The sequence below is a fragment of the Mesocricetus auratus genome, unplaced genomic scaffold (genome assembly GCF_017639785.1).
Source record: "Mesocricetus auratus isolate SY011 unplaced genomic scaffold, BCM_Maur_2.0 Super-Scaffold_4256, whole genome shotgun sequence".
In the NCBI taxonomy this organism is placed as follows: Eukaryota; Metazoa; Chordata; class Mammalia; order Rodentia; family Cricetidae; genus Mesocricetus; species Mesocricetus auratus.
In genome coordinates, this window is record NW_024429182.1 from 21,296,895 (window position 1) to 21,441,073 (window position 144,179).

At 39.1% G+C, this 144,179-nt stretch overlaps 2 protein-coding genes across 2 annotated transcripts; one reads left to right on the plus strand and one right to left on the minus strand.

Moving 5' to 3' along the window:
* The first annotated feature begins 32,240 nt into the window (after positions 1 to 32,240).
* LOC101829294 (cytochrome P450 2C70) lies at positions 32,241 to 63,378 on the plus strand. Its single transcript, XM_005063615.4, has 9 exons — positions 32,241 to 32,408; positions 34,857 to 35,019; positions 38,735 to 38,884; positions 44,022 to 44,182; positions 50,714 to 50,887; positions 52,382 to 52,523; positions 59,691 to 59,878; positions 61,365 to 61,506; positions 62,984 to 63,378. Exons 1-9 carry the CDS (start codon positions 32,241 to 32,243, stop codon positions 63,163 to 63,165), a joined length of 1,470 nt encoding a protein of 489 aa, XP_005063672.1. The 3' UTR covers positions 63,166 to 63,378.
* A 7,411-nt stretch (positions 63,379 to 70,789) lies between these two features.
* Positions 70,790 to 112,708, minus strand: LOC101832611 (cytochrome P450 2C29-like). The gene is made up of 9 exons (XM_040744894.1): positions 112,541 to 112,708; positions 111,226 to 111,388; positions 110,905 to 111,054; positions 108,967 to 109,127; positions 107,014 to 107,190; positions 92,751 to 92,892; positions 88,164 to 88,351; positions 85,739 to 85,880; positions 70,790 to 71,228 (listed from the first exon to the last, which is right to left on the minus strand). Exons 1-9 carry the CDS (start codon positions 112,706 to 112,708, stop codon positions 71,047 to 71,049), a joined length of 1,473 nt encoding a protein of 490 aa, XP_040600828.1. The 3' UTR covers positions 70,790 to 71,046.
* Positions 112,709 to 144,179: the final 31,471 nt, after the last annotated feature.

Genomic DNA, 144,179 nt, shown 5'->3' on the forward strand with positions numbered 1-144,179 from the left:
GGTGTTTTTTTTCCCTCAGGATGTTTTTTTCTAGTTCTGTCCATTTACTTGCAAATTTTAGGATGTCATTATTTCTTACTGCTGAGTAGTATTCCATTGTGTAAGTATACCACATTTTCTTTACCTGTTCTTCAGTTGAGGGGCATCTAGGTTGTTTCCAAGATCTGGTTACTACGAATAATGTTGCTATGAACATAGTTGAGCAAATGTCCTTGTGGTATGAATGTGCCTCCTTTGGGTATTTCAGGGTCTTGGGGTAGTTGATCCCTAATTTCCTGAGACATCGCCATACTGATTTTCACAGCAGCTGTGCAGGTTTGTACTCCCACCAGCAATGGAGGAGTGTTCCCCTTTCTCCATATCCTCTCCTCCTCTCCAGCATAAGTTGCCATCGAGGTTTTTGATCTTAGCCATTCTGACAAGTGTAAGATGGAATCTCAGAGTGGTTTTGATTTGCATTTCCATGATGACTAAGGATGTTGAATACTTCCTTAAGTGTCTTTCTGCCATTTGAGATTGTTCTTTTGAGAATTCTCTGTTTGGATCTGTACCCCATTTTTTATTGAATTACCTGGTAGTTTGATGTCTAGTTTCTTGAGTTCTTTGTATATTTTGGAAATCAGCCATCTGTCAGATGTGGGGTTGTGGAAGATCTTTTCCCATTCTGTAGGGAGCCATTTTGTTTTGTTGACCATGTTCTTTGCTTTACAGAAGCTTCTCAGTTTCAGGAGGTCCCCTTTGTTAATTGTTGCACACAGTGTCCATGATACTAGTGTTCTATTTAGGAAGTGATCTCCTGTGCCTATGTGTTCAAGGGTATTTCCCACTTTCTCTTCTATGAGGTTCAGTGTGGATAGATTTATATTGAGATCTTTGACCCATTTTGACTTGAGTTTTGTGTATGACGATAGATATGGATCTATTTGCATTCTTCTACATATTGACAGTCAATTATATCAGCACCATTTGCTGAATATGCTTTCTTTTTCCATTTTTTATTTTTAGCTTCTATGTCAAAAATTAGGTGTTCATAGGTGTGTGGGTTGATATCAGGCCTTTGATTTGATTCCATTGGTCTACCAGTCTGTTTTTATACCAATATCAAGCTGTTTTTATTTTTAAAATTTTATTTATTTTACATCATGATCAAAGTTCCCCTCCCTCCTCTCCTTCCAATGCCTTCACCCACTCTCCCTCTGCCCCACCACAATCCATTCCTCCTTCTTGGTTTCTGTTTATGTTCTAAGATGTTTTTATTAGTATAGTTCTATAGTAGTGCCCCCAGGTGATCCTTTAATTGTACAGGGCTGTTTTGGCTATCTTGGGTTTTTTGTTTTTCCATATGAAGCTGACTATTATTCTTTCAAGGTCTGTGAATAATTGTGCTGGTATTTTGATGGGGATTGCATTAAATGTGTAGATTACTTTTGGTAGGACTGCCATTTTTATTATGTTGATCCCACCTATCCAAGAGCATGGGAGATCTTTCCATTTTCTGATATCTTCTTTAATTTCTTTCTTTAAAGACTTAAAGTTCTAGTCATACAGCTCTTTTACTTGTTTGGCTAGAGTTACCCAATATATTTTGTGTTATTTGTGACTGTTACAAAGGGTGATGTTTTTCTGATTTCTTTCTCAGCCTGTTTATCATCTGTATATAGGAAACTACTAATTTTTTGAGTTACTCTTGTATCCTGTTACATTCCTGAAGGTGTTTATCAGTTGTAGGAATTCTCTGGTAGAATTTTTGGGGTCACTTATGTGAACTATTATATCATCAGCAAGTGGTGAGAGTTTGACTTCTTTTCCAATTTGTATCCCCTTGATGTTCTTTTATTGTCATATTGCTCTTCTTAGAACTTCAAGTACTAGTGCCAGATTGGGGAAATGTCCAGAGATCCACAAGGATGGTCCCAACTAAGAATTTAAGCAATAGAGGAGAGGCTACCTGAAATGCCCTTCCTCTATAATGAGATTGATGGTTCCCTTAAATGCTATCCTAGAACCTTCATTCAGTAACTGATGGAAGCAGAAGCGGAGATACACAGCTAAGCACTGAGCTGAACTCCTGGAATACAGTTGTAGAGAAGGAGGAGTGATGAACAAAGGGGTCAAGACCATGCTGAGGAAACCCACAGAAATAACTGACCTAAACAAGTGGGAGCTTACGGACCCCAGTCTGACAGCTGGGAAACCAACATAGGACAGAACCAGGCCCCCTAAATGTGGGTGTCAGCTTGTAGGCCTGGAGAGTCTATACAGTGGAACCAGTATTTATCCCTAGTACTTTGGGAGCCCATTCCCCATGAAGGGATATTCTCTTAACTAAGATAAATGGGGGGAGGGCCTAGGCCCTGCCCCGAATGACTTGACAGACTTTAATGGTCCTTTATGGAAGGACTCACCCTCTCTGCAGAGAGGATGGTGGATGAGATGGGGGTGGTCTGTGAGTGGGGATGGGAGGAAGGGAGAGGGAACTGGGACTGATATGTAAAATAAGATTGGTTATAATTTAAATAAAATTTATAAATTTATAAAAAAAAGAACTTCAAAAAAATAATAAAAAAAAGAACTTCAAGTGCCATATTGCATAGATATGGAGAGAGTGAACAGCCTTGTCTTCTTTTTTTTCTTTTCCTTTTTTATTTTTTTATTTAAATTAGAAGCATGCATGCTTCAAATGTCAATCCCAGCTCCCCACCTTGTCCCTCCACCAGCCCCACCCCACCCCAACCCCCCACCCTACCCCAATCCCCATCATTCCCCAGGAAGGGTGAGGCCCTCCTTGGCGGGAACTCCAGAGTCTATCATTTCATCCAGGGCAGGACCTAGGCCCTTCCCCATGTGTCCAGGCTGAGAGAGCATCCTTCCATGTGGAATAGGCTCATTTGTATGCCATGGTGAACATGAATCTACTACCCAAGGCCCCAGAGATTTCTGAGGCCTCCTTACTAACACTACATTCATGGAGTCTGGATCAGTCCCCTGTTGGCCTCTTAGCCATCAGTCTGGGGTTCAAGAGTTTCCCCCTTGTCCAGTCAGCTGTCTTTGGGGGTTTCACCAGCACGGTCTTAACCCCTTTACTCATCACTCCTCCATCTCTGTCTCTGAGTTCCAGGGGGTCAGTTCAGTGTTTAGCTGTGAGTATCTGTCTCTGCTTCCATCAGTCGCTGGATGAAGGTTCCAGGATGTCATATAAGGTAGTCATTAACCTTATCATCAGGTAAGGGCTATTAATGTAGTCTCTCCTCTGTTACTTAGTTTTCCAGTTGGTGTTATCCTTATAGATCTCTGGATCTATAGTCTCACTAGTGTGTCATCTCTCTCCTCAAAGCTATAATGACTCCAACTATTATGTTATCTCTCATCCTGGTCTCCTCTATTCTTACCCCGACTCAACCTTCCTGCTCCCCCATGTCTTCTTCTACCCTCCTCTTATTCCCCTCTCTTTTTCCTGGTTCCCTCTACCTTCCCCCCATGATCCCAATCTTCTCAGGAGATCTTGCCTCTTTCTACTTCTCTGGGATATAATGCATATCTCTTGGGAACCTCCCTGTTTCCCAGACTCACTGGGCCAGGGATTGTAGGCTGACACTCCCATGATCCTTGTCTAAAATCCACATATGAGTGAGTACATACCGTGTTTGTCTTTTTGTGACTGGGTTACCTCACTCAGGATGGTTTCTTCTAGTGCTGTCCATTTGCCTGCAAATTTCAAGATTCCATTGTTTCTTTCCACTGAGTAGTACTCCATTGTGTAAATGTACCACATTTTCTCTATCCACTCTTCAGTTGTGGGGCCATCTAGGTTGCTTCCAGTATCTAGCTATTACAAATAATGTTGCTATGAACATAGTGGAACAGACATCCTTGTTGTATAAGTGGGCATCTTTTGGGTATATGGCTAAGAGTGGAATTGCTGGGTCTTGTGGTAGACTGATTCCCATTTTCCTGAGGAATCTCCATAATAATTTTCAAAGTGGTTATACAAGTTTGCACTCCCTCCAGCAATGGCCGAGTGTTCCCCTTTCTCCAATCCTCTCCAGCATAAACTGTCATTGGTGTTTTTGATTTTAGCCATTCTGACAGGAGTAAGATGATACCTCAGGGTTGTTTTGATTTACATTTCCCTAATGGCTAAGGATGTTGAGCACTTTCTCAAGTGCCTCTCAGCCATTTTAGACTCCTCTATTGAGAATTCTCTATGTAGTTCTGTCCCTCACTTTTTAATTGGGTCCTTTGGTGTGTTGGAGACTAGCTTCTTGAGTTCTTTGTAAATTTTGGAGATCAGCCCTCTGTCAGGTGTGGAGTTAGTGAATATGTTTTCCCAATCTGTGGGTTGCTTTTTGGTCTTGCTGACTGTCCTTTGCCTTACAGAAGCTTCTCAGTTTCAGGAGGTCCCATTTATTAATTGTCGATCTCAGTGTCTGTGCTACTGGTGTCATGTTCAGGAAGTGGTCTCCTGTACCAATTCGTTCAAGGGTACCTCCCACTTTCTCTTCTAACAGGTTCAGTGTGGCTGGATTTATGTTGAGGTCTTTGATCCATTTGGACTTAAGTTTTGTGCATGGCATCAGACATGGATCTGTCTGCAGTTTTCTACATGCCAATATCCAGTTATGCCAGCACCAATTTGTTGAAGATGCTATCTTTTTTCCATTGTATAATTTTAGCTTCTTTGTCAAAAATCATCTGTTTATTGGCTTGTGGATTAATCTCAGAGTGTTCAATTCGATTCCATTGGTCTATCTGTCTATTTTTGTGCCAATATCAAGCTGTTTTCAGGACTATAACTCTATAATAGAGATTGTAGTCAGGGATGGTGATGCCTCCAGATGTTGCTTTGTTGAGCAGGGTTGTCTTGGCTATCCTGTGTTTTCTGTTTTTCCATATAAAGTTGAGAATTGTGCTTTCAAGGTCTGTGAAGAATTGTGCTGGTATTTTAATGGGGATTGCATTGAGTCTGTAGATTGCTTTTGGCAGGATTGCCATTTTTACTACATTGATCCTACATATTCAAGAGCATGGGAGATCTTTCCATTATCTGGTGTCTTTTTTTATTAAAAATTTTATTTTTAAATTTGATTCAAATTAGAAACAAGGTTTCTTCACATGTCAATCTCACGTCCCTCTCCCTTTCCCTCCCATCCTCCCACCCCCTCCTTTCCCCAGGGAGGGTGAGTTCTTCCATGGGGGTGTCCATAGTCTGTCATTTCATCCAGGACAGGGCCTAGGACCTCCCCCAAGAATACAGGGTGAGAGTGCATCTCTCATTGTGGGATGGGCGCCCATGTCCATTTGTATGCCAGGAATAAATACTGGTCAACTACCAAAGGCCGCATAGATTGCCTAGGTCTCCTCACTGACACCCCCATTCAGGGGTTCTTGATCAGTCCCATGCTGGATTCCCAGGCATCAGCCTGGGATTCAAGAGTTAACCCTTGTCAGGGCTGCTGTTTCTGGGGGTTAAACCAGCCCAGTCATAACCCCTTTGCTCATCAGTCCTCCCTCTCTGTCACTGGATTTCTTGACTTCAGCTCAGTGCTTAGCTGTGGGAGTCTGCCTCTGCCTCAATCAACCACTGAATGAAGGTTCTGTTTCCCTGACTCTCCGGCCATGGGATTGTATCCTGGCACTAACAAGATCTATGTCTAAAATCCATATATGAGAGAATACATGCCATGTTTCTCTTTTTGTGACTGGATTACCTCACTCAGGATGGTTTCTTCTAGTGCCATCCATTTGCCTGAAAATTTCAGGATTCCATTGTTTTTTTTCTGCTGAGTAGTACTCCATTGTGTAAATGTGCCACATTTTCTCTATCCACTCTTCAGCTGATGGGCATCTAGGTTGCTTCTAAGTTCTGGCTATTACAAATAATGCTGCTATGAACATAGTGGAACAGACATCCTTGTTGTATGAATGGGCATCTTTTGGGTATATGCCTAAGAGTGGAGTTGCTGGGTCTTGTGGTAGGTTTACTCCCATTTTTCTGAGGAATCTCCACACTGATTTCCAAAGTGGCTGAACAAGTTTTCACTCCCACCAGCAATGGAGGAGTGTTCCCCTTTTACCACATCCTCTCCAGCATAAATTGTCGTTGGTGTTTTTGATTTTAGCCATTCTGACAGGAGTGAGATGGTATCTAAGAGTTGTTTTGATTTGCATTTCCCTGATGGCTAAGGATGTTGAGCACTTTCTCAAGTGCCTCTCAGCCATTTTAGACTCCTCTATTGAAAATTCTCTATTTAGTTCTGCAGCCTACTCTTTAATTGGATCCTTTGGTGATTTGGAGACTTGTTTCTTGAGTTCTTTGTAAATTTTGGAGATCAACCCTCTGTCAGGTGTGGGGTTGGTGAATATTCTTTCCCATTCTGTGGGTTGCCTTTTTGTCTTGCTGACTGTGTCCTTTGCCTTAAAGAAGCGTCTCAGTGTCAGGAGGTCCCATTTGTTAATTGTCTATATCAGTGTCTGTGCTACTGGTGTTATGTTCATGAAGTGGTCTCCTGTACCAATTCATTCAAGGGTACCACCCACTTTCTCTTCTAAGAGGTTCAGTGTGGCTGGATTTATGTTGAGGTCTTTGATCCATTTGGACTTAAGTCCATGGTGATAAACATGGATTGATCCGCAGTCTTCTACATGCCTCCAGTTATGCCAGCACCATTTTTTGAAGATGCTTCCTTTATTCCACTGCATATTTTAGCTTCTTTGTCAAAGATCAGATGTTCATATGTGTGTGGGTTAATATCAGGGTTTTCAATTCGATTCCATTGGTCTACCTGTCTATTTTTATGCCAATACCAAGCTGTTTTCAGAAATATAGCTCTATAATAGAGCTTGAGGTCAGGGATGGTGATGCCTCCGGACGTTGCCTTGTTGAACAGGGATGTTTTGGCAATCCTGGGTCTTTTGTTTTTCCATACAAAATTGATTATTGCTCTTTCAAGGTCTGTGAAGAATTGTGCTGGGATTTTAATGGGGATTGCATTGAATCTGTAGATTGCTTTTGGCAGGATTGCCATTTTTACTACATTGATCCTACTTATCCAAGAGTATGGGAGATCTTTCCATTTTCTGAGGACTTCTTTAATTTCTTTCTTTAAAGATTCAAAGTTCTTGTGATACAGGTCTTTCGCTTGTTTGGTTAGCGTTAACCCAAGGTATTTTATGTTGTTTGTGGCAATTGTAAAGGGTGATGTTTCTCTGATTTCTTTCTCAGCCCTTTTATCATCTGTATATAGTAGGGCTACTAATTTTCTTGAGATTATCTTGTAGTCTGCCACTTTGCTCAAGGTGTTAATCAGCTGTAATAGTTCTCTGGTAGAGTTCTTTGGGTCATTTATGTAAACTGTCATATCATCTGCAAATAGTGAAAGTTTAACGTCTTCCTTCCCAATTTGTATCTCCTTGATCCCCTTTTGTTGTTGTATGGCTCTGGCTAGAACTTCAAGTACAATGTTGAAAAGGTATGGAGAGAGTGGACAGCTTTGTCTTGTTCCTGACCTTAGAGGAATTGCATTGAGTTTCTATCCATTTAGTTTGATGTTGGCTGTTGGTTTGCTGTATATAGCTTTTTATTATGTTTAGGTATGTTCCTGTTATCCCAGATCTCCCCAAGACCTTTACCATAAAGGGATGTTGGATTTTGTTAAAGGCTTTTTACGCATCCAGTGAGACGATCATTTGATTTTTGTTTCTCAGCATGTTTATATGGCCGATTATATTTGTATATTGAACCAACCCTGCATGCCTGGGATGAAGCCTACTTGATCATGGTGCATGAGTTTTCTGATGTGTTCTTGGATCTGATTTGCCAGTATTTTATTGAGTATTTTTGCATCAATGCTCATGAGGGATATTGGTCTGAAGTTCTCTTTCTTAGTTGTGTCTTTGTGTGGCTTGGGGATCAAGGTTATTGAAGCCTCCTAGAAAGAGTTTGGCAAAGACCCTTTTGCTTCTATTGCGTAGAATACTTTGAGAAGAATTGGTATAAGCTGTTCTTTGAATTTCTGGTAGAATTCTGCACTGAGCCATCTGGACCTGGGTTTTTTTTTTTTTGGTTGGGAGCCTTTTGATGACTGCTTCTATTTCCATAGGGGTTATAGGTCTATTTAAATTGCTTATCTGTTCTTGATTTAATTTTGGACAAAGGTTTGTCTATCTTGTTGATTTTCTCAAAGAACCAACTCATCGTTACACTGGTTCTTTGTATTGTTCTCCTATATTCTGCTTTATTGATTTCAGCCCTCAATTTGATTATTTCCTGGTATCTACTTCACCTGGGTGATTTTGCTTCTTTGTGTTCTAGAGCTTTCAGCTGTGCTGCTAATTCTCTAGTAAAGCTATTCTCTAGTTTCTTCATGTGAGAATTTAGTGCTATGAACTTCCCCCATAGCACTGCTTTCAAAGTGTCCCATAGATTTGGGTATGTTGTGTCTTCATTCTCATTGAATTCTAGGAAGTCTTTAATTTCTTTTTTTATTTCTTCTTTGACCCAAGAATGGTGCAGTCATGCATTATTCAATTTCCATGAGTTTGTAGGGTTTCTGCAATTTTTGTTGTTGTTGAATTCTATTTTTAACGCATGGTTGTCTGATAGGTGCATGGAGTTATTCCAGTTTTTTTGTAGCTGCTGAGTTATGATGTGTTGTCAAGTATGTGGTCGATTTTTCAGAAGGTTTCATGTGGTGGTAAGAAGAAGTTATATTCTTTTTTATGTGGATGAAATGTTCTATAGATGTCTGTTAATCCCAGTTTGGTCATTACTTCTATTAGACCCTTTGCTTTTTTGTTGAGTTTCTGTCTGGTGTTCCTGTCTAGAGGTGAGAGTGGGATGTTGAAGTCTCCCACTGTAAGTGTGCGAGGCTTTATATGTGATTTGAGTTTTAGTAATGTTTCTTACGGGTGTGGATGCCTTTGTATTTGGGGCATAGATGTTCAGAATTGAAACTTCATTTTGGTGGATTTCACCTGTGATGAGTATGTAATGACCTCCTTCATCTCTTTTGGTTGATTTTATTTTAAAGTCTAATTTGTTAGATATTAGGATTGCCACCCCCACTTGTTTCTTGGGTCCATTTGATTGGAAAATCTCTTCCAAACCTTCAACTCTGAAGTAATGTCTGTCTTTGAGGTTGAGGTGCGTTTCTTGTATGCAGCAGAAGGATGGGTTCTGTCTTCGAATCCATTCTGCTATCCTGTGTCTTTTTATGGGTGAGTTAAGGCCATTAATGTTGAGGGATATTAATGACCATTGATTGCTCATTCTTCTTTGATTTGGAATGGTTGTTGTTGGTGGAGTTATGTGTGGAATTTCACCCCTTTGTTCTTTTGGCTGTTGGTAGAGAGGGATTCACTAATGCCTATGTTTTTCTGGTTGTAGTTAACTTCCTTGGGTTGGATTTTTCCTTCCAAAACTTTCTGTAGGGCTGGGTTAGTGGATATGTATTGCTTGAATCTAGTTTTGTCATGGAATATCTTGTTTTTTCCAACTATAGTGATTGACAGCTTTGCTGGGTATAGTAGTCTGGGCTGGCATCCATGATCTCTTAGTGTTGGTAGAATATCTATCCAGGACCTTCTTGCTTTCAGAGTTTCCCTGGAGAAGTCAGGTGTAATTCTGATAGGTTTGCCTTTATATGTTACTTGGCCTTTTTCCTTAGCTGCTCTTAATATTCTTTCTTTATGCTGTATATTTGGGGTCTTGATTATTATGTGGCAAGGGGACTTTTTTTATGATCCACTCTATTTTGTGTTCTATAAGCTCCTTGTACCTTCATTGGCATGTCTTTCTTAAGGTTGGGAAAGTTTTCTTCTATGATTTTGTTGAATATGTTTTCTGCCCCTTTGAGGTGGTTTTCTTCTCCTTCTTCTTTACCTATTATTCTTAGGTTTGGTCTTTTCATGGTGTCCCATATTTCCTGGATGTTTTGTGTTAAGGATCTGTTGGACTTAAGATTTTTCTGGTTGATGAATCCATTTCCCCTAGTGTATCTTCAACACCTGAGATTCTCTCTTCCATCTCTTGTATTCTGTTGGTAATGCTTGTATCGGTAGTACCTGACTGTTTGCCCAGCTTTTCTATTTCCATCCTTCCTTCAGATTGTGTTTTTTTTTATTTTCTCTATTTCAGTTTTCAACCCTTGCACTGTTTCCATTGTTTCTTGCAATTTTCGGTTTATCTTTTCATCCATTTGTTGCATTTTATCATTTTTTTGGTTTGTTCTTTCTTCCATTTCTTGCATTTTTTGGTTTGCTTTGTCTTCCAGTTCTTGTATCTTTTGGTTTGTTTTTTCTTCCATTTCCTTTCTTTTTTGGTTCCTTTCTTCTTCCATTTCTTGCATTTTTTGCTTTGTTTCTTCATCCATTTTCTGCTTTTTTGGTTTGTTTTTTTTTTCCATGTCTTTCATTTTTTGGTTTGTTTTTTTCATTCATTTCTTTGAGGGATTTTCCTATATCCTCTTTTAGGGCGTCTATCATTTTCATGAAGGTGGTTTTAAGGTCATTCTCTCCTGCTTCATTTGCATTGGAATATTGGAGTCTTGCTGGTGTGGAGTCTCTAAAATCTGGCGGTGTCTTGTTTTTCTGTTGCTGAGTGTGTTTTTGTATTGCCTCTTTCCCATCTCTTCTTCTGGTGGGTGCAGAAAGAGCCCCTTACCTGTCTTGTGATTCGGAGACCAGAGTTCCCTTTTGGTGGGTGCTAGCAAGTCCAATAATCTGGTATTTCTTCTATTCCTCATCCTCGTTCTGGTCCCATGGGTGGAGAACAAGACCAGGAATCTGGGGTGCTTAGTCTCCCACTTGGTCCCCTGGTCCCCTTGCTGGATCTGCTGGTTTCCTGGTCTCGTTGGTGTGAGAAAAGACCTGGAATCTGGGGTGGTTGGCTCACGCTGGGATTGGAAGCTCTGTGCACTTCTTAGGCGATCCCCAGGCACTGGAACACAGGCTCGGATTTAGGGCCTGTTGTACCTGGTCCCACCGGAACAGTTGGTCCCCTGGTCTCCCTGGGTCCGCTGGTTTCCTGGTCTCCCAGCCTTGTCTTCTTGATTTCAGTGGAATTGCTTTGAGTTTGTGTCCACTAAGTTTGATTTTGGTTTGTTGGGTTACTGTATATTGCTTTTATTATGTTTAGATATGTTCCTTGTATGCCTATTCTCTTCAAGACCTTTATCATGAAGGGGTGTTTAATTTTGCCAAAATATTTTTCAGCATCTAAGGAGATAATCACATGATTTTTCTTTCAGTTTGTTTATGTTGTGGATTACATTGATGGATTTTTGTATGTTGAGCCATCCCTGCATCTCTGGGATGAATCCTACTTGGTCATGATGGATGACTTTTCTGATGTGTTCTTGGATTCGGTTTGCCAGTATTTTATTCAGTATTTTTGCATCTGTGTTCATGAGGGAAATTGGTCTGTAATTCTCTTTCTTAGTTGTGTCTTTGCATGGTTTGAATATCAGGGAAACCTTAGCCTTGTAAAAACAGTTTGACAATGTTCCTTCTGTTTCTATTGTGTGGAATAATTTGAAGAGTGTTGGTATTAGAGTTCTGCACTGAAACCATCTGGGCCTGGGCTACTTTTGCTTGGGAGACTATTGATAACTGTTTCTATTGCCTTAGGGGTTATAGGTGCCTTTAAGTTGTTTATCTGTTCTTGATTTAATTTTGATACATGGTACTTATCTAGATAATTGTCCATTTCCTTAAAGTTTTTCAGTTTTGTGGAGTACAGGTTTTTGAAGTATGACCCAATGATTCTCTGTATTTCCTCAGTTCTGTTATGTCCCCCTTAACATTTCTGATTTTGTTAATTTGGGTATTCTCTCTCTGTCTTTGAATTAGATTGGATAAAGCTTTGTCTATTTTGTTGAATTTTTCATAAACCAACTCTCTGTCTCATTGATTATTTGCATTGTTTTCTTTGTTTCTGTTTTATTGATTTCATCTCCCAATTTTTTTCTTTTATCATTTCTTATTTTAATTTTAAATAGCTTGTTTTACATGTCAATCCCAGTTCCCTCTCCCTCCCCTCCTCCCGCACTTCCCTTCCCCCCCCAGCCTCCCACCCTATTGCCAAATCCTTCCACATAGGGGATATCTAGAGTCTGTCATTTCACTCCAGGTAGGGTCCAGGCACTCCCCCTAAGAGTCCAGGCTGAGAGAGCATCCCTCTCTGTGCTATGGGCACACGATGACTGTATTCCAGGGATAGAAACTGATCCACAGCTCAGGGCCCCATAGGTTGCCCAGGCCTTCTCGCTGACACTCACATTTGGGGAGTCCAGATCAGTCCCATGCTGGCCTCCCGGCTGTCAGTCTGGGGTCCAAGAGCTCTCCCCTGTTCAGATCAGCTGTCTCTGCTGGTTTTGCTAGCCCATTCTTTGCCAATTTGCACATCACTCCTCTCTCTGTCACTGGGTTCCTTGGGTTCAGTTCAGTGCCTAATTGTGTGTTTGCCTCTGCTTCCATTAATCACTGGATGAAGGCTCCTGGATGGTTATAGACATCAAGTTCATTATCAGGAATGGGCATTCGAGGTGGTCTCTCCACTATTGCTTAGCTTGCCAATTGGTGTTATCCCTTTAGATCACTAGAGGTCACTCTGGTGCCTGATCTGTCTTCTAACCTATGATTCCCTCTTCCCCCTATTCTACCCCCACCCACTCAACTTCCTGTACCCCCATGACCTACTCTCTCTTCCTCTTCTCCCCCTCTCTTCTTCCCAGCTCCCACTCCCCCCCACCCCTCACCATGTTCTCCATCCATTCAGAGGATCTTGTCTCAATCCTCTTCTCTTGGGTACTATGCTTATATGCATATCTTTTAGGTACTTTCCTGTTTCCCAGACTCTCTATCAGTGGAAGTGCAGACTGGCACTATCCTGATCCATGTCTAAAATCCGTATATGAGTGAGTGCATACCATGTTTGTCTTTTTGCGACTGGGTTACCTCACTCAGGATGGTTTCTTCCAGTGCTATCCATTTCCCTGCGAATTTCAAGATTCCATTGTTTTTTTCTGCTGAGTAATACTCCATTGTGTAAATGTACCACATTTTCTCTATCCACTCTTCAGTTGAGGGGCATCTAGGTTGCTTCCAGGTTCTGGCTATTACAAATAATGCTGCTATGAACATAACAGAGCAGATGCCCTTGTTGTATGAACTTGCCTCATTTGGATATATGCCTAAGAGTGGGATTGCTGAATCTTGTGGTAGACTGATTCCCATTTTCCTGAGGAATCTCCATACTGATTTCCAAAGAGGCTGTACGAGTCGGCACTCCCACCAGCAGTGGAGGAGTGTTCCCCTCTCTCCACATCCTCTCCAGCATAAATTGTCTTCGGTGTTTTTGATTTTAGCCATTCTGTCAGGAGTAAGATGGTATCTCAGAATTTTTTTGATTTGCATTTCCCTGATGGCTAAGGATGTTGAGCACTTTCTTAAGTGTCTCTTGGCCATTTTAGTCTCCTCTATTGAGAATTCTCTATTTAGTTCTGTACCCCACCTTTTAATTGGATCCTTTGGTGTTTTGGAGACTTGTTTCTTGAGTTCTTTGTAAATTTTGGAGATTAGCCCTCTGTCAGATGTAGGGTTAGTGAATATCTTTTCCCATTCTGTGGACTGCCTTTTTGTCTTGCTGACTGTGTCCTTTGCCTTACAGAAGCTTTTTAGTTTCAGGAGGTCCCATTTGTTAATTGTCGATCTCATTGTCTGTGCCACTGGTGTTATGTTTAGGAAGTGGTCTCCTGTACCAACTCGTTGAAGAGTATCTCCCACTTTCTCTTCTAAAAGTTTCAGTGTGGCTGGATTTATGTTGAGATCTTTGATCCATTTGGACTTAAGTTTTGTACAAGGTGATAAACATGGATCTATCTGCAGTCTTCTGCATACCAGTACCCAGTTATGCCAGCACCATTTGTTTAAGATGCTTTCTTTTTTTCCATTGTCACTTTTAGCTTCTTTGTCAAAAATCAAGTGTTCATAGGTGTGTGGGTTAAAATTAGGGCTTTCAATTCGGTTCCATTGGTCTACCTGCCTATTTTTGTGCCAATACCAAGCTGTTTTCAGGACTATAGCTCTATAATAGAGCTTGAAGTCAGGTATGGTGATGCCTCCTGAAGTTCCTTTATTGTATAGGGTTCTTTTGGCTATCCTGGGCCTTTTGTTTTTTCATATAAAGTTGATTAATGTTCTTTCCAGGTCCTTGAAGAATTGTGATGGAATTTTGATAGGGATTGCATTGAATCTGTAGATTGCTTTTGGCAAGATTGCCATTTTTATTATGTTGATCCTACCAATCCAAGAGCATGGGAGATCTTTCCATTTTCTGGTACCTTCTTTGATTTCTTTCTTTAAAGACACAAAGTTCTTGATATACAGGTCTTTCACTTCCTTGGTTAACATTATCCCCAGATAGTTGATGCTGTTTTTGGCTATTGTAAAGGGTGATGTTTCTCTGATTTCTTTCTCAGTCACTTCATCATCTGTATATAATAGGGCCACTGATTTTTTTGAGTTTACCTTGTATCCTGCCACATTGCTGAAGGTGTTTATCAGCTCTAGGAGTAACCTTGCGGAGTTTTTCGGGTCACTTAAGTAAACTATGATATCATCTGCAAATAGTGAAAGTTTGACTTCTTCTTTTCCTATTTGTATCCCCTTTATCTCCTTTTGTTGTCTTATTGCTGTAGCTAGAACTTCAAGTACAATATTGAAGAGATATGGAGAGAGTGGACAGCCTTGTCCTGTTCCTGATATTAGAGTAATTGCTTTGAGTTTCCATTTAGTTTGATGTTAGCTGTTGGTTTACTGTATATTGCTTTTATTATATTCAGGTACGTTCCTGTTATCCCTGATCTCTCTAGGCCATTATCATGAAGGGGTGCTGGATTTTGTCAAAGGCTTTTTCAGCATCTAGTGAGATGATCATGTGGTTTTTCTTTCGCAGTTTGTTAATATGGTGGATTACATTGATAGATTTTCTAATGTTGAACCATCCCTGCATTCCTGGGATGAAGCCTACTTGATCATGGTGGATGATTTTTCTGATGTGTTCTTGAATCCAGTTTGCGAGTATTTTATTGAGTATTTTTGCATCGATGTTCATGAGGGAAATTGGTCTATAGTTCTCTTTCTTAGTTGTGTCTTTGTGTGGCTTGGGTATCAAGGTAATTGTAGCCTCATAGAAAGAGTTTGGCAGTGAGCCTCCTGCTTCTATTGTGTGGAATACTTTGAAGAATATTGGAATTAGCTCTTCTTTTAATTTCTGGTAGAATTCTGCACTGAAGCCATCTGGGCCTTGCCTTTTTTTGTTTGGGAGACTTTTGATGACTGCTTCTATTTCATTAGGGGTTATAGGTCTGTTTAGATTGTTTATCTGTTCTTGATTTAGTTTTGGCAAGTGATATCTATCCAGGAAATTGTCCATTTCCTTTAAATTTTCAAATTTTGTGGAGTACAGGTTTTCAAATTATGCCCTGATGATTCTCTGGATTTCCTCAGAGTCCGTTGTTATGTCCCCTTTTTCATCCCTGATTTTGTTAATTAGCATGCTCTCTCTCTGTCTTTTGGTTAGTTTGGGCAGAGGTTTTTCTATTTTGTTGATTTTCTCAAAGAACCAACTCTTTGTTTCATTGATTCTTCTCAGTGTTTTCCTGGTTTCTACTTGATTGATTTCAGCCCTCAATTTGATTATTTCCTGGCGTCTGCTCCTCCTGGGGGAGTTTGCTTCTTTTTGTTCTAGAACATTCAGCTGTGCTATTAATTCTCTAGTATGACTGTTCTCCAGTTTTTTCATGTGGGCACTTAGTGCTATAAACTTTCCTCTCAGCACTGCTTTCAAAGTGTCCCATAAGTTTGTGTATGTTGTGTCTTCATTCTCATTGAAATCGAGGAAGTCTTTAATTTCTTTTTTTATTTGTTCCTTTAGCCAGGGATGGTGCAATTGTGCATTGTTCAATCTCCATGAGTTTGTAGTGTTTCTGAGATTTGTGTTATTGTTGAATTCTAATGTTAATGCATGGTGGTCTGATAAGATACAGGGGGTTATTCCAATTTTTTTTGTATCTGTGGAGATTTGTTATGTTTCCTATTATGTGGTCAATTTTAGAGAAGGTTCCATGTGGTGCCGAGAAGAAGGTATATCCCTTTGTATTTGGGTGGAAAGTTCTATAGATGTCTGTTAAACCCAGTTGGGTCATAACTTCTATTAGTTCTTTTGTTTCTTTGTTAAGTTTCTGTCTGGAGGTCCTGTCTAGCAGTGAGAGCGGAGTGTTGAAGTCTCTTACTATTAGTGCGTGAGATTTTATGTGCATTTTGAGCTTTAGTAATGTTTCTTTCACGAATGTAGGTGCCTTTGTATTTGGGGCGTAGATGTTTAAAATTGAGACTTCATCTTGATGTACTTTTCCTTTGATGAATATGAAGTGTCCTTCTTCATCTCTTTTGATTGATTTTAATTTGAAGTCTACTTTGTTAGATATTAGGATTGCTACACCCGCTTGTTTCTTGGGACCATTTGATTGGAAGATCTTTTCCCAATCCTTTACTCTGAGATAACGTCTGTCTTTGATGTTGAGATGTGTTTCTTGTATGCAGCAGAAGGAAGGGTTCTGTCTTCGTATCCATTCTGCTAGTCTGTGTCTTTTTATAGGCAAGTTGAGGCCGTTGACATTGAGGGATATTAATGACCATTGATTGATGATTCTATTTTGTGCTTGATTTATTGTTAGTGAAGTTATTTTGTGTACTTTCTCCTCCCTTTTTCTTTTGGTGTTTTGTAGAGTGGGATTATATATTGCCTGTGTCTTTGTGAATGTAGTTATCTTCCTTGGATCTAGATTTTCCTTCTAGCACTTTCTGTAGAGCTGGATTCATGGATACGTATTGTTTAAATCTGGCTTTGTCATGGAATATTTTGTTTTCTCCATCTATGGTAGTTGAGAGCTTTGCTGGATATAGTAGTCTGGGCTGGCATCCTTGTTTCCTTAGCATTTGTAGGACATCTGTCCAGGATCTTCTGGCTTTCATCGTTTCCATTGAGAAGTCAGGTGTAATTTGGATAGGTCTGCCTTTGTATGTTACTTGGCCTTTTTCTTTAGTTTCTCTTAATATTTTCTCTTTACTCTGTAGGTTTGATGTTTTGATTATTATATGGTGAGGTGACTTCTTTTTCTGGTCCAGCCTATTTGGTGTTCTGTAAGATTCTTGTATTTTCATAGGCATATCTTTCTTTAGGTTAGGGAAGTCTTCTTCTATGATTTTGTTGAATATGTTTTCTGTACCTTTGAGTTGTATTTCTTTGCCTTCTTCTATACCTATTATTCTCAGGTTTGGCTTCTTCACGGTGCCCCATATTTCTTGGATATTTTGTGTTAAGGATTTGTTGGTTTTGAGATTTTCTTGGTTGATGACTCTATATCCTCTAATGAGTCTTCAACACCTGAGATTCTGTCTTCTATCTCTTGTATTCTATTGGTGATACTTGCATCTGTAGTTCCTGATAGTTTACCCAGGTTTTCCACTTCCAGCATCCCTTCATTCTGTGTTTTCTTTATCGTTTCTATTTCAGCTTTCAATCCTTCAACTGTTTGAGTTGTTTCCTTCATTTTTTTGGTTGTTTTTTCTTGGTGTTCTTTAGATTCTTTTACTAGTGTGGATGCCTTTGTATTTGGGGCATAGATGTTCAGAATTGAAACTTCATTTTGGTGGATTTCACCTGTGATGAGTATGTAATGACCTCCTTCATCTCTTTTGGTTGATTTTATTTTAAAGTCTAATTTGTTAGATATTAGGATTGCCACCCCCGCTTGCTTCTTGGGTCCATTTGATTGGAAAATCTCTTCCCAACCTTCAACTCTGAAGTAATGTCTGTCTTTGAGGTTGAGGTGCGTTTCTTGTATGCAGCAGAAGGATGGGTTCTGTCTTCGAATCCATTCTGTTAGCCTGTGTCTTTTTATGGGTGAGTTAAGGCCATTTTGTTGAGGGATATTAATGACCATTGATTGCTCATTCTTCTTTGATTTGGAATGGTTTTTGTTGGTGGAATTATGTGCGGCATTCCACTCCTTTTTTCTTTTTGCTGTTGGTAAAATGGGATTATCTAATGCTTACATTTTTTCTGGTTGTAGTTAACTTCCTTGGGTTGGAGTTTTTGTTCCAGAACTTTTTGTAGGGCTGGGCTAGTGGGTATGTCTTGCTTGAATCTAGTTTTTTCATGGAATATCTTGTTTTCTCCATCTATAGTGATTGAGATCTTTGCCGGGTATAGTCTGGGCTGGCATCCATGGTCTCTTAGTGTTTGTAGAATATCCATGACTTTCTTGCTTTCAGAGTTTCCATGGAGAAATGAGGTGTAATTCTGATAGGTTTGCCTTTATATATTACTTGGCATTTTCCTTAGCTGCTCTAAATATTCTTTCTTCATTCTGTATATATGGGGTCTTGATTATTATGTGGCAAGGGGACTTTTTTGTGGTCCCCTGTATTTGATGTTCTGTAAGCTTCTTGTACCTTCATTGGCATGTCTTTCTTAAGGTTGGGAAAGTTTTCTTCTATGATTTTGTTGAATATGTTTTCTGCCCCTTTGAGGTAGTTTTCTTCACCTTCTTCTATGCCTATTATTCTTAGGTTTGGTCTTTGCTTGGTATCCCATATTTCCTGGATGTTTTGTGTTAGGGATTTGTTGGACTTAAGGTTTTCTTTGGTTGATGAGTCAATTTCTCCTAGTGTATCTTCAACACCTGAGATTCTCTCTTCCATCTCTTGTATTCTGTTGGTAATGCTTGTTTCTGTAGTACCTGACCATTTGCCCAGCTTTTCTATTTCCATCCTTCCTTCAGATTGTGTTTTTTTTATTGTCTCTATTTCAGTTTTCAACCCTTGCATTGTTTCCATTGTTTCTTGCAATTTTCGGTTTATCTCTTTGTCCATTTATTGCATTTTATGAATATTTTGGATTGTTTTTCTTCCATTTCTTGCATTTTATGGTTTGTTTTTTCTTCAATTTCTTGCATTTTTTGGTTTGCTTTTCATTCCATTACTTGCATTTTTTGGTTTGCTTTTCATTCCATTTCTTCCATTTTTTTGGTTTGTCCTTTCTTCTATTTCTTGCATTTTTTGGTTTGCTTTTTCTTTCATTTCTTGCATTTTTTGGTTGTTTTTCCTTCCATTTCTTGCATTTTTGGTGTGTTTTTCTTTTATTTTTTTGAGGGATTTTCCTATATCTGCTTTTACAGCCTCTATCATTTTCATGAAGTTGCTTTTAAGGTCATTCTCTTCTGCTTCATTTGCATTGGAATGTTGGAGTCTTGCTGGTGTGTAGTCTCTAGAATCTGGAGGTGTCATATTTGTTTTTCTGTTGCTGAGTGTGTTTTAGCATTGTCTCTTTCCTATCTCTTCTTCTAGTGTGTGCAGAAAGTGCCCCTTACTGTTGTAGTGGCTAGGGGACCAGAGTTCCCCTTCGGTGGGTGCAAGCAAGTCCAATACTCTGGTAGTTCTTCTCTTGCTGGTCCTAGTTCTTGTCCTGTGTGTGGACAAGAAGTCCAGCAATCTGGGGTACGTAGTCTCCCACCTGTTACCCTGGTCCCTTTGGTGGAAGAGAAGACCTGGTATCTGGGGTGCATGGCTCCTGCTTGGATTGGAGCCTCTATGGCAGTCCCCAGGTACTGGTCCCCTGGACCCGCTGGTTCCCTGGTCTGGTCCCCCTGTTCTTGCTGGACCCACTGGCCCTCCTGGTCCCCTGGACCTGCTGGTCTCCTGGTCTTGTTTGTGCAAGAGAAGACTGGAATCTGGGGTGCTTGGCTCCTACTGGGATGGGAGGCTCTGTGGGAGTCCCGAGGCACTGGGAGGCATGTCTGGATGTGGGGCCTTCTTTACCTGGACCCGCTGGTTCCCTGGTCTTGTAGGAGGAAGAGAAGACCTGGGATCTGGGGTGCGTGGCTCCCGCCAGAATGGGAAGCTCTGTGGCAGTCCCCAGGCAATCCCCAGCTTCTTCCATGTCCTTCTTTAGGTTAGGAAAGTTTTCTTTTATGATTTTGTTAGAAATATTTTTTGGGCCTTTGAGCTGGGTTTTTTCTCCTTCTTCTATTCCTATTATTCTTAGGTATAGTGTCCCAGATTTCCTAGATGTTTTATGTTGGGAATTTTTTAGATTTAGCATTTTCTTTGATGGATGTATCTATTACTTCTCAACCACCAATGGTTGAGATTCTGTCTTTCATCTCTTGCACTGTGTTGGTGATTCTTGCATCTGTAGTTCCTTAGATTTTCCATTTCCAGGATCCCCTCAATTTGTGTTTCCTTTATTGCTTCTATTTTTTCATGTCTTTAACAGTTTTATTTATTTCCTTCGACTTTTTGCATGCTTTTTTTGTCTTTTTTTGTTTCTTTGAGACAGGGTTTCTCTGTATTGTTTTGGAGGCTGCCCTGGAATTCACTCTGTAGACCAGGCTGGCCTCGAACTCACAGAGATACACCTGTCTCTGCCTCCTGAATGCTGGGATTAAAGGCATGTCACCAATGCCCTGCTGGATTCTTTTTTGTCTTTTTAAAAGACATTTATTTGTTTCTTCCAATTGTATGTTTGTCTTTTTCTTGATTTCTTTAAGGGATTTATTCACTTTTTTCTTTAAGGACCCCTCTTATCTTAAAAAAGTTGGTTATAAGGCCATTTTCTTGTGCTTCAGTTGTGTTGGAATACTCAGGGCTTGATGAAGTAGGATGCTTAGGTTTTGGTGGTGACATATGGCCCTGATTGTTGTTGATTGTGTTCTTATGCTGGTGTCTAGGCATCTGGGTTTTGAGTAATTATAGGTCTAGGTGCCAGTTTCTGAGTTTGCCTTGTTGGATGATGTTTTTTTTCCCCTTGGTTTCTGTTTCTTCTCTGATCTTCTGGTTGGAGTAGCCTGTGGTTGAGTAGGGGGGAGTCTCTTCTTGAGTTGGAAGATGGAGTTCTGGCAACTGGAATGGCCTCTGGTCTAACTGGGATGTCCTCTGTAGGAACTGGGGGCTGTTATATGGTGATGGGGAAGGGTTGGGGATTGGGTGTAGGCTGATCAGGCACTGAGTGGGGGACAATGCTGGGGCAGGTAGGTTACCTTAGGTTCTGGTGGCTTCCTTGTCCTCTATCCAGCAGGGTGACTCCATTGGGTTTCAGAGATAGAATACAGTGATGACGAAAAGAGGGCTAGTTGCAGGTGGTTTGGGCAAGCAGTGAGAAAGTTGTGGCTGTTTTCAGGCAACCTGCCTATCTGTGGTTCTGGTGACTGGTGTGAGCTCTGGATAGGAGTAGGGTACTTCTGCAAGAATTTTGGGCCAGAATATGATGATGATAAGATGGGGAATTTAGGGGATGGTCTGGGCAGGCTCTGAGGGAGTGTTGGTGGCCTGAGGATAGGGAATTTACCTGGAATTCTGTGTGCTGGTGTGACCTATGATGGAGCAGAAGGCATCCGTGTTGTGGGCCAGGATATGATAATGAGGAGAGGAGGGCTTTTGAGCTGGGCTGGGCAGGCTCTGAGGGAGTGTTGGTAGTCTGTGGGCATGGGTACTTACCTGTAGATTGGATATTTAACCTTCTATTGGCCTCAAATGAAAGCAAATGTAAACTAGAGCACAAGATGAAAGATGTTCATGATGTCATCACCTTTACATTCAAGTGCTGTTCAATGATTATTTTTCTTCTCTAGTAATTAGTATGGTTATTTGTTTAGTCATCTTTGTTGGCATGCATGCACATATCATGGCGGCAAGTGACTTTATCTGGTGTGCATCTAGCTGAAATTACTTAGATAATAATACATCATCATCTATTTTAAACTTCTACTGTGTTTTTAAAACCAATATCATTATTATCAAGATAAGGTGCTCCTCCCTACTTTTTAGCTGCTATTGATGTTATATTTGTTTTCATCTTTTGAATGTGGTTTTGTGAATCTGATGAGGCTTGACAGGTGTATTAATCTATGGATATAAAGATAAGAACTTAGGGGGAAGTTTATTTTTATGTCCTTTTAGCAGCATAATGATAACAAATTTTCACCTACGGCTTATGGTCACCCATAGAGAATTTTATTCCAGTTAATGTTCCAGATATGGGTTCCATCTTGTGGAGTGGGCTTAATGTCCACTCAGAAAGTGATTGGTTACCCCTATAACATTTATACTAGTATTGTGCCAGTAGGCATGTCTTGCAAGGGACATCATTATTATGGCTTGCAGAATTCACAGCTGGGTAAGACTGTTGATGACTTTTCTCTCCCAGTAGCTTGCTTCTATAGAACCTTCTAGAACTCTTAAACCTGGTGAAAATTAGGTCAGTATCAGCTTGATTTATTCTCTTAAGTGTTTGGTGTCTCCAACAATAAGACTTACAGTCAAGTTCTTAAGGGTAGCCAAGATCAATGGGAATAGCTTGCAGTGTGGATGATCTATGGCCATGTGCTTATCTTTTAAAAGCTGTTTAAGAGCATCAGTAACTGAACATATAATATACCATTATTTTTATGTAATGCAGTTTATTTAACCAATCTTTGGGGCTTTTGGTTAGATGAATTATTTCTAGTGTTTGATGTTACTAACATAAAAATTGAATTTATATGAATGAATCATTTCAGATCTCTAGTTCTAAAAATAAAACTTTGGAAAAAATGTCAGTGAAGCAACTGTAAAAAAAGTGTTGGGTTTAGCTGCATTTGTATACTACAAGTAAACCTGCCTATTAACTGGTTCCACTTTTCCACAGTGTCTTTGATCTTAATTCCATCTCTTTATTGGGACCTTACATCCTGGGCAATGCTATTTCAGTATTGCATAACTCAAAATGCTGAAAGTTTCTTCCACAGATTGGGCAGACCTGTTGTACCTGTACCCTTTACTTTTTGATCCAACTGGTTGTTTTCTTCTGTGGTTGTATTGTGATTGTTGTTCCTGCAAAATGGCATGGTATAGATGCCAAATACCTGATAGACAGTTTCATTGCTCACATAACACTTTCTGGAAACACTCCCAAGTTGGTCAGAAAATGGTGCTGAATAACCAGGAAGGGTTACTGCTTTGAGAATTGTGTACTGATTAAGAGGTGAAACCAGATTGAGACATCTCTGTGCAGGTCAGGGCTAGCATAACTTCCTGCCTGTGCTTAGGAAAGGAAAACTTGGGTTTTGAATATGCTTATCTAGATGCGGTATAAGGGGGGAGAGTAAAGGATGAAGCCAAGAGCTGAATCAAATCATAAAAAGTGGTGCCACATTTCTTATATATAGTATACTATACATATATACTCTTTCATTAAACTACCATGTGTGTTTTCAAATGTTAGAATATAATTTTACTTTCTCTAATCATCCTTTTCTTCTACAAGGAAAGCATACCTGACTATTTCATATATACTCTGTTAAATATAAGGGTTTAGTCTCCCTAGTGTTAAAATGGTTAGGTTGTAAAGATCTGTGTTGTCACTCTAAGAAAATGTCCCTACTTAGACTTAAGTTGAACACATTTACAAATAATTTTAAATGACCTGTAGTTATGTGTTTTTCTTCTATAAATTATCACATTTGGGATATGGAGAAAAAAGAAGGGAATATTTGTGGAAAAATTAACAAAACAATTAACAAATAAGATGGAGCATATTAGGTAGTTTATTTAGGAAACCTATGGTAAAATATCTTTCAGGCCCATGGGGGACACAGTGGTGATGCCTGTCGAGGCAGCTCACACTTCCAACTTTTTAATTTCTAAATTTAGGATTTGTATGTGGGTTGTACATTAACTTCTGACTTCCAGTCTTCTGGGGCTCTAACTTCCTTCCCATATTCCCTGAAATGGGATCTCTGCTGTTATCTTTTTCAGCATCGTTTGGCTATAATTATAAAAAATTTCAAGCCTTGATGAGAGTTTCTATAAAGCTCTCAAAATTATAAGCACTTGATGGGATGGATCCAAGCAAGACCCAAGTCCACTTACATGTGAAAGCATTGCTGGGTCATTTGCTCACATCACAAGAGCCAGTTTTTATGCTGTGAGAGTTGTTGGGAAGGAAAGTGGATATTCTAGGGCTGGCACCTGGAGAAGGGGGAGAGTTGGACTATTGTCTCTAAGGAAAATGGAGAGCAACTTAGGGCAGTTGTGCATATGAAAGGACTTTTGTGGGAAGGAGAGGAGAGCACTGGAGTAATATACAGTGGACTATAAGCTGAAGTACCAGTGACCACCTCTGCCATTCTGGACATACTCTCCACGCCCATTTTCTGGTGTCATAACAGACAGATCTGTTGTGATAACAGCAGATCTCTGTTTTCTACACCCGTGCCTGAATTATTTTGACAAATGCATCATTTCCCCATGTTATCATTTCCCCACCTTTTACTTGAAAACATAGTTAGCAAATTAGTATTCTATGCTTTGATGAGGATCTGGAGTCCATCATGCATTCTGGATTTTGAAACACTGAAGAAAGGTGACTGACCGGGCAACAGAAATGGCTGACTCCTGTCCCAACTATGTCAGTCTGTTTGATGAAGCTTTTTTCAGACCTTGCTATGCTGGGCAAAGGATGAAAACAGAATACCTTTGCAAGGGACAATTTGCAATGTGGGGTTAATAAACAACAGGGTTGCTTAGGACAAAATGGCATTCTCGGTAGCAGTAAAAGGTTACTGAATGTGCCACGACCAAAACTTAGCTCAGAAGAAAAATTGTGATGAAGCCAAAGTGTTGATGGTAGCGCTTCTTACTGTTGCATTGTGCAACTTCATTTTACGCTTGGCTCTGAACACACAATGTGCATACTACATTCTGTGCATCCTTTTACATCAGCAATGCTAGGGAAGTCTGCCTAAGATACCTTGGTTCAGATTCAAGTCTATTGTATTATGAACTTCAATGCTTTTATTGTCCACACAACAATTTCTGTTTTTATAAAAACACAATGGCTCAATTACAGAAAATAGGGAATATTTTCATCCCATTATTTAGTGTCTTTTGGTTTTATTGTGTTAAACACTTCAATCTCATTAACATGCAAATTTGCTTTCACCTTTAACTCATAGTAAATTATGTGACTAGCAAAGAGTTTTTCCAAAATAAGTTTCTCTGTGATTTATTATCAGCAAATGTTAGCTTTGTGTGCCTCTTTTGTGTTTCTATATGCCTAGGGTCATATGTAAATTTATTGGGTGAAAGGGCATGTGAGTGGGATACAGCCCTGATCTAGAACTTAGTTACATATTGCTTTCTTATCTGAACTCTAAAATTGTGGATTTGAGCATTTAGAAATAACAACCAATACAGGAGACTATTTTTTAAAGGTTGTCAAGGTATTACAGGTATCGTAAAGGTATTACAAAACAGTATGTGAGATTATTTACTGCTATAACATAATGTTGAGTCAATATAACATTATTGCATGTGTATGTGCTTTTAAGGCTGACCATATTGCATTGGACAACTAGTTGGTGTGTTCTTCCCCATGGAGGACCACCTCTCCCACTCCCAGTTTTACTTGGTTGTCTGTAGTTCTTTATACAGCACAGAGACTGAGTGGGACTTTTCCCCATGCAGTTTGGTATGTATGTTGGTGTCCTCCCTGTTCAGTTTATTCCTGGGCAGTCATATTGGTGAGACTGTACAAGTATAGCTTCTGATGTTACTAGCAGACACAACCTCACAGCAAATTCCCCATCATCGGCTTTTATAATCTTTCTGTCCCCCCCACACCTTTTGCATTGTTCCCTAAGAAATAGGCATGGGAGTGTTTGTCATCCACTGGAACTGGGCTCCACAACTCTGCATATTGATTGGTTGTGCTTTTCTATAATGGTTTCAATGTGTTACAAAGAGAAGTTTTCTTGATGAGGGGTGAAGAGTACAACTTATCTGTGGGTATAGGAACAAATATCTATAGATTGTTGTTAGGGACTATATTAGTTTAGAAAAAATAATGGTTGTAGATTCTCCTCCAACAACAATGGCTTCACTGGCATAGAGTAGTTAGTGGGGTTTCCAGTACCAGGCATAATATCCTTCTTGTTGAATGGGTCTTAAGCCCAATTAGAGAGCTGTTGATATGTGTATCACACACTTTAGAAATATGGCCCAGTGTCCCCTGAGCTGAAATTGATCTGATTGGCCCCTCTCTGAGGACCAGCCTTCATGGAACCAGGAGGTGCCATGAGAAGGAGAGTGGTAACCAACAGTCCCACCTAGCTATGATGCCTATGAACCATATCAATGACCAGAATGGCATGATAGCCCTACAGATGTAATAGTGGCACACACATTTTAGAAGATACAATATTGCCGCAGACTTCTTGGTCTTCAGGCATTTACAATTTTTCTGCACACTCTTCTTGATGTTTTCTGAGCCTTAGGTGAGGTATTGTGTTTTAGATATATCAGTTGCAGCTAGATACCCCACAGTCAGTAGTTTTCTGCTTTTTTGAACAGCTGTGATTTCTGTAATAGTCTTTGCTGTAACAAGAAGCGTCTTTGATGAGGGGTGAGAAGTACACTTAACTATCATCTATCTATCTATCTATCATCTACATATTTAAATCTATCTATCTATCATCTTTCTATCTCTCAGACTATCATCTATCTATCCATCTATCAATCATCTATGTACCTTATATGTATCATATGTAATTTAGCAAAAATGTAACATAATGATTCCCTATAGCTATTGCAAACATCTTTACTGTGTTTATCTCTTCTACCTACCAGTACTTCTGTATTGTCCACTCTGACCCATTCTTAATTAAAGCCCTCCCCATTTTTTCTACTTCTACTTTCATAGCACCCTATCCTTCTATTCTGTTCTCTAGAGCTCCTTGCCCACCCCTATGATCACTTTTTATCTTGCTGGTCCCTCTGCTTACTCCAGTTTGTATACTCACATCTGAAGATTTAGAACTAGGAACCACAAATGAGAGATAATATGGAGTGTTTGTCTTTCTTGGTCTGGATTTGCTCACTCAATATTTTAGTTAGTATTTATTGAGCTCTAAATTTTCTGGAAATAATGATATATTTCTATATTCAGACTTTTTGGAAGCCAGCTCCCAGATAATGACATGGAGACTTCTTATTCATTATGAATGATTGAACTTAGCTTAGGCTTGTTACGAACTATCTCTTATAGCTTAAATTAACCCATTTCCATTAATCTATGTTCTGCCATGTGGCTCTGGCTAGTTATCACTCCTCCATATTGTATGTCTAACTCCCTTTGTGTCTGACTGTCTTAAGCCCAACCACCTTTGATTCTTCCCCAGTTCTCCTCTCTCCCTGAAAGTCCTGACTATCCTCTTCTGTATAGCTAATGGCTATTCAGCTCTTTATTAAACCAATCAAAAGGCACCGTAGGCAGAGACACATTTTCACAGTGTCCAAAAATTTATCCCACAACTCCATGAGGCTTTTTTGTTCTTCTTTCAATAGATAGATAATAGCTGTTTATACTTATGAATATAATGTTACTTTTTCAATACATGTGTACATGCATTATAAGCAAATCAGGCTAACCAGCATATCTAGTCACTACCCCAATACTTATCTCTCATTTCTAATGAGAACCCTTAAAATTCTGCTCTGATATTTTGAATGCAAGACTAGGACCATTCTTCCTATCTAACTAGCTTTCTGTTCTCTGGTCACTGTCTCTTCTTTCTCCCACTTACTACCATTATTTTGTGAATTGGCTAATCATAATGTAAAGGATGAGATCACAACTCTTCATAGCTGCTAGGGTAACAAAGACTAGAAGACTTGCCAGAACAAGGGTTGCTGAAGATGAGAAGCAATTGCAGTTCACACATTGTTGATGGAAATGAAAGCAAATGGATCAATGTAAAACCAGATACACTGAATCTGAGAGAAGAGAAAGAGAGGAACAGCCTTGAACTCTTTGGCACAGGTCTTCTGAACCATTAGTATAGACACTAAGATCAACAATTAATGAATGGGACGTCATGAACCTGAGAATCTCCTGTATGGCAAAGCACACCATCATTTGCACAAAGTCATAGCCTACAGAATGGTAAAAGATTTTTATTAGGCACCTATCTGATAAAGGGCTAATATCCAAATTTAAGAAGAACTCAAGAAATTAGATATTAAGGTAGCAATCCAATTAAAAATAGAGGACAGATCTAAACAGAATTCTCAACAAAGAAAACTCAAATGACTGAAAAGCACTTAAAGAAATGTTCAGCATCATTAGCAATTAGGGAAATGCAAACCAAAAATACTTTGAGATTCTACCTTACATCTGTTTGAATGGCTAAGGTCAATAACACAAGTGACAGCTCATGCTGGTGAGGATGTGGAACAAAAAGAACATTCCTTCATTGTTGATAGTGAACTTGTATAGTCACAATAGAGATCAGTGTGGAATTTCCTCAAAAAAATGGGAACTGATCTTCCTCAAGGTTCAGCTGTACCACTCTTGGGTATATACCCAAAGGATGATTCATCTACCACAAAGTGACTTTGTTTAACCATGTTCATCACTGCTCTATTTTTAGTATGCTGAAATAGGAAACAACCTAGATATCCCTCGACAGAGGGAAGGATTAAGAAAATGTGGTACATTTACACAATGGAGAATTACTCAGCCATTAAAAATGACATCATGACATTTGCAGGCAAATGATGGAGCTAGAAAAAATTCATACTGAGTGCAGTCTCACAGACCCAGAATTACAAATGTGGTATATATTTACTTATATGTGACCATTAGCTCTGAAGTCTATGGTAACAAAGCTATAATCCCTAGAAGCATAGAAGGTAGGTATAGAGTAAAGGACTAGATATGGATAGATCTTGATAAGAAAGGGAAATATAATAGATAATTTTGGAGGGATAATAGGTGCCAGAACAGAAAGATAAAGTGGGAAAGAGGAGAGGGTTGAAGGAGAGAATATGGGGACAAACACCTAAAATTTAGGGACATTTGAGTGATAGTGGAAACTAATACAGTAGAAACTTCCTAATATATATATATATATATATATATAATGATGATATAAATGAAATCACCAAATAATGGGGGAGACAGAGTCTAAACTGGGCATCTCTTGTCATCAAATGAAGCTCTCAGTACTGGGATTGGGTTACAATTAATTGAGTTGTTGACCAAAGAGGTAGAGAGAGATAGATGGACAGAGAGCTTAAGAAAAGTAAAATTCTGCAGACTAACTTTAGTTTTTTATACAGTTGATAAGATTTCATACTAATCTATCCTTCAATATCTGATACAGATTCAAAACTGATTTATTTCTTGTGAGTTGGAGATTTTATCATTTCTTCTCTTAGATTCTTCTAAATTCCAGTTAAAGTAGGCTGACCAATCATTATCATTTGTTTTATTCTATAGACCTTTCAGGCTCCCACACAAAAGTTTTAGTTTTGCAACACCCAATATTCCCCACTGACTGAACTGTAAGGCTTATTTTGTTATAGCTCTCTATTTTTTATTTACTTGTAAGGTGAAAATCCACAATCATTACATATACTGCAGGTTGGAGTCACTGATGGTGGTTATATTAAATACTGCTTCCTTCTTCAAATATGTGTCTCCCATTTCCTCCTAGAAAACTGTAAGCTTTTCTAATGCCAGCCAAGGAGAGTGCATTGTGGATCAGGCTTGCAGGATTTGCCTTTGGGACTGTCTCAGCTATCATCCCAAGACCATTTCCTCCTGCAGTGTCATTAGTATCCTACAAATTTTACAGGGACATGAGCCATGACCAAACACTTCTGTGTGTTTTGGTACAGGTATTGAAGTTCTAGCCAGAGAACAGGGTGTGCTTTGTTGAATTCACTGAGGATTTTGTACATCACAAGTTCGCTTTGCTGCCACCACCCTGTTGGATTGGTGCCTCTTATTTTGGGGATATTTCTCATTAGATGCTTAAGAAAGAAGTCATGGGCAGGAATGCAGAAATAAATATTTGAAGAGTGTCAGGAGACAAAGGGCAATGAGAAAATCAAACACTCTGAACACTTGAAACCAAGACAAACCAAACAGAAACTAGAATGTCTTCAAAGTTCCATGAGCTGATGAAACCGATAACAAATGGAATATTCAGAAACCAAATTCCCCTGAATCACACAAAGCATATACTTTAAAAAAATCTGTTTGAAAGCAAACCAAGCATCCAAATGAATATGATCCTGCAAAATCACATCTCAAAATACAATATTGGACTAATGCCAAATCTAAGGAGGAACCAATTCGAAGAAAGGACTCACAAACATCTAAGAAAGGAGGCGAGACTAGATAGCCTGCAGCAGGAGAGCCTTTGTAATGGTGTCTGGTGCCAATTCAGTTGAGTCCTTTGGGAAAAGTGGGCCATTCTTTTGAGGCCCCACATTTGTCATCAGGAAAGACATAGCTCTTTACTCTTAACCCTCAAAGAAAAAAGATGGATTATTCTAGAGCCAAATATGAGTAACAGTGCCCAGGAAAAGATTCAAATTTATCAAAATAGCAAGTCCCAATGTGATTCAAATTCCATGAAATTTTTACAGTAATAGAACAAAGAAAATCATAAATGAAGACATTTTCCAAGTGCATTGGTGGGTGTATTGTTTAGATGAGCTACGGAAAAATGGGGAAATCTTGGCTTCCAGAGGCCTCAGATGCTGTCTGATGACATTCTTGGCCTGGTGATTCCTAGAAGTTAGGGTGTTTGTACATCCAAAGGATTTACTTAGTGTTCACAAAATTGTTAGGTCTCATACAGAGATAAAAATAAGGGTCTATTAAATGGTTAAATATGTTCCCAGGTAATTCGTGTCTGACTTGTAACATCCTAATTTCCACACACCATTGAAGTTCTCATCAGTCTATCAGCTTTTGTAGTTCAATAATCTTTCTAAGAGTTCTTATTCTCAAAGACAAGCTATCGGGAAGACAAAGTTGACACCAGGGATTCATCTTTTCCCTTCTCCTAGGCTGAGGTTCCTTGTGATATTTCAATACTTTGCAGATGATAGTTTTAATAGTCTAACGGTCAAAGGGAGGGCCACATGAAACTCTATTTAGAGTATCTTCACTCTTGCCAGTTCAATTACAGATAGTATTTAACTCTATTGTTAAAATATAGCCATCCATGGGATCAGGTGGGGGAGGGAAGGGCAGAGGGGGAGTGTGTGGGGATAGACAACTGGAATTGGAGGGGGCATTTGGAGGGTAATGTGGAAATCTAGTGAGTGGGAATTTCCTGGAACCTATGAGGTGACCATAGTAAGGACTCCTTGTAATGGAGGACATGGAGCCTGAGATGGCCATCTTCTGTAATGTGTCATGACTTCCAGTGGTGGGAATGGGACATCAACTTAGCCTCACAACCTTCCACCTACACCTTGTCCTGCCTGCAAGATTTTGTGGAGTTATGGTGGCTCAGAGTTTGTGGAAGTGGCCAACCAATGACTAGTCAAACTTGAGACCCACACCAGGAGAGGGATCCCTTGCCTGACACTGCTTAGATGGCCAGGAAATGGGAGCTGGACAGCTCAGAGACCTAAGGAAGAACCAAACTCAACCATCCCCCTCCCACAAAAAAGTCAGTGAAACAATTATTAATGATATTCATAGATTGGTACCTAGCTCAGTAATCATCGAACAGGCTTTCTCCAGCTAATGATGGTGCAGATGCATAGTACCACAGCCAAACTTTAGACAGAGCTTGGAGCAACCTGAGGAAGATGGAGAGGAAGTATTGTCAGAGAAGAGGTGTCGAAGACACCAGGAGAACAAGGCTTACAGAACCAACTACACAGAGCTCATAGAGACTGAAGTGTGATTCTTTTGACTGCTCTCTGGACCCCTTTCCTCTTAAGGGGTTGCCCTATCCAGCCTTGATATGAGGTTTTGCATAGTCTTATTGCATCTTGTTATGCTGTGTTTGATTGCTATCCCTGGGAGGTCTGCTCTTTCCTGAAGGGAAAAAGAGGGGTTACGGATTTGCGGGAGAGATCAGGTGGTGGTGGGGACTAGGAGGAGTGGATGGAGGGGAGGCAGTGGTCAGAATGTATGAATGAATAAAAAGAAAACAGAAAAAATCAGCCATCAATATCACACTTGAAGGGAGAGTTCTGTTGAAATGGCAAACAAACAGCAGTTTTGTTTATACAGATCAAAGTGTACTAAAGGTAGAGGTCCTTCTTTGGACAGTATTTATAAACTCTTGGAGTGTACGCTTTCCAGTGCATTTGTTCAAACTGAGCCAATGGCTCTCTTGACCATCCTGGGGATTTGCCTGTCTTGTTTGATTGTTTTTTTCCTATGGAATCAGCACCATGGCAAAGGGAAACTCCCACCTGGTCCTACTCCTCTTCCAATTGTCGGAAATATTTTGCAAGTGGATATTAAAAATATCAGTGAATCTCTGAGCATGGTAAGCGTGATTAACTTCCTTCCAGTGGTCAGTACAAATAAAATGTGGTCTTAGACTCCATGCAGATGTTATCAGGGGCCAAGAAGAAAACAAAACCCCTGACACTTGAAGTCCCAACTAACTAATTTTGGCCACTTGTTTTAACAGAAGTGTAGGAACAGAAGTACAACAAGGAAAGGTATTTTAATATCACTGCAGCTACTCTGACAGAGAGAAATCCAGAGGCTTTCTTTGTATTGACAGTCTTGAGGTTTTTCACAGGTGGAAAAGTGAAGGCAAGTCTTCAGGAGTTTGCACAGCACAGTCTTCTTTGTCAGTGTTGAGGCATTTTCTGGTTCTTGAGGGCAGAGGAAATTCTCATTTGGTGCTGAGGAAACTGGTTTCATTTTGTGTTCGGGAAGTTGTTATTAAACTGGTCAGGGGCAATCTCCTGGGATTCTGGGTGGGGGACTATGGTACCATGATATAACTGCCTTTTGGGGGGGGTCTCTCCTTAGAGTAAGCTGCCTGCAGAGCTCTGCTGTTCTTGGTGGTTTAGTATAATTATGGACAGCTTCTAGGGCACTGTAGAGGCTCTGTAACAGAACCTGTGAACTTGAAAAGACTTTAATCATGTCAATGGCTTCAACACTGAATTCTCCTTGTCTGGTAGCCCAGCCTATAACTTCTTGCCTGGCTACTGGCCAATCAGTGTTTTATTCATCAACCAATAAGAGAAACATATATGCAGAAGGACATCTCCCATCAGTGAAGAGTGAATGTATGTATGATGTGTATGCATGTAAATGTGTGTGCATATGCATGTTTGAGTGTGGGCATATATGTGAGCATGTGACAGTTAGAAGACAACCTTGAGTGTCTGTCTTGTTTGCCATATTATTTGAAACATTGCCTTTGTCAGTCACTGCTGTGTATGTCAGGCTAGCTAGCTGTGAGCTTCTGGGAATTCTCCTGTGTGTCTCATTTCTTGTTGTCGGAGAGATTGGATTGCATGTGTGTGTGTGATTGTGTCTGGGTTCTATGTGAGCACAGCAAGTGCTTTACACATGGAACCATCTCCCCATCCAAAGAATAAAAGCAAAATGTTTAATGGAAACCCAAGCCAGCTCCTAAATCTGTGCTCTACTGAGAGCTGGGAGGCAATGGGATCCAGGAGGTGATTTGTGACACTGTCAGGAACAGACTAATTGGTGTTCATGTCCCGGCCTGCGTCTTCTTTTAGTATAGCAATTATTCTCTGATGAACTGCAGTGCAGATGGAGCTGTGTTCAGTTACAAAAATCCATTGCTTTATCAATTCTCAAGTGTACATTTTCCTAAGGATTCAGGAATTCTGAGAGCTCTTACTGGATAATGAATCAATGACTGCTCTATAGTTCATCCACCTGGCAACCATTCCCTGAAACTTGAAGGAATGGCCAGAAATCTGTATTTTTCCCTGAAACAGCCAGTCACCAGAGCTCTCGTTGTCCCCGTAGCTGGGTGTTCTAAATTAACTCACGGCTTGGAGCAAATTTTAAAATCTTCCCAAGATTTAATTTCTATTTCTTTAGTAGGTAATGATTCCACCCAGCTTAACTGGCTCTGTTTACATTCAACAGTGATCAATGGTTCCTTGGCTTCAAGCACCATGCTCCGGGCATGAAGCTGATTTTTTCTTTTTTTTTATAGAGAAATAAATGTTTTATTGAAGTAAAAACATAAATTTAATATATTATAACAATAGTATAAAAGATCATGGAGAAATAGTCATAATGGAGAAAAGAGTATAAAATATTTTATATTTTAGATTAGTATTAATCTGAAATTATTGTGCTATAAAATGTTTTATCATTCCTTGAGTCACCACAAAAAATTCACTCAAAAAATTAAAAACACATTGATCAGGAGGTGGCCAGAGTCTATAATCTGAGTGCACAGGAAAGCTGAGGCACAGGACTGTGAATTTGAGACCAGCCATGAAGCTGATTTTAAGGGTGATTGGAATGTATGAAGCCTTGTAGAAGGTACAATGTAGGGGGTAGGCATGTCCATCCTGCTGTGTCCTCACTACTATTAAAACTCAGAGATCTTGGCAGAAGGTATGACATGGAGAATTGATGACAGGAGATGATTATTAGTGTACAAGTAGGATGACTGGTAGAAGAGATGTCTCATACCCAGGAAGAGAAACACATTCTTTATTGTAAGAGGAGGCCAGAAGAGAAATGCAATGCAATTGTAGATTTGATAGAAAAACATAAAAGTAAAATTTGAGCAAGTATGTATCAGTCTCTGTTGCATAGAAGAAGAGTAGTAACAGCAACATTGTCAAGAGCGTAATGGTAATGGCTGTTAAACTGTCATTTCTTTTTAAATTATGACATCTAAAGTCAATGTGTGGATATTAAAATCTCTTCAGTATGAATGAAAATATTTCTCTAACTGATCACCCTGCTCTGTTTCCAGCTAGCAAAAGAATATGGCCCTGTGTTCACTGTGCATCTGGGCATGAAGCCCACAGTGGTGTTGCATGGATACGAAGCATTGAAGGAAGCTCTGATTGATCGGGGAGATGAGTTTTCTGGGAAAATGCAGTCATCCTTACTGAGTAGAGTCAACCAAGGTTTAGGTATGGCTCTTTGTTGGGGTACATCCAGGTCTATACAGGTGGCACTGAAGTTATCTAGGAAACTGAGAAACTGGAAGTATTTATAAGTTCATGAATTATTTTGTAAAAATTACAAAGAATTAAGTATAGCATATGAAAAGCATTTCCTTATGTCATATTGTATAACTTTTGTTCTTATTTGTCATCTTCCCACTGCGCTCTCTCATTCCTGTCTGTTACTGATTCCCTTTTTCTCCCCAATAGACCTACTTCTGTTTTCACACATTGTCCTCCCTTTTTATCTCTGACTCTTAGATCCTTTCTTCTACTCTCATGGTCTTTCTTCTTTCATCTCTCTCTCTCTCTCTCTCTCTCTCTCTCTCTCTCTCTCTCTCTCTCTAGATTCTGTATAACAGAAAATGGCTGTATTTGATTTTAAGAGTCTGGCTTCCTTTACATGAAACATAATTTACAGTTTCATCCATTTCCCTGTGTCTTGGGCTTTCTATTGCTACAGAAAGACCCAAAGCAAGTTGGGGAGGAAAGAATTTATTTGGCCTAGGAACTCAAACAGGACAGGATCCTAATGAGGCAGGACCTGATGCAGAAGCCATGGATGGAGAGGTGCTGCTTACTGTCTTGTTTCTCATGGTTTGCTAAGCCGGAACCACCAGCCCAGGGATGTACCACCTACCATGGGCTGGGCTGGCCCCTAATGATCACTAATTGAGAAAATGCCTTATAGCTGGATCTCATGGAAACATTTCCTCATCTGAGGCTCCTTCCTCTGATGACTCTAGCTTGTGTCAAGTTGAAACACAAAACCACCCAGTACACCCTGAAAATGTGATGTCATTTTCTTAATGTTTGGTTAAATTCTGATTTATATGCATTAGTAGATTTTAGTGGCATTTGGTGTGACAATTCTGTAAACAGATACAGTGCCTACTGATTTACTCACCTTTCCCTTCCCTCTCCTGACCTCTAGTGTTCATTAATGAAATTCGTTGCTTCTAAGGCATCATTAACCCATTTTCAAAATTGATTTAACTTTACATACAATGTCCCCAAGTAGCATTAAGTTTGAACTTCTGACTATGGCATACTCATTGTATATTAGTCAGAAACATAATGATAAAGATACTAACACAGCCGGGCGGTGGCGGCACATGCCTTTAATCCCAGCACTCAGGAGGCAGAGGCAGGCGGATCACTGTGAGTTCAAGGCCGGGCTGGACCGATAGCCTCCAAAACAATACAGAGAAACCCTGTCTCATAAAAACCAAACCAAAAAAAAAAAAGAAAAAAAAAGAAAAAAGAAAATGAAAGCGACAAAATGTATTAGTCACCAGATATTCTGTCTCATGGTCTGAGTATGGATCTCGATGATTTTATGTATATAGTGTGAAGACCAGTGTAGATATGACTTTTCCAGACTTGGGTCCCACCTTTTATCTTTAAAAATTGTAAGGAAATCTCGAATATAGTGGGATGGGAAAAACAGCACAGTCATGCTCTCTCTATAAGAGCCACAGGAACACTCAGTGTTTTGTGTACTGCATTGATAGTGGAAATGGTTTTTTCTTTTAAATTATTTCTGAGATTATAATAATATAATTACATCATGTCTCCCTTTCCATTCCTCCCTATAAACCATCCTCTATACCTCTTCTTGCCATTTTTTTCAAATTCATAGCCTCGTTTTTCAGTAATTGTTATTGTAAATATATCCTAAATGTAACCTGCCAAGTTTGTATAATGTTATGTGTATGTATATTTTCAGGGCTAACCATTTGGTATTGAATAGCCAGTCAATATTCAGAGTTGTGGAATCCAGTTCTAAAGGAAACATCTGCGTCCAAGGTTTAGGGAACATTGTGGAGAGGGGATGGAAAGATTGTAAGAGTCGCAGGTTCAGGGAATTGGTTGTGAGGATATGTTTCTCTCTCTCTCGCTCTCTCTCTTTCTCTCTCTCTTTTGGTTTTTATGAGACAGGGTTTCTCTGTATTGTTTTGGAGGCTGTCAGTCCAGCCTAGCCTTGAACTCACAGAGATCTGCCTGCCTCTGTCTCCCCAGTGCTGGGATTAAAGGCATGAGCCACCACCGCCCGGCTAAGGATGTGTCTCTTAATAGTCTCACCAGAATGACTTCCCAAATATGAGGCAAAAAAGGATGGCAACAATAGACTTAACAAAGTGAAGGGGAAGAAGCCTGTAAGACCTCAATACTACAGGAAACAGAGGAACATTGATATTGGAAGCAATAGTTTCCCCCCAGAAATGATTTCCACCTATTGGAAATGGTTCCTCCAGTCGTTTGGCTCCATCCCCCATCAGAGTTCAGAAGTTTCTCAGGCCACAATGAGACCGCCAAGTTGAAAACATACTTCCACAGTTAACATAACAAATACCATGGTTTCACATAGCACATTGCCAAGTATGGGTTATTGTCTTCTATGGTTGCATGGCTGATTAGGAGCTCTGGCTTTGCTTCCCAAGATTAGGAGAACATATTCTATTACAGGTGCTAACCTAAGAAAGGAGGAGCATGTAATATTCATATTATGGCTTACATTGATCATGTAGCTATTTTCTACTCATTCATAGCGAGAAAGCAGAAATTGAACTGGTAGTTGGAAACCTACTGTGTGTCAGTTATTGTTTTTGAGTCTAGCATAAAACTATCCAGTTTTATAGAGCACTGGGTGCTGGCAAGAGTGACAAGGGAGCTTTTGCTCCTATGCACCACTGTCTAAAAATTCCTTGGCATGGTATTTTTTATTATTTTAATTTTAAATAGCTTGTTTTACATGTCAATCCCAGTTCCCTCTCCCTCCCCTCCTCCTGCATCCCGCCACCCCTCCAGCCTCTCACCCTATCACCATTTCCTTCCACATAGGGGATATCTAGAGTCTGTCATTTCACTCAGGGCAGGGTCCAGGCACTCCCCTAAGAGTCCAGGCTGAGAGAGCATCCCTCTTTGTGCTATGGACACATGATGTCTGTTTGTATTCCAGGGATAAACACTGATCCACTGCTCAGGACCCCATAGGTTGCCCAGGCCTCCTCATTGGCTCTCACACTCAGGGGTTCTGGGTCAGTCCCATGCTGCCCTCCCAGCTGTCCGTCTGGGGTCCAAGAGCTCTCCCCTGTTCAGATCAGCTGTCTCTGCTGGTTTTGCCAGCCCATTCTTTACCAATTTGCTCATCACTCCTCTCTCTCTGTCACTGGGTTTCATGGGTTCAGTTCAGTGTTTAACTGTGGGTGTTTGCCTCTCCTTCCATCAGTCACTGGATGAAGGCTCCAGGATGGTTATGGACATCAAGTTCATTATCAGGAATGGGCATTCGAGGTGGTCTCTCCACTATTGCTTAGCTTGCCAATTGGTGTCATCCCTTTAGATCACTCGAGGTCACTCTGGTGCCTGATCTGTCTTCTATCCTATGATTCCCTCTTCCCCCTATTCTAACCCCCACTCAACCTTCCTGTTCCCCGATGACCTACTCTCTCTTCCTCTTCTCCCCCTCTCTTCTTCCCAGCTCCCACTTCCCCCGCACACCTCACTGGGATATTTTTTTAATGGGCTAATCTTGACCATATTTTGAGTTTAGAGAAATTGTGCTGAACTTTCTAGATCATGCAATTAATGCAGTAATTTAAGCAAGCACAAGAGTCAGCATTATTTCCTGTGAAGAACATTCTAAACTAGAATTCATGATAAATTTTTGTCCCAACAGGCATTATTTTCAGCAATGGAGAAACGTGGAAGCAAACACAGCGTTTCTCCCTCATGGCCTTACGGTCTATGGGGATGGGGAAGAAAACTATAGAAGACCGAATTCAGGAGGAAGTCCTTCATCTCTTGGAAGCACTGAGGAAAACAAATGGTGTATATCTACTTCTATAATTGCAAGATGAACTGTTATGGCACATAGACTTTTTATAAAGGTCATGGAGTCAGAAGTATAACTGTTTCCTCCCCCTGGCCACTGGTCTCTTCCTTAAACCTCCTAGGCTTCTCTTCCTTTGGGCAGATCTACTTCTTCAGCTTCCACAAGCCTAAGTCCATCTGGGTCACAGGTCACTCTTGTAGCTTATTGAAATTCCCTCCAATGGAATTTCATTTTTTTTATACGCTCTTTACTCCAGGCACTACAAACAGCTTGGCCCCAGTGCAGATCAATGGCCAAAGAATAGCTTAATTTTCAAATTGTCCAATTTGGCAACAACTTCTATCACTGCACAAACAAATGATCCCAAATCTCTTCTATCTAAACTTTCCCTGCTCTACCCTTCACAAAGTCTCTCATCTGTCGGGTCCTTCTACTTCCCATGGGTAATATTTGCTACAACTTCCTGTTTATGTGAGTCAACTCTTGTTTAAAATGCTGTATATGTAGCCAAATTCAACTCTTGTTTAAAAATACATCTAAAAAATAGATCTTTAAAATGTAGCCATAAGGCTGGCAGCCATTGTTACTAAGGTTAAAAGGTACATGCCATGTGTCTTCACCACCATTTTGATTAGATGACCACATGGTATAAACCAAGTAAGGAAACACTTACAAAGCTCCTCAGTCCCACTGAGCTCATAGCTTTTCACTGAATATCTTTTAGACTAAGGAAGTAATAGCAATTCTCCAAAATAGTTTGTATTAGGGTAGGTTTTTTGTTTGTTTGTTTGTATTGTTTTGTTTTTCTTTTTAAAATTTAAATTAGAAACATGCATGCTTCAAATGTTAATCTCAGCTCCCCCCCTTCTCCCTCTACCAGCCCCACCCCAAGCCCCCCACCCCAGCCCAATCCCCACATCATTCCCTAGGAAGGGTGAGGCCCTCCTTGGGGGGGATCTCAGAGTCTGTCATTTCATCCAGGGCAGGACCTAGGCCCTTCCCCATGTGTCCAGGCTGAGAGAGCATCCCTCCATGTGGAGTGGGCTCCCAAAATTCATTCATACGCCATGATGAACACTAATCTATAGGGTAGGTTTTTGTATAACAAAAACTCATAAAACTATAAAGATATACCTAGGTTAACAGAAACTAACTTAGAGGTGTATGTTTAACTACTTATGTCTTTGCTGTATGCTCAACACCAGGCTTCTAGATATTGTTATAATAGGTTGCCAGATGGTCACATTGGGTGAGTGACAAACATGCCATGCAGACAGAGCTTATATGGGAAATTTTATTGGGGGAAGGGAAGGCAGTGGGGGATGGGAAGAGAGAGAGGGGAGAGATTAGGGACTCTTTCGACCCTGGTATTGAGTTCCCTGCCCAAGTCAAGACCTTAAAAGTGCTTCTGATGGTGCTAGAAATATTTCTGTCCAATCTCTATATAAAGCCTTTTGGAAAGTTAAAAGGCTTCTTTTAACTCAGAATCATTTTTGGGTCCCCAACCTTTTACTATGACTTAAAGGCATGAGTCTACTGCCTTTTCTAGAATGTGGTGTGAGAGCCAAAGTTACCTTTTAAGTTTTAATTACTATATTTAAGAGATCCTTGTAACAAAATGCTTCTGGTCTGCAAGCCCCTTGCACAAGGACAAGTAGTTCCTGAAGTGCTGAAGGCTATTGTTTATGTAAGATAACAAGTCATATGTTTTCACTCCCTAAACAAATTTGTTTGTCCCATATGTACCAGATGTAGTTGATCACGTGGCTGGGAGGTACATCTATGGGAAATATGTCAAGATGTACCCTTGTCCTTGATTGGATGTAGGCAGGAAGTATGCAGGCAGGAAGTACCTCATGATATGTGCTTGCCCCTGAATGGGCCTCCTGGGAAATGTGATGAATTATGGGTTTTGCCTTCTTAAGTCCTGGCGAAACTTGATTTGCAGTCATTTCCTGGGAACCTGGGCATTGACCTGGCCAGAGTCCATCCACCTGGTTAGTATTTATTTCCTTTTTGAAATTTCATTTTTTTAACCACAGTTCTCCCTCCTACCTCTCCTCCCATCCTTTCTTGCCTTCTCCCACACCCCCTCATCTTCCCTCTAGCCCACTCCCAGTCCATTCTTCACGGGTAAGGGTTCCCATGCGGAGTCAACATAGTCTGGTATAATAGGTTGGGTCAGGGTCAGACTCCTCTCCCATGCATTAAGACTGAGCATGGCATCCCACCCTAAGGAAGGGGCTCCACCAAGCTTTCTTATATACTAGGCTTGTTTCATGGTCCTACTGCCAGGGGCCCCTCTGATAGTCCAAGATTCATAACTGTCTCCCACATATGGAGAGCCTAGTTCTGTACTCTGGTGTCTCCACAATTGTAGGTCTAGAGTTCATGAGTTTCCATGAGCTTGGTTCAGCTGCCAGATGTCCCAGTCTCTTGCTATTTTCTCCTTTTTACATACAATAAATCTTCTCCAACATACAAAAGTAATATTTTGAAATTTGAGTAAGTAAAACAATGTATTGGGGATATATATGTATATGATATAATATGAATATGATATAATGAAATAAATTCAAGTCTTGTCTGGAAATGGTGTGAAAGACCAGGGAGATTTATACTTGAGTATGACTTTTTATCAACTCCTGACCCTCGTTTGTTCACACTTGCCTTCATTCCACCTCTCCATTGGATCTCACATTCTTAGTTATGCCATTTATTCATTGCATAATGCAAAACATTGGAAGTTTCTTTATAGATTGCATAGCCATGTTGTCCTTGTAACTTTTTTTGTTTTTCTTTCAAGACAGGGTTTCTCTGTGTAGTCCTGGCTGTCTTGGAACTCACTCTGTAGACCAGGCTGGTCTTGAACTCACAGAGACCCACCTGCCTCTGCCTCATTAGTGCTGGAATTAAAGATGTGTGCTACCACTGCCTGGCAGTAACCTTTATCTTTAGATCCAGTTACTTGTTTCCCTCTGAAGTTGTAGTATGTTTTTTTTTTTTTTGGTTTTTCGAGACAGGGTTTCTCTGTATTGTTTTGGAGGCTGTCGGTCCAGCCTGGCCTAGAACTCACAGAGATCCGCCTGCCTCTGCCTCCCAAGTGCTGGGATTAAAGGCGTGTGCCACCACTGCCCGGCTCGTGCGCCACCACTGCCCGGCTTAGTAGTATGGTTGACACCACACAGAGGCACTGTGTAGGTGTCACAGACTTGGCAGCACATAAATGGTTTCATTAGTTACATATTAATACTTTCTGGAAGATCAGGGTGTAGTTGGTCTATAAGTGGTGTGAAAGATCAGGGAAAGGTTGGTGCTTTGAATTTACATAGTGATTAAGAGTGGGTCTAGGATGAGGAGTCCCTGTGTTAGCCAGGACTAGCATGGGTTGAACATCCTGCTTGTAGTAAAGGAAGGTACACTGGACCTTTTAGTGCATGTGGGTGCAAGAGGATGAGTAAGGGATAATCTAAGCTCTGGCAATGTGCATGCTACCTTTTTTAAAGTATATTTTCTAAACTACCAAGCATACTTTCAAACATGTGACTATTCTTGTACTATCTGTCAACTTTACACAAGAGAAGTACATTTGAATAATCTTAAATGTAGTTGTATGTTTCCTCTATCTGTTGATCATCCCCTGTCAAAAATTACTGATGACTTTATTTCATGCTGGATTAGTAATCAAACTTAAAACTTTTTTTAGAGAACTTGATGCATGAGTCCTAGTCTACATCATTTCCACAACCTTCCCCAATTTATGATCTCTTCTTTTGTAATTATAGTTACACACATACACATATATGCACACACATATGTACACATGTATACATAGCCTACCTAGTCTATTTAGATTGCTTGTATGTACATGTGTCCAGAGCTGAATACTTGGGATTGGACAACCTCTGTGGGAATTTTTCCTTGGGGGTATGATTCTCCATCTCTCAGAAGCCATTGATTGCTTGTAAACTGGGCTAACACAGGGACTCCTCAGGCTATACCAATCTCTTAATCAATATGGAAATTCAAATTCATCTTGAGATAGGAATATGTGGAATTTTCCCTGTCCTGTTTGCCATGTCAACTGGTGTCATTATGTTGTTCTTATCAGACAAGAGTATTATTGAGAATTCCGGGCAGCATTTTCCATATCATGTTTGGGATACTCTCTAGCAGCTGGTGTCCTTGTCTTCTGGCTTATACCGCTCTCTTCCCTTCCTTTTCCACGATTTTCCCTGAGCCTTAGGTGTAGAGGCTGCATTGTGGATATATGTTAGGGTTGGGTACCCCATGATCACTTATTCTCTGCATTTTGACCAGCTGTAGATATCTGTAATATTCTCCATCTATTTGAAAAAGAAACTTCTGTGAATTATAAGGATAAACACTCATGACATAGTTAGAAATTATTTAAAAAGTATTTGAGATTTGTATTCAGAAGATAATTACAATTTGATATTTTTACTTCCTCTAATACCAGAAGGCTCTGATTTGCTGTCTCAGCTTTCCCACAAATAGAAGGGGCTGTATTTATTTCTGCATAGCAAATCTCAGTTTATATGCCCTGAATTCTACTTTGTGTCAACCCCCACTTCATGCATTTCAATCTTCCTTAGGAAATTGTGGAGCTCTCATTTACGGAACTGCCTGAGGCGCTGTGAATGTAGATGAGCTGCAAATATAAGATGTATCATGGGTTTGCCGAGATTGTGCCTATCTCATTCACAAATTTAAAATATTTCACACACATTGGCTGTTTTGAATGCTTGGGGACTTAATAAAGTATATTGTCAATATTTTTAGAAGAAAAGAAATTGATTTAAAAATTAAGTTAGTAAGATTTGTATGTGCACTGTGAGGAACTGTTCACACATAACTTTAAATTGCATACATTTGTAAATATTTTAGAATGAGGATTTTAAGAGACTGGGGAAAAGAAGAGAGTATTTGTAGACTGTACTGTAGTTGGAGCACATCAGCTAGTTTATTTGGGGCACAGAGAATAAAGTGTCTCTCAGGCTTGTAGAGTGATGATTCTTCTCTAGGTAGCTTATACTACCAACTATCTTAATTTGAAAGTTTAAGATCTGTATGAGGATTGCATATTAACTTCTAACTTCCTTTGTTCTAGGGGCCCCCTGTGACCCTAGCTTCCTTCTGGCCTGTGTTCCCTGCAATGTGATCTCTGCTGTTATTTTCCAGCACCGTTTTGACTACAACGATGAAATACTTCAAAAGATCACAGAGGATTTTTATAGGATTATTAAAACTTTAGAATCACCTTGGGCTCAGGTGAGATCCAGTTCTATTTATATGTGAAAATGTTATGTGACCCAAATATATACCATCACCATCCAAAAGCTAATATTGAGGTTATGAGCTTTGTATGTCTGATATCAGGTTTATTGGAGAGCTGGCATTCTGAAAAGATGTGGGTACTTTTCAACTTCAAAAAGAAGTCATTTGTGTGAATTTAGGAAAATGAAAGGGCTTTTGCAAGGTGTAGGGTACAATAAGAAGGCTGTGCCCTGACTTGTGTATTCTGTCTTCTAGCTGTCTTGATTTTTGGAGAATCTTCTCTTTTCTTCTTTGAGTATTTTCTTCCCTCCCTAATTCCTTGTCTCCCTCCCTCCCCCACTCCTTCTCTCCCTCTCTCCATGCCTCCCTCCCTCATTCTATCTCTCCTTCCCCTCCCTTTCTTTCCATTATATAGTCCAGGCTAGCCTTGAACTCATAATCTTTCTGATTCTGTCTCCTGAGCTGCTGAAATGACAGATATGTGCCTGTTTAATGATCTCAGCAGTTTGAATTTCTTTATGATGCACCAGTTCAGCCATAGTGGCAGTAGCAGTTGATAAAATAATTCTCATAAGTACAGCAATGATCAGCCCAATCATCAGATGAGTTCTTATTAGTACTCTTTCACTGAGTTTCTGCACTAGAGTCATCACATATTGAAAACTTTAGAAGGCCAGCTTCTAAAATCTTCACTCAGGTTCAAAAAAAGGAGCCACAAATAATTGAAGGAACTAAAATCAGAGGGGGGAAAATCTACTTACAATATGGTCTTTCTATCCATGTCTCTTTATTATTCTTCTTCATCCAGAAAAAAAGTTTTCAGTTATAGATCATTACCACTAGCAATTTTCCAGCCCTATTTGTATTCTGAGACTGGAATTCTTTTGCACCATAGGAGACAGATAAGGATCTTCACATAAGGGGAGTTCTGGCTGTCATGAGAGTGGCTCATGAACATCCCAAAAACTCCTTAATGGGGGAAGGTTAGTTAAGAGATTGAATCATCAGGGAATTCTAGAAGGGGGGCTAGCGTGCTAAACTACATTTTTAAGTGGTTAGATAAAAATCTATATTCAGTCTATATTCAGTAAAAATCACGAGTATGGCAAAGATTTTCTTAACTCAGAGACCGCTTTTCTCCCAGCATGCATAGGGAGTATCGGGTAGCTAGGCAACCTAATAAACAACAGAGGAATGCAGGCAAGCAGCTTTTGTCTGCTGTCTGCACTTTCTAGCAATGGTTTCCTGCTAGGAGAAACTTTTAGCATCAATTGCTTAGGGCTGTAAGTCTAAGACTAATTTGCACAAGAAACCTGGCCCTTCTAGTGATCTGGCCTCAGTGGCAGCATAGGCCTTCAGGAGAGTTCACTTTTACTTAGGATGAGCAAATGGGCTGATTACTTTTGCCATTATCTTCCCAGGGGAAACACAAGCAGTAAATTTCTGAGTAAGACCTTGTGTAATAAAACAAGAAGTCTGAGAATCTCTTAGTTCAGGGTTAGTTCATGCTATTACTTCTCTATCTGCCAGTGAGGTAAAACCAGGGCATGCTTATTTATTTATTTTTCAATTCATTTAGGCAGCTATGAATCAACAGCTTTGGGGGTGTAGCAATTCTGTCTTTGGATATCTGAGAATGTCTTAGATGGGATGCTTTTGCCCAGTCCCCAAACACTGACCAAATGCCTGTCAATAAGGATAATTGCAGGATGGCCGATCTCTGTAATTACACAGGAGAGGGGAACAAGGACCTGATAGTGGGAAACAGGTCTCACACATAGCTAAGGAATGTAATCAGTAAGCTAAGACCTGTTATTGGAAAACAGGCTTCACACAGCTAAGGAGTGTAGTCAGCAAACTCCAAACACATGGGAGAAACTGTGTCCAGGAAATGATCAGATAATGCTGAACTGTGGGATGTAAACCCCAAGTTTGTTAGAGAAAGGAATAAGCTACAGGAAGACTCTACAGCAAGAAACAGCCACTTTTATTCCTAAGACTATAACACCAACTATGACCTTCATATAAAAACATCTCTAAGTTAATAATTTTTTTGTAACCGGGATATTCCTTTATAACATTAGGAATTTCTCATCATATAAAAATAAAATTTATTCCGAAATAATAGTAAGCAGAGGTTTATTAGGGTTAAGAAATTTTATAGGTGCCATCTTTTACCATTCATGGTCACAGCTGTTCTTGGCTATTCTCCTAGGCAGGCTTTTTTTTTTTCCTGCTAGCATTTTTTAGAGACTGAGGTGACTGCAGCTCAGTATTGCTGTCATGTGTCAATAAAATTGTAACACGAATTAAGAAATGACCCAGAGACTGATATTGGGGTTCAAACTTCAAGCTCAAGTTCCGAAAACCAAAGCAGCTGGCCCTTAGCTTCTTACCTCTACCTCAGTCTGAATGGACTGATTCTGTCTCCATGAGGGCTCACCAAACCTCAGACTGTAACCTCTCCTCAGTATGGCTGGAGAATAAATGCTTCTCTGAGACCTTGCTTCTGTCTTATATACATCTCTAGTGTTTGGATTAAAGGTGTGAGCTATAACTCTCTTTTAGATTGATTCCCTCTTTGTAGATCTGGGTGGCCTTGGACTCACAGAGATCCCGTCAACCTCTTAATCCTGAGTCCTAGAATTAAAGGTGTGTACCACCATGTCCTAGCTTCTGGTTGCTGGGATTAAAGATGTAATACCGGGCTTTGGCGGTGCATGCCCTTAATCCCAGCACTCGGGAGGCAGAGGCAGGCAGATCTCTGTGAGTTCGAGGCCAGCCTGTTCTACAGAGCGAGTTCCAGGACAGGCTCCAAAACAATACAGAGAAACCCTGTCTCGAAAAACAAACAAAAAAAAATGTGTGCCTGGCTTCTATGGCTTATGGCTGCCTTTCTTTCTGAACCCTCAGGCAAACTTTAATCATAAATAGTATATCACAACATAAAGTTCTATTTATTTATTTTTAAGGCAAGGAAACTGAGCTGAAGGAACACATTAATCCTTCTTCAAACTTTTGTTTCCTTTTTTATTTCTGTCTCAACTTTTTTATTTCTGTTGTTAACTAGTCTCCATTTTCAAGTACCTCATTCAAATTTTTCCTTCTACTGTATTTTTTCTACATCCACAGTTCTTCTGCAGCATTCTTTTCCTCTCTGTTCTTCATGTGTTAATTTATATATGAGCTTCAATCTTTCTGAAAGATACCCATTTTGGATGAGGATATTGCAAACTGGGGTTTCAAAGCTGTCTAGTATCACCATAAGACCCAAGTTTGAAGTTGAGGGTGTAAAGATTTCACTAGTAGAAACCAGGGAAACAATACAAAGAATCAATGCAAGGAAGAGTTGGTTCTTTGAGAAAATCAACAAGATAGACAAACCTTTGTCCAAACTCACCAAACAGCAGAGAGTGAACACGCAAATTAACAAAATCAGAAATGAAAAGGGGGACATAACAACAGACTCTGAGGAAATCCAGAGAATCATTAGGTCATACTTTGAAAACCTGTACTCCACAAAATTCGAAAAATTTAAAGGAAATGGATGACTTCCTGGATAGCTATCACTTGCCAAAACTAAATCAAGAACAGATAAGCAATTTAAATAGACCCATAACACCTATGGAAATTTAAAATTAATTTTTACTTAAGTAACAAACAATCTTACTTTACGTACCAATCTCAGTTCTGTCTCCCTCCTATCCTCCCATTCCCATCCCTATTCACTCCTAAGAGAGGGTGAGGCCTTTCATGGGGGATTATCGAAGTCTGTCACATCATTTGGGGCAGGATATAGGCACTCCCCCATATATCTAGGCTGAGAGAGTACCCCTCCATAGGGAATGGGCTCCCAAAGCTCATTTGTGCACTAGGGATAAATACTGGTTCCACTGCCAGAGGCCCCATAGACTGCCCAAGTACCCCAAACTGACACATTTAGTGGGCCTGATTTTGGTCCTATGCTGGTTTCCCAGCTGTCAGTCTGGGATCTGTGATCTTCCACTTGCTCAGGTCATCTGTTTCTGTGGATTTCCCAGCATGGTCTTGACCCCTTAGCTCATCACTCCTCCCTCTCTTCAACTGTATTCCAGGAGTTTGGCTCATTGCTTTGTTGTTAATCTTTGCTTCTGCTTCTATCAGCTATTGGATGAAGACTCTATGTTGGCATTTCAGGTAGTCATCAATCTCGTGATAGGAGAAGGGCATTTAAGATAGCCTTTGCCCTATTTCTTAGATGCTAAGTTGGGGTCATCCTTGTGGATGACAGTAGTTCCAGGTTTCTTGTTAGACCTATAACAGCTCCCTCTATTATTGTATCTCTTTCCTTGCTCTCCTCTGTTCTTCCCCCAGCTTCACTGTCCTGATCCCTCATGTTATCCTCCCCCTGTGCATCTCCCCTCCTCTTTCTCCTCCCTCCCCCCATGTCCCCAGTTTACTCAGGAGATCTTGTTCCTTTCCCCTTCTTGCGGGGGTCCATGTATGTCTCTCTTAGGGTCCTCTTTGTTTCCTAGATTCCCTGAGGTTGTGGATTATAGGCTGGTTATCCTCTGCTCTATGTCTAATTTCCACTTATGAGTGAGTAGATACCATGTCTTTCTTTCTGTGTGTGGGTTACCTCACTCAGGATAGTTTCTTATAGTTCCATCCATTTGCCTGCAGATTTCAAGATGTCATTGTTTTTTTCTACTGAGTAGTACTCCATTGTGTAAATGTACCACATTTTCTTTATCCACTTTTTGGTTGAGGGGCATCTCGGTTGCTTTCAGGTCCTGGCTATTACAAATAATGCTGCTGTGAACATAGCTGAACAGATGTCCTTGTGTTACGAATGTAAACACTATTTCTTTAAACCACTTTAGATCTGTCATCTCTGCAGGATTCCAAAGAATAACTTTCATTTTTGTATTAGGAAGAGCCTCTTTCTTTACTCTGTTTTTGTCTCTTGAGGCTTTCTATTTGCAGGCCTTAATTAAACAGTTCCTCTTTTTCTATCAGGAAAATCCTTTTTTCTTTATTAAACACTTCCCCTTTTCCACCAGGAAGGTCCCTTGATTTATTCTTTGTCTCAGGAGCCATTCTATTTGTATTTGTAATATCTGCAAATGTGCAGTAAAGGCTTCTCCTTTTAACAACTGTATACATGGCCACTCCTGAGATAGGGGAATATCCACATTCCTGTCAATTCCTGGAGTCCCCCTTACCTGAGCAATCATAACCTCCAGTCCTGGAGTCTCACTTACTTGAGCATAAAATAGCTACAGTACTGGAGTGTCTGTGTTCCTCCTTCCTCCCAGGCTCACGACGTTGGGCACCATGTGTAGGTGTTCTGTGTGATTCGAGTAGGCAGAAGAAAGAGTCCCTCCAGAATATAATTCAGCTTCTACTAGGAACAGGGGATCAGCTTCCGATGAACTGAATGCCTAGCAGTTTCCCAGAAACCTCTTTATTGTTACATAAAAGGCACTTTTAACAAGTCAATTTCTTCATACCAAAATTGTTTATCTGGTCTAGGAATTGTCTGAAGGAACAATTAGAAATTTACAAAAGGATATCTTGGAAATTTACAGAAGGATACTTCAAAGCTTAGGTGCCATCACTCTGGAATTTATACCAGATACAAAGGATCTGTTGAATATTTAATTACAACTCTCATTTATAAGATGGTAGTTGAGTATAGACTGTCCCTACTTCATACTTTTTCCCCAAATAAAAAAGGTAACAGATTTTAGACAGTTAGCCACTGGTTATACTTTAGAATTGCACATATACACATCATTTGAAAAATTAGACATTCATTTAAGTATCAGTTAGATGATCAAGAGAAGAAAACATCCTCCATTTAGTGAATAACTAACTTGAGATTATAATCACCTCATTTCTCCCTTTCTTTTCTTGTCTCCAGCTCCTCCCATGTACCTGCCCCCTTGTTCTCACTCAAATTCAAGATATTTTTCTTTAAGAACACACACACCCCTGATTCATTTAGTGCTGCTTATATAGATATGATTTTAGGCAGACCACATGGAGCTAGGAGACATCCCCAGAGAAGACCTGTTTTCCCTCTTCCAGCAGTCCTTACTCACCTAGCAGTGGAATCTCATGAGATTTCTCTCTTCCACATTATCATGTCTACTGGAGTTGCAGTTTTTAGGTGAGTGGAGAAACATGTGTAAGATAAACTTGGATAAAGACCACTTCTATCCCTGCTATCACTGATTTGTGGTCTCAGAATTTGACTAGTCATTCTGCATCTCAGTATTAATAGGGCAGAGGGGGCAGTGGGATTAGCCCACACATTCCTTTGGAGATCTGATGTCAGGGATTGAATGTGATCTGAAATTGCTGCAGAAACTGTGTACATGGCCGCTCTGACCATTTGATCCATGCTGTACCTGCTCCCCAAGTGCTAGTCATATAGGCGCACAGGAGGCATGGGAAATTCACCTTTTTGAACTGTTGAACAGATAACCAAGCCCTAGAAGGTGTGCTGTTTACCCTAATGCAAGTTTGTTTCTCTTCCAGCTCTGCAGTATCTATCCTGTTTTATATTGTCTCCCAGGAAGCCATAAAGCATTCTTGAAACAAGAGTTTGGACATTATGAATTTATTTCGAAGGAAATCAAAAGGCATCAGGAATCTCTGAATCCCAGTAACCCTCAGGACTTTATTGACCATTTTCTGATTAAAATGGAAAAGGTACAAAGTATCTTGACTTGCTAGTCCACATTTGTGGGAATCTGACTCACTTTTTTTCCCCCTTGGTGAAATTGGGATGTTTATTCTAGTGATATATTTATTATATACGGAATCAATTTCTCATGTAAATCATATAGAATATTTAGATATTGTTAAGATTTTCAGTTTATTTAGAATTAGAAAGTCTGTATTTCCCGGGATTGAGGTCAGTTCTTTAGTAACACACAGATATCAATTCAAGAGTGATGAGAACATATCACCATATGTAAATTGTCCTCTATGAACAGCAGGTATAAAGACTTAGGGAACAGAGGACTTTTCTCTAAAGAGACTCTAAGAAACCTTTGCAGTTGAACTTGGCTTTGAGGAAACCCCAGTTTAGACTAACAGGAGGATAAGCGAGAGTGTGGTAACTGCAGTCTTCAGGTAGTTATCTTTCAGAAGGTGCAATTGATTTGAATTATGGTGGTGGATATAAAGACGGAAGAGGTTAGAAATAGTAATAGAGTTTGTTTGTGTATAGTCTCTGAGATTTTAAATGTAATAAAGGTCCAGCAGTTGTTAGAATTGATGGTATCAGTAAGTGCTTTTGTATATACTACATTCGAAAAAGATAACAGGAAATGGTTTGTCTCCAGTATGTAAGAAGTGAGGAACAAAAAAAAAACTTGGAATACTGTAATTTTAATTATCTTTTAACCATGTGAAGGAATCATAAGGGTCACCGAGCATCCACCTTTATCTTCAGGTAGAACAGCTTTTTTTTAAGAGTGGGGGAGGGCAATTCAGTGAATAACGGATGCCTCAAGTTTATTCTTCACTATTCTTAAGTTCTCCAACAAGAAGGGAGACATGGCACAAGACTTCTATCATCATGTATAAGGAGTAAACAGACTTGGCAGAACAGTTTCTAATGTCTAGTTTATGTAAAAAATGCTTAAGTCATATTGAATTATTTTATTATCTGTAAACCTTTAAAAACAAACTAATATTTTACACACCGATCCCAGTTCCCTCTCTCTCCCACCCTCTCATTCCCTTCACCATCCCCTATCTATTCCTCAGGGAGAGTGAGGCCTCCCATGGAAGATCATCAGAGTCTGTCACATCATTTGGGGCAGGACCTAGGCTCTCCCCCATATATCTAGGCTGAGAGAGTTTCCTTCCATAGGGAATAGGCTCCCAAAGCTCATTCGTGCACTAGGGATAAATAGTGGTTCCACTGCCAGAGAACCCATAGACTTCCCAGGCCTCCCAACTGACACCCACATACAGGGGGCCTGGTTTGGTTTTATGCTGGTTCCCCAGCTATCAGAATGGAGTCTATGAGCTCTTACTTGCTCAGGTCAGCAATTTGTGAGAGTTATCAATGTAGTATTATTTGTCTTGTAATTGATATGATCAATTTTTAAAATATTAAATTTTCCTTGATCTAAAAAACTCAAATTAACATGCAAACAAGTAAAACTAATTCCTATAACCTTTAATTGTTAGGAAAAACAGAATAAAAAGTCAGAATTTACCATGGAAAACCTGGTCATCACCATATCGGATCTTTTCAGTGCGGGAACAGAGACGACAAGTACCACAATGAAATATGGGCTTTTGCTCCTGCTGAAGCATCCTGAGGTCACAGGTATGATTATAGATGGGCAGATCAATGTCCAGGTAGAAATGGGCAGATAGAACTAGAAACTGTCACACTAGAATAGACTCTGTACTAGCAAATTTGCATTACTGCAATTACCTCCCACTGGATGAATTTAGTTCAAACTAGATCATAATAAAGAAAAAGGTAAAATATTTAAGCTGCAGCAGGGAATGGTCAGTGGCTGTTCTTCTCCCTATGATTCAGAATCTCTGACTTGGGTTAGGACAAATACATAATAGTGTTCTTAGGGTTCAAATAGAACTAGCCTCCTCTCACATTTTGTCCTATATCATAATAGATACTTATTTATTTTATTTTCCAGAAAGTATATATGATTAAACTTTTCTGAGCATGTATTAATTATAGACAATGGTGTGTTTCATTATAACATTTTCATACATATATAATTATTCTTTTTTTCTTTAAATTAGAAACAAGCTTGCTTCACATTCCCATCCCCCACCAGGCCCCCCTGTCTCTGACCCAATCCCCACTCTATTCCCCAGGGAGGGTGAGGCCCTCCATAGGGGATCTCCAGAGTTTGCCATTTCGTTCAGGGCAGGGCCTAGGCCCTCCTCCCCCAAGAGTCCAGGCTGAGAGAGCATCCCTCATTGTGGGAGGGGCACCCAAAGTCCATTAGTATGCCATGGATAAATAATAATCTACTACCCCAGAGATTTCCTAGGCCTCCTCACTGACCCCCACATTCAGGGGATTTGGATTAGTCCCATGCTGGCTTCCCAGGCATCAGTCTTGGGTCCAAGAGCTCCCCTTGTTCAGGTCAGCTGTTTCTGTGGGTTTCACTAGCCCAGTCTTGACTCCTTTGTTCATGACTCCTCCATCTTTGTCACTGGGTTCCAGGAGTTCAGTTCAATGTTCAGCTGTGGGTATCTGCCTCTGCTTCCATTAGTCATTGAATGAAGGTTCTAGGATGGCATTTAAGGTAGTTGTCAAACTCATTATCAGGGTGGGGCATTTAAGGTAGTCTCTCTACTATTGTTTCCTTTGTCAGTTGGTGTCATCCTTGTAGATCTCTGGAAATCCCACTGCTCCCTCATGTCCTCCTCTCCCCTCCTCTTCTCCCCCTCTCTTTTTCCCAGCTCCCTCTCCCTTCCTCACCCCATGCTCTCAACCTGCTCAGGAGATCTTGCCTCATTCCCTTTCTCTGGGGTACCATGCATATCTCTCTTAGGGTCCTTCCTGTTTCCCAGACTTCTGGCAGTAGGATTGTAGGCTGGCACTCCTCTGGTCCATGTCTAAAATCCGTATAGGAGTGAGTATATACCATGTTTGTCTTTTTGTGACTGGTTACCTCACTCAGGATGGTTTCTTCTAGTGCTATCCATTTGTCTGCAAATTTCAAGATTCCATTGTTTTTTCCACTGAATAGCACTCCATTGTGTAAATGTACCACATTTTCTCTATCCACTCTTCCGTTGAGGGGCATCTAGGTTACTTCCAGGTTCTGGCCATTATGAATAATGCTGCTATGAACATAGTGGAACGGATGTCCTTGTTGTATGAATGTGCATCTTTTGGGTATATGCCTAAGAGTAGAATTGCTGGATATTGTGGCAGACTGATTCCCATTTTCTTGAGGAATCTCCATACTGATTTCCAAAGTGGCTGTACAAGTTGGCACTCTCACCAGGAAGTGGAGGAGTGTTCCCCTTTCTCCACATCCTCTCCAGCATAAACTGTCATTGGTGCTTTTGATTTTAGCCATTCTGACAGGAGTAAGATAGTATCTCAGAGTTCTTTGGATTTGCATTTCCCTGATGGCTAGGGATGTTGAGCACTTTTTAAAGTGTCTCTCAACTATTTTAGATTCCTCTATTGAGTATTCTCTATTTAGTTCTGTAGCCCACTCTTTAATCGGATCCTTTGGTGTTTTGGAGACTTGCTTCTTACTTTCAGAGTTTCCATGGAAAAGTTCGGTGTAATTCTGATGGGTTTGCCTTCATATGTTACTTGACCTTTTTCCTTAGTTGCTGTTAATATTCTTTATTTTGTATGTTTGGTGTCTTGATTATTATGTGGCAAGGAAATTTTTTTGTGGTCTACTCTATTTGGTGTTCTGTAAATTTCTTGTACCTTCATTGGAATGTCTTTCTTTAGGTTGGGAAAGTTTTATTCTATAATTTTGTTGAATATGTTTTCTGCCCTTTTGAGGTGATTTTCTTTACCTTCTATTCCTATTATTCTTAGGTTTGGTCTTTTCATGTTGTCCCATATTTTCTGGATATTTTGTGTTAGAGATTTGTTGGACTTCAAATTTTCTTTGGTCGATGAATCTATTTCTCCTAGTGTGTCTTCAATACGTGAGATTCTCTCTTCCATCTCTTGTATTCTGTTGGTTGTGCTTACATCTGTATTTCCTGACCATTTTCCCCAGCTTTTCTATTTCTGGCATTCCTTCAGGCTGTTTTTTTTAATTGTCTCTATTTCAGCTTTCAGCCCTTGTACTGTTTGAATTGTTTCTTGCAAGTTTTTCTTTGTCTTTTCTTCTGTTTGTTGCATTTTTTGTTTGTTTTTTCTTCCATTTCTTCCATTTTTTGGTTTGTATTTTCTTCTATCTCCTTAAGGGATTTTCTCATATACTCTTTGAAGGCCTCTATCATTTCATGAAGTTGTTTTTAAGGTCATTCTCTTCGCATTGGAATGTTTCTGTCTTGCTGGTGTAGAGTCCCTAGACTCTGGTGGTGTCATATTTTTTTCTGTTGCTGAATATGTTTTTGCATTGTCTCCTTCCCATCCCTTCTTCCAGTGGTGCAGAAGGAGTCTCTTGCTCTCCTGCTGGGTAGTGGACCAGGGTTTCCTCTCAGTGGGTGCAAGCAAATCCAGTACTCTGGTAGTTCTCCTTCTCTGGGTCCTAGTCTTGGTCCTATGCATTGAGAAGGGGATTTGGATGCTGGAGTGTGTTGTCTCCTGCAGGGATGGGAGACTCAGTGGCAGTCCCGGGCACAGGTCATATATAATTATTCTTATTATACCTCACTGCTCTCTCTTTCTCCTCCTCTCACCCAGTAATACTTTTTCTCTTCCCAACTAGTCCTATTTTTACTTTCATGTCTGTTTTTCCTTTTTTCAATAAACCAATAGTTTAATTAGGTTTATTTACCTGATCATTGGTGAGATGTTATTTACTGGATTACCAACAATTGACCAGTGGTTACATTACTTAAGAGAATCATTGTTTTTTACATCCCGGGAAATATTAATTTCCCATAGATCCTTAGGAAGGGTTTGGTTCTTGTGAACCTCTCCCTTCTCATTGAGGGACAGTGATAGGATAGATTACTCTTGTACTCGTAGATGTTTTGTGGGTTGTCATAGCTGCTGACAGTTCAAGAGTGAGATGGAAATGTGCCATAGGTTCTTTAAAGACAAACATGGTATGTATTCTGTCATATATGGATTTTAGACATAGATCTGGGGAGTGCCAGCCCACAATCCCCTGGCCAGAGAGTCTGGGAAACAGAACCTTCAACCAATGACTGATGGAAGCAGAGGCAGACACCCACAGCTAAACACTGAGCTGAACTCAAGGAACCCAGTGACAGAGAGGGAGGACTGATGATCAAAAGGGGTTAAAACTGGGCTGATTTAACACCCAGAAACAGCTGACCTGAACAAGGGGGTAGCTCTTGAATCCCAGACTGATAGCTGGGAATCCAGTATGGGACTGATCAAGACCCCCTGAATGTGGGTGTCAGTGAGGAGGCCTAGGCAGTCTATGGGGCCTTGGGTAGTAGATTAGTATTTATCCCTGGCATACAAATGGACTTTGGGTGCCCATCCCACAATGTGAGGTACACTCTCACCCTGGACTCTTGGGGGAGGTTCTAGGCCCTGCCCTGGATGAAATGACAGACTATGGACACCCCCATTGAGGGCTCACCCTCCCTGGGGAAAGGAGGGTGTATTGGGGGGGTTTGGTGGGAGGGTGTGGGAGAAGAGGAGGGAAAGGCAGAGGGACCTGGGATTGACATGCGAAGCAACCTTGTTTCTAATTTAAATTAAAAAAGACACCATTACCACTGCAACCCTTATAAAGGAAAACATTTAATTGGGGCTGGTTTATAGTTTAGAGAGTTAGTCCATTATCATCACAGTGGAAAACATGGTGGCATACAGGCAGACATGGTGATGGAGAAGTAATTAAAGAGTTATACATCTGGATGTCAGGTAATGGGAAGAGAGAGTGACCCACTGAGCCTGGCTTGAGCTTCTGAATCTTCAAAGCCTACCCCTTGTGTCAAACTTCCTCCAATAATACCATAGCTACTTCTACAAGGTCACACTCTAACAATGTGACTCTTTGAGTCTATGGGGGTCATTTTCATTCAAACCACCATACCACACTTGATAAAATGTTACACACCTCTTGTGCTTAATTTTTAAAGAATTCTGTTCAGAACTATAGCCCATGTTTTGTTTGGATTATTTGCTTTATGTTTAGAGTTTTGTGTTCATTGTATATTCTGGATATTAATCCTGCATCAGATGTGTGGGTGAAAGTGATTTTCTCTTATCCTGTCAACTGCCTTTTTATTTGATTGACCATTTCCTTTGCTGTAAAGAGGGTTTTTAGTTTCATGATGTTCTTATCAATTCATGAGTGACTCAGTGAGTCCTATTTACTAAGTCCTTTGTTCCCCCCTTGTAACCTTACCCAAGCCTCTTTTCTTCCTTCTTGCCCATGTGTAGATGGAGAAAACAAGATATTTCATGACAAAACCAGATTTAAACAATACCTATCCACAAATCCAGCAATATAGAAAGTATTTGAAGAAAAACTCCAACCCAAGGAACTCAGTTATAGCCACAAAAATACAGGCAATAGATAATCTCACAACAGCAAAGTCAAAAGAATGGAAACACACATACACACACACACACACCACCACCACCACCACCACCACCACCACAACAATCACTACTCAAACCAAATAATAACAGGAATTAACAATCATTGATCAATAGCATCTCTTGTTATCACTGGACTCAATCTGCCAATAAAAACACACAGGCTAAAAGAATGGATACAAAAATAGGGTCCATCCTTCTGGTCTATACATGAAACACACCTCAACTTCAAAGACAGACATTACCTCAGACTGAAGGTTTGGGAAAAGATTTTCCAATTAAATGAATTTAAGAAGCAAGGGGGTATAGCTATCCTAATATTTAACAAAATAGACTTCAAACTAAACTTAACCAAAAGAGATGGAGAAGGACATTTCATATTCATCAAAGGAAAAATCCATCAAGATGAAGTTTCAGTTCTGAACATCTATGCCCCAAATATAAAGACACCCACATTTGTAAAATAATATTACTTAAATCACACATCAAACCCAACCCCACACATTAATAGTGGGAGACTTTAACACTCCACTTTCACCATTGGATAGGTCTGCTGGACAGAGACTTACCAGAGGGGAACTAACACATTAAGACTTATATGGACATTTCACTCAAATGCACCTCATGGAACCTTCACTAAAACTGACCATGTACTTGGTCATAAAGCAAATCTCAACAGATATAAAAAATTGGAATAACCTCTAGCACCTTACCAGACCATCATGGGTTAAAGTTAAGAGTTCAACAACAACAAAAATTACAGAAAGCCTACAACTTATGGAAACTGAATAGCTCTCAGCTGAACTACTACTGGGCTAAGGAAGAAATAAAGAAAGAAATTAAAGACATCCTAGAATTCAATGAAATTGAATCTACAACATACATAAACTTATGGGACCCAATGAAAGCAATGCTAAGAGGAAAGTTTATAGCACTAAGTGCTTACATAAAGAATTTGGAGAAATCTCACATAAGTGACTTAACAACACATCTGAAAGCTATAGAACAAAAAGGAACAAACCCATCCAGGAGGAGTAGATGGCAGGAAATAATAAAACTTAGGGTTTTCTTTTTTTGCAGTTGAAAACTCTTACATATATGTATATGTAATAGATTTTCACCATCCATTCATTGGTTGACTGACATCTCTTTTTTTTGGTATCAATAAGCAAGGATGTATAAATGTGTCTGTGGTAGCATATGGGCTTATTGGGTATATGACGAGGGGTAGTCATGTGGTAGATCTTTTTTTAATTTATTGAGGAACCACCATAATGATTTTCATAATGGCTGTACTAATTTGCATTCCCATCAGCAGTGAAAAGGGTCCCTTTCCCCACATCCAGAGCAGTGTTTGTTGTCAGACTCTTTAATGATAGCCATGTTGACTTGGGTGAGATGTTAATCTCAAAGTAATTTTAATTTGCATTTCCCTGATGTCTAGGGATGTTGATCACCTAAACAAATACTTTTTATCCATTTGTGTTTCTTCTTATGAAAACTCTATATTCATTTCATCTGTCCACTTACTGATTGGCAGATTTTTGTATGTGTTTAATATTTACAATTCTTTGTAATTTCTGAGTATTAGTCTGAAAGATAGCTGGCTAAGAGTTTATATCATTCTGGGGATTCTGTGTTCACTCTCCTGTTAGTTTTTTTTTTGTTATGCAGGATCATTTGATGTCATTTGGCCCATTCTTTAATTTTGAGGCCAATGCCCTACTCTCAGACCTCTGTTCAGAGAGTTCCTTCTTATACCTATTTCTTTAAGTTCATCTTTGATGTTTTCCCTAGAAGTCTCAACGTTTCAGGCTTTATTTAAAGACTTTGATCTACTTTGAATTGATTTTTTTTGTAGAGTGAGACATGAATGTAATTTCATTCTACTGCAGAGAGATATCCACTTTCGCCAACACCATTTATTGGATAGTCTGTCTTATTATTTTTCATCACTGCTTGTCTTGTGTGAATGTGTTTATTTTACTAATTTACTTCTCAATATGTTTGTTATGTATATGGAAAAAGTATTGATTTTATATGTTAACTTTCTATACCAATGCTTTGTTTAAAGTTTTTATAGTCTTTAAGCACTTTATGTAGATACTAGTAGCTCATACTTAGAATATTGTTATCTCTGTGTTAGGTTTTCTACTCTTGTAGAAACGATGGAATTTGTTTTTCTCGAATCTCCACTTCCTACTACAACTTTAAAATGATCAAGAATAATATAAAATATAATTATTTTCCATTTTATAAAAACCATGGTTTCTGCCCTGGAAGCTAAAATTCAGGAAGAAATTGCACGTGTGGTTGGCAAACATCGGAGCCCCTGCATGCAGGACAGGAACCACATGCCCTACACTGATGCCGTGCTGCATGAGATCCAGAGATACATTGACCTTGTTCCCATCCCCTTGCCTCGTCAAACAACACAAGATGTGGAGTTCAGAGGGTACCACATTCCCAAGGTGAGATCTAGTTCATCTGTGCCCCTCACCAGGCATCTTTGCCTGTCAGTTAAACAATGTGATATAAACACAAAGCCTGACCTTCCACAAGGTGCCAGAATCATACACCAGTCATCTTAGCACCCTCACACTCTGCTCCTTTGTCTGTAATTTATTGATATGGTTTTCTAACATGACTTGCTTTTCACAAACTTCTCAGTCCATTAATACGTCTATACCCTTCCTGTCTGTTAATGCAATCTGCTGTCCACACTTTTGCTTCCCAGTGGGTTTTTACTATTCTTGTTAATTAACCACTACTGTGTATTCCCACCTCCCTCCATAATTTCTGGTTGACTTACTTAGAATAAGTCCAGTCTAAAACATCTTTCCTCTTCCTTGGTATATACTGAAAATATGTTCAGTATATAAAAGTATATACTGAAAGTAAAAAAGAATAAAAAAGAAAACCTCAAAGAAGGCATTAAGAAACAACAACAACAACAACAACAAAAGCCTTTTCCAAACACCAAAGTTCTTTTTGTGTTGGCCCACTACTGCTTGACCTCAGTGCTGCCTAAAGTGTGGTTTGTTTCTTGGAGACTTCTGGAGAAACTAATTTTTCCTAAGTGAGTGGCTGCTAGTGCAGGAGACAGCGTCTGTGTTAGGAATTGGGTCTTGTGCCTACTTATGCTCCCAGTGCTGCGAACTATCTGACTTAGACTGTGCATGCTGCCCCAGTCTCTGTGACTTCACATACTATGCCAGGCCTGTTGTGTCTAGAAGGCCTTGTTTCCTCGGTGTTCTCCATCCCCACTTGTTCCGGACACCCCTTGTGGGAGGGTTTGAGAAGATGCAGCACCACCGACTCAGGCAGTGGGAGTAGTGAGTAGCAGACCATGCTGCAGACTCATTTATCAAGGAAGTTAGGCCTGTGGTTATACTCCATCCCGAGGTCCTATGGCTCAAGTGGCTGACTCTGCTGTGTTTTCCTTTTCTCTCTTTGGTGTCTCTGGGTCAGGTGTCTCTCTGTCAGCAGTCTCTGGGCATTGAGGCAGGCTTTTGGCTAGACTCAGGGAGGAAGTGCCTGCAGCGCATATGCATTCGGGTGACTGCAGCTTGGGTTTCTCCTACACCCATTGGCTCTTACAATCTTTCTATTGCCTCTTCCACCAAGTTGCAATGAATTTTCAATGGCATTGCCCTGTCGGATAACACTGCTGAATGTATATCAAGAGCCGCTTTAATTCTGCAAGATCCCAACATCAGACCACAAACTAGTGGTGGTGGCCTGTGAGGTCAATGTACAGAGACCCTGAATGAGAATTACAGGCTGTAAGATCTGTTAAGCCTGGCATTGATGTGTTCTTTGACATGGAACAAACGACCTTTTTATTTGGCCTCAATCTGCTGATTCACAGTACAAGGAGATCAGATGAAAGACATCTAATTTTTTTCCAGGTTCCGTGACCTCCTTCCTGTATGATTTTTGTTCTTTTTCTTTCAGGGCACAAGTGTAATGACATGTCTGACTTCTGTCCTACATGATGACAAAGAATTTCCCTGCCCAGAGAAGTTTGACCCTGGTCACTTTCTAGATGAGAGAGGCAACTTCAAGAAGAGTGAGCACTTCATGGCCTTCTCAGCAGGCAAGCAAGCTTTGTTTCCATACATGTTGGGCCCAGGTGAGGTGAGAAGAGCTGTGCATGGAGGCTCTTGTGTCGACATGAATAGCCATCTCCATGAGGCAGGACCAGAGTGGCAACCCCAAGATGAAGGCTGCTTCTCATTGGATTAGAGGGTTCACCCACCGATTCTGCTCTCTGACCCAGGGCTGAACTTCTTAAGAGTCCTTCCTGAAAGAAATCCTACTTTTCTGAGGCATTTCTCTCCACCCAGAGGATCCAGGTCACCGTGGACTCAAGGAATACCTTACATGTAGCAACTCAGTGCTCAGATCCAGGCGTACAGTGTATGAGAGAAACAAAGAGGATCAATGAATAGGAAAAGACACTATCCTGTGAAAATGGGCTATTCTCAAGTCCTACAGGGGAGCCCAGAGAGAGCAGTTTACAGAACTGGTGTTTTTGAAGGACAGCAAGCTAAATGGTCAGACTGCAAGAGAAATTGCTCTCAGGAAGTACTACCATTTAAATGCCTTCTTTCAATTTGAAAGGGTCTCAGAAAAGAAAAATTGATCCACTCTAAGAGATGATTAAAAAGTTAAAATGATGAGTTGTTGGGGAAGTCTTATGCTAATAAAGCACTGTCTGGCCAATAGGAATCTAGATAGGTGGGGCTAGGAATCCAGGAGGATGCTGGGTAGGAGAAACACAAGAGAGTCGACATGTGACGCCATAGGGGTAAGAAGCCGGGAACTATTCTCCGGTAAGAAACATACTTAGATTAACAATTATGGGGTAATTACTTAAGGCAGAGCTAGCCAGTAAGGGAAAAGCAAGGCCAACAGCTTCATAATTAATATAGCCTCTTGTGTGTTTATTTGGGACTGATGCGGATCTAGAACCAGGCTGGCACGGCAGAGCCCAGGTGACTGGCGGGGGATAAACCAAAGCGGCTAGCAAAGGAAAAAGCTTCTCTTAACAATGAGTAACAGGATTAAAAAGGAAGAGACTGTTCCCATGGGAACAGAGAAAGTGGCAGAATATGGAAAATTCCTCAAAACTGACACAAGCAAGTAGTCCGCAATGGACCAGGAACTGGATGGGACTGGAACCTCTCTTGTTGAGGCAGAATTTCCTCCACTGGAAATTCGTGTTCCAGGAGCATCAGGGCTGTTTACATAGAGAACCACTGTTTCAGAGAAAAAAAGAATAATTAAAATAGTCATGGATTTGGATGTGAGTGGGGAGAGGGAGGGTTAAAATGATATAAATATATTACTAATTTATAAAATATAAAAATGTAAAATACTCCCCCCAATGATTGAAATGAAACAAAATTTGTCCCAAGAATGGAAGGACAGGAAAGAAATCAGGACAGTACAAAAATATAGTCAGTTTTTGGGTAATTAATCTGGGTTAATTAGTCATTCATTTACATGTATTCTGTGTGTTAACTCAGAATCAGAATTAAATGACTTATCAGTTGTCATGTCTTTTGTAGGAAGAAGAGCGTGTATTGGAGAAGGCCTGGCCCGCATGGAGATGTTTTTAATCCTGACCAACATTTTACAGCATTTCACTTTAAAACCTCTGGTCAATCCAGAGGACATTGATACCACCCCAGCTCTCACTGGCCTGTTGTCTCTTCCTCCGCCCTATGAGCTCTGTTTCATTCCAGTCTGAAGCTGGGTAGTCTTTCTCATGGATGACTGAGACCCTGCTTTTACTTTCGAGCAAACAGAGTGTTTTGTGTCCTATGTACCTGCACCCTGCAATTCTTCTTAATGGCAGGTCTGCTACCTAAAATTTTCTCCTGTCTTTATGAGCCGGTTCTAATTTCCACAAATGAAAAAAGCCTCACTGATTCAGCGCTAATAAAATTTTTGTTGCAGCGTGTGTCCAATCATTATTCATATTTTTGTGTGAGTGCATTCCAAATGGAAAGTGCATTATCAGTCTCATGTCTTGTTTGAGTAACAGCAAACAGAACTTACTCTGTGATTTTCAAATATACATTTTGTCTTTGCGCCATAAATTTTAAAAGTATGACTATATGTACATATTTTCATAAGTGATGTTCATGGTTATGTATGTAAATACACACACAGATGTGTGTGTATGCACACAGGGACATAACAATGAAAGATCATGCCTACCAAGGGGAGCAACATGAGATAACACTTGAATTTCCCAGTTTCCAAGGATACTCTTTCCTTATCTTCTCCCAGAGCTACCCTATACACACTCCATATATGATTCCATATAACTTCATACACACAAACAGAAATATCTGCATATGAGGGTTTAAAGTTAACTATGATTTGGAAGTGCTATTTATATAACAACACATCATAGATGTTTTTATAAACACATAAACATAACTCATAATATCTTACTGTTTGACTATTCCATAACCTTCAAACTTATTTCCTATAAAATACATATCCATATTTAATGATATTTAGATTAGTTTTGAAATATTGCCTTCATATGTTACTATAGTCACATATCTTTAATGACTTCATACTATTTCTTTAAGTGTCTTTTTAGCTGTGCAATGGCCACTCAACAGTAAATATAAACTGTTATTTTTGAAATACTGAATATTATTACCTTAAATCTATATACTCTATAGCTTCTGTAATGCCACAATTCCTATTGGGGCTCCTTTGGGACATCCTGTTGCTGTCTTGTGTCATGGAGGTCCTGATGGCTTGAATCTATAGTTTTGTCCCCTGAATACACTCTAAAAGTTCATATATGAGTTGGATATTGGGATGGACCAACACATAGCCTTTGTTCTAGGCCTGGGTGGTAGCTGGGTTTGTTAGCCCACAAGTTTTCCCTCATTGTCACTACCCAGGGGAGTTCTCCAGCATGACCTCAGTTGGCTCATCCAATGCAGCCTGCAGCAAGGAATGAGGTCAGATCTCCTGCTCTCGGGCCCTCAGATACGGGTCACCCACACCCACACCATCAGGGCCAGTTTTGTGCAGGGAAGGTGCAACATCCTCTCTCCCAATTTCTGTAGGGGGCATAAGAAGGGGGTGGAGGCATCAGTTCTCTTTACATGGCCTCAGGGCTGCCTCACTTGTGCACCTAACAACAAGGTCAGGTGGGGGGCAAGGCCTTCTCCCCTGTGTGCTATAGCTGGTGAGGGTTACAGCTACATTCACAATAGTCATTCTTGTGACTCTGGGGTCAGCTCTCACCTGCTACAGGGTGGTTGAGGGGAGGGCAGTAAAGTAAATTTTTAAAAAGGAAGAAGTCAAATTATCCATTCCTGCAAATGACATGATCATATTCTTTTTCCCCTCCCTCCCTCCCTCACTCTTCCTTCCCTTTCCCTTCCTTCCTTCCTTCCTTCCTTCCTTCCTTCCTTCCTTCCTTCCTTCCTTCCTTTCTCTCATTCTTTCAAGGCAGGTGTCTGTGTGTAGACCCAGTTGTCCTGGAACTCGCTCTGTAGACCAGGCTGGATTGGAACTCAGAGATCCACTTGCCTCTGCCTCCCAAGTGCTGGATTAAAGGTATATGCACTGCTACCATCTGGTTTCATTATCATGTTATTAACCATGAGGCTTAAACCACAGACAAAGAACTACAGACTACTAAGGAATATAGAGAATGGGAAAAATAATTTTCCTCAGAGAAGAGCATACCAATTTGTCAGGCCTCAGCCCTGAAAATACATATCAATGACACTATACATACAGAGATGTCTGTAGGTATGTCTTTAGGGATTTAGATGTATATTCATATACATAAATATATGTAAAAAAATGAAAAAAGGACATAGGTTTGAAACAGAGCTATATGTCCACAGTAGGATTTTATATTTGTTTGTAATGAAGAATGTAATCATGTAATTTGTAGATAATACATGGGATTGAAGATCATTATACAAGATGAAATATTCCAGACTTAGGAAAACAGATATCTCATTACATGGCCTGTAGGGAGAGATCTTACGTACCCATTGTGATGACCACGCCCACTTGGGCATGATCACAGGTACAGGCACAGGTACATAGAATGTCCTGGGGTGGGCAGGGATAAAAGAGCTGGGGGGAAGGAGGTGCTCTTTCTTTGAGTTCCAGTCGAGTCTTGGAGAGGAGCGAGTGGACCTTTGGCTCTTGCCTTTCTTGGCTTCTCATGTAAGTGACTTCTCCCTCAATAAAATATCATACGACATCTCTACTTTGTGTAGCTTACTATTTCCAAGATAATGGTCACAATCGTATAAAAGATGATTCTTTTTGCATTTTATAAAACCATGATTTCTGCTCTAGAGGCTAAAATTCAGGAAGAAATTGCATATGTGATTGGAAGACATTGGAGCCCCTGCACACAGGACAGGAACGGCATGCCCTACACAGATGCTGTGCTCCATGAGATTCAGGGGGTACATCAATTTTGTTCCCATTTCCTTGCCTTGTAGTGTAACGCAGGATGTTTAGATCAATATAGATCTATTTATTTCATCTTTATTCCTCACCAGACATCTTTTCCTGTCATCAATTAAGTATTGTGATTACGGATAGCTTGACCTTCCAAAAGGGTGTCAGAATCATACCTTGGGCATCTTATTTCCCTTACCTTAAGCTCCTTTGACTGTGATTTGTTGATGAAGTTTTCTAAATGTCACATGCTTGGGTCCTCACAAACTTCTCAGTACATTGATATGTCCATACCCTTTCTGTTAATCTGTTATTAGAATCTTCTTTTAGCATCCTTTCTTTCCAATGTGTTTTACTACTCTTGTCAGTTAATCACAATTCTGTATTCCCTTCTTTCTCTATACTTTCTATTTAACTTACTTAGGAGAAATCCAATCAAACAATGTCTTTTCCTTGCTTTGGGGGAACTGATCTATACAGCTTAGTGGGTTGTGATCATACCAACACACTGGTATTGTTTTTATATTCATATTACCTTATAAAATTATTTTGAGAGTTGGTCTTATTCTGGACTTGAAAATAATATCCCAGATGTGGCTTCCTGTGTACTGGAATTTTCAGGCTTGTGCCACAATATCATATATTCCCTCTCATCTGTGAAACCTAATGCACACTGTATCTATATGATATCTTCACAACTTTTATAGTATATGTGTGAAATAGAAGGGTGTGCTACTGGGAAAGACAAGCTGACAAGAGAGAAAAATGATGAAGAATCAGATAGTGTAAATGACAATGGGAATGATTGTCAAAATACATGAGATACTTGAATGTAAATGTCATTATAAATCCTTTCATTTTTGAAATGTACATATGCCAAATATGTCTACATAAAATAATTATAAATACAACATACAGTGATCAAAGACTGTTATTTATGAAAGATTAGACAAGTTGCTAGATAAAATGTAGCAATGGGCAAGAAAGCATTTGCACAGGAGTCAGTTCATCCTTGATAAATTCCCGGAGTGATTAGTGACAAATGCAATGTTTCATGGATATCTTCTTTCTTAAAATAGAAGAAACAACGCAAAATGTGGACTAGCTGTTCTTAAAGATATTTGTTTCAGGTCAACATAACTTGATTTTCTGTGTTCTTTGACTTAATTATATGGTCTCTTTAGTAATGAGGTCTTTACATGAAATTCTTGAGGACAACTTAGAGCAATGGCTATAGCCTGTAATATATGTGGGTCTATGGGACCTCATTGATCAAAACCTCTGATAGAGGTAACTTGTACCTGGCACTGGGACTTTCATTTGTTAGCCTATGGTGTCTAATAGGGTCATTGCAACACATTATAGAGTAACACATTTAAACTCTATATGTGTATATCATGTAGAATCTTCACTTCACCTGGCTTGCTTTCATATAGATGTAAGGTGGTATGCATGTTAGTTGAACAAAAAAGGAATCACTAATCTTATCTAGCAATGAACTCATGAACTCTTGGAGCTACAATAACAAGACAGACCATTTGTGCAAGAGTGACCTAAAAACACAGTAGTAACCCATCATTTTTATGTTAGAATTTAAGGCCCATTCCATAAGATGGAACCAATACTACCTGGAAGTCTTATCAGGGCCAAGAACATGAAATTAGATAGGTTATTGATCTTAAGAGAGATCCAACTAGTAATACTCCATGAAGACATAGTATTTAACTGACTCCTACTGAAACTGTTATTATTTTTCTTATTAGCTACTTTTACTCATTATTTTTCCCTATTTATTATTATATTGTGTTATTTATTCTTATATATTTATTGCATTTTACTTTATTATTTATAATACTAATTTACTATTTTACTTATTTATTATTTATTTATATGTATTTATTATTATATTTTATACAATCAATTAATACAGACCCATGACTATTGGAGGTACAGAGAATGAGGTGGCAGAATGTTTGGTCCTAAGTGAAACAGTATTGTTTTTTGGTTTGTTGTCACAAACCCCACCTCACAAGGCTTAGTATTCTTTATAACAGAGGGGGAAGAAAGATTGTAATAGCCAAAGGTAGTAGATGATTTCAAGGAATCAATGCTTTACAGACACAATGGGCAATAGCACATATGATGCCACAGCAGTTGTACCAGGAAACATAAGATATGTTCAAGTTCAAGCCAATCAAATTTCCAGAATGTGTGTGTTGGAGGGGGTTCTCACAATGTCTCACCACCAATAGCTATTGGTAAATAACAGTGGCTAGAAAGGAGAGACTTCATTTCTCTTAACATTAGTATGTAAAGTACCACCCGACCAAGAGTATATAGGCATCACTTTTTTGGTTAAATTGGTGTGGTGGTTTGAAAGAAAATGCCCCCCAACAGAGAGTGGCACTATTAGTAGGTGTGGCTTTGTTGAAGTTTGTGTGCTTTGTTGGAGGAAGTGTGTCACTGTGGAGGTGGAATTTGTGGCCTCGTGTGCTCAAACCATGCTCAGTGTCACAATTTACTTCCTGTTGCCTATGGATCAAGATGTAGAATATTCAGTTCCTTCTGCAGTACCATGTTTGCCTGTATGCTGCCATGGCCCATGGTAATGACAAAGGACTAAGCCTTTGATACTGTAAGCCATCCCCAATTAAATGTTTTCTTTTATAGGAGCTGTCATGGTCATGATGTCTCTTCATAACAACAGAAACCCTATCTAAGACAATGGGCAAGAAAGATAAATGAGGACACAGTGATGGACGCATATGGAAAGAGGGAAGGACTGTGAGGACCTAGGGGAGGTGTGGATATGATCAAAATGCAATGTATGAAGTTCAAGGAATGGGTAAAAATGATTTTGAAAATCCTTCCCCCTTCTCAAGGTATTTACTTCTTGCATTCCAGGAGAGGAAAAATCTGAATAGAGTTTCATCACAGAAAAATGAGACACCGAGCAGGAACAAGCATTTTTCAGGTGTAAAATCATGCTGCTTTTAAAGTATACTGAACTTGTTGTCACTGTAATATAGTGTGTCAATTCATGGAGTTTTAGAGCAATGTGAGTCAGTCAGCAAATTATTGATTGCTTCGCAGTAGATAGAGTTCCAAGTGTTTGAGTCAATAAGTTTAGAGATTTCGAAAGCAAACTTTTCAAAACTCCTATGTAATAATTACCATGGAAACATTATTGACTAGATCCATGTTTATTTATTGCCACTGATTATAGTGTATATTGACCTATGAGGCAGAGTCTGTAAATATTGATGAATATAATTGAATGCAATGATGTTTTGTGCAGGGCAAGAGGTGAGACTCAAGTGGTATGGCCTCCAGTCCTTCTCTATGATCTGTAGTGTAGGGGGCCATAGGAATGTAGTGACAACTAGTATTTAGCAAGTTGACCCACCAGAAGATGTTTCCTGATGGGGAAGCTCCACCTGGTAAGGTCATGGGGTTATTGACTATAGATAACTGCTTGTCTCTGTACTTTCTATCATAAGCCACCTCATTTTTTCCCTAAGAACAGCTTTGGGTGTATTCTTACAGCTTGTGTATTTATCTTGTATAAATATTCCATCTATTGGGCATACATATATCTGTGGATGGTCAGGGAAATGACCATAGGATGATCAGGAAGATGGTTATAACATTCTCAGTTACAACGACAGCCTTTTACACAGACACCTAACTTTAGACTTCAGAATAGATTCAAAGCAAGCTGGTTGCCCATGGAGACAAATATCTGGTTGCCCCTAGAGACAAATACATGAGATCATTTTCCCAGGTGTTGTTTTACTGATTCAGGGTCAGAGTTTGAAGCAACTTTCGTCTGCATCTGCTCCATACCACTCAAGGTCCAGCTAATTAATCGTTACTGTTAAGTCTTGAATTCCAAAGTCATTTTCTATCTGGGAACCCTCACCAGCTTGCAGCTATGTGCACGGGCCAATGTGACATTCTGAGCCTAAGAGAACTACCTGATTTATTGTGTGTTATGAGAATGGGTTGGGCCCTGAAAATGTAACATAATTGTCCAGAGTTTGGCTGTGAAGGAGCAGGGACATTGGTGGTGTGGAGAAGGATGGTTGTGTAGAGCTATGTGAGAGCTGCTGTGGAATATGAAGTGTGTGTGTGTGTGTGTGTGTGTGTGTTTGTGCGTGTTCTGAAGAAGAAGCATGAGAGAAGTGTGAGGAAGTGAGTGTGTGAAAGAGCGAGTGATACAGCAGATTCTCTGAGGATAAGGTTTCAGACCCAGGAGAATGTAAAGAAGCTGTGGAAGCTGCTAGACACCTGCAAGGGGAGGCGAGGAAGTTCCAGGGAGAAGCTGAGTGGAGCCATGAGGAAACAGAATGGTAAGTGTCATGGTAACAAAAATTAAAATCCAGAGTATCCCCAAGCAGACTGAGAGACTTGCCAAAGAGAAATGTGCCAAATCACAGAGGAGATTGTGATCTTTCTCCTTTCCACATGATGGGAGCCTGTAGGTTAAGAGGAAGCTTTCTGTCATACTTGTGAGACTTTATCAGTAACAGCAGATACACAAAGATCTCTCTAATGTCACTTACCTAGTAGAAGGGGAGATATAAGTGGTTAGAGCCAGTAGAGGATAAAACAGCTGGAGAGGTACAAGTGTCTTAGGGAGCAGGGCCATGTCAGGAGAGGGGAAGGGGAGGGAAGAGAAGACAGAGATTGAGGTGCAGCAGTTAAGATGGCAAAGTTACAAAAGGGGTAGGTAATTAAAGTGGCTGAATTATATATGGAAGAACCCTTTGGAGACCAGCTCCTGGTTTAGAGAGTTCAAGTTGGCAATGGGTATGATATCTGTACCCTGTAACAGGTAGGGACTGAGGGATGCTGGGAGACCCTGGCAGGCAGATTTGCTGTGATACATTAAATAGGCACCTCAGCCATTTTGAGACTTAACAAGAACCATATTTTATACCATTTTCATCTGTTCAAAGATCACATAGCTTATATGAATATATGCATGTGCACTGATACTGATGTGTGTGCACACATATATTTGCACTTGCCAATTGACGTCTCCAGGCAATGAGAAAACACAAGCCATGGGCAGGGGGAAGGAAATAGTATCCAAAAGGGAGTGGTGAATGTAGGCTGTGGGGTGATTTCGGAAAGAATGCAACATGAGCCAGGCATCTGAACTTCAGACAGGAATGAAGCAGAGTTGGAAAGGGGGAGGCACTGTAACTAAACCCCTGGCCACTGGGGTAATATTGATGTCCTTTGGGGGAACCAGAGATTTTAGCTTGAACTTCTGTAAAATGGTAGTCAGGAACAGAAAAAGCTCCATTTGAGCCAGGCCCTCTCCTGCACAAATCCGTTTTCCTGTGGGGAAAAGAGACAAAGAAGGTAACCATGGCTTGTATGTAAGTGAGTGTGAGATGCCTTTTGTTTGTAACCCAAACAACAGAGCTAAGAGTAACTGCTGAGTTACCAGATGGGTAGTTAAATGTATGGATGAGTGAGAGGATACATAGTTAAGAAAAAACACAATAGTGGGTAACATTTAAGTAACATAAGATCTTAAGAAATGAATCAAGCAAAAATCCTTATCAGCTTGATTACTCACATCTGTCATCGGAACATCTGTGAGGCTGAAGGATGGGGATTATGAGTTTGTTATCAAAATACTTAGTGTGTGATCATCCATGTCAACATATTCAGCACACATACTACATTTGTGAAGATTCAATATTCATGACAAGTATCTTGATTGTTGGAGCAGCAGGGAACCCTGTGATCACCTTGTGGTGTGCTGCCAGATCTACAAGGATTCCATGATCTCATGGTGATGAAATACTTTCTTACATTCTGAACTAAGAGAAAAACATTTGGCTTCAGCAGTTCATTACTTTTTAAATAAGTAATTATGTGTATATTTTGTATATGTATGGGAGAATTGGCATGTCAAAGTTAGTTTTCCAGAGTGCCCAGAAGATTGCTCCTGATCTCCTGGAATTAGAGGTATGACTGTGAACTGCTCAAGATGGTGCTGGGCATTGACCTCATGTTTGTTGCAATGGCAGCAAGTTATCCTAACTGGCTAACCATTTCTCCAGCCATTCTTTACAATGGAAAAAAAGGCCTCCGCTTAAAATTCCATCAAGAACTCGGAATGTGCTCACACTGTCTTCCCCACAACTGAGTAGCAATTAGCTGTTTATAGTTACTCAGAGACAGAGAATAAGTTTTCATCATGGATGTGACTTTGGGTGTGTTACCAGTGCTTGTGAGAATGTCACTAGAAGCAAAGAGTGCTCTCAGTAGGTTAAAAATTAAGTAAATGAATAAGGGGGAAAGAATGGTGCTGGGAGTGAAGCAAAGAATGGGAGGGGATAGTGGGGGCAGTTTTCATCAAAAGACATTGGATACATGTTTGAAAATCAAACAATAGACTCTCTGGGATCTCCAGGCCCGCCGACTGCAGCCAGCTCAACTCGTCCAGGAGCCTGTTAAGAGAGCAGGTCTACTCCAGCCCCCACTCAGGGCAGAGGGCTGAGGTGAGCTCCAGGCCCCCCTCTCAGTTACTACCTCCTTCTACTCTCTCTCCCTGGGATCTCCAGGCCTGCAGACTGCAGTCAGCTCTACTGAGGCTGAGCAACCATGAGTCTGCTGAGAGAGCAGGTCTACTCTTTTCCCCACTCAGGGCAGAGAGAAGAGGGCAGACTGCAGAGGGCAGAGCTCCCACCCACAGGGAGAGGGAGTGCCTCAGACTTGTCTGTACCCACCTTGAGACCGGTCAGTGTACTGGACCTGCTTGCACCCACTAGAAGAGAACCTTGGACCGGTACCCACCAGGAAAGGAAGAGACCCCACTAGTACCCACTGAAAGAAGGGGTGGGAAGATGACAATATAAGAACAAATTAAATGACAGAAAAACCAATAACATGTCACCAGAATCTAGGTGCTGTACACCAGCAAGATCTGAACATCGCAACACAGATGAAGCAGGAGAGAATGAACTTAAAAACAACTTCATGAAGATGATAGAGAAAATCCTTTAAAGAAATGGAAGAAAAAACAAACAAAGTTCAAGAAATGGAGGAAGAGACAAACCAAAAATTGCAAGAAACAGTTCAAACAGTGTAAGGTTTGAAAGTTGAAATAGAAACAATAAAAAAAACAAAAGGCCCAGGATAGCCAAAACATCCCTATACAGTAAAGGAACTTCAGGAGGCATCACCATACCTGACTTCAAGCTCTATTATAGAGCTATAGTCCTGAAAACAGCTTGGTATTGGCACAAAAATAGGCAGGTAGACCAATGGAACCGAATCGAAAGCCCTAATTTTAACCCACACACCTATGAACACCTGATTTTTGACAAAGAAGCTAAAACTGTACAGTGGAAAAAAGAAAGCATTTTCAACAAATGGTGCTGGCATAACTGGGTACTGGTATGCAGAAGACTGCAGATAGATCCATGTTTATCGCCTTGTACAAAACTTAAGTCCAAATGGATCAAAGATCTCAACATACATCCAGCCACACTGAAACTTTTAGAAGAGAAAGTGGGAGATACTCTTCAACGAGTTGGTACAGGAGACCAAAATGGACTCAAAGATCTCAACATACATCCAGCCACACTGAAACTTTTAGAAGAGAAAGTGGGAGATACTCTTCAACGAGTTGGTACAGGAGATCACTTCCTAAACATAACACCAGTGGCACAGGCACTGAGATCGACAATTAACAAATGGGACCTTCTGAAACTAAAAAGCTTCTGTAAGGCAAAGGACACAGTCAAAAAGACAAAAAGGCAGGCCACAGAATGGGAAAAGATATTCACTAACCCTACATCTGACAGAGGGCTAATCTCCAAAATTTACAAAGATCTCAAGAAACAAGTCTCCAAAACACCAAAGGATCCACTTGAAAGGTGGGTACAGAGCTAAATAGGGAATTCTCAGTAGAGGAGGCTAAAATGGCCCAGAGACACTTAAGAAAGTGCTCAACATCCTTAGCCATCAGGGAAATGCAAATCAAAACAACTCTGAGATACCATCTTACTCCTGTCAGAATGGCTAGAATCAAAAACACGGAAGACAATTTATGCTGGAGAGGATGTGGAGAGAGAGGAACACTCCTCCACTGCTGGTGGGAATGCCGACTCATACAGCCTCTTTGGAAATCAGTATGGAGATTCCTCAGGAAAATGGGAATTAATCTACCACTAGACCCAGCAATTCCACTCTTAGGCATTTATCCAAATGAGGCAGGTTCATACAACAAGGGCATCTGCTCCACTATGTTCATAGCAGCATTGTTTGTAATAGCCAGAACCTGGAAGCAACCTAGATGTCCCTCAACTGAAGAGTGGGTAGAGAAAATGTGGTACATTTACACAATGGAGTATTACTCAGCAGAAAAAAAACAATGGAATCTTGAAATTCGCAGGGAAATGGATAGCACTGGAAGAAACCATCCTGAGTGAGGTAACCCAGTTGCAAAAAGACAAACATGGTATGTACTCACTCATATATGGATTTTAGATATGGATCAGGATAGTGCCAGTCTGCACTTCCACAGATAGAGAGTCTGGGAAACAGGAAAGAACCTAAAAGATATGCATATATGCATAGTACCCAAGAGAAGAGGATGGAGACAAGATCCTCTGAATGGATGGGGAACACGGCGATGGGTGGGGGGGAGTGGGACCTGGGAAGAATAGAGGGGGTAAAGAGGAAGGGAGTTGGTCATGGGGGAACAGGAAGTTGAGGGGGTGGGGGTAGAATAGGGGGAAGAGGGAATCATAGGATCGAAGACAGATCAGGCACCAGAGTGACCTCGAGTGATCTAAAGGTATAACATCAATTGGCAAGCTAAGCAATAGTGGAGGGACCACCTCGAATGCCCATTCCTGATAATGAACTTGATGTCTATAACCATCCAGGAACCTTCATCCTGTGACTGATGGAAGCAGAGGCAAACACACAACTAATCACTGAACTGAACCCAAGGAACCCAGTGACAGAGAGAGAGGAGTGATGAGCAAATTGGCAAAGAATGGGCTGGCAAAACCAGCAGAGACAGCTGATCTGAACAGGGGAGTGCTCTTGGACCCCAGACCGACAGTGGGGAGGCCAGCATGGGACTGATCTGGACCCCCCCAAATGTGAGTGTCAGTGAGAAGGCCTGGGCAACCTATGGGGCCCTGAGCTGTGGATCAGTGTCTATCCCTGGTATACAAACTGTCTTCATGTGCCTATAGCACAAAGAGAGATGCTCTCTCAGCCTGGACTCTTAGGGGAGTGCCTTGACCCTACCAAGAGTAAAATGACAGACTCTAGATATCCTCTATGTGGAAGGATTTGGCAATAGGGTGGGAGGGAGGGGGGGGAAGGGGAGTGTGGGAAGAGGGGAGGGAGAGGGAACTGGGATTGACATGTAAAACAAGCTATTTAAAATTAAAATAAAAAGTGATAAAAAACAGTTTGAGGGAATTCTAAAAATAGAAAAGCTGGGTAAGTGATCAAGAACTACAGATATAAGCATAACCAACAGAATGCAGGAGTTAGAAGAGAGAATCTTAGGTGTTGAAGATTCACTAGGAGAAATAGATTCATCGACAAAAGAAAATCTTAAATCCAATAAATCCCTAACACAAAATATCCAGGAAATACGGGACACTGTGAAAAGAGCAAACCTAAGAATCATAGGGATAGAAGAAGGTGAAGAAGGTACACAGCTCAAAGGTACAGAAAACTTATTCAATAAAATAGAAGAAAAAATTCCCAGCCTAAAGGAAGACATGGAAATGAAAGTACAAGAAGCCTATAGAACACCAAATAGAGTGGACCACAAAAAAGTTCCCTCACCACATAATAATAAAACCCCCAAACATATAGAATAAAGAAAGAATATTAAGAACAGCAAAAGGAAAAGTTCAAGTTAACCTATCACAATCACACCTGACTTCTCCATGGAAATTCTGAAAGCCAGAAGGTCCTGGATAGCTATTCTACCAATACTAAGAGACCATGAATGCCATCCCAGACTACTATACCCAGCAAAGATTTCAATCACTATGGGTGGAGAAAACAAGATATTCTATGGCAAGACCAGATTTAAACAATGCATATCCACTGATCCAGCCCTACAGAAAGTACTGGAAGGAAAACTTCAACCTAAGGCAGGTAACTATGCTCACAAAAACATAGGCAATAGGGAATTCAACCTTACCAAAAGCAACAATAAACAACAGGGTAAATCCACAAACAATAACACCACCACCAACAAATAAAAAACAAACAAGAATTAACACCCAATGGCCCTTAATCTCCCTCAGTATTAATGGTCTTAATTTGCCTATGAAAAGACACAGGTTAACAGAATGGATATGAAAACAATCCATCCTTCTGCTGCATACACATACAAGAAACACCCCTCATCTTCAAAGACAGATATTACCTCAGAGTTAAGAGCTGGGAAAAGATTTTCCAATCAAATGGACCCAAGAAACAAGCTGGGGTAGCAATCCTAATATCTAACAAATTAGACTTTAAAATAAATCAATCAAAGAGATGAAGGAGGTCCTTTCATACTTATCACAGGAGAAATCCACCAAGATGAAGTATCAATTTTGAACATCTATGCTCCAAATACAAAGGCATCCACGTTCGTAAAAGAAACATTAATAAAACTCAAATTATACATAAAACCTCACACACTTATAGTGGGAGATTTCAACACTCCACTCTCACCACTAGACAGGACCTCCAGACAGAAACTTAAGAAAGAAGCAAGGAAACTATAGAAGTCATGACACAATTGGGTTTAACAGCCATCTACAGCACATTCCATCCAAACACAAAAGAATATACCTTCTTCTCAGCACCACATGGAACCTTTTCAAAAATCAATCACATACTTGGCAACAAAGCAAACTCAACAGGTACAAAAAATTGAACTAGCTCCATGTACATGATTAGATCACCATGCATTAAAGTTAGAATTCAACAGCAACACAAATTGCAGAAAGCCTATAAACTCATGGAAATTGAATAATGCACAATTTCACCATTCCTGGGTCAAAGAAGAAATAAAAAAAGAAATTAAAGACTTCCTAGAGTTCAATGAGAATGAAGCCACAACATAACCAAACCTATGGGACACTTTGAAAGCAGTGCTAAGAGGAAAGTTCATAGCAGTAAATGCCCACATGAAGAAACTGGAGAATAGTCAGACTAGAGAATTAACAGCACAACTGAAAGCCCTAGCACAGAAAGAAGCAAACTCATCTAGGAGGAGTAGATGCCAGGAAATAATCAAACTGAGGACTGAAATCAATAAAGTAGAAACTAGGAAAACAATACAAAGAATCAATTTAACGAAGAGTTGCTTCTTTGAGAAAATCAACAAGATAGACAAACCTTTATCCAAACTTATCAGAGGGCAAAGTGTGAACATGCAAATTAACAAAATCAGAAATGAAAAGGGGGACATAACAACTGACACTGAGGAAATCCAAAGAATCATCAGGTCATACTTTGAAAACATGTACTCCACAAAATTCAGAAACTTAAAGGAAATGGACTATTTTCTGGATAGCTATCACTTGCCAAAATTAAGTCAATAACAGATAAGCAATTTAAATAGAGTTATAACCCTTAAGGAAATAGAAGCAGACATCAGAAGTCTCTTAACCAAAAAAAAAAAAAAAAAAAAAAAAAAAAAGCCCAGGGCCAGATGGCTTCAGTGCAGAATTCTACCAGAAATTCAAAGAACAGTTTACACCAATTCTCATCAAAGTTTTCCACTCAATAGAAACAGAAGGGTCCTTGCCAATCTCTTTTTATGAGGCTTGAATAACCTTGATTCCCAAGCCACACAAAGACACAACTAAGAAAGAGAACTTCAGTATCTGTACAGGCTTAGATCTTGTGAGATAAAGAATAAAATGTTTCACATAAAAAAAAGAAAATTTGACCTGAGGAAGTTCTGGAAGTTAAAATTTTAGGAATTCAAATAGGAACTATAGAGGAAAGCTTCACCAAGAGAATATAAGAAATGGAAGAAGGAATGTCAGGTATTGAAGTGACAATAGAAAAACTGGATACATCAGTGAAAGAAAACTTTAAATCTAAAAAACTCCTGACAGAGAACTTCCAGAAAATCATTCCCTGCATCCTATCACACCAACACAGATTAAAGCTAGATATCAACAACAACAGAAGCAACAGAAAAGTTACAAATTACTAAACAACTCTCTATTGAATGCAAAATGAATCAAGACCAAAATAAAGAAAGAATTTTAAGACTTTCTAGAATTCAGCAAAAATGAATTCACATCAGACCCAAACTTAAGGGACAGGATGAGAGGGCTTCTAAGGGTCAGGTTCATAGCATTAAGTGTTTACATAAATAAATCAGAGTGATCTCATACTAGGAAGCTAACAGCATACCTCAAAGTTCTATGACACAAAAAGAATTCAATCCAAAAGGAATAGATGGCAAAAAAAATCAGGGTTGAAATCCACAAAACAGAAAGAAAAATACAAAAATTTCAAGAAACAAATAAATAATTCTTTGAGAAAGCCAATAAGATTGACAAATTCTTGTCCAAATAAACTAAAAGACAAAGAAAGAATATCCAAATTGACAAATTTAGAAATGAAAAGGCGGGCATAAAGAAAGATACTGAGGAAATCCAGAGAATTACAAGGATATAATATAAAAACCTGTAGTCCATCAAACTGGAAAAAACTAAAAGAAATGGAAATTTTTTTGATGTGTACCACTTGCCAAAGTTAAATTAAGAACAGATAAGCAGTTTAAACACACACACACACACACACACACACACACACACACACCACCTAGTGAAACACAAGCAGTCATTAAGTCTCCCAACTAAAAAAGTTCAGGACCTGATGACTTAGTGCAGAATTCTATTAGACTTTTAGAGAAGAGTTAACACCAATACTTCACAATGTATTTCACAAAGCAGAAACAGAAGAAACATTGCTCAATTCATTTTATGAGGCCACAGTTACCCAGATACCAAAACCACATAAATACTCAACAAAGAAAATTATAGCTCAATTTCCCTTATGAACAAAAACAATAAAATACTTGCAAACAGACTCCAAGACCACATAAAAAGACCATCCCCCATGATCAAGTAGACTTTGCAGGTGTTACAGCTCCAGAGGGAAAGGTATCTTGACTTGTTGGGCATTCAGCTATACCTACAATTGTGAAGGGAGATACCATGGGTACCTATCACTCGGGAGGGAACTGTATCCTGACTTGTCAGGAAGACAGGCTACACCTACATCTGTGAAGGAGAAAGGTATCCTGACATGTCAGGAAGTTAAGCTACACTTGAAGCTAAATTCTGGTGGAGGATTGTTTCCCTGCAGGTGAGTACTTGGGTTCCAGGCAGGAAGGCCCTGCTTTCTAGGCCCTGGCACCTAGTGGCTCATCCTGAGACCTTTCCCCCACCCACTGAAGCCCTAGAGATCTGGTAGCAACCTCTCCATACTGCAAACCACACACCACCATATCAGTGACTGTGCCTGGAGATGAGAATGCAAAGCTAGCTACAACCATAGAGGCCAGACAGTGGTAATACACACCTTTAATCCCAGCAGTCACACTAGTTAGTCATAAAAGCTGGGCAGTGGTGGTGCAAGCCTTTAATACCAGCACTAGAGAGGTATATAAGACAGGAGCAGGGTCTCAGAGCTGGCATTTTGTCTTGAGTCAATTAGTCTCCAGCCTTGTTGAGGCAATCAGTCTCCAGCCATGTTGAGGACAGGATCTCCCCAGCCTTGGTAGAATTAACAGCTCTCTGGTGGCTTGACTGTTTCGCTTTCCTGATCTTCAGCTTGTACCCCAAAATCTGTCTCTGAGTTTATATTATACATGTTACAAGTGACTACCAGAGTTGAGGGCCTGCCTGCATGTGGAGGAGGTAAGTATCTGGGCTGATAGAAGAAAGGCCCTACTCTTTAGGGCCTAACCACCAGTGTCTCATCCCACGCCCCATCCCAGCAATCCCTCACCACATCAGAAACCACCAGAGCCAAGACCCTGCCTTCACCTGGAGGAGCAATCATCAGAGCCACAGGCCACACCTGCACCAATCAGATGAAGGGATGAGTAGACAAGAGTGTAAGAATACATTCAACAACGTAAAGAGCAATGCAACACCACCAGAAGCTAGTGGTTATACAACAGCGAGACCTGAACATCCCAATGCAGATTAAGCAGAAGAAAACAACCTTATAATAACTTTATGAAGTTGATAGTGGCCCTTAAAGAGGAAATTAAAGATTTCCTTAAAAAACTGGAGGAAAAGACTAACAAAAAATTGGAAGAAATGAACAAATTCCTTAAAGCAAGTCAAGAAAAAATAATCAGACAGGTGAAGGAAACAGTCTAAGACTTGAAAACTGAAATAGAAGCAATAAAAAACACAAACTGAGGGAATACTGGAAATGCAAAATCTGGGTAAATGATCAGAAACTACAGAGGCAAGCATAACCAACGGAATACAACAGGTATTGAAGATACGAAAGGGGACATATATTCATTAGTGAAAATAAATGTTAAACCCAACAAATTCTTAGCACAAAACATTCAGGAAATCTGGAAGACCTGAAAAACCAAACATAAGAATAATAGGGATAGAAGAAGGTGAAGTCCAGGTCAGCGGTACAAAAAACATATTCAACAAAATCATAGAAGAAAACTTTCCTAACCTAAAGAAGGACATGCCTATGAAACGTTAAGAAGCTTACAGAACACCAAATGGACAAAAAGTGCCCTCTTCACAAAGTAATCAAAACTTTTGACACACAGAATAAAGAAAGAATATTAAGGTCTACAAAGGAAAAAGGCTACATAACATATAAAGGCAGACCTATCAGAATTACATCTGACTTCTCAATGGAAGCTCCAAAAGTGAAAAGGTCCTAGATAGATGTTCTACAGACAGTAAGAGACCACAGATACCAGCCCAGACTACTACATCCAGAAAACTTTTCAATCATTATAGACAGAGAAAGCAAGATATTCCATGACAAAACCATATTTAAACAATATCTATCCACAAATCCAGTGCTACAGAAAGTAGTAGAAGAAAACCTCCAACCCAAGGAAGTTAGTTACAATCATAAAATTATAGGTAATAGATTATCCCACACCAGCAAAACACAGAGAAGGGAAACACACACATAATACCACCACAGGAATTAACAATCATTGGTCATTAATATTTCTTAATATCAATTGTCTCACTTCAACTATAAAAAGACACAAATTAAGAGAATCGATATGAAAAAGGACCCATCCTTCTCTTCTGCTGCATACAAGAAACACCTCAACTTCAAAAACAGACATGAACTGAAGAAACAAGCTGGTGTAGCTATCCTAATATCTAACAAAAAGACTTCAAGCTAAAGATGAAGAAAGTAATTTCATATTCATCACAGGAAAAATCCATCAAGATGAAATATCAATTCTGGACATCTATGCCCCAAATAGAAGGACATTAAAATTTATAAAAGAATCATTACTAAAGCTTAAATCACACATCAAACTCCACACACTAAGAGTGGGAGACTTCAAGACCCCACTCTCATCACTGGACAGGACTTTCAGACAGAAACTTAACAGAGAAATAAAGGAACTAACAGATGTTATGTCTCAAATGTGCTTAACAAACATATATAGAACATTCTACCCAAATACAAAAGAATATACTGTCTCAGCACCACATGGAACCTTCTCTAAAATTGATCACATACTCAGTAAAAAAGCAAACCTCAACAGATACAAAAAAAGTTTGGAATAACTCCTGGTATCTTATTGGATCACCATGGGTTAAAGTTGGAATTCAACAATAACACTAATTGTAGAAAGCTCACAAACTCAAGGAAATTGAACAATTCTTAACTGAATCATCCCTGTATAAGGGAAAAATGAATTTAAAGACTTCCTAGAATTTTTTGATTGTTGATAAACAAACAACACTTGCTGACAGACATGGAATTGGGAACCAGACTGAAAAAAATAAATCAGACAGTATGTTGTAAGAATGCCTTAATTTTAAAATGGAACTCAAAAAGTTCACTGCTTTGGAGCAGAGGTTTTGTTTTTGTTTCCATGGTAAATGATAGGCTGTTGATTCCTTCAGCATTAATATGGGTCAGGTTTGATCAGGGAAACACTCCTGAATCTTGAGAGGTGTTATATATCAACAAAGGTTACAGCTCGTTTTCTCAGGATTTGCCCATTATCTCAGTTTTCTTGGGAACCAGTAAAGATGCCTTCTCACATAGACAACAGGAAGCAGTCCAGAGAAAAATGACACCCACACTTCCAAGAGTTGGGTTGTGGATTGTTTTTTGTTATTTGGTGGGTTATGAATATTTGTTGTCATTTAGGGGAATATAGGAATATGGGATACATAGACAACTATTAATCTCAGATATTTTGCTTTGGCATGGATTTTGGTATCTTGATACAAATGTAAAAATTTTTATTATGCCATATACATATATGGCATACTTTTGATTGGGGTATTGTGCTCATGCAGCTCATTTAAAAATGCAGTGTATAATTAATGATTGAGGTTAGTAGTTAATCTATAATAATCAAACTTGTAGTCATATTAGGTATGCTTTCAATGTAAAACAGGTCTATTTGATACAAATAGGTGATTTTTCAAACTCCTCAAGGTATACAGAATTAGGCATTTAAGACATTTAATAACCTAAGGTTTTTCATGACAATAAGACATATATGCTCCTGGCAGCATGGATTTACTTCATAAAAGAATGATGAAAACCAAAGAAACTCCATATGGAATTTGCTTTCAGCATGTCAAGGTTAGTCATGTGGTCAAGAAACTGCTTCTGCCTTGACTGATGACAGTGTGCTGTACAAACTAGGCATGCAGTAAATACAGGAAAACAATTGCCAAATTTTGCCAAGATAAGGCAGGACAGTCCTTCAAAATTCCTCCTTCACCGAAGAGTCTGGCAGGTATTATAGGCATGTAGTCTGAATATGGAGCCTCCAAAAATGCAGAGGAATATTGGGTGACTACCCAGGCAGCCAGATGTCTATCTTGTTAAGGTGAAATTATATCTTTCTGGGGTCTTTGGTGGACTTAAAGACTAAATAGTTAGTGTTATAGTTTTTCTTACTTATTATAGATAGTAAATTAGATATGAAACTTTGGATTCAGTAGGATAAGATAATGGAGTATTTTCTCATAATTTGCTAAATACAAATGGACTGGATATTGTAAATATAATTCTTACACAATAACTGTTTTTATTGTATATAGTTTTACTATGTTAAAATGAAAACCTTTAATTTTTTTAGAGAAAAGGGGAAATGTGGAATATTAGTTGAAGATGTGTTACATTCATTTATGCTATGGAATATTTATTTAATGATGCAAAGATGTGTTGCATTCTTTTATGTTGCATTTGTTTAACTCCGTGAAGCTGTGTTACTTTGCCTGTCTAAAACACCTGATTGATTTAATACAGAACTGAACAGCCAATAGCTAGGCTTGAGAAGGGGTATTCAGGGCTGGCATGCAGAGAGGTTAAGTAGGAGAAATCAAGGGTGGAGAAGAAGAAGCAAGAGGGAGGAGTGAGAAAGGAGGAGAGGAAGGCACCAAGGGCCAACCACACATCCAGACACAGCGTAGGAGGGAAAGAAAGCTACACAGAATAAAGCAAGGTAAGAATCCCAGAGGCAAAATGTAATTAAAGAGAAATGGGATAATTTAAATTAGGAAAAACTGTATAGAAACAAGGCAAGCTAAGGCCAGGCATTTATAAGTAAGATTAAGTTTCTTTGTGATTATTTTCCAGCTAGGTGACAGATCCCCTAAGAGTAAGAGAAAAAAAAAAGCCAACTAAACACTATGGAAACCAGTGTGGCAGGTCCTCAGAAAGACAAGAGTTGATCTCCTTCAAGATCCAGCTATATATACCACTTGTGCTGAATAGTTTTATGTCAACTTGACATATGCTAAAATCATATGAGAAGAGGGAATCTTGATTAAGAAAATGCTTCCATAAGATCTGGCTACAGGCAAGCCTGTGGGACATTCTTAATTAGTAGTCGATAGCAGAGGGCCCAGACCAGTTTGGTTCGTGTTACCTATGAGGTGGAGGCCCTGGCTTCTGCACTAAAGCAGGCTGAGCAAGGTAGAGGAGTAAATAATACCTCTCCATGGCCTATAATGCAGAAATATAAGCTGAGCAACGTAGAGGAGTAAATAATACCCCTCCATGGCCTATAATGCGGAAGTATAAGCTGAACAATATAGAGGAGTAAACCTCTCCATGGCCTATAATGCAGAAATAGAGGAGTAAATAATACCTCTCCATGGCCTATAATGCAGAAATATAAGCCTCCAAACCCCCTTTTATCCGCAACTTCCTTTTGGATATGATGTTTAGTCACAGCATTAGTAATCCTAAGGCACCACTCCTGAGCATATACCCAAAAGGCCCTACACCTCACCACAAAGATACTTATTCAAGTATGTTCATTGCTGCTCTACTGACAATAGCCAAAAATGAAAAAAAACCCCTAAATATCCCTTGACAAGAGAACTTATAAGGAAAATGTGCTGCATTTATATTTTTGGTTGTGAGTCTAGCCTTTAAAGGCTGAGCCATCTCTCCAGCCTGGAAAATGTGCTACATTTATACAGTGGAGTATTGCTCAGATATTAATAACAAAATGACATCAAGAAATTTTCAAACAAATGGATGGAACTAGAAAAAATAATTCTGAGTGTGATAACCCAGACCCAGGAAGATAAATAAGGACTCTATAGGCTCTAAGTATATATCATTCATTAAGTAAAGATACAATCCATACACCTAGAGAGATTAAGTACAGAGAAAAATACTAGTGGGGTACACATTGATCTTCCTACGAGGGAAAAATTAGATTTTTAGGGTGCACTGGAAACAGGCGGACTCAAAAAGAAGGATTAGATGGGATTCAAGGATTGCTAGAATTGAGGAGCATTTGAGGGATAATAAAGAAATCTAGTCAGTGGAAACTTACTAATTCAATTGAGTTGTTGGTCAAATGAGTCTGATGAAAATTTCTAAACAACCCAGGCTGTTGCCAAGGCAATGGTTGCGCTACACAAACTAACAGCAAGACCCCACTGATGAAGATAATACCCACACAGCTCATTGAACACAGACAAGTTGATACCTATATGTAACCTTCATCTCTCTGTTCTATTGTCTTTGGTAGAAGAATATATTCTACAGGCTAGTAAGGAAGAAATGTATACACCAACTTAACCACATAACTTTTGAGCTACAATGCTGTCCTCCTGAAAAATACGCTAGGGCAATGGTGACATAAATCTTATGGGAGTAACTAACCAATATCTGATTTGACTTACGATCCATGCCACAAGATGGAACCTGTATCTGACACTATTTGGGTGACCAAGAACCAGGAACAAGATAGCCCAGAGACCTATGGTAAAACCAAATACTATTGGTCTTTAAAAATAAAAAAGTAGTGATAAAATGACTCCTGATGATATTCTACTATGCTCATAGATCAGTGCATTATTCAGCAATCATCAGAAAAGCTTCCTCTATCATCAGAGAGAAAAAACAGAGACCCATAACTAGACAATATGCTGTAAGTGGGATATCTCCATATAACCATTCACCTCAGAGTTCAAAATTTGATCTTAACATAGCCGTCTTACCATCAAAGAAGTTATGATCCTGATAATTCAAAAATTATACCCATATGAGTCACTGTGTAAGTTCACACAAATTTTCATATCACTGGAGCCATGGAAATGAATTTCTATTACCTGCTGAGAAAGGCATGAAGTAGTCACTTTTCTTAAAGTTTCCATTCCCATCTAGGAAATGACCAGGGTCAAACATCTCTGGGTTAGGAAATTCCTTGCTGTCATGCAATACTGATGACAGTGATGCTATCACCGTTGTTCCCTACAAACAACAAACAGAGAGAAAGGTACAAGAAAATCATGAACCTACATAAATCAGGGAAATAGCCTACTTCACCTTCCAATCCATAGACAGGGTTAAGTGAAAAAGAAGAGCAGGAACATTTCAACACACAGCATGCAAGGATCAGGGAGGAGCCTGAGACCCATTCACAGTGATGTAGCTAACACATCTTTAAAGATATTTGAAGTTAGTACTTCAATTTGGTGCTAATGCTTCTTAGTCTGTTCTCCTTTTCCTTCAGGTTTGGACATGCATGTCTCACAACCTGTTGCTCTAGTTCCTCACATGGTTTTCACAGGTCATATGAACAAAGATTGCAAATAAAGTGCAGTATTGTATGTCAGTGAAACTGGAAATGACTCATGAAAGCATACAAACAAGGTCTAAAGAGTCTAATATGATGATTTTCTCTCATTTACATTCGATTCACAATAGATGTAGATATTACATGCCATGTAAAGGGGGTCTACTCTCATATATAGAATCTATGTATATAACATACACACATACACTCACATGCACACACACACAACAAAAGCAAAAGTGAGACTATTGCATCATGAGGGGTACTGATTAAATGGGCCAGGGAGGAGGAGAGATATTAAGTATGTCACGATGGTCATGTTCTACCTGTAACAGCTAAATAAAATTGGTTCTGGGCATGTGTGTAAATAGTTTGTGCTGCTGCTTCCATGATTTCTTCAATTACTACACATACTGACCCCCAAATCATCCCCAAATTTCTCTTTTTAATTTTTATTGATTTTTGTGAATTTCATATCATGCTATCTGATCCACCTTTTTACTCTGTCCCCTCACATCTGTCCTCTGCCCTTTCAACCTCCCCCCAAATCAAAACAAAATTTAAAATAAAAAACAAAACAAAAGAAGAATCTTGTTGTGGAAGCTTTAGTGTAGCCCAATGAGTCACACATTTTGCTCTTTAGCCCACTTTATTCATCTTATCTGCAAGTGTTCATTGCCATGAGTCCCTGGTCTGGTCTGAGAACTCTGGTTTCTGCTACACCACTGATTATACATTGGGGTTACTCTTGGATATCTTGTTTTTGTCCTCTGTCATGGAGATTCTGGTATTTTGAATCTGTACGTTCGTCCCCTTTACATGTTCCAACAGTTCATAGGTTTGATGGATGTTGGGGTGGGCCAACTCATATCCCTGGTTCTGAGCCTGGTGGTAGCTGGGTTGGTCAGCTCACCATCTTTCCCTCATTATTGTTACCTCAGCTTGACAAGCTCTCCAGCACTGCCTAGGCTAGTTCACCCAGTGCTGCCTACAGCAAGGAGCAGGGCCAGGTTTACTCTCAGCCCCTCAGATTTGGGAACTTCACACCCAAATCACCTGGGCCAGTTCTACTGTTTTGCCCAGGCAAGTTGCAGGGACAATATGATGGTGGAGTCAGCTCTCCTTTTCTCTTGACCTCAGGGCTGGCTCACATGTGCCCTGATAACAGGTTCAGCCTCAGTGTACTGTCCAGGTGTGTTGCAGGGCTTATTTTCCTGTGTGCTGCAGCTAGTGTGATGTAGCGCTAGCTCTCTCATTCAGGTGACCCCAGGGCCAACTCTCTGGCCTGCCATGAATTAGGGTCAGAGCAGGGAGGGCATTTGAGAGTATTTGAAAATAAAATGCCAGTCTCAATAATTTTGAAAATGGCAGTCCTCATTTGTATACACATTGCCCGTGGCTGCTTCTTACAACAAGGCAGAGTTCAGAAGTGGTGGCAAAATCTTCATGAATTAGAACCTCTGAAGTATTTGTCTACCAAGCCAAGTGCAAAGATTACTGACGCTTAGCTTAGTCCCTTATCTGTACTGAAATTAGAGGTCCCATCTGGTAAAGAAATTTTTCACCAGATTTCTAAGAGAGTAGAGTCAACCATAAAGTCAAGATTATTTTGTGCCTGGCAGTTCCAGCAAGGGAAGGAATACTATTCTAGTTCTCAAGATCCAAAGTGAGCAGTCACATCATGAGCCACCAACCAAGAGATATGGGATTATGAGTTGTAAGCATCTGCAGTACTTGCCTCAAGCATGATTGTGATCACAGCAAGGGAATCTGGGACATAGGTCATTCCTGTCTCACTATTCATTTTATTTACCATTTACTGTTAAGGATCTAAATTAAGTGTTGTTATATTATTCACAGACCTCAACAATAAGAATGACAAATCATATCTCACAGGGTGTGGGGTTTTGGGGTTTGGGGGTGGGGTTGGGTGCAGCAAAGAAGAAACACACACTTACCTTGGGGATGAGATAGTTCCTGAATTTAACATCACAGGTCACTGCGTGGGGTATGCTGTTAGGGACAATATCAATGAACCTCTGGACCTCATGAATCGTGGCATTTGTGTAGGGCATGTGTCTCCTGTCCTGCATGCAGGGGCTTCGGTCTCTGCCAACTACGTGGTAAATCTCTTCCTGGACTTTAGCTGGTTATAAACAATGAGAAATGATGGAATAGGAGAAAAATTTCACATTTGTCACAATAAGTCAGGGCCACACAGTGCACAGCCAAGGTGTTCAGCATTAAGAGTTTAAATGTTGAAAGAACCCTGGTGAGTACATTTAGATATATAGAATGTTAAGATATGAATTCCCACCACTCTCATACTAGATAGCTGCTATTTTGTATGTAAAAGTATGTACAAGCATGTTCACATGTGTGTATGTGGACAAGTACGCAGATGCGTGTGTGCAGGAACACATTGCATGTGGAGGCGGGATGAAAATGTCAGATAATGTTCTTCAGGAGTCATTCTCTTTGTCTCCTCACAGGGTACCAGGGTCCCTCAGTTCCACAGTCTCCATCACTCTAGTGCCAAGATTACATGTATACACCACCACAACAGGCATTTTTACATGGATTTAGGAAAAAGTGGTGCTTGTCACAATAACGTAATACTACACAGGACATGGAGAATGTGTCTATGCAGAATTATAAATGTACATTTCTTGCTCAGGAATAAACTTAGATAAACTTAATTTTTATTATACAAATTTTTATCTCTCATAAGGAATGGATTCTATGATTCATTATCATGTGCTAATTATTTACAGCCATACTATCAAATGATATGTAAACTAATTAAACATTTCAACCAAAAACAGTACAACTAACCAGATATTATTATGATTAATAAAAGACATCATAAATAATTATTAAATATGTGTGCAATTTTAAATGGTAATCCAGCTATGTTTCTATTATCTAATAGTGGTCAGGTTCAACACCAACAACTACTTGTGAAATATACTCATATTTTAAATAATTGCTCCTAATAACTCAAAAATATACAATATCTATTGAGTTTTGTTATCAGAAATGGAAATATAAGTTATAACTACATCCTGTATATAAATGTATAACTATAAATAGATAATGAAATATATACTTACACACATAAGTACACATACAAACAACTATACACACATGAACCTGTCATTTACCTACTATTGATCTTGAGTTATAATACTTAGTTAAACCAGTATTTACTGTTAGAATAATTGTATTTACATATATATTCTGTATTACAAAAATTAGAGTAGTTTTCATTATTGATATACTTTGTGACTGATGCATGTCCTGTCTTTTTAGCTTGTAATTTATCCTTTGTGAGTTAGCATTATTTATAATTCTTAATGTGATGCTTCTACTCCAGGAATAAAAAGCTCAGTTACTCTTTTGTCCCTCATTTGCTGTTCATGCCTGTAACATTCATAGGGTAAATACAGAATTGGGGGCTTTCTAAATCTGGTTCCCACATCCCAATTTGAAACTCACTATCTCTCATGGGATGTGTAGATTTCTTAAGTCCATCACTTCCTGCGATGTTGCTTTAGGCAAGAGGATGGAAAATACCCCCCAGCATTTCATGAAGAAAGCAAAAGTAGGGTATAAGATTTATGGTATGTCTACTCCTGCATTTGATCAATGTTTAAGACACCACAAGCTTCTCTTGAGAATTATGGTTCTGTCTCAGTGTGAATCAGGGATCTCCCTGAAGAGTTTCTCCTTCTGTTAGACCTGGTGTTTTGATATTTCATGACGCTTTGCCTTGCACTGATGATTTTTTTTAATTCTTTCTGGTGGATATTTGCAAAGAATTGCCCATGAAGATGGTAAAATCCAGAGATCTTTACACGTCATCCTTGTCTGGAGGTAGATCCAGTTGTTGATCTTCACAAATATGATGGAGAAAAACCCCGAGACCATCCAGGGACTCAGCATTGCCAGTTTCCTTTTCGTCCTCCTATGTTATCATTTGCCTGCCACCCACTGAATGTGGCTTCTTGTACTCAGCTTATTTTTGAGAATAATTAAGTGTTTTCTTTATTGGAAACTGCAACCTGCAGGATGTGGGCGCTACAGCTATACCAACCTTTGGTTTCTATCTGGTTCACACTTAGACTCCCTAGATCTAAACAGGGACCCTTAGGTAGAATGTAGGGACACAGTTCATTTTTCTTATTTCAAAGCAAATCTTTAGACATATATGTTATACCAATCTTTTCTAGGCCCCCTTTTTCCTCACTCTTCATTACTATTTTGTTTTTGTAATTTGATGAATCTTTCTTGGTTGTTTACTGTTGTCTATTTTCCTACTCTAAATACACTGATTCTCTTTCATAATTATGTTATTTTTGTTATTTTCATTTTAGTGTGCATTGGACACAGGGCATAAGATGTGTTTCATATATGGTGTCCAACTGGTTCAATTTAAAAATAATTTTCTAAATTAATGCTATTTGTAAAATAAAATAAAATATTTTGGGTATATTTAAAAATGTTCAACATAAATTTTATGAAAATGTATAAAATTCTATATATAACTACTGCATCAATGAAAATACACTTTAAATGAACCATACAATTTAGAATGATTTCCAGGACAAAATCTCTCAGGAAAACATGGAAAATACTAGGGTTACTTTTCTTTTAGAGTAACATATTTATTAAATATTAAAGCTACTAATAGAGAAGTATTACAAGGATAATTAATTTTCATATATTTTGCCAACAATGAACTGATTAACCCTCCAAATATTGACTTAAAATACTTAAGGCACTTTATAAAGCAAATTTTCTTTTATGAATGTTTTCTTTCATTGAAAATAGATTTTCCTCACTTAATAAATCCTAATTAGAGTTTTCCTCCCTCTACTCCTCACAGCTCCCCCCAACTCCACTCTCACAGGATTACTTATTAGAAAGAAGAAAGGCAAGGCAACTTCAAGGATTTGCCTGTGTGAAAAACTAGATGTTGATGAATACTGGAAAAGAAACAACAGGCTAAAATGTGCCAGTGGTGCTTTCCACAGATGACATCCAAAGAAGCTTAGACAAAGAACGGGGTTTCATGTTTTTTCCTGAAGATATGTCCTTTTCATTTCTCTCAGTCATCCTCCTCCATACAAGGTGTGAAGCAGAAAACTAAATAGTTAGGTGTTGAATAACAACACACACAATGGACTACCATTCAGCAGAAAAAAAACCAATGGAGTCTTGAAATTTGCAGTCAAATGGATGGCACTAGAAGAAACCATCCTGAGACAAACATGGTGTGTACTCACTCATATATGGATTTTAGACATGGATCAGGGGAGTGCCAGCCTGCAATTCCACTGATAGAGAGTCTGGGAAACAGGAGAGAATCTAAGAGAGATATGCATGATATCCCAGAGAAGAGGAATGAGGCAAGATCTCCTGAACAGTTTGGGGGATGGGAGCTGGGAAAAAGAGAGGGGGAGAAGAGGAAGAGAGAGTAGGTCATAGGGGAGCAAGAAGGTTGAGTTGAGGGAAGAATGGGGGAGAATAGGATGAGAAATACAATAATAGATGGAGTCATTATAGGTTTGAAGAGATATCTAGCACCAGTGAGACCTCTAGTGATCTACAAGGATGATACCAATTGGCAAACTAAGCAATAGTGGAGAGACTACCTTAAATGCCCATCCCTGATAATGAACTTGACACCTACCTTATAAGCCATCCTAGAACCTTCATCCAGTGACTGATGGAAGCAGAGGCAAACACCCACAGCTAAACACTGAACTGAACCCCTGGAACCCAGTGACACAGAGAGAGGAGTGATGAGCAAATGGGCAAAGAATGGACTGGCTAAACCAGCAGAAACAGCTGACCTGAACAAGGGGGAGCTCTTGGACCCCAGACTGATGGCTGGGAGGCCAGCACTGGACTGATCCAGACCCCCTGAATGTGAGAGTCAGTGAAAAGGCAACCTATGGGGCCCTGTGCAGTAGATCAGTATTTATCCCTGGTATACAAATGGACTCCATGTGTCCATAACACAAAGAGGGATGCTTTCTTAGCGTGGACTCATGGGGGAGTGCCTGGATCCTGCCCTGAAGGAAATGACAGACTCTGTATATCCTCTATGTGGAAGGGAGTGGGATAGGGAGGGATGGTGGGGGGGGCTGTGGGAGGAGGGGAGGGAGAAGGAGCTGGGATTGACATGTGAAGCAAGCTCTTTTCTAAAAAATATAATAAAAATAATGAAAAAAAGAATAAATAGAAAACATTTTAAACAATAAAACACACACACACACACACACACACACACACAGGACACTGGGAACCATCACCTTAAAGGACCTCTGTATGTGAGGGCCATTGGTGGAACACACCTTTAATCCCAGCCCTCAGAGGCAGAGGCAAGTGGATCTCTGTGAGTTCAAGGCCAGCCTGGTCTACAGAGGGAGTTCCAGGACAACCTCCAAAGCCGCAGAAAAACCCTGTCTTGAAAAACCAATGAATGAATGAATGAATAAATAAATAGGACCATTGTGGGTCACCACCTGTGTCCTTACCTGCGACGTGTGGGTGCTTCAGCAGGAGCAGGAGAGCATATCTCAGCGTCGTGCTCGTTGTCTCTGTCCCAGCACCAAACAGATCACTCAAAACTACTAGAAGATTTTGAAGGGTATATTTCAGCTCCTGTTTGCAGTTTTCCTAAGAATGGTGTGGCACAATTATCTGATAATTTTTACTAGCACAAGCAATTACAACAAATCTGCAAAACTACAAAATTTTATATTGCTGATAACACAGAACCTGAACTGTACACTACTTGTGGAAACCAATGTGATATTTCAGAGCCTGTAACATACATAGTCAAAAATCACCTCGTGTGCAAGCACTTGGAAGATGCAATAGTGGTAAGACAGCAATAATACTCCTCAAAGTATTCTAGTGAATCATTTCTATTTGTACTAATGTTCAAATAAGAAAACAAATCCCAAGATTTAAGTGGAACTGTGGAGAAATATTTGAACCTCCCAAATGTGAAAGATTGCTGCAGATTACAGCATGAAAACAACGTGATGTTGATACACAGATTAAGACCCAAAGAGCTTTGAAGTCCAGATGTGCACAGATTCTCATGTGGGCAAACTGCCTTACACATGAAATAAAAACTTAAGAATGGAAAATAAGGGATCCTGTAGCCATGGAATTGTATATTGTCTGTTGAAAATTTAAGCTGTTCTCACAAGAGTAAATATGAAATTACTGTTTAATCAGAAAATTCAGAAAGTGAAACATGCCATAAAGCAATGCATGCGCAGATGTTCATAGATAAGCAGCTCAAAAGAGTCAGATGTAGAAATACTGCAAAGACACATGAGAAAAGAATAAGTGCATTGTGGTTCTCATGCTTGTAAGTGAAGTTTAACAGAAAGAGAAAACAGAAACTGAACTGAAAGGAACATTCAAGATTTTATAAGTGCAAGAAGAAAGATGGAAAAGCCTCAAATACTATGGGCTGGTTTAGATGTTAGCTTACTCTGTCAGAAAGACAAAGAAACATCTATATAGACAAAATCACACTGACAGTTACTAATAGAAGTGGAGGAAATGAGAGTGATGGTTTAGTGGCTGTGGTTTGTATAGTAAAGTGCGGGAGGATTTTGAAACTAGAGAGTTGGTAGTTAATAGTATTTGTGGACACATTAAATACCATCACAGTGCACACAAAATTGGTGACAGACAATACATATAAAAATTTCCTCTATTTTTGAAAATGGAACATACCCTATAATAATGATGGATTAACTACAATCTCTGTACAAATCACTATCAGATCCTTTGAAAGAACTGACAAGCATATCTTTTTTAGCAAAACATACAAAGAAATTATATTTATTCTGTATACACAATGCTATATATTTTTCTTTCTTTTTTATTTAAATTAGAAACAAGCCTGCTTCACAGATCCCTCTCCCCTACCCCCAGCAACCCCTACCAATCCCCCCTCCACACCCTAGGGAGGGTAAGGCCCTCCATGGATGATTCCCCAAAGTCTGTCATATCATCCAGGCCAGGGCCTAGGCCCTCTCCCATGTGCCCAAACTGAGAGTGCATCCCTCTACATGGAATGGGCTCCCAAAGTTCATTTGTATGCCAGTGATAAATACTGATCTCATAGTTTGCCAAGGCCTCCTCACTGACATCCACATTCAGGGGGTCTGGATCAGTCCCGTGCTGGCCTCCCAGCCATGATGTCTGGGCTCCATGAGCTCCCCCTTGTTCAGATCAGCTGTTTCTGTGGGTATCACCTGACAAGCATATCTTAAAATTCATATTTGAATTTAAAAACATCCGGAATGGTCAAGTAGTCTGGAAAAAGTAAACAGCAAACTAGAGGGACTCACAATCCTGGATTTTAAATATTACTAAAATGTTTTATTGATGAAGAACTTGGGACATTAAACCACTAGCAAGGACAAAAATAATTTGATTTCTATAATCAAACCTGTATGTTTATTGTTAATTGATTTTTGATAAGAGTGCCAAATAGATTGCATAGGAAAATGTGTTTTTTAAAAATCACACAGTGACAACACAGTTAAACCTCACAGACTATCCAACGGTTAGTAATTTCCAATTCCACTGTGGCAAATTAATCTGAAGCTTTACTCAATTAAAATATATTCTTTGCTCTTGGATATGTAGAATCAACATAATAAAATGACAATCTTACCAAAAGTAATATACAGATTTAATGCAATCCCTATCAAAATACCAACACAATTCTTCACAGACCTCAAAATAACAATACTCAACTACATATGAAAAAACAAAATAACAAGGATAACTAAGACAATCCCATACAACAAAAGAACTTCGGGAAACACCATCCCTGGCTTCAAGCTCTACTATAGAACCATAGTCATAAAAACAGCCTGCTATTGCCTTACAAACAGACACATGAACTAATGGAATTGAAATGAAGACCCTGACATTAACCTACACACCTATGAACACCTGATTTTTGCCAAATAAACCAAAACAGTATGATAAAAGAAAATCATCCTCAACAAATGGTGCTGGCATAGCTAGATGTCAACGTGTATAAGATTGAAAATAGATCCATATCTATCACCTTGCACAAAACTCAGGTCAAAGTGAATCAAAGACCTCAACATAAATCCAGGTACACTGAACCTCACAGAAGAGAATTTATTGAAGAGAATCCGTCAATAAATTGGCACAGGAAACTACTTCCTAAATATAACACCTATAGCATAGACACAGAGCAACAATCAATAAGTGGGACCTCCTGAAACTGAAAAGACAGTCATCAGCATACTGAAACTGATGAATTTATATTAGATGATACAGAATTACATAATTGACTTTATTACTTATTACTTCTTCAATTACAAGACATAATCAGGACTGAGAATCATCCTACATATATCTATATATGTATATATGTATATCCATTCCCATACATGTCTGCCAGGCTCTCTAGCAAAAGGTAATGACAAAATTGATCAGCTTTTGACAAGAAATATGCTAAAGGCCTCAGAACATCATAAAAAACACATGTCAACAACAACAAAGGTTTGAAAAAAGACTTTTCCAACACTTCCGACAAGGCAAAGATATTGTAAGGAATTGTCCTACTTGTTCTTTATAACACTGCACTCTAATACTTGCAGGAAGCAACCTAAAGGGTACTCAAACTAGTAGTATCTGGCAGATATATGTGTTCCATTTTGTTGAATTTGGAAGATTAAAAAATATACACCACACCATTGATCCCTGTACAAGTTTCCAGTGGGCAACTTCTTTGAATTTGGAAAAGACTACTTCAATAATCACACATTTTCTAGAATTTAGGGCCATCATAGGTATACCTGCACAAATAAAGACAGACACTGCTCCAGTACATGTCTCTAAGAAAATGAAACAGTTTTTTTTCTTATTATAATATAAAGTATATTACAGGTTTACCACATACATAATCCTACAGGGCAAGGATTTACAGAAAGATAAAATTGGACCCTAAAGAATACACTAAATAAACAGAAAAAGGGGTAGATTATATACTGCCCTATTAACTTAGAATTTCTGAATGCTAATGAGAAAGGAACAACAGCTGTGGAGAGACATTGGATCATAGAAAAAACTAGGGAATTAAATCAGCCTGTATACTTCAAAGATGTGTTGACCTCAGAATGAATGCCTGGACATGTTTTACATTGAGAAATAACTTTTGCTTTTGTTTCCACAGGTGAAATAAATCTATGGATACCATCAAAATGGATAAAGATTCTATTTGAACAAGACACCTCTTAATTAGAATAGATGATAGTTCATCAAACAGTATGACCATTTAATTTAAGCTAACCTATCAAACTAACAAATGCTTTTCATTTGTTCAGATATAAGTTGCCAAAGGAGAACCTTTCCAGAACCTTAGGGCTGGGGAAGGATTTTGGTTTTGTCTATTCAGGAGAATAAAGGTATCAGGATAAGGAATTTGGAGACCACAGGCAGGACAATTGAGACATCTGAAGAAAAGGGACAAATAATCCAGAAAACATTTCCCAAGAAAAGGAGTAAATTGATCTATTGATATATCATTCCAACAGGATAAAATTTCATAAATCATCCCAAATGTCTGTTTTTGCTTTTCTCTATAGACATACAATGCAAATGACTTTTTGTAGTCCCAGTAAAATTAAAGAGTAAAGCTGGCTTTGTAGTTTTAGTGTGACTCTCTCCTTCTCTAAACCTAAGCATGATTGTCAAACAAAAATAAAAAATCCTTGTCTCATGTCAGAAGAGCCACCTGATATGAAACAGAAGAAAAACAAATTCTTAAGATCTTTTATATTGCTACTAATGTTATAATCCTTTGGTGTTATCTTGACTTTTAACAGGTTTTCTTAAAGAATCAATCTTATATTTATATAAAAATTTATAAGATTAATATATTTGGGGGAGTCCAGGGAAGCGGCGGTTCTTCCAGCAGCATCAGGTAAACAGGCCGGCTTCCCGGCCTGTGCTCCAGTGCCTGCAGATCGCCTGGGACCTGCACAGAGCTCCCAATCCCGGCGGGAGCCAAGCACCCAGACCCCAGGTCTTCACTCCCACCAACGAGACCAGGAAACCAGAGGACCCAGGGAGACCAGGGGAGTAGCTGTTCTGGATCAAGTACAACAGGACCCAGAATAGGGTCCAGGGGACCAGGTAAGAGGATAAGCACCCCAGATTCCTGTTCTTCTTCTCCACCCACGGGACCAGCATTCAGACAAGGAATAGAAGAACCACCAGATTATTGGACTTGCTAGCACCCACCAAAAGGGAACTCTGGTCCCCAGACCAGTAAGGGGCTCTTTCTGCACCCACTAAGAGAAGAGATGGGAAAGAGACAATACAAAAACACAGTCAGCAACAGAAAAACAAATATGACACCGCCAGATTCTAGAGACTCCACACCAGCAAGACCCCAACATTCCAATGCGAACGAAGCAGAAGAGAACGACCTTAAAAGCACTTTCATGAAAATGATAGAGGCCCTAAAAGAGGATATTGGAAAATCCCTCAAAGAAATGGAAGAAAAAACAAACCAAAAAATGCAAGAAATGGAAGAAAAAACAAACCAAAAAATTCAAGAATTGGAAGAAAAAACAAACCAAAAAAGGCAGGAAATGGAAGAAGAAATGAAGCAAAAAATGCAAGAAATGGAAGAAAAAACAAAGCAAAAAATGCAAGAATTGGAAGAAGAAACATATCAAAAAAGGCAGGAAATGGAAGAAGAAACAAAGCAAAAAATGCAAGAAATGGTAGAAAAAACAAAGCAAAAAATGAAAAAAATGGAAGAAGAAACAAACCACAAAAGGCAGGAAATGGAAGAAGAAACAAAGCAAAAAACGTGAGAAATGGAACAAAAAGCAAACCAAAAAATGCAAGAAATGGAAGAAAGAACAAACCAAAAAATTCATAAAAGGCAACAAACGGACGAACGGATAAACAGAAAATTGCAAGAAGCAATGCAAACACTGCAAGGGTTGAAAACTGAAATAGAGACATTAAAAAAAACACAATCTGAAGAAAGGCAGAAAATAGAAAAGCTGGACAAACAGTCAGGCACTACCAATACAAGCATTACCAACAGAATAGAAGAGATGGAAGAGAGAATCTCAAGTGTTGAAGATACGCTAGGAGAAATGGATTTATCAACCAAAGAAAACCTTAAATCCAACAAATCCTTAACACAAAACATCCAGGATATATGGGACACCATGAAAAGACCAAACCTAAGAATAATAGGTATAGAAGAAGGAGAAGAAATCCACCTCAAAGGGGCAGAAGGCATATTCAACAAAATCATAGAAGAAAACTTCCCCAACCTTAAGAAAGACATGCCAATGAAGGTACAAGAAGCCTACAGAACACCAAATAGAGTGGACCACAAAAAAAAAATCCCCTCGCCACATAATAATCAAGACCCCAAACATACAGAATAAAGAAAGAATATTAAGAGCAGCTAAGGAAAAAGGTCAAGTAACATATAAAGGCAGACCTATCAGAATTACACCTGATTTCTCTATGGAAACTCTGAAAGCCAGAAGGTCCTGGATAGTTATTGTACCAACACTAAGAGACCACGGATGCCAGCCCAGACTACTATAGCCGGCAAAGCTCTCAATCACTATAGACGGAGAAAACAAGATATTCCATGACAAAACTAGATTCAAGCAATATGTGTCCACTAACCCAGCCCTACAGAAAATTTTGGAAGGAAAACTCCAACCCAAGGAAACTAACTACAACCAGAAAAACATAGGCATTAGAGAATCCCTCTCTGCCAACAGCCAAAAGAACAAAGGGGTGAAATTCCACACATAATTCCACCACCAACAACCATCCCAAATCAAAGAAGAATGAGCAATCAATACTAATGGCCTTAACTCACTCATAAAAAGACACAGGCTAGCAGAATGGATTCGAAGACAGAACCCTTCCTTCTGCTGCATACAAGAAACACACCTCATCCTCAAAGACAGACATTACCTAAGAGTTAAAGGTTGGGAAAAAATCTTTCAATCAAATGGACCCAAGAAACAAGCAGGGGTAGCAATCCTAATATCTAACAAACTAGACTTTAAAATAAAATCAATCAAAAGAGATGAAGGAGGTCATTACATACTCATCACAGGTGAAACCCACCAAGATGAAGTGTCTATCCTGAACATCTATGCCCCAAATACAAAGGCATCCACATTTGTTAAAGAAACATTATTAGAACTTAAATCTCATCTAAAGCACCACACAATTATAGTGGGAGATTTCAACACACCACTCTCACCACTAGACAGGAATACCAAACAGAAACTCAACAAAGAAGCAAAAGGTCTAATAGAAGTAATGACCCAACTGGGATTAACAGATATCTATAGAACATTTCATCCACATAAAAAGAATATACCTTCTTCTCACCACCACATGGAATACCTTCTCAAAAATCGACCACATACTTGGCAACATATCAAACCTCAGCAGCTACAAAAAAATTGGAATAACTCCATGCATCTTATCAGACCACCATGCTTTAAAATTAGAATTCAACAACAACACAAATTGCAGAAAACCTACAAACTCATGGAAATTGAATAATGCTCAACTGCACCATCCCTGGGTCAAAGAGGAAATAAAAAAGAAATTAAAGACTTCCTCGAATTCAATGAGAATGAAGACACAACATACCCAAACCTATGGGACACTTTGAAAGCAGTGCTACGGGGAAGTTCATAGCGCTAAATGCTCACATGAAGAAACAGGAGAACAGTTATACCAGAGAATTAACATCACAGCTGAAAGCTCTAGAACACAAAGAAGCACACTCCCCCAGGAGGAGTAGATGCCAGGAAATAATCAAATTGAGGGCTGAAATCAACAAAGTAGAAACCAGGAAAACAATACAAAGAATCAACGCAACGAAGAGTTGGTTCTTTGAGAAAATCAACAAGATAGACAAACCTTTGTCCAAACTTACCAAACAGCAGAGAGTGAACACGCAAATTAACAAAATTAGAAATGAAAAGGGGGACATAACAACAGACTCTGAGGAAATCCAGAGAATCATTAGGTCATACTTTGAAAACCTGTACTCCACAAAATTCGAAAATTTAAAGGAAATGGATGACTTCCTGGACAGCTATCAATTGCCAAAACTAAATCAAGAACAGATAAGCAATTTAAATAGACCTATAACCCCTATGGAAATAGAAGCTGTCATCAAAAGTCTCCCAACCAAAAAAAGCCCAGGTCCAGATGGCCTCACTGCAGAATTCTACCAGAAATTCAAAGAACAGCTTATACCAATTCTTCTCAAAGTGTTCCACACAATAGAAGCAGAAGGGTCTTTGCCAAACTCTTTCTATGAGGCTTCAATAACCTTGATCCCCAAGCCACACAAAGATACAACTAAGAAAGAGAACTTCAGACCAATATCCCTCATGAACATCGATGCAAAAATACTCAATAAAATACTGGCAAATCGGATCCAAGAACACATCAAAACAATCATTCACCACGATCAAGTAGGTTTCATCCCAGGAATGCAGGGATGGTTCAACATACGAAAATCCATCAACGTAATCCACCATATAAACAAGCTGAAAAACAAAAATCACATGATCATCTCACTAGATGCTGAAAAAGCCTTTGACAAAATCCAACACCCCCTCATGATAAAGGTCTTGGAGAGATCTGGGATAACAGGGACATACTTAAACATAATAAAAGCTATATATAGTAAACCAACAGCCAACATCAAACTAAATGGACGGAAACTCAACGCAATTCCTCTAAAATCAGGAACAAAACAAGGCTGTCCACTCTCTTCATACCTTTTCAACATGGTACTTGAAGTTCTAGCTATTGCCATACGACAACAAAGGGGGATCAAGGGGATACAAATTGGGAAGGAAGAGGTCAAACTTTCACTGTTTGCAGACGATATGATAGTTTACATCAATGACCCAAAGAACTCTACCAGGGAACTCTTACAGCTGATTAACACCTTCAGCAAAGTGGCAGGCTACAAGATCAACTCAAGAAAATCAGTAGCCCTACTATATACAGATGATAAAAGGGCTGAAAGAGAAATCAGAGAAACATCACCCTTTACAATTGCCACAAACAACATAAAATACCTTGGGGTAACGCTAACCAAACAAGTGAAAGACCTGTATCGTAAGAACTTTGAATCTTTAAAGAAAGAAATTAAAGTAGCCCTCAGAAAATGGAAAGATCTCCCATGCTCTTGGATAGGTAGGATCAATGTAGTAAAAATGGCAATCCTGCCAATAGCAATCTACAGATTCAATGCAATCCCCATTAAAATCCCAGCACAGTTCTTCACAGACCTTGAAAGAACAATAATCAATTTTGTATGGAAAAACAAAAGACCCAGGATAGCCAAAACAACCCTGTTCAACAAGGCAACGTCCGGGGGCATCACCATCCCTGACCTCAAGCTCTATTATAGAGCTATAGTCCTGAAAACAGCTTGGTATTGGCACAAAAATAGACAGGTAGACCAATGGAACCGAATTGAAAACCCGGGTATTAACCCACACACGTACGAACATCTGATCTTTGACAAAGAAGCTAAAAATATACAATGGAATAAAGAAAGCATCTTCAACAAATGGTGCTGGCATAATTGGAGACTGGCATGTAGAAGAATGCAGATCGATCCATGTCTATCGCCATGCACAAAACTTAAGTCCAAATGGATCAAAGACCTCAACATAAATCCAGCCACACTGAACCTCTTAGAAGAGAAAGTGGGTGGTACCCTTGAACGAATTGGTACAGGAGACAGCTTCCTGAACATAACACCAGTAGCACAGGCAGTAAGATCAACAATTAATAAATGGGACCTACAGAAACTGAGAAGCTTCTGTAAGGCAAAGGACACAGTCAGCAAGACAAAAAGGCAGCCCACAGAATGGGAAAAAATATTCATTAATCCCACATCTGACAGAGGGTTGATCTCCAAAATTTACAAAGAACTCAAGAAGCAAGTCTCCAAAACACCAAAGGACCCTATTAAAAAGTGGGCTGCAGAACTAAATAGAGAGTTTTCAATAGAGGAGTCTAAAATGGCTGAGAGGCACTTGAGAAAGTGCTCAACATCCTTAGCCATCCGGGAAATGCAAATCAAAACAACTCTCAGATACCATCTCACCCCTGTTAGAATGGCTAAAATCAAAAACACCAATGACAATTTATGCTGGAGAGGATGTGGTGAAAGGGGACACTCCTCCATTGCTGGTGGGAGTGCCAACTGGTTCAGCCACTTTGGAAATCAGTGTGGAGATTCCTCAGAAAAATGGGAATAAACCTACCACAAGACCCAGCAACTCCACTCTTAGGCATATATCCAAAAGGTGCCCATTCATACAACAAAGATGTTTGTTCCACTATGTTCATAGCAGCTTTATTTGTAATTGCCAGAACGTGGAAGCAACCTAGATGTCCCTCACCTGAAGAGTGGATAGAGAAAATGTGGTACATCTACACAATGGAGTACTATTCAGCAGAAAAAAATAATGGAATCATGAGATTCGCAGGCAAATGGATGACACTAGAAGAAACCATCCTGAGTGAGGTAACCCAGTCACAAAAAGAGAAACATGGCATGTACTCTCTCATATATGGATTTTAGACATAGATCTGGGGAGTGCCAGCCTACAATCCTATGGCCAGAGAGTCTGGAAACAGAAACTTTATTTAGTGGCTGATCGAAAAAGAGGCAGACTCCCTTGGTTAAGTACTGAGCTGAACTCAAGAAAGCCAGTAACAGAGAGGGAGGACTGATGATCAAAGGGATTAAGACTGGGCTGGTTTAACCCCCAGAAACAGCTGACCAGACAAAGGTTAACTCTTGAATCCCAGGCATTAGCCTGGGAAGCCAGCATGGGACTGATCAAGACCCCCTGAATCTGAGTGTCAGTGAAGAGGCCTAGGGAATCTATTGAGCCTTGGGCAGCAGATCAGTACCCATCCCAAGTATACACACGAACTTTGGACTCCAATAGAACAATGTGAGGTGCACTGTCACCCTGAACTCTTGGGAAAGGGTCTAGGCCCTGCCCTATATGAAATGACACACTATGGACACCCCCATGGAGGGCCTCACCCTCCCTGGAGAAATGAGGGGATAACGGGGGGGGGAGGGCACGGGAGGAAGGGAGAGAATGGAAGAGGGACCTGGAACTGACTTGTGAAGCAACCTTGATTCTTATCTAAATTTAAACTGGAAAATAAAATTAAAAAAAAATAAAAAAATAATTAAGAGAGAGTTAGCCAGTAAAAAAGCCCTAACCATTGACTAACAATTTTGCAACTAAAAAAAAAGATTAATATATTTGTATTTTAAAGGTTTTGTCATTATATTAATGGTCATATAGACTACTAATTTTACAAAAAGGTTTCGTCTACCTTTTTGTACATGATTTTGGGTTTGAGTCTCTACCATTTTTCTACAGTAAATCATGATCATGCCTAACATCAACATTTGAAGTCTCCAAAAAGAGGATGGGGTCTCACAATGACAATTTCATCAGGACTACAAACTGCTCATAACAATTTCCAGGTGGCCAGCAGAGATGATCCAGCCCTACAGACACTGCTCAGGACAATTTTGAGGTAGCTGCCTTAGGTGATCCAGAGTTACAGACTCCTCTAGCCAGGACTTGGGCTAAATCCTATACTTTCTCATTGTGTAGAAACTGGACAACAAATGATACAGCTTGACAATTAACCCAAAGTTTTCTTTTCAGTGTCCCCTAATGATGTTGTTGCCCCCAGACAGTAGGAAGCATTTATAAGAACATGATGCCCACATTCCCTAGATGTGGAGTGGATGGTTTTTGGTAACTCATTGGGTCATGGATATTTGTCATTGTTTAGGGAGATTTGTTACAAAATGTTGTCATAGTAATTTCTCACATTGTTTGGAAGTTGCTTGCTTGCACTTCCTGTTTTCCTAATTAGTATTATTTCCTTCTTGGAGCCCTGAGAGAGTTGAAGACTAGATAGTTGTAGTTTTCCTTGTTTACAAGACTCAGAAATGAAACCCACTAAAGATATGTAGAGTGTAAAAGGTTGAAAGAGATTAAAAGATAATTTGATAATGTAAATTATAAAAGAAAATAAACTAGGTACAAGACTTTGGACTCACCAAGATAGGATAGATAGTGAAGTATTTTCTCTGAATTTGTCAAATGCAAATGAACTATACATTATTAATGTACTTATTGCTTGTATATTTTGTATAGACTTATTGTATATAGTTTTTCTCATGTTGGTTGCAGCCTTCTCTTTTTTGTATTAGACAAAAAAGTTAAATTGTGGTGATATATTATTTATGATTTATTAAAGCCACTGGAGATCAAAATTGCAAAGCAGCTATATTACTTAGCCATAGAGTCCAGGTATTGGTGGCACATACCTTTACTCCCAGAACTCAGGAGACAAAGGCAGATGAATTTCTCTGAGTTCAAGACCACCCAGGGCTACACAAGATTGAAATTGTCTGAAAAAGTAACAGAGCTCACAGCTTTAATTCTAGCATTAGAGAGGTATTAATGATAGGAGTAGGGTCTTTAGTAGTTATTATCAGGCATGGATTCTCCAGCCATGATGAGGAGAGACATCAATTTGAGTCTTGGTGATAGTTCATGGAGACAGGATCAACCCTTTTAGCATGAGGTAGTGGTAAGAGCTAGTGACATGGCTGTTTTGCTTTTCTGATCTTTAGCTTGAAGTTTGAACCCCAATATCAGTTTCTGGGTCATTTATTTTTTTTGTGTTATACAAAAAGAATCTGAGATATCATCTTACATCGGTCATAATCACTAAGATAAAAACACTGATGACACGTGTTGGACAGGATATGGAGTAAGGTGAACACTCCTCCACAGCTGGTGAGAGCACAGACTTATACAGTTACTTTGGAAATCAGTGTGGTGGTTTCTTAGAAAATTGGGAACTACCTCAAGACCCAACATTACCAATCTTGGGCATATACCCAAAGGGTGCTCACAAGGACACTTGCTCAAGTATGTTCATAGTAGCATTATTTGTAATAGCCAGAACCTTGAAACAAACTAGATGCCACTAAACTGAAGAATGGATAAAGAATATGTGGTACATTTACATAATGAAGTATTACTCAGCTGTAAAAACACAGACATCATGACATTTGCGGGCAAATGGATGGAACTGAAAAAAAAATCCTGAGTGAGGTAACTCAGAATCAGAATGACAAACACAGTATGTACTCATTCATAAGTGGATACTAGATGTAAAACAGAGGATAACCAGACCACAATTCACAGCTCCAGAGAAGCTAGGGAACAAGGATGGCCTGAAGAGGGGCACATGTATTCACTCTGGGAAAGGGCAATAGAAGAGATCTCCTGGGTAAACTGGGGGAAGGGCAGGAGGATGTTAAAGGGGAGAAGATGGGAGATGAGAACATGAGGGGATGGGATGGTCAATTTGGGGGAGGGAAGTAGGAGAGCAATGAAAGAGGTATCTCTATAGAAGGAACCCTTAGGGGGATAGAGAGAAATCTGATTCCAGGGAATTTCTCAGGAATCCACAAGAATGATTCCAGATAAGAACCCTAGCAACAGTGGAGAGGGTGCCTGAACTGGCCATTCCCTGTAATCAGATTGGTGACTATCCTAATTGTCATCATAGAACTTTCATCCAGTAACTGATAGAAGCAGTTGCAGAAATTGCAGAAATCCACATCCAAGCACCAGACCAAGCTAAGAAGTCCAGTTGAAGAGAGGAGAAGGCATATATGAGCAAGAGGAGTCAAGATCCTGATGGGGAATTCACAGAGACAGTTGACCCAAACTTGTGGAGTTCATGAACTCTAGACCCTGCATGGGACCAAACTAGGTCCTCTGCATGTAGCTGACAGTTTTTTAGCCTGCTCTGTTTGTGGGACCCCTGGCAGAAGGACTAGGATCTATCCCCTGGTACATAAGCTGGCATTTGAAGCACATTCCATATGGTGGGATGTCTTGCTTGGCCTTGGTTGGGAAGGGTGCTTGGTCCTGCCTTAACCGAATGGGTCAGGTTTTATTGACTCCCAATGAGAGGCCTTACCCTTTCTGAGGAGTGAATTGTGAGTTGGAGGGAGGTGGGAGAGGAGTGAGAGAAGGTTTGAGAGGGGGAACTGTGGTTAAAATGAATAATTTTTTCTTCTATCCACATACTTGTTCTCATTCCACACCTCTCTCTACATCATTCAGGCCTTTTAAATTTGCCACAGTATCTACAATTGAAAATACTTCCAGATCAATTTTCATGCATAAGACTTGCAAGTAATCCATATACGATATCATGATGCCTCATGTTAAGACAGAACAGTTTATGATTTGTGATTAGTTTGGAGTTTGTTTCATATTATTTGCCTTTTGTATTATCTTCCTACTCTGCTAGATTGTTTTAGCTTTTCTTTTTGGTTTTTATTTTAAAGAACAGGGTTAATGTGCACTAATTAACAAATTCATTTTATTTCTTTTAAGCTTACTCACACACACAATAATATTAAATTGCTTTTCAAATGATACAGAACTGTTCTTTAAAAGTCACTGGTAAGTATTCAATGAACTATAAAACTGAGCAATCTAGTAAGTATATACATGTATATTAACATGTCATTTTAATACATGCATGTACATCCATACACAAATGTATGCATCTATATAAACATAAGTGTATAAATATATGTTAATACTTTACCTGCCTTCCTTTAATTAGGTAATAATCAATTAAATCCCGAGGATTTGTAACATCTAATGATTCTTCATGTTCTTTTATAATCTCCAAAAAGTAACTTTCAACACAAGTATGATTTTTATAAAATATGTTGTGACTTCCTGGACAATAATCAAGCAGAGCAGGAAAAGTATTGCAAACCTATAAGAAAATACAAAAAAATTACCAAATGAATACACTGTAATGAAAAATTAAGACATATTTATAGCATACAGTAAGCCTGATGTGCATTAGCTTAGATATAAATGCTCATCTCCTTGAGGTGGTTTATTTGTATAAATAATAATTCTCTATTTTAATAGAGAGATTTGAGGGAGAAATCTCTGCCTAAATGGTCAAAGACCATAGTAAATTTTCAACATTCATGACTCTTTATAGTGTGTAGCACATTCATGTTAGATCATTGATGGTTCATATGAACTTTTTTCTACACGTTTGAGATAGCATGTGATGCAGATTACTCACACTCACACTTTCAGGTGACAGTAGAAGTTAAGATGGTTGGGTGACCTGATTTACAGTAGAAATCTAGTGCCTGAGGATATTGTTCCTATCAACTAGCTTTTTTTTACACAAAAAGACTATATAGAAGTGGGTAGGGTTCAAAAGTGCCTTGAAATCAATTGGACATTGATGGGGGAAGTCCTGTGTATATATCAATAAAGCACTGTTGGCCAATAGGGAAGCAAGATAGGTGGGATTAGGAGTCGAGGAGGACTCTGGGTAGGAGAAACACGGGGAGTCAAGATGTAGCTGCCATAGGGATAAGAAGCCTGGAAACTTCTCTGGTAAGAGAAATACTTAGATTAACAATTATGGGGTAAATACTTAAGTCAGAGCTAGCCAGTAAGAAACAAGCAAGGCCAACAGCTTCAAAATTAATACAGCGTCTTGTGAGTTATTTGAGGACTACAATGCAGCAGAGTCCAGGTGACTGGCGGGGAAAATCCAAGTGGCAGACAAGAAAAAAGCCTCTCTCTACAGGACACAATACTCCTTAGGGAGTGTGTGTGTGTGTGTGTGTGTGTGTGTGTGTGTAGGACATGCAAGTGATTCACACACTTTCTTCCAAGCATACTCACAGATGACAAATATTAAATTTATAAAATGAAATTATATATACACATATATCACAATAATTCCTTGTGCAATGTATAGGAGATGCCAATTCAGCACTGGAAAACTCTGTGGAGCTGTTTAAAGTACAAGCACAATTAAACACTTCTACCTGTCACTCTGCCAACTAGGACCCCAGCTGATGCATCAAAAAAACTGAAGGTACTCCGTGTTTACAGGTCAGTTTCATTTCCACTAATATCCTTCCTCTCCTAAGAGAACAGTATGTTTAAACTAAGATAGTCCTACATTGTAATATGATGAGGATGTATGCAATAAATTTACATAGTAGAAGAATGTCCTATGAGTGACTGGCCAACCATCTAGAATTAAATTAAAGTACTCTGCACAAATAGCTCTGTGTTGACTTTAGAGATTCCCCCAAGGAGGGTCTCACCCTCCCTATGGAATGATGTGGGGATTGGGTGGGGGGCTCGGGGGCTGGTGGAGGAACAAGGGAGGAGGGGTGGGAGAGGACGCTGGGGCTGACATGTGAAACATTCATGTTTCTAATTTAAATGAAAACATATATTGAGAAAAAAACAGATACCTCTGTGGAAGTCAATGCTAAAAATCAATGTATAGGAAGCTATCAGGCTTCAGCCAGTCTAACATTTTCCCTTATGCCTTTCTATTTTCATAGCAAATGATTTAGACTCCCTCCCAGATATTTTTTCCATAATATGTTAGTCAGAACTGTCGTGTATGATCAGCTCACTGTTTGGTCCATATTGAGTTTGACCTGTAAGAAAGAAAGACCATACGTGTGTCGTTCTGAGGAAGAAAGGATATTGGTTTCACCTGTATCCATGGGGAGCTCAAAATCTTAGTATTCTCATCCATTTTTTTCAACAAGTTAAGAAAATCCTTATCTTTATAATCAAAACGATTCTGGAAAACAATGGAGCAGATGACATTGCAGGCAGCACACGCCAGGATGAAGGTGGGATCACAGGGTGAATCTGGAGAGTTGGAAACAATTGTAAAATGCCATTAAAGTATACAAAGAAGACAGTTTGCCTTTATTAATAGGTAAGGTACTTTATAACTTTTAATCAGTGTCTTACTTAGTAATATTCTCAACAGTCAATGCTCACCTGGTGAAGAATCAACAATAACCTTAACCTTAATCTTGTCTTGGTCTTCTCAGTGGTTAAGTAGTTGCAGATCATGCCTCCTGTATTGCTTATATACATATATTTCAGCTGCATGCTATTTTGTGCAAAAGACTTTTATAAACCTAATGTTCTAATGATCATAGCTGAGTCACTTTTGTCTGCTAAGTCTATAGCTCATGTAGAACTGAGAAGGAAATTGAATGGTAGAGATCTGGAATTTTGCTTTTAATGAATAATAGTAAACATCATGCACTGTTCCAGTAAAGTGGACATAAATGACAATATTATAGTTACATTCAAGAATAAGGAAGAACAACTTGAAAAGCAGGACATGCCATTGTTATATGGAGGAAAAAGTAATATCAACAACTGTAAGTGTGACATGATATGCCTACAAAACTAAATGATGTGACAGCCTTCATTTTTAATATCCATCCCAGGTGTGGAAAACGAATGAAGAAGGAAACAAGTGAAGATGTTCCTTTTTCCAATCAATTTTGTGCCTTAAGAAATAGATACATTGAACTGGGTATGGTAGTGCAGGCCTTTAACTCCAGCACTTCTGAAGCAGAGGTAGGTGGATCTCTGAGTGTGAGGCCAGCCTGGTCTACAGCCTAAGTTACAGGACAGCCAGAACGTTTAGAACTCAGGAAAATAAGACTTCTCATTACAAGAACTTACTATGTAAGTAGCATTCAATGTATTACCAAAGGAACAGTCATCAATTTCCTAACCCAAAAAGAATAAATGTGAAAATAATATGCAAAATGAAGACATGTAGGGAAACACTGGAGAGGCAATGAAAACATTTCCTGTTTAGTTAAATGAATCAGAAGATAAATTTCCAAGTGTGAGTAAATTTTGAATATAGGTGTTAAAACATGGTTTAGTAAAAGATATGAATCTAAATACTAAGTACTTTGTAAGAAGAAATAATGAAAAATTTTGAAATCATGTTATAGAAAGAGATACAATATTTGATGAAAATTCTATTACACTCAGCTAAGAAACGAAGATCATACATCACATTACTGTTATGAAGAACTGTGAACATGATCCTTGAAGGACCCTAGGATACAGAAATGAAGCAATGGAGAGTAGTGCTGTCAAAAAAACCCATCAATATCAATCATGTAATTTAGGTTCCTTAGGTATACTTGATGACATTGCCACTGTAATCAGTGTCTGTTAGATGTTATGCCATAGGGAAACTACACTTGTGTTAAGGATAATGCATAGCTTAAAATGCAATCGAAAATTAGTATGAGACCTATACTCATAATATCACATTGCAAATAAAAGAAAGCTTTGACTAGGATAGGAACCATGTGATTTACACAATCATACTAGAACAGTGATTCTCAATCTTCCTAATGCTTTGATCTTTTGATATAGTTTCTCATGTTGTGGTGACTCCCAAACATAAAATTATTTTCATTGCTAATTCATAACTGTAACTTTGCTACTGTTAAGAATCTTATTGTAAATATCCGTGTTTTCTGATGGTCTTAGGAGACCACTATGAAGGGTTAATTCAACTGCTTAAGGGTTCACAACCCACAGGATGAGAGCTGTTGTGTCATACCAAGATGTAAAAGTTAGAGTATAAACCTGCACTTACCATTGGTTTTCCTCAGTTCCTCCACAAGGCACTGTGCTTCCCCTTGAATATGGTCCTCGATGCTCCTTTTTCCCATGCCCAAATTCCGCAGGGTGGTGAGGGAAAAGCGCCTCAAGTCTTTCCATGTATTTCCATTGTTAAAAATGATTCCTGAACAAATGGAAACAGTAGAGAGTAGATCCCAGAGATAGAAAAGGGAACTGACTAGTGGAAGCCATGGAGTCCCAATCTGTGTCTGAGGAGCAAATATGGATTTTGTTTTCCATCCTCTGGCTCACTATGGACATTCCCTAGTACACACATAAGTATGTACACACTTACCAAAGCCATTAAAAACTTTATCAAGAGCTGGGAGCTTTCCTCTTCCAGAAAACTCCTCCCCATGATCAATCAGAGCTTCCTTCACTGCCTCATAGCCATGCAACACCACAGTGGGCTTTTGGCCAAAATATACAGTGAACACAGGGCCATAGACTTTTGAGAACTGGGAACAGGAAAGAAAAGGCAAATATTAGCAAAAAATCTAATGTCACCTCATTCTTCATATAGTCAACCTCACTGAAGCTGACATTATTGTATGTTAATGTTTTTACACAGGCAGAGTCAGTAGCAAATGTTTCTGATATCTATCATTATCGCTTATATGTTTCCTACAATGGCCCAGAGAAATACCCAGGCAGTTGAACCATAGATAACAATGAAACTAAATATACTAAGACATTTTCCAGCTCTCTTTTGTCTCATTTCACAAATAAAATGAAGTTAAGAAAAATCCCCATTAATTTTATGGAACCTATTTCAAGTGAATAAAAACTCAAAATTGGCACTCTTGATTATCCATTATTAGATGCACGAGTAATTTGTAATCACTCTCATGCTCATTCCAATATAAAATCAACATCAATAGTTGAATGGCATCTGTAGAATCAGCCGTGAAACTCCTCCTGTGAAAAACTAGTGAGCCCTGTGATAGAGAATAGAAATCTTTGTGAGGTTACCACAAATGATCACATCCAGTTTCCCTCTATAGTTACAAAAAGTGAGAGCAGACACATAGAAGCTGAACTGGAGCATCCAACATCTGCAGAATAAGCAGATATTTATCATAGAGTGTTCTCTGCCACAGCATAGGGTTGTATAAAATGGAAACAGATTTTGGGAAATCCTGCATATTGGTCACACAGTATATGTGTTTCATTTCCTGTGTGAGCCCATGCCCATAAATATTTATTTAAATCAGTTAGTTCTTCAGAGTCCAGTATCAGGGGTTAATCCCAGTAACAGTAAGTGTCTAAAATTCTGACTCATTGATGAATTATTCCTCAGTCTTGACCTTCAGCTAAAACCAGTGGAAAACAATTATAAACAAAGATGTGAAGAAGCACATAGAACTTTTAGGATCTTGTGAATTATATTATAAAATACAATGACCTAGATGTTATTTTACCCCAAACATATTGCTCATTACTGAATTCTTGACCAGAACAAGAGGCAAAAAAAACCCCAGAAGAAATATAAAACTTTACATATGTTTTGACTATATGATCATTTTAAACAATATTGCCTCCAGTATTTCATTGAAAACATTTGATTTATCTCCCCTTTCAAAGTCGAGAAGAGCATAAAACATACTCACTTTGGTAAAAGATTGCTGTATGTTCTTCATATCTATCTGGAGGAAATTTCCAATAAATGGGAGAGGAGTGGGGCCAGGAGGAAGCTTCCCTCTCCCAGAGCTCTGTCTCCAGAGTGAGAGGAGAAGCAGAAAGGAGAGGCTGAGTACCAGGACTGTGACTGGATCCATGGAGACCCTTCTTACTGTATAGAACAGTTATCAAGTGGCTGCCGAATCAACATTTTATACTTCATGGTTTCATTGACTCATCAACAAGATAATGTTTAACCTGTAATTTGAATAGACTTTGACCTAGTCATAATCAAACCCAATTTCTCTTTAACCCCATCCTTTTGTAATGTTTACCATGAGATCAATGGGCTTAATTCTATTGAATGATGACCAAATAGTCTTCATTTTATATTTAAAATAGAATCTTCTATCATACAACACATTCTAACCACAGATTACTTTATATTCACTCCTCCAAAATCCCGAACACCTCCTCCATATCCACACCCATTTGGTTTCCCTTCAGAAAAGAGCCTCCAAGGGACAACCAAACACAATAAAACAAAATACAGTAAGACAAGGTAACTCAACAGAAGAAAAAGTGTCCCAAGCGCAGGCAACACTGTTAGAAACAACTTCATCCTAATGCTTGGAGTCCCACAAAAACACCAAGGTATGAGCCAAAACATACATGCAAATGAAATGATGCAGAACCATGCAGGACATGTACTTGCTGCTTTAGTTTCTGTGAGCCCATATGAGCCCTGCTTAGTTGATTCAGTGGGCTGTATTCTCATGGTATCCTCTATACCCTCTGATTCTTTTTTTTTTGGTTTTTACAATCAACACAGCATTAGAACTTCCATTTTTTCATTTTGAGCTCATACCCTGTCAACTAGAAACACAGCTGATCCACTATAAGACTGAAACTACTCAGTTTCATTACCATTAGTGTTTTATACCTTTGGAAGAATATTCATTCTATACTTTAATAATGCTGCCTAGTAATCTGATATCGGGATGTTTAATTATTGTAAAATAGACACAGAATTTGGATAGTATAAGAATGACTTGTGAAGGACTGGCCACTCCTCTAGAAGTGAATGCAGTATTTTATACAAAGAGTCTGTGGCAGTCAATGAGAAAATTCATGGATAAGAAGCTATCAGGATTGAGCCATTTTGGTATTTGGCCCTAAGTTTTGCCATTTGTATCAGTAAGGGTTTGGACTTCCCTTTCAGATATTCTTTCCATAATGTGTTAACCCTTGTCATCTGGTCACCTTACTTCATGCTACATATATAATTTGACATTAAGAAAGAAAGACATTAAGTATGTTCTCAGAAGGAAAGGTATTGGTTTCACCTGTAGCCAGAGGGAACTCAGAATCGTGGAGTTCTAATTCAGTTTTCTAGCAAGTTAAGAAAACCCTTATCTTTATATTCAAGACAGTTTTGGAAAATAATGGATCACATGACATTTCAGGGAGCACAGCCTAGATGAAGGTTGGATCATACAGTGAGTCTAAATAGTTGGAAACAATTACAAAGTGCCATTAAAATATACAAAGAAGAAAGTTTGCCTTTGTTAACAGGCTAAGATAATTTAGAAATTTAAATGGCATTTTAATTATGAATGTACTTAGCAGCTAGATATTTGTCTGGTGAAGAATCAATAATCACATTGATCTTAAATCTGAGTTTATCTTCATTCTCATTAATTAAATAAGAACAGATCACATCTATTATAACATCTATTATATTGAACCCTGCAGGTCCAACCTCAAGTGCATGTTTTCATCTGAAAAAATATTTTATTTACTTTTGACTTTTGTCTGCTCTTTAAATAAGACAATTAGGGATAGCAGTGTACATAGCACACAGTAATACTTATTTTTAGCATAATAGTAATCAAAACCTGAAGTACAAGCTATTGCATCTAAATATAAAAGGAATTAAAGTATAAACTATTATATTGCGTGAAGGGGGAGCATATCATAAACCAAGATACAAAGGGTCTAAACATTTATATTCTAATAAGATGGTAAACTGTGAAAAACTAAAGTCACTTCTGGAAGAGTGTAAATGTACCTTTTCTAGATTCTCCCAAGTGGAATTAGGGTTTACATGCAATCACACTTTAAAGCTTTACTCTCAGGACAAAGGAACCACAAAACACATGCAAAATATTTATTGGTTTATAATTTCCATGGCTCATTCAATGTGCAATGCACATGGCTCCAAGCCTTCAATTTGACGTGGTGAATGTATACAAACTGAAATGTCACAACTCCCTGATTCAAAACTTAAAATGTCATTTGGATGTCACACAGTCATTTGATCACCACTTTCCTTTAGAATGACAAGAATTAGCAGCTGGCAGTCTGAAAGGATAGAATAAAACTTTAAACATAGTCATTAACTAGTGGATGAGTAAGGTCACTAGAAGTTTGTTTGCATTCTGCAAGTTTTATCACAGAACAATCTACCATGGTTAAGGACCTTAAGTTAAATGGTGCAACATCCTAAAAATTAGCCATTCAGAGTTCATAGTCTGCAGAATGACCAAAATCAATTCCTAATTTTTTATAACTGTATAAATGTTGTCCAAAGTGTCTAACACTAGCATTCCAAAATATTAATCAAAAAATATTAATGCAAAATTCTATTACTTTGTGATATGTACAGACTCTCTAGATGTGTCATTGGACTTAATCAAAGACCCTTCAAATAATGACATTTGTATATGAAGTGTAGCATGATATTAAACTGTTTCTGTTTCATGTTTATACATGAAGCCCTTCTGCCTAATAATAGAATATATTTTGTAGCAGTATATTTATAAGTTCAGTTGCATCCATCTTTTTAAGTGATATCAATATCAATGTCCTCAAATGATGTGTAATAATCTTTTTGTGCATTGTGAAGATGTGTCATTCTGATTGGTTTAACAGAAAGCAGAACAGCCAACATCTAGGCAGGATTTATAGGCAGAGAGGATTCTAGGAAGAAGGCAGAGGTGCCAGTAGATGCAGAACGAGCAGGATGGCCACTATGGAGATGAGGTAATAAACCCATGAGGCAGAAAGTAAGCTAATATAAATGGGTTAATTTAAATTATCAGAGCTACTTATAAACAAGCCAAGCTATTGGTCAAGCTTTCATAATTAATAATATTCTTGTGTCTATTTGGGAGCTGGCAAGTACGATAGAGATAAACTAGATACACTAATCCTTGTCAGACATCATAGGTTCACTTGTTGGTACACTGATTCTCTTTGAATATACCACTTAATTATTTCCACTATCATCTTCTTAGTCATAACCAGAAGATTCTTCCTTTACTTCCTCCAACATTTTATAGGTGTTTCTACTTGGACATGAATCACTTTGGCAAGTTCCTTCGAGACATATTTATTAGATATTTTCTAACCATCTGGTGAAGATTTGTACCTTCTAAATGTCTACATCATACTTCTTCAAGATATGTGCCTGGGAAGGGCAGGATTCAATCAAATGTAGCCTGGGGTTTCTATCCCCAGCCCACAAGAAGACTCTAGCAACACTTCTGTGCCATCAAGAGACCTGCCAGCCACCAGAGGTGCTGAATGGTTGGGTACTATGATAAATTTTTTGTGATGAGAAAGAAGGGTACCTTGTGGCACCAGGAAGATAGGCAATATTTTGGTGAGCATGTGTATGGTGAGGTACAGGAGAGAGAGGGAGACAGAATGGTTAAAGTCCTATGAACAGAGGCATATGTGAAGTGGTGTGGTGAGGAGTGGGCTGAGGTGTGTGGTTTGATTGCTACTCAGGGCCATGGTGATGTCTGGGCCTGGGCAGAGGTGTTGCTGGAGTTCTCTCATTGTCAGGATCCTGAAAACCTGGGTTACCTTTTATTAAGTCCTGACACCACAGTCAGCTATCAATTTTCTAACATAAGACCTTGTAAAGGTAACAATGATATGCAAGACTAAAGATACACAGGAGAATACTAGAAAGTCAAAGAAACCATACTCTTTTAGTAAAAGAAATCATTTTATAATTTACATATCTCCATTAATTTTGGATATTTGTGATGAAATGTGTTTCAGCAAGGTTACAAATCAATACACTAAATGTTTGTAGGTGGAAGTTATTAACCCCAAAATATTTTACATTGGTATGGATTTCAGTTTGTTGATTCAAATTTAAAGTTATTTCTGTTATACTATATGTATGTTTCTACTCTTGTTTGGGGCATCATGTTTATGCAGCTCATTTAAAAATGTAATATATATTTAAGTGTTCAGGTCCCACATTGAGGGACCATCTGACCAGTCTACTCTGTGCTTAAAAAGAGGACTGTGGATTGAAGAAAGAAATAGACAATCACTAAAAGATCAGAGTCAGGAGGACATCCAGTGAATACTAGGGTCAGGCCCAAGTTTATTAATCCAAGTTCTTATATACCCAATCAAAATGGAAGAAGGCAAAAGACTTCATTACCATGATATAAGGAACAAACAAATGTAATTACCTCCTCAAAACCCAAACACCAAGTAACCACACCCTAAACCAAATATGCTGCTGTTTAGGTAATACAACCATTAGCTACACCTTAGGCTAAATATCCTGTTGTCACGGCAAGAAATACAATAGCCACACCTTAGGTCGAACATTCTCTTGTTTAACCTTGAAAGAGCAAGAGTAGCTTTTGCATTTTTTATTTTTTGATTTTATTTTACATTCCAAACATAGCTCTCGCTCCCACCCCTCCCCCACACCCTTGGCTCCTCCCACCCTCCTTCACCTCTCCCCAGACCCCCCCTCAATTCACTCTTCCTCACAGGTAAGGACTCCCATGAAGAGTCAACATAGTCTGGCACAATAGTTTGGGTCAGGTCCTGGCCCCTCTCCCATGCATTAAGACTGAGTATGGCATCCCACCATAGGGAATTGGCTTTAATATGTACTCATACTGGGATTATATTTGGTCTTATTGCCACTGAGCATGACATTTCAACCCTAAGGAATGGGTTACAAAATGCTAGCTCATGTACCAAATTTTATCATGGTTGTATTGCCAGGAGCCCCTCTGATAGTCCAAGCTTCACAACTGTCTGCCATGTATGGAGGACCTAGTTTAATACCCTGGAGTCTTCACAGTTTTAGGTCTATAGTTCATGAGTTTCCATGAGCTTGGTTCAGCTTTCTCCATTATGATCTGGACCTCCTTTGCTCATAATATGTTCCCTCCTCCCTCCCTTTGCCTGGATTCCCAGACCTTGCCTGGTTCTTGATTGTGGATCTGTGCATCTGGTTACAGATCACTATAGTTTAAAATTAGAATTCAACAACAACACAAACTAGAGAAACCCTACAAACTCATGAACAATACACAATTGCACAATTCATGGATCAGGAAGATATAAAAAAAGAAATTGAAGACTTCCTAGAATTCAATGAGAATTAACACAATATACCCAAACTCATGGGGCACGTTGAAAGCAGTGTAAAGAGGAAAGTTCATAGCACTAAGTGCCCACATGAAGAAACTGGAGAATAGTCACACTAAAGAATTAACAGCACAATTGTTAACTCTAGAACAAAAAGAAGAAAACTCACCCCAGAGGAGTAGATGCCAGGAAGTAACCAAATTAGGGCTAAAATCAATACAATACAAAAAACTCAATGAAACGAAGAGTTTGTTCTTCGAGAAAAATCAATAAGATTGATAAACCTTTATCCAAACTAACCAAAAGAGGCAAAGACAGAACATGCAAATTAACAAAATCAGAAATGAAAAGGGGCACATAACAATGGACACTGAAGAAATCCAGAGAATGTTTAGGTAATACTTTGAAACCCTGTATTCCACAAAATTGGAAATCTTAAAGCAAATGGATAATTTTCTGAGTAGATATCACCAAAATTAAATAAATAACAGATAAGCAATTTAAATAGACCCATAACCCCTAATGAAATAGAAGCAGTCATCAAAAGTCTCCTATAAAAAGGCCTAGGGCAGGATGGTTTCAGTGCAGAATTCTACCAGAAATTCAAAGTAGAGCTAATACCAATATTCCATAAACATTTCCACACAACAGAAGCAGAATGGTCATTGCCAAACTCTACCAGGCTATAATTACCTTGGTAACTAAGCCACACAAAAACATAACTCCACTATTAACATTGATGCAAAAATATTAAATAAAATACTGGCAAATTGGATCCAAGTATAAATCAGAAAAATTGTCCACCATGATCAAGTAGGTTTCATCCAAGGGATTCAGGGATGATTCAACATTTGAAAATTCATCAATGTAATCCACCATATAAACAAACTGAAAACAAAAAGCAGATGATCATCTCACTAGATGCTGAGAAAACTTTTGCCAAAATACAACATCCCTTCATGAGAAATGTTTTGGGGAGACCAGGAATAACAGGAACATACCTAAACATAATAAAGGCAATATACAGCAAGCTAACAGCCAACATCAGACTAAATGGAGAGAAGCTCATTGTGATTCCTCTAATACCAGGAACAAGACAAGATTGTCCACTCTCATAATTCCACCAATAACAACCATTCCAAATCAAAGAAGAATGAGCAATCAACAGTCATTTATATCCATCAATAATAATGGCCTTGACTAATCCATAAAAAGACACAGCCTAACAGAATGGATTTGAAGACAGAACCCATCCTTCTGCTGCATACAAGAAACACACCTCACTCTCAAAGACAGACATTACCTGAGAGTTAATGGTTGGGAAATGATTTTCCAATCAAATGGACCCAAGGAACAAGTGGGGGTAGCAATCCTAATATCTAACAAATTAGACTTTAGAATAAAATCAATCAAAAGAGATGAAGGAGGTCATTACATATTTATCACAGGCAAAATCCACCAAGATGAAGTTTCAATTCTGAACATCTATGCCCGAAATACAAAGGCATCCACACTTGTAAAAGAAACATTACTAAAACTCAAATCACATATAAAGCCCCACACATTTATCGTGGGAGACTTCAGCATCCCACTGTCACCACTAGACAGGAATACCAGACAGAAACTCAACAAAGAAGCAAAGGGTCTAATAGAATTAATGATGCAACTGGGATTAACAGTCATCTATAGAGCATTCCATCCACATAAAACAGAATATACCTTCTTCTCAGTACCACATGGAACCTTCTCTAAAATTGACCACATACTTGACAACATATCAAACCTCAGCAGCTACAAAAAAATTGGAGTAACTCCATGCATCTTATCAGACCACCAAGCGTAAAAATTAGAATTCAACAACAACACAAATTGCAGAAACCCAACAAACTCATGGAAATTGAATAATGCATGACTGCACTATTCCTGTGTCAAAGAAGAAATAAAAAAAGAAATTAAAGAGTTCCTAGAATTCAATGAGAATGAAGATACAACATACTCAAACCTATAGGACACTTTGAAAGCAGTACTACAGGGGAAGTTCATAACACTAAGTGCCCACATGAAGAAGCTGGAGAATAGTTATACTAGAGAATTAACAGCACAGCTGAAAGCTCTACTCCAGGAGGAGTAGACACCAAGAAATAATCAAATTGAGGGCTGAAATCAATAAAGTAGAAACTAGGAAAACAATACAAAGAATCAATGCAACAAAGAGTTGGTTCTTTCAGAAAATCAACAAGATAGACAAACCTTTGTCCAAACTTATCAAACAGCAGAGTGTGAACATGCAAATTAACAAAATCAGAAATGAAATGGGCGACATAACAACAGACTCTGAGGAAATTCAGAGAGTCATCAGGTCATACTATGAAAACTTGTATTACACAAAATTAGAAAAGTTAAAGGAAATGGACAATTTTCTGGATAGCTATCACTTGCCAAAATTAAATCAAGAACAGATAAGCAATTTATATAAACCTAAAACCCCTATGGAAATAGAAGCAGTCATCGAAAGTCTCCCAACCAAAAAAGCCCAGGTCCAGATGGCCTCAGTGCAGAATTATACCAGAAATTCAAAGAACAGCTTATACCAATTCTTCTCAAAGTATTCCACGCAATAGAAGCAGAAGAGACTTTGCCAAACTCTTTCTATGAGGCTTTAATAACCTTGATCCCCAAGCCACACAAAGACACAACTAAGAAAGAGAACTTCAGACCAATATCCCTCATGAATATTGATGCAAAAATACTCAATAAAATACTGGTAAATAGGATCCAAGAACACATCAAAACTATCCTTCACCACAATCAAGTAGGGTTCACCCCAGGGATGCAGCGATGGTTCAACATATGAAAATCCATCAATGTAACCCACCATATAAACAAATTGAAAAACAAAAATCACACGATCATCTCACTAGATGCTGAAAAAGCCTTTGACAAAATCCAACACCACTTCATGATAAAGGTCTTGGAGAGATCTGGGATAACAAGAACATACCTAAACATAATAAAAGCTATATACAGCAAACCAACAGCCAACATCAAAGTAAATGGACAGAAATTCAATGCAATTCTGCTGACATCTGGAACAAGACAAAGCTGTCCACTTTCTCCATACCTTTTCAATATTGTACTTGAAGATCTAGCCAGAGCCATATCACAACAAAAGGAGATCAAGACGATAGAAATTGGAAAGGAAGAGGTCAAACTTTCACTATTTGCAGCTGATATGAAAGTTTACATAAATGACCCAAAGAACTCTACCAGGGAACTCTTACAGCTGATTAACACCTTCAGCAAAGTGGCAGGCTACAAGATCAACTCAAGAAAATCAGTAGCCCTACTATATACAGATGATAAAAGGGCTGAGAAAGAAATCTGAGAAACATCACCCTTTACAATTGCCATGAACAACATAAAGTATCTTGGGATAACAGTACCCAAACAAGTGAAAGACCTGTATTGCAAGAACTTTGGGTCTTTAAAGAAAGAAATTAAAGAAGCCCTCAGAAAGTGGAAAGATCTCCCATGCTCTTGGATAGGTAGGATCAATGTAGTAGATGTTACTCAACAAAGCAACATCTGCAGGCATCACCGTCTCCGATGATATTATAGAGCTGTAGGCCTCAAAAATAATTTGGTATTGGCACAGAAATAGACAGGTAAACCAAGGGAATCGAATCAAACACTCCGATATTAACCCCCACATGTATGAACATCTGATCTTTGACAAATAAGCTAAAAATATACAATGGAAAAAAAGGAAGCATCTTTAACAAATGGTGCTGGCATAACTGGATGCTGGCATGCAGAAGAATGCGGATAGAGTCATGTCTATTGCATGCACAAAATTTAAGTCCAAATGAATCAAAGACCTCAACATAAATCCAGCCAGAATGAACCTCTTAGAAGAGAAAGTGGGTGGTACCCTTGAATGAATTGGTAGAGGAGACAGCTTCCTGAACATAACATCAGTAGCACAGACAGTGAGGTCAACAATTAATAAATGTGACCTCCTGAAACTGAGAAGCTTCTGTAAGGCAAAGGACACAGTCAGTAAGACAAAAAGGCAGCTCACAGAATGGGAAAAGATATTCACTAACCCCACATCTAACAGAGGGCTGATCTCCAAAATTTACAAAGAACTCAAGAAGCATGTCTCCAAAACACCAAAGGATCCAATTAAAAAGTCGGCTACAGAACTAAATAAAGAATTCTCAATAGAGGAATCTAAAATGGCTGAGAGGCACATGAGCAAGTGCTCAACATCCTTAGCCATCCAGGAAATGCAAATCCAAACAACTCTGAGATACCATCTCACTCCTGTCAGAAAGGCTAAAATTAAAACACCAACAACAATTTATGCTGGAGATGTTGTGGTGAAAGGGGAACACTCCTCCACTGCTGGTGGGAGTGCCAACTTGTACAGCCACTTTGGAAATCAGTATGGAGATTCCTCAGAAATATGGGAATAAACCTACCACAAGACCCAGCAACTCCACTCTTAGGCATATATCCAACATATGCCCATTCATACAACAAGGATGTCTGTTCCACTATGTTCATAGCAGCATTATTTGTAATAGCCAGAACTTTTAAGCAACCTTGATGCCCCTCAACCGAAGAGTGGATAGAGAAAATGTGGTACATTTACACAATGGAGCACTATTCAGCAGAAAAAACAATGGAATCCTGAAATTTGCAGGCAAATTGATGGCACTAGAAGAACCCATACTGAGTGAGGTAACCCATTCACAAAAAGAGAAACATAGCATTTACTCTCTCACATATGGATTTTATACAAAAAATCTGGGGAGTGCCAGTGTACAATCCCATGGCCAGATAGTCTAGTAAACTGAACCTTCATTCAATCGCTGATGGAAGCAGAGGCAGAGTCTCACAGCTAAACACTGAGCTGAACTCAAGAAATCCAGTGACAGAGAGGGAGGACTGATGAGCAAAGGGGTCAATACTGCGCTGGTTTAATCCCCAGAAACAGCTGACCTGACAAGGGTTAGCTCTTGAATCCCAGACTGATGGCTGGGAATCCAGCTTGGGACTGATCAAGACTGCCTAAGGTGGATGTCAGCGAGGAGGCCTAGGTAATCTATTGAGCCTTGTGTAGTAGATCAGTATTTATCCTGTGTATACAAATGGGCTTTAGGTGCCCATCCAACAATGAGAGATGCACTCTTACCCTGGACTCTCGGGGGAGGGTCTAAGCCCTGCCCTGGATGAAATGATAGACTATCGACACCCCCATGGAGGGCCTCACCCTCCCTGGGGAAATGAGGGGATATTGGAGGGGTTGGTGGGAGGGCACGGGAGGATGAGAGGGAATGGGAGAGGGACCTGGAAGTGACATGTGAAGCAACCTTGTTTCTAATTTAAATTTAAAAATAAAAAATAAAATATAAAAAAATGATTGTTCACTCTCTCCAAACCTCTTCAATATTGTACTTGAATTAGAGCAATAAGACAACAAATGGGGATTAAGTGAATATGAATTGGAAAAGACGCCAAACTTTTACTATTTGCAGATGATATGATAGTTTACTTAAGTGATCTGAAAATTGTACCAGGGAACTCCTACAGCTGATAAACACCTTTAGCAACATGCCAGGGTATAAAATTAACTAAAAATATCGTAGCTCTCCTTTATATAGACAATAAGTGGGGTGAGAAAGAAATCAGAGCAACATCACTCTTTACAGTAGACACAAACAACATAAAATATCTTGGGGTAATGCCAACCAAACATGAAAAGACCTGTATGAGAAGAACCTTGAGTCTTTACAGAAAGAAAGTAAAGAAGATATCAGAAAATGGATAGATTTCCCATGTTTTTGGGTAGGTAGGATCACCATAGTAAAAATTGGCAATCTTGCCAAAAGCAATATACAGATTCAATGCAATCCCCATCAAAATACAGGCACAATTCTTCACAGACCTTTAAAAACAACACTCAACTTGATATGGAAAAACAAAACCCCAACATAGCCAAAACAATCCTGTATAGTAAAGGACCTTCTGGAGTCATTATCATCTCTCACTGAGCTCTACTATAGAGTTATACTAACAAAAAAGCTTGGTATTGGCACAAAAATAGACAGATAGACCAATGGAATCAAACTGAAAGCCCTGGTATTAATCCACACACCAAGAAACACTTGATTTTTGACAAAGAAGCTAAACTTATAAAATGAAAAAAGAAAGTATCTTCAGCAAATGGTGCTGATATAACTGGATGTTGATATGTAGAAGATTTCAGACAGATGCATATCTATCTCCATGCACAAAACTTACGTCCAAATGGATCAAAGACCTCAACATAAATCCAGACACACTGAACCTCTTAGAACATAACACTAGTTGCAGAGACACTGAGATTGACAATTAATAAACAGAACCTCCTGAAACTGCGAATCTTCTAGAAGGCCAAGGATACAGTCATCCAGAGAAAACAGTAGTCCACAGAATATGAAAAGGTCTTCACCAACCCCACATCTGACAGACGACCAAGTTTGAAAATATACAGAGAACTCAAGAAGGTAGTCACCAAAACAGAAAATAATCCAATAAAAGTGGGTACAGAACTAAATAGAGAATTCTCAATAGAGGAATCTAAAATGGCTAAAAATACTGGCTAAAAATACACTTAAGAAATTGCTCAACATCCTTAGGTATTTGGGAAATGCAAATCAAAATAACTCTGCCATAACATCTTCCAGCTGCAGAATGGCTAAAATAAAAAAACACCAATGATGGTTTATACTGGATAGGACGTAGAGAATGGGGAACACTCCTCCATTCCTGGTGGGAGTGCCATCTTGTACAGCCACTTTGGCAACTAGTATGGGAAATTGGGAACCAGTCTTCCTCAAGGTCCAGGAATTTGTCTCTTAGGCACATTCATACAACAAGGATATCTGTTCAACTATATTAATAGCAACATTATTTGTAATAACTAGTGCCTGGAAGCAACCTAGATGTCCCTCAGCCGAAGAATGGATAAAGAAAATGTGGTACATTTACACTATGTAGCACTACTCAGTGAGGAAAAAAAATGAAGTCTTGAGATTCGCAGGCAAATGGATGGAACTAGAAGAAACCATCTGAGTGACATAACCCATTCACTAAAAGACAAGCATGGTATGTACTCATTCATATAGATATTAGACACAGAGCAAAGGATTACCAGCCTATAATCCACTCCTCCAGAGAAGCTAGGAAACAATGAGGACCGTGAGTGGCAGGCATGGATGATCCCCCAGAGATGGGGAAAGGGACAAGAGCTCCTGAGCAAATTGGGACCATGAGGAAACAGGGAAGGAAGTAGGAGAAATAGAAGGGAAGAAAAGGAGGCAGAAGCAGAACATGAGGGATCAGGAAGATTGAGTAGGGAAAAGAGTAGAGGAAAAGAAGAAAAGATATACCTTAATAGAGAGAGCCATTATAGGTTTAAGTAGTATTCCGGCACTATTGAAGTGTCCAGGTATATACAAGGGGGACCTCCAACTAAGATTCTACGCAATAGTGAAGATGCTACCTTAAATGCCCTTCTCTGATAATGATATTGATGACTATGTTAAATGCCATCCTAGAGTCTTCATCCAGCAGCTGACAGAAACAGAAGCAGAGACCCAACGCTTAGCACTGAGCTGAATTCCTGGAATATAGTTGTAGAGAGGGAGGAGTGATTAGCAAAAGTGTCAAGATCAGGCTGGGGAAGCCCGTAGAAGCAACTCACCTGAACAAGGCAGAGCTAATCATCCCCAGACTGACAGTTCAGCTCTGAAACCAGCACAGTATAGAACCATAGCCCCTGAATGTGGGTGTCAGTTTGAATACCTGGGAAGTCTATGAGGCCTCTGGTAGAGGAACAATATTTATCCCTAGTGTACAAATGAACATTGGGAGCCCATTCCCCATAGAGGGATACTCTTTCAGCCTAGACACATGGGGAGGGCCTAGGTCCTGTACCAAGTGATGTGACAGACTTTGATGATCCCCCATGGAAGGCCTCACCTTTTCTATGCAGCAGAAGGATGAGATGGGGGGTTGGTGTGGTGCATGGGAGGAGGGGAGGGAGAGGGAAATGGGATTGATATATAAAATAAGATTGTTTCTAATTTAAATTTAAAAAAGCTAAAAAACCAAAGCCTAAATGAGAAAAGACATTAGTGACTAGTTTCCAAAGATTGAAGAGGGGCTGCTGGTGCAGCTATGTGGTTCCAATCTGTGGCTGTGAAGTAAGCTTGGCCTCTGGTTCCCATCCTCCAATTCAGTATGGATACTGCCCAGCACATACATGAGCATGGGCACACTTACCTAGGCCATTTACAACTTTATCCACAGCTGGGAAGCTTCTTCTCCCAGCAAACTCTTTCCCATGCTCAGTATCAGCTTATTTCACGGCCTCATAGCCATACAACATCACAGTGGTCTGCCTGCCCAAGTACAGAGGAAACACAGGGCCATAGGGCTTTAAAGAGCTAGAAAGAAGATAGAAAACACTAATATTACTACAATATGTCCCTTTAGTTTTTATAGAGTCAACCTTATCCTAATAGATATTATTTTTTATTTCAATGTGTATATGAAGGAAAGAAAACTCACTTTGAGGTATATATATAAGTTACATTAACTGATTATTACTTATGGATGGCCTGTAATCCTACTTGTGGTGTGCCAGGCAATGAATGACCTAGGCAGTTGACACACAGATGAGAATGAATGGTACTAAATTATTCAGCAGGACACTTTGTCAGTCACAAAGAAACTAAAATAAGAGAACTCCACATTTATTTCCAGGATCCTATTGCAAATGAATTGACACGCAAAACTGACATTCTACTTATTCATTGTTAGAGGCTTGATCAACTTATCACTACCCACCTGCCCACTCTGCACTGAAACAGATATTAATAGTCAAATATTAATATCTGTAGGATTAACTGTGAAATTCCCATTCTGGAAACCTGATTAACCCTGTGATGAAAAATAGAAATCTAAAATCTTAGGTCACAACAATGTTCAAATACAATTTTCCTCTATTGTTACCAAAACCCAGAGGGTAGGTATGATAGAAGTTGTAGCATGTAGCATCTTAGAGAGAAACAGATTCTTATCATGCAGTCCCAAGGCACAGGCATTATATGGAATAGAAGTAGTTTGGAAAATACCAAATATTCTCTGACATGTTGGTTATGCCTTTCATTTCTGGTGTGATTCCATGCCCTTAGGTGTTTACTTCAAATTTGGCATCAGGTAGTTCTTCAGAGTCCAGCATTAATCACTAATCTCAACAAAGATGCATGTCTAAAATTCTGACTCTTTGATGAACTATTCCTCACTCTTGATGGTCAAAAATAATTGAAAGAGGCAAAAAGCAACTCATGTGGCACTAAGCCCAATTCTATCTCTGGATTTTGTCAAAGTTCTGAATATCCAAGACCATGTTTCTCAGTTCCAAGTAGGAATAATTTTGCCCGAGAAAAAGAAAGTGGGAAAAAGTAAAGAAAGGAGACAGTAAAAATTGACTGAATCCTTTTGTCTTAGGTTACTATTGCTTTTAAAACACAATGACCAAAATCAACTTGGGTAGGAGAGGATTTATTTGGCTTATAATTCCACATCACTGTTTATCATTGAAGGAAGTCAGGACATGAACTGGAACAGGGCAGGAACTTGCAGTCAGGAGCTGATGCAGAAGCAATTGAGGGGTGCTGCTGCCTGGCTTGCTCCTTTCTCAGCATGCCTTTTTGTAGAACCCAGGTAGCCCTGGAGTTGTCCTACCCGCAAGTGATGGGGCCCTCCCCCTTGATTATGAGTTAAGAAAATGCTATACATGTTTGTCTGCTTATAACCCAATGTGCTGGAGGCATTTTCTCATTTGAGGTTCCCTTCTCTCAAATGACTATAACTTGTGTCAATTTGAAAGAAAAGTACCTAGCACACCCCTTGAGCAAGAAAAATAAAATTGATATAAGATAGTATTAAGAAGGTAGTTTCTGAAAAAAAAGAAGGTAGTTTCTGAAACTGGGGTAATTTATGAGCAACTGCCTAGTTGAGTCAGAACAAAGATGATGATATCTATTCAGAAGAAAACTTTTGGCCCTGAAAAGATTCCTATTACAGCATTTTCATTTTGGAATCTAAGTAATGAAATTATTTCTCAGAAAGAGCATGACCCTTTTGTACCAAATATAATAAAAGAAGGAGAGAAATGCTTAAAACCTACTGAAATAGAAAAAGTAGAACAGCCTAGTGCGGAGCAGGACCTTAATGTCATTTGATAGTGACTCAGAAAAGATTCAAAAGAGTAGCCCACAAACCCAGGATAAGATCGTTAAAAAGATACTCCAACCTAAAAAGGATGAGGGAGCCAGACCCCAAGTTAAAACAATATATCCCTCACTTAAAAAATTATCCAGAAATCAACAGCCTATGGAAGATAGTCTTTGTGACTCAGAATGGGAGGATTTGGAGGAAGAGGCAGCTAAATATCATGATCCAGACTCCCCTCCATTAGCAGAATATCGGCCTCCAAATTATATGCCTCCTCCAACAGTCCTCTCTCTGGCTTACCAAGTTTTAAACCCTCAAAAAGAGCTATAGGACAAAATTCAATATCTTAAAGAGCAGACTCTATTAGAAACAGAACATCAAGACCTGATTACCCAGCTAGAGGGTTTGAAAACAGGCAAGTCCACCAACACATCTCAGAAAGGTGTTGCCAAGCCACCTCTCAGTGGGGCTGCCCTTAAGACACCTCTTACCCACCAACATCAGACAGAACCAGAGAATATTATTGCTTTTCCAGTTACCGAGACAACAGATGCACAAGGCACTGCCTGGCGACATCATGCGGGTTTCGATTTCAATGTAATCAAAGAAGTCAAAACTGCAGCCTCTCAATATGGAGCTACAGCTCCTTATACCACTGCCACCCTTGAATCTGTGGCAAACAATTGGCTTACTCCCTCCGACTGGTACACTTTAACTAGAGCATCCTTGGCAGGGGGACATTATCTATTATGGAAGTCAGAATTTGCAGAAGCTTGTAAAGAAACTACAAAAAAGAAATGTCCAGGCAGGCAATAAGTGGAATGTAGACATGTTAATGGGTGAAGGAAATTATGAGGCAGAGGATGTTCAAATGCAATATGAACCTGGACTATTGGCCCAAATTCAAACAGCTGCCACTAAATCCTGGAAGTGACTACCTGCTAAAGGACATGAGCTCTTGCCTTATTAAGATCAAACAATGGCCTGATGTGCCTTTTTTAGACTTTGTCCACCGCTTGCTAACAGCAGCAGGTAGGATTTTTGGAAATGCTGATTCAGGCACTGACTTTGTTAAACAATTGGCTGTTGAAAATGCTAATTCTGGCTGCCAAGCAGCTGTTCAATCATATCGTTAAAAAAAACCCAAACAAACAACTGGCCTTTCTGGCTACATTTGCCTCTGTGCTGAGATAGGTGCAGCTTATCAGCAAGGACTCACCATGGCAGCTGCTATGCATGACACTACTGTTAGACAGTTCTTGTCTAATCAAGGCAGAAACAAATGTTTTATTTGGGATCAGTCAGGCTATTTTTCAAAATATTCCCCACAAGAGCAAAAGGAGGCACTTCAGAAAGCCCCCACACCAGGACTTTGTCCAAGATGCAAGAGAGAAAAACATTGGGCCAATGAGTGTCAATCTAAAACTGACATACCCGGCCAGCCTCTTGCTTCCAATACCAACCAGGAAAATGGTACAGGGGCCAGCCACAAGCCCCCAAACCCACACAAGTTTATGGGGCAGTCAGCTTTGTTCCAGCAAACAACAACCCATTTCTACCCTCTGCAGAGCAACACCAGGAAGTGCAGAACTGTACCTCAGTTCCACCACCCACACAGTCTTAACTCCAAAAATGGGTGTACAAGCTATTCCAACAGGAGGTTTTGGTCCCCAACCACCAAAAACATTTGGGTTGATTATTGTTCGCAGCGGTATAACCATGCATGGCTTACAAGTTTTCCCAGGAATAATTGATAATAATTATGAGGGAGAAATCAAGGTTATTGTGGCATCTCCCACTGCAATTAATACTCTCCCATCAGGGCAACATTTTGCACAGCTTTTGATTGTACCCCTACTGTCCACTGATAACAAAAGTATAGCTAATAAGAGAAGCACCAATGGCTTTGGGTCCTCAGATGTATATTGGATGGAGGCCATATCTAATAATATGCCCACTATGAAATTAATACTAGATAACAAGGAATTTTCTGGGTTAGTGGACTTTGAAGAAGATATCACTATCTATCATCAGAGGAGAAGACTGGCTGCCAGCCTGGCCACTAGAAGAGACTCTAACAAACTTAAGGGGCATAGACCAAAGTAAAAATCCCCAACATAGTACAAAACTGTTAACCTGGAAAGATTCTGAAGGCCACTCTGGACAAATACAGCCCTATGTTATTACCGGACTTCCATTTAATTTATGGAGCAAATGCTTAAGACAGGCTTCATGCCAGGTAAAGGCTTGGGCAAACATGAGACAGCCTATTTTTACAGTGCCTAAAAATGATTGCACAGGCTTAGGATATTGTTTTAGGGACCATTGATTGTCCTGTGGCCCATGCAAATAAAATCACATGGCTGTCAATCAATGGCCATTTACGTCAGAGAAGCTTACTGCCACTCAACAGCTGCTACAGGAACAGTTTGAGGCTGGCCATATTTTATCTAGCACTTCCCCTTGGAATACTCCGATTTTTGTTAAGAAGAAATCTGGAAAATATCGTCTTTTACAAGATCTTAGGGCTGTGAATAAAACTATGGTCCTAATGGGAGCATGACAGCCAGGCCTCCGTTCTCCTATTGCAGTCCCTTTGGGATCCTTTAAGATCACAATTGACCTCAAAGGTTGCTTTTTTCTATACCCTTACATCCAGATGATCAAAAGCCCTCTGCCTTTAGTCTTCCTTCACTGAATTTTCAAGCACCTATGCACCGGTATCAATGGCGTGTTCTCCCACATTTTGCCAATCTTTTGTAGCATCTGCTATCCTAGTAGTTAGGGACTCATGGCCACAGATGTATATTATACACTATATGGATGATATCCTTTTAGCAGGACAAAGGAGGTAAGAAGTGTTATTTTGTTATAAAGTGTTATGTGATGCTCCAACAAAAAGGGGATTGCAGATAGCACAAGAAAACAGTACAACTCAAAGATCCCTATACTTATTTAGGCTTTCAAATGTTTGAAGATACATGTTTTTCTCAAAAAATTACTTTGAGATTAGATAGACTTCATACCCTTAATGATTTTCAAAAATTGTTATGAGATATTAATTTGCTATCACCTTATTTAAAAATTAGCAAAGATGGTGCTAATAAACCCCTTCATGACATTCCCCCTGGTAATTCAGATCCCACCTCACCTTGTCAACTTTCACCTGACGGCCACAAAACAATAACTTTGGTAGAACAAGCCATACAATCTCAAACAGTTACTTTTCTTGATTGCAATTGCCCCTTGTGGTTTATTATTTACAAAACAGATCAGTCTCCAGGTGCAGTTTTTTTGGCAAACTGCTCCCATATTATGGGTCCATTTACCAGTCAGTCCAGAAAGTTTGCTAAATCCCTATTTTCATTTGGTCTCAGATATCACTCATACAGGTAGAAAGCAGGTCAAGTCATATTTTGGCTGTGAGCCAAACCTTTTTATTCAACCTTATACCAAGGAATAGGTTGATTGGCTTATACAAATAACAGACAGCTGGCCCATAGCCTTGGCCAATTACATAGGATACATAGATAACTCCTATCTCCTAATAATTGATTTTGCCAATCGTCATGAATTTATTTTTCCAAAAAATACTCTCCTAGATCCTATACCAGGTGCATTAACTGTGTTTACTGATGGCTCCTCCACGGGGATAGGTGCTTATTCTTGGAACTATAAGGTTACTAATTTTCAAACTGGGGCCTCATCTACCCAACTAACAGAATTATATGCTGTTATAGCTGAGTTTACTCCGTTTCACTTAACATTTACACTGACAACACCTTTGTTGCCTATTCAGTACCACTTTTAGAGACAATAGGTCAAATTAAGAATCTCTCTGAGACTGGTAATTTATTTAGACAACTAACTTCTTTCATAAGAGTCAGAAAGTTTCCTTTCTTTATGGGGCAACTTCATGCTCATTCGGGTCTCCCCGGACCCTTATCCAGAGGCATTGATTGGTAGACCAAGCAATCCATTGTCATCTAGCACTGCTGGTTGATTCAGTCCAGGACACAGGCATTGAAGCAGCACGTAAAGGACATTCATCACATCACCTTAATGCCCATACTTTACAGCTAATATATGATATTACTGGAGAACAAGCTAGACATATAATAAAACACTGTTCAGAATACATTCAATATTTACCTGTACCCCATTTGGGAGTTAATCCTTAGGGACTTGTGCCCAATGTTCTCTGGCAAATGGAGGTTACCCATCATACAGAATATGGGCATCTTAAATATATTCATGTTTATATATATATAGTGGTTTTATATTTGACTCTCTTCAAACTGGAGAAAGCACTAAACGTGTAATCAGCCATTTGTTAGCTGCATTTTCTTTCATGGGTACTCCTCAACAAATCAAGACTGATAATGGACCTGGATACACCAGTGCCAATTTTAAGACCTTCTGTAAACAAGTAGTTATTAACCATGTCATTGGAATTCCATATAATCCTCAAGGACAAGGTATAGTAGAAAGATCTAGCCTTTCACTCAAGCTAACTATTAATAAATTAAAAGGGGGACTTGGTACCCCACCAAAGACATGCCAAGGACACATGCTATTTTCATTGTTAATTTTAAAACTTTGTATAGTGATAGAAAATCTGCTGCCACAAAGTTTTGGCACTCTGATACACAGAAAACCTTTGCCACAGTCATGTGGAAAGACCCCTTAGACAACACTTGGCATGGACCTGATCCAGTCCTAATTTGGGAATGAGGTTCAGTATGGATATACTCCAAAGAAATAAAATCTGCCAGATGGCTTCCAGAAAGATTAGTTAAAAAATAGATGATAACATAACTCCTTCCAGGAGAAATTGCCCCTCCTGAGAATTTTATGCCTTTCTGTTTTCCAGAAATGAAGATCCATGTCATACTTGGGGCTGTCCTCCTATTGACCCTCTTTCAGAAGAAGGATTCAGGGCACCCCCCAACCCAAACGGGAGTTGATGAAAGAATTATTTGGAACTCCAAGGGAATGCAGAGGAGGAACTACTATGCTATACACACAAGTAGCACTTACACTAGACACACTGACTGTGGAAATAAAGTGGCCTATCTAATTATAGTACCCGCTAGTAATGGAGGTTTTAACCAAAACTTGGTATGCATTAATAAACCTAAAATCATTCCTAAGCTGAATGGACAACCAGTACCATGTCCAATAGGATGCAGTTTTGTGGACCAAGTGAATGGTATGCGCTACAGCACATTTCAAGAATGCACATATAATGGCCTTACTTATTTTACAGTCATACCCTTAACAAATTATTCTGGCAGTGTTGGAGTAGATTGGTCTATTAATCCCCAGGGGCTTGGCAATTATAAATATGCTGCAGCCTCCTGCCAATCTGCTCCAGGAAAGCCAGCATGTTGGAACAAGGTAGCTGCCATTCATGTTTCTGATGGAGGCCCAACAGACATGGTTAGAGAAGCCAAGGTCCAAGAAAAAATTCAACATATACTTGACTGCGTGATTCCTCATATAGATTATCACCCGTTATTACTTCCCAAGTATAAAGGCATAGATATTGGTCATCAGGCTTCAGAAATATTGTCTGCTACCCATTATGCTTTAAATATTACTAATCCCCATTTGGCTATGGATTGCTGGTTATGTTTGACCTTGGGAATCACATGGCCTCTGGCAATTCCAGTGTTACAAAATTCTCAGTACCTGTTGATAGTTCCCTGCCTGATAATAATTGTTTTCTTAGCATTCCTTTTAAGAAACAGCCCACAGGATTTAATTATTCCTTATTCTTTTATAAACATTTTAAAAATAACAGTTCAGGACCTTCAGGACCAAGTTGACTCCCTAGCAGAGGTTGTCCTGCAGAATAGGAGAGGCCTAGATTTGCTTACAGCAGACAAGGGAGGTATATTTTTGACTTTGCAGGAAAAATGCTGCTTTTATGCCAATAAATCAGGCATTGTTTGAGACCGAATCAAAAAACATCATGAGGAGCTCAAGAAACGCCATAGAGAGCTGTTTGATCAGCCCATTTGGAGTGCTTGGAATGGACTTCAGCTCTATCTTCTTCCCTTGTTAATCCCCCTGCTTGTCTTATTAATTCTCCTATCACAAGGACCTTTTCTCTTTAATAAACTGATGGCTTTCGTTAAGAGTCAAACGGATGATATCAAGATGCAGCCTATGCAGGTGCACTATCACCGTCTTGACATGGCCAATATGGGAGACAGCTGTGATGAACCTTAATCACATACTACTTAAATTATGTAGCTATGAGATCCCTTTTGATTCATATCCTCCTTGGTGAGCTAGGCTGGTTAGCCAATGACAGGCAACAAAAGAAGGACAGAGTGTGTTTCATCCTGATAGCCTCCTAAGACAGGAATGGTCATCATGAGATGTCATCTCCAATGACAGGTAGAGCTATTGCACACTCCTGGTCCACAAGATCCTCTGATGTAAGACAGGCACGGCTCCCTCAAGGATATCCCAGCTTATTGCCTTTTTACTTTATACAAAAAGGGGGACCTGTGGAGGGCCCTAAATAAAGACAGCATAATAGAAGCCATCTTAATATTCATAGTGTATTCTTAGAGACTAACACTTAGTTAAGTTACTGTTTCTCTGTGCCCGCTTATCTTCCTGTACAGCATATTTTCAAGGCCTGCAGTCCAGGCTCTCATGCCCTTCTGCCACCTGGCCTGCACTCCAGACTCCCCCAGCTGCAGACTTGTGTCCTTGGAACATACCCTGCCAAGGAAAACTTCTGCTCCCCTGCCCTTCTGCTACCTGCCTTTTGTAAGCCCTGTTGGTACTTTCAATAAACGAGACTTGATCAGAATCCTGTCTTGTCTCTTTCTCTCGCGTCTCTTGTCCCCCCATTCTCCCTCCCTCCCCTTAGTTCCCCATTGACTGATCCCTGCGTGCTGGGGCAGCTATACAAGTTGTCACTCCTCTCAGCATTGGAGGAGTGTTCCCCTTTCTCCATATCCTCTCCAGCATGAACTGTCATTGGTGATTTTGATTTTAGCCATTAGCAACTTGGTATCTCAGAATCGTTTTGATTGGCATTTCCCTGATGACTAAGGATGTTGACCACTTTCTTAAGTCTCTCAGCCATTTTTAACTCCTCTATTGAGAATTCTCTGTTTAGTTATGCACCCCATTTTTTAAAGTTGATTATTTGGTGTTGTGGTCATTATCTTTGTGTATTTTAGAAATCAGCCCTCTGTTAGATGTGGTGTTGGTGAATATCTTTTCCCATTATGTGGTCTGCCATTTTGTCTTGTTGACTGTGTCCTTTGTCTTACAGAAGCTTCTCAGTTTCAGGAGGTCCCATTTATTGATTGTCGATCTCAATGTCTGTGCTACTTGTGTTATGATCAGGAAGCTGTCTCTCATAACAATTCGTTCTAGGGTACCTCCTACTTTCTCTTCTAGGAGGTTCAGTGTGGCTGGATTTATGTTGAGGTCTTTGATCCATTTGGACTTAAGTTTTGTGCATGACGATATATATGGCATCCAGTTATGCCAGCACCATTTGTTGAAGATACTTCTTTTTTCTATTGTATAACTTTAGCTTCTTTGTCAAAAATCAGGTGTTCATAGTTGTGTGGGTTACCATCGGGGTGACATTCATAGTCAAATGGATGGAACTGGAAGAGAATATCCTGAGTGAGGTAACCCAATCACAGAAAGACAAGCAGGGTATATACTCACTCATATTTGGGTATTGTTAGCAAAGAAACAGTGATAAAATTTCTGACACAAAAAACCAATAATCATGAAAATGATAAGCAAAATTAAGACATGTAGGGGAATATGAAAAAGTTAGGGAAAATATTTCTTATTTAGATAAATGAATCATTACATAATTTTCCATGTGTTTGCAATGTGAAAACAGTGATAAAATTGTGACGTCATTCTATAAGCAAAGATACAATACTTGATGAAATTCCTATAATACTTAGCTAAGTAAAGAATCACTGTTACTAAGAACTGCGAACATGATCCTTGATGGCCTCTTGGACACATGAGTAATGCAATGTAGAACAATGTCATTCAAAAAGTGAACATCAATATTATATAGTTATGCTCTTTAGGTATACATGAGGCATTGCCACAATTATCAGTGAAGATTATTGTTAGATTAGATAATATATAATAGTGAAACTATACTTGTGTTGTGGGAAATTCTTGACACCATAATGCAATGTAAAATTAACATGAAACCTATACTCCTGACTTCTTTTTGAAAATAAAAATATAGCTTTGAATAAGGTAGGAACCATGTGACCTCATTATCCACATAAGCAACTTAATTGAGACTGATTAATTATTGTATTTTAATGTTTTATTCAGGTAAACTCAGATTTAATTGACTCTGATATATATCCTGACAGTGATTACCACTTAGGGGTGTCTTATAATATCCCAGGCAAAGACCCAGACAGTTGATTGGTAAATGACAATGAATAATCACAGTAAGATATTTATCAGGTTTCTTTGTCTTATTTCACAAAGAAGCTGATATAAAAGAATTCCACATTCATTTTCTGAACCCTACTACAAATTCAAAAAGACTCAAAATGAGCACTCTGCTTATTCATTGTTCGACTCTTGACCAATTTATTACCCCTCTTGTGCTCACTCAAATGTAAAAGAGGCATTAGTGTGGGAACCTATTTGACTCAGTTTCCATCTGGAGTCTTTTCTGATTTATAAATCATTTGAGTTCAGTCTCCTTGAGAACTGTGAAAAGGTTCTGATTGAGCCCATGGGAAAGAATGCATTATCTTAAGATGCAGGCTAGTGAAGGCTAGATGAAAGGTACATAAAGATAGAGAATGAAGGTGCTTGCTGCTAGTGGGATTCACATGATGTAGCAAGTCTCTCTACTCTGATTCAAGGACAGAACAAGCAGGGGACTGGTTTACTGACTATGCTATTCTTTGTTCTGCTTTGACTCTAATCTGTACATAAGCAGGTTCTAAATTAAACTAAGTGCTGTCTGATGTGTTGTTTGGCATTAAACAGGCAGTCCTCCCTGAATCTATCCTGTATTTCTGTCTCATACCACCCACTACTCAGGTATCCTAGCTGACTCATTGGAGCAGTCTCCAACACATCAATAGTCAGATAACTGATGCAGGATCAACTGTGAAACTCTTCCTGTGGAAAACTAACAAGCCCTCTGGTAATGGGCAGAATTTTCAGGTCACTACAAATAATCAGTCAAATTTTCATCTGTTGTAACCAAAACCCCAGAGAATTGGTTTCTCAGAAGCTGCACTATAGCATCCACATCTGTGGGGAAAAAGATTCTTACTTTGCAGTGTTCTTGTCTCCAGGAAGAGGCTTTGTAAAAATGAAAATAGATACGGAAACTCCTACTTGTATTTGGTCACATTGTAAATGTCTTTTATTTACCGTATGAGTCTTTGCCCATAGACATTTACTTCAAATCAGGCACTAATCAGTTCTTCAGAGTCCAGCACCAATGAGTGTAACAATGAGTGTCTAAAATATTCTGACTGTCTGATAAACTATTCCAAATTCTTGGACTTCAACCAGAAACAATGGAAAATAATTGCAAAGCACATATGTGAAGAAGCATATAGAATATAGAATATTGTGATTTATGTTATAAAATGCTATTACCTATGAAGACAGAAGTTTCTGTTCTGCCAGGTCCTGCCAGATCAACATACTTATATAAATTCTAAGAAGCAATAACCAGAACATACTCATTGCTCAGTAAAATTCTAAGAAAATATTTAGAAGCCATGATAGTGAAAAGAAATACTTATGTGGGAAAACAAAGCATAAATTTCTAAGTGATATAATCTTTTGATGAGTTAAGGAATCCATGATGTAAACCACTTCCAAAAAATTTGAATGTATTTCTCTCAATGATAAAAATTCCCAATAATCATTTGGGAGATTTAACATAGAGTTTGAAAACACACATGGAAAAATGAAAACCTAAGCCCTCTTTCTCAAGGCAAACATTGAAAGGCAGAGTAAATGTGAAAGCAGTACTACCATGCCCCTGCATGCACTCCAAATAACGAAGCAGCAAAAGCCACTTGCCACACAGCATGACTCAGAGACTAGAACCACTCTGGAAATGTGGGAGAATCAAGAGCATAGAAAAGCAACAGAGAAGAGACAAGCTTGCCTTGGGGATGAGAGAGTTACTGAATTTAATGTCACAGGTCAACCCATGGGATAGGTTACTGTGGGAAAATATCAACAAGTCTCTGAGTATAGCATGTGGCCCCTGTCTTATGTGCAGGGCCCATGGAATCTGCCAAGTAAACTGTCAATCTCTTCCTGAATTTTATCTGATCATATACAATGAGAAATGATGGAATAGCAGAAATTAGCATGTTTGTCATAACAATGCAGTCTCACACAGTACATGACTAAGTTGCCCTAGTTTTATAGATGCCAATTTTGAAGAACACCAGCAGAGTAAATTAGAATATATAGATTGCTAAGATATGGGTTCATACCACTCTCATACTACATACCTTCTTTTTTGTATATAAGTGTGTACACATTTGTGTTCATGTGTGTGTGTGTGTGTGTGTGTACATTTATTCATATGTGTGTGCACATGTCTATGCTGTATGTGCAGACAGTATGAAAATCCCATATTTTTTCTTTAGGAGTCATTCCCTTTATTTCTTCATAGGGTCTCAGGGCCTCCTGCTGACTGTTTAGGGAAGCCCCTCTGCCCATTTTTGTCCCTCAGTTAGGCTGTCTGCTACTCTCCAATGCTGAGATTGCAAGCATGTGCTACCACATCAGGTATTTTCACATGGGCTCAGGGAAAAGTGATGTTTTTCACATTAATTCAGTACTTTAGAGGACATGAAGAATGTGTCTCAGCAGCATTATTAAATATATATTCCTTATTTAGAAGGAAAATTATATATAGAGAATTCTATGATTTAAATTTATATCACTATCTTTAGACCAGATATTATAATTTACTATTTTATGCTAATTATGTATAACTATAACAAAAATATATGAAGCAATTAAATATTTCAAATAATGAAACACAGTACAATTAATCAAATATTATAGTTATTAATGAAAGACACCAGCAATTATTTGTTAAATTTGTACAATTTTAAATGACACCCCAGCTATGTTCTCCTTATCTAACAATAGCCAGTTACAACAGAAACAACTACTAGTGAAATATGTGCATATTTTATATGATAATTTTTTCTTATATACTCACAAGAATATGCAATATAGAGTTATTTATACTGGAAAAGAATATGTTAATTATGCTATATGATATATAAAATTCATGCATAGCTACAAATAGATAATGAATTGACACACATGTATACATACATATGCACATACACAGGCACAAATGTACACATACATATCCTGCCACTTCTCTAACAATAGATCTTGGATTATAATACTTAGTTAAACCAGCATTAATTGTAGGGATAATTGCCTATTCACTTTAGCTTGTATTTTTTCCATTTGGTGAGTTGGCATTATTTGTTACATATTTAAAGATTAAGCAAAATCTTCAAACATGTTCCTTCCAGATAGCTGATGTAGGAAATTACATTTCCTAAAAATGAGATGTGCTGTCAGTGTTCTGAAGGACAAAATATGAAGTCTAGTATGAGTGGAGCCTTCTTCAGTGACTATGGAATCCTTCCTTTCCTGTTCCAGGTGTTGGGTGGAGGCCTTAAATAGTTGGTATTCTTGGCTTGCAGTTCCAACACTCCAGTCTGTTTCTCTGTCTTCATACAATTTTCTTCCTGATTTTCTTGTCATGGCATTAAGACAGTGGTCACAGTGCTTTAGGCTCATCCTCATTGCCTCATCCTTCAGTCACTTTCATAGGTACTGAGGGTTAAGAGGTCATCATATTTTTAGGGACACAGTTCAAATACACAGATTAATTTAAATTTTTAATGCTATCTTACATATATACAGAAAATGCCCATTTTGATTTGTTTTCTCATATTAGAGGGATTAAGCTAAGTCACTAATGTTGTAATTCCATTAGTTATACAATTCCAAAAAACCTTGAACTTCAAATGTTGTTATGCAATTAAATACAAGTATTACATTTCAGTTTTGGAGATACATCAATTTAATTAATTTAGTCACTTTAGTAATTATTTTTGACTTTTACTGCTATTGTTTTTGTTTTGTTTCGTTTTTTTGAGACTTGTTTTCTTTGTGTTGCCCTTGCTGTCCTGGAACTCAATTTGTAGACCAGGCTTGCCTCAAAGTCATTGAGTTCTGCCTGCCACTGCCTCCCAAGTCCCAGTATTAAAGATACGTGTCACAAGCACATGGTTAATTTTATTATATGTAATTTATAACTTGCCATTGTTATTAAACTTGCCAGGTCCAGCCTCAGCTTTACTTCAGGTTCTGAGACAGGGGAAGGGCATTCATCAGAGGGAGGAAAAATCTGACTACCAGGTGCACTGCAGACAAATGCCCAAATAGATAGAACCATTGTTCTTTATACTTTTAACAGAGTTTTTTTTATGCATGATATAAGAACAGTTTTTTCTTTAGCTTCTAATTTTGACTTTTAAGAAATACAAAATAATGATAATAAAAGCCTCAATTGTTCCCCTTTCTCACCCCCTATACAACCTCATTGTAGACGTAGAGTTCAGAGTTTTTTGCAAGCTTAGCTGAATATTGAGTCAGATGCATCCTGCTTTTGCAACAGTATGTCATCTGGAAGCTACTTGTGTTTATAAAGTTAAAAAGTAATAGGCATAGGTACCTTACTTTGAGAACAAAATATTCAAATCTGGACAATGCTTTCATGACTATAAGATATACTTTTGTATAATTCCCTGGCCTACAAGAAGGTCCTATGTTTCAATCTCCCTATAAATGAATTTGACAAGGCACCCTTTTCTCATTCTACCATAACATTCTTATTCCATCAATATAATCTCTTATGTATGGTAAAGATGAATCTATCCATCTCACAGTTTGCATTGAATATTTTTCTCTTATAATTGATTCTATATGATTTGTTCCCAGGGAACTTACACTCAACAGTTGTCACTGTGTGTATCCCTGAGGCCTTTTTCCTTTTCTGTGTATGCATTGCCTTACTCTCCTTCCCAGAACTCAGATAGATTTAATGTTTCAGGTACTGTTTTCTCATATGTACCAATTACTTCCTGCCTCTACATTTCTATGAATCTCATTCTAGACAAGGTGGTTCTACCCACCTTTTCCTTAGAACAATTATGAAAGCAAGACAGATTAATTTTAATTGCCACTATTGAGTCAGAAAAGTTCCCAGGATTAGGAACTGTAGTTAGTGATTCCAGATAAGAAATTTAATAGACAAGAAATGTATAAAAAGTTAAACAAAAAGAAAAAGGAAAAAATTTAAGAAGTATTATTCCCCAGTTTAATATTAGGGGAAAACATTCAAGAACAAACAGAATTTCCAGATAAAATTACACTTGTTTCACATGCAACAGACAAAGTCAAACTAAAAACCAACCAATGCATCAACAACATAATGAGAGTGAAAAAGAGAGTGAAAGGAACATGAATTTAGCAAAATCCTGCAATGTTCCATGGTCTACTACTTCTTGCTATGTGAGAATCCATCTCTACAAGGTCCTTACTCTGAGGAGCCCCACTGACCTCATGGTCATATGCTGATCTGATATTAGGCTTCATGGTTCCTGGTACAAACTTATTCAGAGAAATAATTACAATGGCAGGAGGCGCTGCAAATACTTAGTCTTGTGTGATGCTAAAAATAAACATCTTCCTAGTCAAAGGAAGAAACTGACGCACCTAAGAGACACTGGGCCATGTATGGTCATTTATCCCTGTAACTCCACTGTTTGGGAGATAGAGACAGAAGAACTATCTTGAGTTTGAGTTCAGCATAGGATACAGAGCAAGACCTTATTGCATAGGAATGTGGATCCATGTGAGTTGGAGGCAAGCCTGATCTACATAGTGAGTTCCAAGTGAGCCAAGGATATGCAGGGAAACTTTAAAAATACTGACTGAATTATAATAAAAATTCAACTTTACCCATTCCTATCAACCAGCATTTGACTTTGGATTAGATGTTTAAGAAGTAGTATTACTTAAAATATTTAAAAATACATGTTTAAAATATTCACAGAATTATTGGAACAGTTGTGTTTTGATGTTTCTACTGCTGTGAAGGTTTGTGGTGTTTCTTCCTCTTTCCCAAATGTTCCATGTTGAGTTTTCAGGATTTGATGAAATTTCTGGTATTATCAGGTCAGACCAATAGTTCCAGTTAAAAATAATTCCATGTCTAAGATTAATGACAAGCTTGCAGATAGAACATTGTTTTTGGGAAGTCAGTTTTCATGCCATCCAAATATTCTCTAAGGATGATAATATTAAATCTCTAGAATAATACATGAATGATGAGAATAAGAAACTGACTGATTTAATAAAATCATTAGAAGTTTTTATAGTTCAGGAAGTTCAAATGCTCTGAGAAACAATGGTGAATAGATTACAGACAATAGAAAGCCTTCTTAAAACTGATATATCAGGTGTTAAGGTACAAACAAAAGAGAATTAAAAAAAGATTTAACATCACCAGTACCTTTCAGAGTCAGAGATGACTTACCAAAAGTTGTATCATCATCATCACCTGCTATGATTTATCTTATTACTATTTCCAAAAAGCTTGCAAATATTGAATATCCAGAAGGCTATACCAAATATAAATGGGAGCTTATTCAAATGAAAGACTTAAAATATATTAAGGAAGCAGTAGTTTCTTATGGCATGCACTCACATATGTGAGACAGTTAGTAAAGGCATGGGCTACAAGAAATAGAATAACTCCAAGTGACTGGCTTCAATTAGTCTTAGCAGCTCTAGAACTTGGTCCACAGCTACAGTGGAAGTCATATTGAAGGGAAGAGGTCAAAAATCTTGAACATCAAGACAGAGTCAAAGGTTATGACATTTCCCAAGATCAAATTCTTGGTGAGGACCGTTATGCTATGCAGAGACTCAAGCTACATACAATGAACACATATTGTCCCTATGTTATACAGCAGCCTTGACTGCTTGGGATAAGGTTCAAGAAGCAGGGAAAAGAATTGAGTCATATACTGTGGTTATACAAGGCCCAAAAGAACCCTCTAGTGACTTTGTTACAAAGATTGACCAAAACCTTACCAATAGAGATAGCAGAGTCATAAGCTAGACAAGTACTCATTGTATCTCTGGCTTTTGAAAACACTAATGTAGAATTCAAAATGTGTTTGGGTCCTTAAAGATTAGATCAGCACTGATGGATGAATGGATCCTGTACACAGTCAATGTTGAGTCTTTTGACTATAACACAGAAGCTTGTGTAGAAGAAGCAATCTCAAAAGGTATCAAAATGCCAAATGTTTTAATTGTGGTAGAATAGGCCATCTGAGAAGAAATTGTAGACTAGGCATTCCTAGAAATAATGTTTCTTCTGAATAGCCCAAATACAAAGCCCCAGCCTTCAGGATTATGTAGGAGATACAACAAAGGCTGAAATTTGACCAATGGATGTAGATTGACATAAGACAAACAAGAAAGCATTTTACCATCAGGAAACTTCTTTGGGGTGCTCTCAAAGGCCCCCATGTTGAACGTGGTCCTGTCATTCTTAGTCACTCTGGAGGACAACCCTCCCCAGAACAATTAGGAAATTCGGTGCCTATTGTAAAAAAAATTATACTGCTCTGGGTGATAGAATAGCTTTGGAGGATGAATCAAAAATTCAAGGAGGAAACAAAAACATATTTTGGCAGAATTCTATAAATTACCAAAGACTGAGGTAAATAACATTATACTCAAAGGATTACTGGACACAGGTTAAGAAGTTAGCATTATAACTCCAGAATC

Coding starts and splice junctions, on each gene's coding strand:
- LOC101832611 (XM_040744894.1), bottom strand. CDS start 112,708: ATGGATCCAGTCACAGTCCTGGTACTCAGCCTCTCCTTTCTGCTTCTC. Junction 111,055..111,225: donor TAAAGTTTTTAATGGCTTTG/GTAAGTGTGTAC, acceptor CCATTTGTTCAG/GAATCATTTTTAACAATGGA. Junction 92,893..107,013: donor ACCTAATTAAAGGAAGGCAG/GTAAAGTATTAA, acceptor CACCATTCTTAG/GAAAACTGCAAACAGGAGCT.
- LOC101829294 (XM_005063615.4), top strand. CDS start 32,241: ATGGCTCTCTTGACCATCCTGGGGATTTGCCTGTCTTGTTTGATTGTT. Junction 32,409..34,856: donor TCAGTGAATCTCTGAGCATG/GTAAGCGTGATT, acceptor CTCTGTTTCCAG/CTAGCAAAAGAATATGGCCC. Junction 35,020..38,734: donor TAGAGTCAACCAAGGTTTAG/GTATGGCTCTTT, acceptor TTGTCCCAACAG/GCATTATTTTCAGCAATGGA.